Source organism: Arvicola amphibius, chromosome 15 (assembly GCF_903992535.2).
Source record: "Arvicola amphibius chromosome 15, mArvAmp1.2, whole genome shotgun sequence".
NCBI lineage: Eukaryota > Metazoa > Chordata > Mammalia > Rodentia > Cricetidae > Arvicola > Arvicola amphibius.
The window spans coordinates 16,223,349-16,367,527 of NC_052061.1; the positions used below are offsets into that span (position 1 = coordinate 16,223,349).

The following is a 144,179-nucleotide window of genomic DNA, read 5'->3' on the forward strand; positions in this document are numbered from 1 at the left end:
AAATGATGGTGTCCTTTGCCATATAGAAGCTTTTCATGAGTTCCCATTTATTAATAGTTCTTATTGCCTATGCTATCAATGCTCCATTCAAAAAGTCCTTTCCTGTGACAATGAGTTCAAGGCAACTCTCTACTTTCTCTTTTACCAGTCTCAGGGTATTTGACCTCATGTTGAAGTCTTTGGTCCATTTGGAGTTGAGTTTTTGGCAGGGTACTAAGTATGAATCTATCTAGATTCCTCTACATCTGTCCAGTTTGACCAACACCATTGTGGAAGATACTTTTTTCTAGTGTTTATTTCTGGTTTCTTTATAAAAAAAATCAGGTGTCCATAGGTGTGTGGACTTATGTTTGGGTCTTCAATTCAATTCCATTGATAAACCTGTCTGTTTTTATACCAATACCTACCATGCTGTTTTTTATTACTATAGCTCTGTAGTACAGTTTGGGAATGGAGATGGTGATGGTTCTAGAAGTTCTTTTATTACTCAAGATTGTTTTAGCTATCCTTAGGTTTCTGTGTTTCCACATGAAACTGAAAATTATTCTTTCAATTTCCATGAAGAATTGTGTTGGGGTTTTGATAGGGATTGCATCAAACCTGCAGATTGTTTTTATTAGTGTGGCCAGATTCACTATATTAATTCCACTAATCCATGAGCATGGGAGATCTTTCCATCTTCTGAGATCTTCTTCAATATCTTAAAGTTTTTATATATTATACAAGTCTTTCACTTGCTTGTTTAAAGTTATCCCTAAGATATTTTATTTTATAATTTGAGGCTATTGTGAAAAGCGTTTGTATAAACTGCCAACATGACCACTCCATGGTATGGTTGAAGGAAGGTTTTTATTGTAGATATAAGAGACAGAGCAGCCAGAGGCACTAGGAAGAGTCCAGAGCAGAAAGAGGAAGGAGTAGACTAAACACAGCCAGCAGACTGTACCTGACCATCAGAGAAGCTGGAGCAGAGAGCGAGAGGAATGAGACAAAAAGAGAGAGAAAAGGCATATCAAAATATAGTGTTACAATGAGAATGAGTATGAGTAGCCTGGGGGGAAGGAGCCTGTGGGCTGGATAGGGTTTAGAGTGAGTTCAGCTCCCAGAACCTAGGTAATGAAGGAGAGACGTCTTCTGAGCATTGTACTCTTACTGCCACACTCACATCATGGCACATGTGCCAACAAACACACACAACACATTATATATATAAAACTGGGGAGCTGGATAACTGACTGCTCTTCTAGAAGACTCTGGTTCAATTCCCAGCACCCACATTGTGGTTCACAATCATCTGTAACCATCCTCTGGCCTCCATGGATACCAGGCAAGCACATGGTACACAGAAATACCGCAGGCAAAACACCCACACCCACAAATTTAAAATAAAAAGTAAAACAGATGCTGCCAATTCCTGCTGGCTCCTGGTTCCTTTTTGTGCTGACTTCTATATTAATTACTCTTCTCGTGGCTGTGACCAAATACCTGGCAGGAAGCAACTTAAAGGACAAAGGGCTTATTGTGGCTCGCAGTTTGAGGGAACACAGTCCACCACAGCAGAAAGGCTTGGCCGTAGGCAGCTCCACGGTGGAACAGCATGTGGTGGTTAGTCACATGGCTTCCAAAGTCAAGAAGAAATGAGCTATAATATCCCAAGACTTTCCCCTTGTGATTACTTCCTGCAGTGTGGCTTCATCCCCTACAGGTTCCACAACCTTCCCAGGTAGCATCAACAACTAGGGACCAAGTGCTCAGACACAGGAGTCCACACAGGACATTTCATGTTCAAACATCAGCTTCCCACAACGGTGTCAAAATGCCTGAGAAAATCAACTTAAAGGAGCAGCATTTTGTTTGGACCCAGTGTTTTGGAAGCTTCAGTCCATGGTCATTTGTTTCTGTGGCCTGCAGTGAAGCAGAACATGGTGGTAGAAGGTGCTCACAGCAGCTAGGAAGCAAAAGAGCCTTACGAAAGGGACTAGGGACAAAACAGAACTCTGGTGGCCTACTTCCTAGTTACATAGCTAGCTCAAGGCCAGCCAGGGATATATAGAGAGACGCTTTCTCCAAAAAACAAAACTAGCAAACAAACAAAACCCAAATCCCCCAAAACAGCCCTGTTTTCTTTACTTTGCTTCTACCAGATGTTTTTTGGCAGCAGGGAGAAAAGTGACCAGCACACACACGAGACACATCCCTGAAGTCTTTGAGGGCTGCCCACCATTACTGGTTTCAGATTTACTTTTAATTCTGTATATCTGTATCTTTGTGTGGGTATATGCACAGGTAGGTGCTCTGGGAAGGCAGAAGTATCGGATGCCCCACTAGAGCTGTAGTTACAGGCTGTTGTGAGCCCCTGAGGCTTGGGAGAGCAACTGGGCCATCTCTTAGCCCCTCAGCATGTTTTGAAATGCCCTATAAGACAGGGACACAGGGTAGCTGTGGTCTGGACTGAAATGCCCCCCAAAAGTCGTGTACCGAGGATGTGGTTCTCAGGGCAGCAGCATTCGAGGCTGGGGTCCTAGGAAGTGACTGGGCCACAGAGCTCTGGCCCCATCAACAGAACAACCGTATGCTCATTCAGAGCACACTGAGCTAGGGGGATGTGGTGGGAAATAGAGAATGTGGTGCTGTCATTTAGGGGGCATTTGGGGGGTTTAATGTCTTTACAAATTAAATAGTTTAAAGGCAATAACAGTAAAAAAGAAATGTGTATTCCACCAGGCAGTGGTGGTGCACACCTTTAATCCCAGTACTCAGGAGGCAGAGACAGATTGAGGCCAGTCAGGTCTACAGAGTGAGTTCCAGGAAAGGCACCAAAGCTACAAAGAAACATTGTGAGGAAAAAAAAGAAAGAAAGAAAGAAAGAAAGAAAGAAAGAAAGAAAGAAAGAAAGGGAAATGAGAAATGTGTATTCTAAAAATAATAATTAAAAGGTAACAAAGAAGTTTTGCAAAGTCAAATTTTCTTCAAATGGAGGTTAGAGAGAAAGCAGACTCTTCATGCCAGGCACATAGCATCACACCCAGCTTGCTTCTGGCCTTACAATCAAGCACTGATGGACTAGAGAACCTGCTCACACTGATCAATTTCCCTTTCTAAGCTGTTCTTATGTTTTAAGAATTTTAAATTTATTTTTATTTATGTGCATCTGTCTGTCTCTGTGACTTTATGTGCACCACGTGTGTTCTGGTGCCCATGGAGGTCAGAAGGTGTCAGATCCCTTGGAGCTGTAGTTATAGGCAGTTGTGAGCTGTCCAGTGTGGGTTCTGGAAACTGAATCTAGGTCTTCTGCAAGAGCAGCCAGTGCACACATCTGTCTTAGTCACAGTTTCTATTGCTGTGATATGTGATAAACACCTTGACCAAGCCTGGTGGTGATGGTGCATGCCTTTAATCCTAGTACTCTGAAGACAGAGGAGGGCAGATGTCTGAGTTCCAGGAGAGACAGGCGACAAGATAAAACTCTGTCTTAAACAAAAGAAAAAGGAGAGAGGAGAGGAGAGGGATAGATAGAGAGAGAGAAGAGAGAAGAGAGAGAGAGAGGAAAAAGGAGAGGGGGAGGGAATGGAAGGTAGGGAAGGGAGGTAGCGAGGGAGGGAGGGAAGAGTGTAGGTAGTTTCTGGCCGTGCTTTGAGTCTGGTCCTTCTTCCTGTCCTTCCGTCCCTTACCTAACGAACGTACAAAGGAAGGAAAAGCAACGACCATGACCAAAAGCAGTTTAGGAGGAAAGGCCTATTTGGCTCCACGACCACAGCACTTTTCATCAATGGAAGTAAGTCATCACAGGAAACCTCAAACATTACGGAACCTTGAGGCATAAGTTTTACCCCGAGGTTTATGGATGGAAGCTGCTTACGTCTTGCTCTCCATTGCTTGCCTTAACCTGCTTTCTTGTAGAACTCAGAACCACCAGCCCAGGAATGGTCCCACCCACACAGTGGGCTCGGCCCTCCTCCATCAATCACTAATTAAGAAAATACCTACAGGCTTGCCTATGGGATCTTCTGGAGACAATTTTTAATTGATGTTCCCTCCTCCCTGATGAATCTAGCTTATGTCAAGTTGATATAAACTAAACAGCACAGCATCTCTCCATCATCTTTTTGTTTTAAAGAATGTGAAAACATTTTTCAGAGGACACAAGCATGTGGGTGTGCCACTTCATGGGTGTAGAGGTCTCTCCTGTTGTGGAATCATCTTTTTATACACTACGAAGATGTGCCTCTGCCAAGGCACCTTCTGATTGGCTTAATAAAGAGCCGAATGGTCAATAGCTAGGCAGGAAAAGGCTAGGCAGGACTTTAAGGCAGAGAGAAAAGAAGAGTCACTGAATCTAGGTAGGAGAGGTGCTAGAAGAGATGGAAGGGAAGCAGGACACATGCGAGGAGAGGTAAAAGCCACGAGCTACATGGCAGCATGCAGATCAATAGAAATGGGTTAATTTAAACTGTAAGAGCTAGTTAGAAACAAGCCTAAGCTAAGGCTGAGCTTTCATAATAGCAAGTCCTCTGTATCATGATTTGGGGGCTGGTGGTCCAAGAAAGCCCACTACATCTTCCACCATATGGATTCCAAGAATCGAACTTAGATGGTCAGGTTTGCATCCTGGAGACTGAGTCTCCTCGCCATCCCCTCTCATCTTCTGTCAGTTACATCTGCATCATGGTGACAAAAGTTCTTACATAAGCAACCTAAGGGAGAAATTGGCTGACCTGGCTCCCTGTTCTAGAGGATTTCAGTCTTCAACAGGCTGAGTGTGGTGGCACGCACCTTTAATCCTAGCACTTAGAGACAGAGGCAGGCAGATTGCTTATGAGTTTGAGACCAGTCTGGTCTACATAGTAAGTTTCAGGTCAGCCAGGGCTACAAAGTAAAAGCCTATGTTAATAAAATAAAATAATAAAATAAAAGGCTCCCATACTGAAGTAGCTCATGTGCTGAGTGTTCCTGATTACCATAATTTCTTGCAGAACTCCGGTCCCAGGAAGGGGCTCTTCAGGCCAAATTCTTCCTGTTGGTCCCCCACCCCTAAGGAACAGCAGTTACTGGGTAGGGTGGTGCACTTGGGAGGAAAAGGCAGGTGAATTCCAGGACAATCAGGGCTATATAGAGAGATCCTGTCTCAAACAACAAAAACCAACAACAACAAAGAAGAAATGGCAAGTCAACAACTCCACCTCATCCTCTCTTGGAACTAATTTACATGTCAAACTGGAGGCTAACATGGATGATGCTACTCGAATCTCCCTTTCTTGTAACTCAGCCTTTACAGCAAGTTTCTCCTGGACCACCATCTGAGCCTCAGATGCATTTCTCACTACACATAGCAGCAGCCAGGCAACCCTCAGATTGCAAAATTTTCTTCTAAACCTTTAACCATTCTCAGGGAATCCCAATATGCATGAGGTGGACTCCACTCACCAAACAGGCAGCGTACCATCCCATAATACTGATGACATGACTGTTTTATGATCTAGTAAGGGGAAGGCTTTTATTGTAGGAGAGAGAGAGAGAGAGAGAGAGAGAGAGAGAGAGAGAGAGAGAGAGAGAGAGAGAGAGAGAGACTGGCTAGAGGCATCTGGAAGAGTCCAGAGCAGAGAGAGAAACAAGAAGATTGGACATGGCCAGCAGACTGAACCTGACCACGAGAGAAGCAGGGGCAAAGCAGAAAGAGAGAGTGGGAGAGCAGAGAGAGAGAGGGTGAGAGACTGAGAGAGAGAGCATAGCTGAAATAGCAGGGTTATAAGGAGAATGAAGTAGCTAGGGTTAGCGAAGCCTGTTAGCTGGCGAGTTTAGGGTAGGGGAGGAGGTAAGAAGAGCTAGGATGCTAACATGGATATGTGTAACGGGCTCTTGTGATACTGGGGGAGCCCAAAGCCCAGCATGCACTTTGGTATACTACTAGTCACCAGGCATTTGTTCCTTTTGCCTTTTGGAATTTGGGGAAACAGAATTTCCTTTGGACCTGACAAATATCACATAGGCAAAGACTGCCATCCTGGAATCCCTTCCACAAATACTCCAACTGGTGATGATGGCTCAGCTTTAGCTGTGCATCTCCCTACCCATAGCAAGAACCACGCAACTGGGGCTATAGCAGAAAGGCACACTGACACACCATACAGGAAAGGTCGGCGTTTTGTTATCTCCTCCTCTAATGCTCCCGTCAGGCCTCAGTTGCATGCATGGATAACTAGAGCCAGAATCACCCACTCACTCCTCCCAACTCATCTTTGGATCTATTTGCCCCTGCTTCACTGCCAAGTGCTGTGTCCTAGACTTTTCCTGGAAAGACAGGGCATAAACAAATCTGCCAACCCTAAAAGAGAGCCCACAAAAGACCAAAGAAATGACTGTACCAGCCGGACCTGATGGATTTACCTGCTGAAACAGTCTACCTGAGCTAATGGGAGAAGAGGAACACACACACACACACACACACACACACACACACACACACACACACACAAATCCCACACTAGCTCAGAATTGAGTATAATAAAACTTTTTATTTAGGGGTAGACTCATAGATCAAATCCTCTGCTCCAACAGGGAACAGCAACTAAATCCATTGGCTGGAAAAGAGAGACTGGACACATGCTTTACATCAGAATAAATAGTATATGAGGCCACTCCCAAATGGGCAGGTAACTTAAAGGCTACTGGCTTTAGGAATTCCTACAGCAAAGGGGAGCTCACCAACATCAGCTGGACTGGGAAGAAACAAGCACAGGATGAAACTAGTCCCTCTGAATGTGGTTGACAGTTGCATGACTGGGGCAGACTGAGAGGCTACTGGCAGTGGCACTAGGATTTATTCCTATTGCTTGTACTGGCTTTTTGGGAACCTATTTTCTTTGGATGGATACTTTGTTCAGCCTTGATGTAGTAGGGAGGGCCTTGGACCTTCCCCAAAGCAATGTGCCTTACCCTCTCTGAGGATTGGCTGGGGGTGGGCTGGGAGGGTATGTAGAGGGAATGGGAGGAGTGGAGGGAGTGGGAACTTGGATTGGTATTCATAATGAAAAAAGTTTGTTTTCTTTGTTTTTTTTTTAAAATAATAAATCTTAAAAAACCTCCTTCCACATGACAAACCAAGCTAATAAATCACAAGCAATATAACCCATAAGGGTATATGGGGGAAAGGTTCCTTCCCCTCTGTTTGGGGGCAGCCATGAGGTAAGCCAACATGGGTTCAAAGAAGAACATTTAGGAACTATAGGGAGGAAACAGGGGAGATGCTTGGACTTGACATTGGCCAGTTGCAGAAGCCAAAAGACCACAGAATCCTATTGCTATTCTTGTGTGCAGCTTGGGGAAGGAGCACAAGGCCCAGCTTCAATGTTACTGCTAATATAAACAGTGCCTGTAAATCACATCTTGAGCAGCTTAGTTTAGACAGCCCCAAAATATCAGTGTTGTAGTTATTGCTGCTGCTGTAAAAGCGTGCAAACAGGTCGGGATGTAATTCCTTTATCTGTGTGGGGTGTTATGTTTCGCCAGTAAAAGACTGACTGGCAATGACTCAGTGCCTAAGAGTGCATGCTGGAGAGACGGCTCAGCTATTAACACGAACTGCTCTTCCAGAGGACCCATGTTCGATTCCCAGCACCCACATGGAAGCTCATGCAACTATCTGTAACTCCAGTTCTAGGGGAGCTGACACCCCCACACATGCAGGGAAACACCAATGCACATAAATTAAAAAGAAGTACATGCTCTTACAGAGGATGGATTTCAGTTCCCAGCACCCATGTCAGGTAGCTCACAACCACCTGTAATTCCAGTTATGGAGAACCCAACTCTCTCTTCTGGACTCTGTGAGCAACTACCCTCATATGCAAACAAAATTATACTACTAATAAAATTAAAAGGACAGCAAATAAATCCTATAAAAGTTCAGGGCCCTACCTCTTTGATGTTTCAAGGTGTCCAGAGATGTGGGGCACACTGAGAAATCCTTTCTATGGAGAAGGGATGTGGCATCACCGCCCACAATCCACCACAAAGAAATACAGCATGTGACAAGACCACATTTAGGCACATTGCACCAAGCTATGAAAATCCATAATACTCACCTGCTTTCAGTGAACCCCAAGACAGGGACAAGCTGCTGCAGCATCTGAGCCAGGAAGTCCAGCATCACAGGATGTATGTATGCCGCAAAGGTGTTGTTTGGAGACCCCAACTTGCAGAGAAAGCACTGCTGGTTTTGGAAGAAGCCCACACTATCACCATTCTTCATTTGAAAAGCCATTTTTAGCTCATCTATTCCTGATAGAAGTAAAACATCACACGTGGGGACAATAAATGACTAGGCGTCCTGAACTATCCATCATAAACCAGCTACTGTAACTGAAAACTGGGCACACTCACCAGTGATCCATTATAAAACAGGAGGAACAATTAGACAACCCTGGTAGGGCCCCCAAATACTCTTTTTTTTAAAAAAAATGGAAGGCTTCATGAATTTGTGTGTCATCCATGTGCAGGGGCCATGCTAATCTTCTCTGCATCGTTCCAATTTTAGTATATGTGCTGCCGAAGTGAGTACCAGAAGTACACACAAGCTAATGTGTAGACTGTGGCTTGTCAGGAGTTGATGCAGATTCAGAAATACTCCAACTTAAAACAGAGTCACTATAGGCATTTTCCATACCAGTTGGAATGGAAAAAGGAAACAGCTGAAGAACAAACCCCATAGCTGTTCCCATCCTCCAGGTGGAAAGCTTCAGGAGCTCAGAACTCCCCACAGGACGCGTAATAATTTGGGATACTGCTACTTCATTCCTGCGCAGCTCCACGTTTCAAGGGTGCAGCGCCCCCAGACATCCTGTCCTTTCATTGAGAGTTTGCCCTTTCAGGTGTCCTCCACACACCCAGTGACACTGGACAGCCTGGCTCAGATGCTGCAGTTTGTCCTTGTCTCGGGGTTCACTGAAAGCAGGTGAGTATTATGGGTTTCAGAGTTTGGTGCATTGTGCTCCAATGGTTACATGCCATGGAATTTAAGGTGGATGGAAGGTGTACTCCAAGGCCAAAGTATTTCATGGCTGGTGTATGTGTTGAAACCTCTGTCATCGGTTGTGGCTTGAATCTGAAATGCCAGTTTTGAACGTTTGCCCCCTCGCTGGTGGTGCTGTTTTTGGGAACCTGTGGAGCCTGTAGGAAATAGAGCCACCCTGCTAGAAGCAATCAAAGGAAAGGGCTTTGGGGGTTACACCTGCTGTGGGCTCTTGCCCTGAACTCTGGGGTCTCCACCACGTGTGTCTCATGCCATCAACTGAGCTGCGGTACCATGCTCTCTGTGCGCTGATGGATGGGACCCTCAGGAACCATAAACCATCATAAGTCTTCCCTGAAGTCAATTCACTCAGGCTTTGTGGTCACAGCAACGTCATAAAATTAACAGACCCTGCCAGCACTCTTCCATGCAAGCCATGCTAACTGAACAGGGGGGCTCTGCACTGAATGTAGCCAAGCCCTGATATTTCCTTCACATACTATAGAGGAAAGAATTTATTTTGTTTTTAATGTGTGTGGGTATGTTGTCTGCAGGAATGTCTGTGCCTCGTGCATGTGTCTGCTGCCCACAGAGGACAGAAGAAAGCATCAGATTCTCTGGAACTGGAGTTATGTATGGTTGTGAGCTGCCATGTGGTTACTGGGAGAAAACCCAGGTCCTCTGGAAGAGCAGCCAGTGCTCTTATCTGCCATCACCGCAGACAAAGAGGAAAGAACTTAAGGCATGTAAGAGAGGGACATGGGAATGGATTTTTCATGTGTTGCTAACCTAGGCATTAAATTCTGACTTTATTTCCCCAGATGGGGCCAGAGAAAAGCATTGGTAAAAGAAGAAGAGTTACTGCCCATACTGCCTTAGTGACCATTTCCTGTGATTGTAGCTTCTACTGGAGAAGCAATGTAATGCTATTGGCCTTCTAATCAATGAAGGTGGAAGGATATAGACCCAGAATAAGCTACCAACACTTCATGGCCCAGAGTATCTAGAGGGAAAGTGGCTACCATTGTCAAAAGCAGCAGGCCTGATACAAAAATGACCCAACTTCAGGATGGAAGCTAATCCAAGGATGCTATTAGGCTGGCAAGGTCTGGAAGGGCATGAGCTATGACTGTGTGTCCAAGCTGCTATGGTTTGAGTGACGGATGTCTCCCAAAGGCCCATATGTTGAAGGGCTTGGTCTCTAGGGTGGTGCTACTGGGGGGAGGTGGTAGGTCCTTAGGGCCCTAGGAGCATGATGTCAGATGGGCCCTTCCTGTTACCCTTTGCTTCTTGGCCATGAAATAAACTGTTTTCTGTGCCCTGTGCAACCTGCTGTGACTGTCTTAACAACAATGCCAGAGGCCCTAAAATCTATGGGTTCTTTCAATCAACCTTGTAGTTGGTGAGCTAGAATACTCCTTTCTCCTTAGTAGTCAATTATCTTGGGAGTTCTGTGACAGCGGTAGGAAGGGGATCCACACTTAAACTAGCTGTTTAACTTCCTCAGTCCTTAAGTGTTAGCCGAAGACATGAAAAACAGGGCACATTTACTCGTAAGACAGCAGTCAGAAGGAACAGGAGCATGCTTGCATTGGTGGCCCTTGTTTTCAAGTCCCAAAGGCTTATGTGAAGAGGCCACTGACATGCTTCAGGTACAGTGGGCATGCTTAGAATTTCCAGTCTCCTCTAGAGAACCATAAGCTCACCTGGAGGCAGACTTTGTCTCTTCTTACAGCCTTGGTTAGGAAAAGATGTGCTTCCTGCCTGAGGCTGTTTATAAGCACCCTTGAAAAGACACTCTAGAATAAAAGTTGTTAGAAACCATGTACCATTGTCCTTGGGAATTGTCTCTCAATAGGAATTAAATGACCTTAACTGGTCACATAACCCAGTGTAAAACTAACTATAAACCATTTTTAACAGTGACTATATCCTGTACCAGTGTTACACCAATCTCTATTCCTAACCCTAATCATATGAACCTTAAGTTTAATGCTGCCATAGCTCCATTTTAAAGTTTATATCTAATCCTATTTCTAACTCCAGCCAAAGTCTAAACCTAACCGTAACTAAAATCCTAGCAGGAATACTAAAGAAAAGCTCACAAATATTAAAAAAAAATTAAACTCAAAGCTAGACTTGTTTCACCTCTGTCTATCTGTCTGTCTCTGTCTCTCTCTCTGACACACACACACACACACACACACGCACACACACACACTACAGTGGGATCACAGAGGGCCGACTTGAGTCAATCTGGCAAAGCTGCTTACTTGCTCTCTACTCTTTAAGACAGCACATAAACCAAAAGTCATTTTAATAAAAGTGAGGCTACATAAGCTTAAAGAAGAGCTGAGAGACAATCTCAAAGGTGCAGTCCCCTCAAACTTGCTAAAGAAACCATAACAGGGTAAAGAAAAAACAGTCATACTTTTTGTTACTGTCCAACAACTTTTTTGAATAACACTAATTGCCAAAGAATCCTGAACTTCTGACTAATTCATTTAGGAGTCCAGATAAAAACAAATGATAAATTAAATCTAGTGCATAGAGAGAGTTCAGTGAGGGACTGTTTACAGCAGGTGTCAGCAAGGAGCATAGAAGGCACATGGAGTAGTTGTGTACCGTGTCACTAGAACATGGAGTGAGGCCGGCTGTGTGCAGAGCACTGACTTGTGCTGGACTTACCCACCGGCAGAGTGGAAACAGGTCTTTCTCCGATCTTTTCCACCCACTCTGGCTCTTGGCTGGTGAGATCTAGTAGAAGCCAGAGGACAAGGGAGCTTGCTTATGGGCCTGGAGCATGGCAGAGAAGGGAAGAGGTTGGATTTGGCATGTCAAATGGAAGGAACCCTACCCAACCCAGCAAAGCCAAGAGTATTAGAAGTAATCCCTCACCTCCAGTATTCCAACTCCGTACTGCTTCCATTACTGGCTAATTGCTTTAGAACTATTCTTATGGGAAGGAATGAATTAGAAACCAGGTGTTTGGGACAGAATTCCGCCTATATTTATATTACACAGTGATGTTTACTTTTATTCACACCTGTATAAATATCAGTGGTTTACATTTTACTTGCTAGTGTCTTCTGAAATTGATCGAGGCACCACCATCCTCATTCCCGTTTTATCCAAAGAGAATACAGTCTGTTATAATGTTTTAATATGCCCTGATTTGCATGTGACCACTGAACCAACCTGATGTGGACTTTACCCAATTATTTCAGCCATCTTCACATTTGATTCTCATCATCGTGTCTTCATTGAACTGAATGATCATAGACACCGGTAAGAGGACTTTCCCTCTGTGGGATGGGCTCAGCTTTGCATAAATGCTCACCTTGAATAGAAATGTCGGCCTCAAAAACCAGCTGAAAATCACGGGAAGGGTGCTGCTGACCCACTCAAATTCATTAAATTTGAATTTTCGGTTGCACTGTCATGGGCATTTTAAAAAAGTGCGATACGATGTGACAGGTGTCTTGAAATCAGGGCCGTGTGTCTCTGGAAGAGCAAATGGGTGACAATCTCTAGATCTGAAGTTTACAGGAACACTGAGTCAACGGCATTGCTGTGAGGTGAGAGCTGTATCTGTGCCTCATGCGTTGAGAGAGAGAGAGCAAGAGTGAGAGAGAGAAAAAGAGAGAGAGGGAGAGAGAGGGAGGGAGGGAGGGAGGGAGGGTGGGAGGGAGAGAGAGAACAAATTTTGACCTTGATAGTTAGTTGACTTTTGTGCAATAATAGGTAATATCCAAGAAAGCTTGATGGCCTAGTTTCTTTCCAATAATAGTTAATCTCTAATATTTCTAATAATGAGCTCTTGTTATATTATTACATATTGCATTATTTATATATTGTATTTATTCAGGATTTAAAGAATTTTAGCTTTGGGAAGAGACTGTAGTTTTCATAACCAGATTATTTTAAGGTTGGGAAATTTAATTTTTTTAGTCTGTGTGTGTGTGTGTGTGTGTGTGTACCATTTTTTTTTCTGACAAGGTTTCTCTGTAGCTTTGGAGCCTTTCTGAAACTTGCTCTGTAGACCAGGCTGGTTTTGAACTCACAGAGATCTGCTTGTCTCTGCCTTTCGAGTGCTCGGATTAAAGGCATGTATAACCACTGCTGACATGTATACCAAGTCTTAAAGACTTGTTTAGGGGTGGAGTAGCTAGCTGGGTGGGTAGGTAATGGGCTCGCAGTGCAAATGCAAGGACCTGAGTTCAGGTCCCTGAACATACATAAAGATGAACGTGGTAGCATTGGCCTAACCCCAGGGCTCTTATGTGAGACGAGAGAACAGGCAGCGGAATCTCCAGAAGGCTGGGGACCAGTTAGCCTGGCACTCAGGATGCACAGAGCAAGAAGCCCTTACTCACACAGGTGGGCAGTAGGACTGGAGAGAAGAATCAGTAATTAAGAGTCTGTTCTGCTCTTGTGGAGGACCCCAAGTTCTGTTCCCAGCCCTCATGTCAGGTAGGTTGATGTTCTATCTCCAGATCCAGGGCATCCAATGTCCTCTTGTGATCTGCTTGTACCCACAATCACAAACACACACATGTGCACATACTAAAATAAATTTTTTGAAAAGGTGGGTGTCAAAGATTGTCATTGAGGCTATACTCTGACCTACACATGCCTGACTTACACTCAGGTACAGGGGTACAGGTCACACACAGACCTGTGTAACCTACCAGCGGGTCAGCTATTCAGGGTCTCTGAAGAGGCGCTATCTGGAAGAGACATGGGGGGAGAGAAGAACAAGACCAAGCAGGGTACAATTGTCAAGGTCTCAGTTTATTGAAGCAGGCTTTTCGTCTTAAGTAGTCGTTCAGAGAGGGACTGTGGGCAGAGAGAGGGTGGCTTTGGCAGCTATGCGGGGTAGTTGCAAGGTCAGTGGTTAGAACACCTGAAGTTAGTGATAAGCAAGGAACAATGTGGGCACTCTATGATGCCTTTGAGTCTCTAAGATTAACCCTCAATGTTTCAGTTAACTTTAAGTTTTCTGTCCCAAGGCTACTTCAAGGCCCTGTGAGAAAGGAGAGGCCTGAAATGGCTCCTGACAGACCTGTACATGAGTACAGGTCACACACAGACCTGCACATGCCTGACTCACCTTTGACTCCCAACTCCTTTATGACACAGTTGTGACTCAGAATCTTACTGGCTGGCGTAGACTAGCACAAATGTTACTAATGTTCTATGTCAATATTCTACCCAATGAACCAGAGTTTAAAGGGCTGGGGCTGTGTCAGGCAAACCCAGTTTTACTCATACTGGCATGACTTATCCTGGCACGCACAGTGTTTGATAATTAAATTTTAAGAGGAATATAAGAATTTCCAAGACTGTGTTCCATTTCCCCTGAGTTTTCTTTCAGATACAAAGCTCTTGATTTTAGTGTCAACATTACTGTTGGTTGGTATGAAATATGGAACTGTGCTAAGGTAAATGTACCTAAGAGTGATCGCACAGTTTTCTGTACATAAGATATTTATTCAGAACTGGAGAGATGGCTCAGCAGTTAAGAGCACTGACTGCTCTCTTCCAGAAGACTTGGGTTCAATTCCCAGCACCCACAATGTCTGTAATTCCAATTCCAGTGGATCCAACACCCTCACACAGACATATTTGCAGGCAAAACATCAATGCACATAAAAATAAATTCTAAAAAAAGAAAAGAAAAAACAAAAGTAGATTATGCTTTATGAATGGTTCTGGATATAGCAGGACAGAGATGAGCTTGAATGAGATTTAGAACGAGGGAGGAGGTGACTCTCAGGTCACCATGGTTAGAATGGTAGGTAGACTTCTAACTGGTCCTGAATTCTCCTCCTCGTCTTCTTTGACTGGGTTTCTCTGTGTAGACCTGGCTGCCCTGGAACTCACTCTGTAGACCAGGCTGGCCTTGAACTCATAGAGATCCTATTGCCTCTGTCTCCCAAGTGCTGGGATTAAAGGTGTGTGCCACCACTGCCTGGTATTCTGTGTTCTTCTGTGTTGTTTACGGCTTATCTTCCTGAGTGAATGAACTGTTGCTTACCAAAACAAAGAAGCAGATCTTCCTTCTTGCCCAGGCAGATCCTTGGTGGCAGAACGCAGAGGAAACGCCCTGTAGCCCACAGCCAGCTACAGGTCGAGCTTGCCTTCACAGCCCGCAGGAGTAGCTGGGTACTATTGACTCCTTAGACTGCCCCGCAAGCTGTAAGAGCCCCTCATGCCAGCTCTTAGGATTGGTTTGTGACTCTTTCTCAGACCCTCTGAAGTTAGTTCACTTCCTTAGCTATCGCCATGTGTGCAAAGTCTAATTGCTATAATCAGTCTCTGCTCCTCTAGAACTCTGGTGGCTCTGCTCTTGTGACAGAGCCCTGACCATGACCACTAGTTCTCTACCCTTCTCTCCGCCAGTTCTCGACCTTCTCTCCTCTAGTTCTCGACTCTTCTCTCAAGCTGAAATCGGAGCAGTCTTTCCTCTTTCTAGATATTTTGCATTCCTGTAGTGAAAAGAACCCAAACAAATGGGAATAGTAAGATAACACTATAAAATGTGTGTGTGTGTGTGTGTGTGTGTGCGCGCGCGCGCGCACACACACACACACACACACACAGGTGCTCACGGGCTTGCTCAATCACCACTGCACAGTTATGGAGTTCAGAGGATGACTTGCACGAATTGTTCTTTCTTCCCATCATGTGGGTTCTGGGGATCAAACTCAGGTCATCAGGTTTGGCAGCAAGTCCCTTTCCTGCTGAGTCACCTCACCAGCTCATGCTTGTATCAGTTTTCTGTTCCTGGTGACACATTACCAGAAACTTGGTGGCTTGAGGAACCCTGCTCTGGCTATGCAGTTTCTGTAGGACAGTTGTCTGGGCATGGCATGGTTAGAGTCTCTGCACTGGCATTTTTAGGTGGAGCTTTTCTGTCCCAACTGCCAATTCCTAAATAGTCTTTATAAATGCTTGGCCGATAGCTCAGGCTGCTAGTTAACTCTTACACTTAAATTAACCCATATTTCTTATCTACGTTTCATCACGTGGCTCAAGGATTCATTTTCTACACGTCCTGGTTCCTTGGTGACTGGTGTCTCTTCTGACTCCACCCTTCTCCTCCCTGAGTCCTCTGCGTCCCGCTGTTCCACCTATAATTCCTGCCTGGCTACCAGCTTGTCAGCTTTTTATTAACCAATGAGAGAAATACATATTCACAGTGTGCAGAATGATTATTCTACAGAAGGCCACTTGATAGGTTACAGCCGGAGTATTGGCTAGGACCATGGTTGTGTCTGGATGTGGACATTTGCCACCTTCTCTTTTTTTAGGGACTGAGCTTTCTAAGAAGCTGTGTGAAGCAGAGCCTACATCATAATGGTGCAAACAGCCTGTGCATGGGGGCAGTACGGAGGAGTCCTAAGCTTGAGGTGGCAAACAGAGGAAGCCCTTCAGAACAGTGATTCTAATGAGGACTGCTGGTATAAGCAGGGCACATTGTAGTCAGGACCTAGGAGAAGGGGCTTAGAAGAGTTTCATTTGTAAAGCGCTTGTCATGCCCTGCAAGTGTGAGGACAGAAGTTTAGATCTCTGAATCTATGAGAAAGCTAGGCATGGTGGCACGTGCCTGTGACCTCCGTCCCGGGGAGCCAGAGATAGGCAGACCTCTGGCTCTCTCTGATCAGCCAATCTATCCAAATCAGTGAGTTCCAGGTTTGAGCTCCAGAGAGACTGAGAAAACAAGATGAGTTACAAAGATATAGAATGGGTGGACAGTATGGATGGGATTACCTCCTCCTTACGGAGTGGGTGGGCAGTGTGGACAATGGATTACCTTCTCTTTACAGAGTGGGTGGGCAGTATGGACACAGGATTACCCCCTCCTTACGGAGTGGGTGGGCAATAGGGAGAAGGGATTACCCCCTTCCCTCAGTTCTGAGTTGCTTTTGTCCCCAGAAAGTTGGACCGTGCCACAATTTCGGACCATTTAGAAATCCTAAAGTGTACTTTTAGAGAAATGTCAGTAGTGAGCTGTCCTCATCTTCTTACATCCAAGTCCCCAGATTCTTGCCTGTGAATTCTGGTTCAGCAAAGGAGCCTCCTTTATTCTTCCTTCTCTCCACGATGAGATTCTGGTTGCTTGACCTGCAGACCGTGCCTTCCTATTCCTTAATCATGGTTGGATCTTTATGACCATGGGCCTCTTGTAGACTGTCAGAGGCTTCCTGTGCATGGTAGCTTGAAAGAAAATGGCCTCTATAGGCTCAAAGATCTGAACTTGATCATCAAGAGTGACACTATTTGAAAGGCTTAGGAGGTATGGCCCTGTTGGAGGAAGTGTGTCACTGGGGATGGGCTTTGGTGTAGAACTCTTAGCTACTTCTTTAGTCGGCCTGCCTGTCACCATGCTTCCTGCCATGATGTCAGGGACTAAACCTCTGAAAATGTAAGCAAGTCCCCAATTAAATGCTTTTTAAATAAGAGTTGCCTTGGTCATGATGTCTCTTCACAGCCACAGGACGATGACTAGGACACTTGCTAACCAACCTTGCCTCATGACACTCTCTACTCCACTGCCGTATGAATATGCTAAAACAATCTCTTTATCATGTCATATTTGCCTGTAACAACGTCTCTTTGGTGCTTACTTCTTCAGCACACATCCTAAAACTGTACCAATACAGAGATTAGCATGGCCCTGCACAAGAATGACATGCAAATTTTGAAGTGTTCCCTACATTAAAGAAAAAAGGACTCTCTTCTTTCCACTTGTTGGGTAAAATCTTTATTTCTTACATGGCACTTTCAGACTTCCCTAAGGTGGCCCAGTCTCATATGTACTGTCCCCAGGCCATCTGTCTACTCACAATGACTGCCCCCACTGCACTGGGCTCATCTGGATGTGATGACTGTACCCACTGCACTGGGCTCATCTGGATGTGATGACTGCCCCCACTGCACTGGGCTCATCTGGGTGTGATGGCTGCCCCCACTACACTGGGCTCATCTGGATGTGATGACTGCTCCTACTGCACTGCGCTCATCTGGATGTGATGACTGCACCCACTGCAGTTTGCTCATCTGGATGTGATGACTGCCCCCACTACACTGGGCTCATCTGGATGTGATGGCTGCCCCCACTACACTGGGCTCATCTGGATGTGATGACTGCCCCCACTGCACTGTGCTCATCTGGATGACTGCACCCACTGCAGTTTGCTCATCTGGATGTGATGGCTGCCCCCACTGCACTGCGCTCATCTGGATGTGATGACTGCCCCCACTGCACTGGGCTCATCTGGGTGTGATGACTGTACCCACTGCACTGGGCTCATCTGGATGGACTGCTCCCACTTCACTGTGCTCATCTGGATGTGATGACTGCTCCCACTGCACTGGGCTCATCTGGATGTGATGACTGTACCCACTGCACTGGGCTCATCTGGATGTGATGACTGCCCCCACTGCACTGGGCTCATCTGGGTGTGATGACTGCCCCCACTGCACTGGGCTCATCTGGGTGTGATGACTGTACCCACTGCACTGGGCTCATCTGGATGTGATGACTGCCCCCACTGCACTGGGCTCATCTGGGTGTGATGACTACCCACTGCACTGGGCTCATCTGGATGTGATGACTGCCCCCACTGCACTGGGCTCATCTTGGTGTGATCACTGCACCCACTGCACTGTGCTCATCTGGGTGTGATCACTGCACCCACTGCACTGGGCTCATCTGGACGTGGGCTATGCCTTTCCATGGGTCTGAATCCTAGAATGAATAAAATGGAGAAAATGAGCTGAGTACACACATTTTTTTGTCTGTTTCCTGATGATGCAATGTGACCAGGTAAGCAAGTGACCATGACACTTCCACAAGCTCACAGCTCCTCAGTTAACACAATACAACATGAGAAGACTTACAGACAGAAACTGCGCGATACTCCCCATATACACAGGAAAGGCATTTGAAAAAGTTCAGTATCTTTGGGCTTGGTGGTGCACACCTTTCATCCCAGCACTGAGGCAGGGAGATCTCTGTGAGTTCGAGGCTGTCCTGGTCTACTTAGTGAGTTCCAGGACAGTCAGTTACACAACAAGACCCTGTCTAAGATTTGTTTGGTTTGTTTGTTTTGGTTTTATCAGACTCGGTTTCTTTATGTAGCCTTGGCTGTTCTGGAACTTGCTCTGTAGACCAGGCTGACCTCAAATTAACAGAGATCCACCTGACTCTGCCTCTTTTGTGCTGGGATTAAAGGTGTGCACTGCCACCGCCTGACCGACTTTGCCTAAAAAAAAATGGAGAAAGAAAGAAATTCATTATCTCTTCCTGATAAAAGTCCCAAGAATGTATTTAACATATTAGCAAACAAATATCTAAAACACACACACGCACACACACACACACACACACACACACACAATTCAAAGTTATCTTTGGCTACTGAGCAAGTTTGGGGCCAGCCTAGAATATGTGAGACTCCACCACCATCTAAAACCAAACCAAACCAAGATGTTATGGTTGAATGAAAAGTGTCCCACAGGCTCATGCTTTTTTCCATCTGGTGGCATTGTTTTTGGAGGCTTGGAACATGGAGGAGGTAGGACTAGCTGGAGGAAGTGAGTTGCTGGGCAATCCTTGAAGTTTATAGCCTGGCTTAACTTCCTGTCCTGTCTCTGTTTTATTCTTCCCAGAAGTGAGCAACCATCCACAGCCTGACAGCTTCCAGCCAAGGCTGCTACTGTGCTTTCCCAGCTGCCCTGGGCCAGGTCCCCTTCAGCCACGGATCAGAAGGCTCTCCTTACTGTGCTCCAGGCATGCGTTCTATCACAGGCCAGTGATCGTACAAGGAAGCAGCTACAGAAATGGAAGTGTGTGATTATAGATCAAGTCCAGTTGCTTCCACTTCAGGTCTGTCTTGTTTGAGCAGAGTTTGCACAGCTAGCTGCCTGTGATTGCCTGAGACTTGGCTTCTTGTCACAATAGGAGGTCACAATCTGGTTGCAAGTGAGGTTGCAACCAAATGCATGGAAAAACTTTTAAACTAACCGTAATGGGGCTGGAGGGGCAGACTTATGCCACACATTTCAATTTAGTGAACTGTTCAGAGCAATTGCAGATAGAGACTGGAGTAGTTGCTGCGGCACAGGGTTTCATACTGAACTATTGCTGTAGGTGAGGAACCCGCCTGACTCCATTATGTGCTATATTGTTAAAAGTAAGTTTCCATGTGCTGTGAAAGCTGAGTTTCCATTTCAAAGTCTCTGCTTCCTGGAACCTGATCTACCCCCATTCATGCCCTTGACTTGTTTTTGAGAACACCCTGGCCATCCCTGGTCACCCCAACCTTTCCTAATCACATGTGACCGCATGATGACAGCTGTAGATCTTTTGAGATTTTCTGTACTTCCTCATTGCTCCATTGTCTTGCTTCTGTGAACTTGATTTGCCACTACCTGTGATTTTATTTCATAAAATGGGCCTAAGAGGTGACCCCAGGGATGTTCTTTAACCTGACTTAGGAAGCCGTCACTGACCAGATCTCGAGTATACCCCAATAAAAATCAGGCTTGCTTTAAATTTGGCTGAAAAATTGTGGTAGTGTTTTTTTTCCTTGCATAGCGAAATTAACAGAGGTCAGTATCCTTTGCTGATTAATGGCCCAAGATGCAGACAAGGCTAGTTGTAGCATCATTATGGGCCGTATACTCATAATTATTTTTTGGAACTTTGCCTTATGCACCTCAGACTATATTAAAGCAAATGTCCTGCCTGTTAGTAGAGAAGTATTACTACATGGTTGTAAGTGTTTTTGGTCAGAATTTAAGAAATTTTGACCTAACTTGGTCTCAGAAAAGGTTTAACATCGGCTGAGTCACTTAAGAGTAGTCTTGATAAAAATCACATGGAAACAAAACACATATATTTTCATTAATTTTAAATTGAAGTGTGTTATTTAATTTTTTAAATTTCTATATTCATTTGTTGTGTGTGTGTGTGCACATGTTCCACAGATTTCTCATGGGCATCAGAGGACAACTTGTGGGGTTGGATCTCTCTTCCCACCGTGTGGGTCCCAGGGAAGCACCTTTAGTTCAGTGAGCCATCTCACCAGCCCTGAAACATGTCATCTACAAAAAGTATGAACATAGGTGACACATCACAGAGACATTGATCCTAGCAATAAAAATCACAGACATCTTCATTGTATGACATGTGAATGTCGTTTCTACTTACTGCTCTTTGGAGGCCATGTGGTTGTGCACTCCTTTAATCCAGTACTTGAGGCAGAGGCAGAAGAAGGTGGATCTTCTGTGAGTTTAAGGCCAGCCTGGGCTATGTAGAGAGTTCCTGGCTAGTGATGAAGGGGCGTGGTCGATCGGTAGTTATAATTAACCAGACTATATAATTTATAATTATAAAGCTTAATATAATATTCAGCTTTAATAAACAGAATAAAGGGAACTTACAAACCAGGGTTCCAGTGACCAAGAGTGCAGGGAACAAAAGAGGAGGAGGGGAGCGCACCTGGATGTTTTATCTGTATTTTCTTGGCCTGGGGGGGGGACACACCCTAAACAGAATGTGATTGGCTGAACTTCCCCATCATCTCCCCCTTTTGTCTAAATAAGACAGAACCAAACCAAATACAACTATATACAATAGGAACAAATACTAAATATAAAATTACAAGTAACAAGCAATATTATTGAAACTGAGTTTAGCTAAATCATGAGGAGGGTAACCAAAATTATCTAATCTTCCACTCCATCAAAGATCTGAGAAGGGAAGTAATATTACTTGAACACAAAGAAGAAACTTCCAAAATGTGCAACAAATGACAGAGACAACTGATTACCTGGGCAATCACCCAAAGTCTCATTTGCAATGTTGAGTCAACCAACTTTGGCTAAGGCCTAACATAACTGACATGCCATTTTCAAAGGCAAGGAACTTTTTAGAACTATCTTACCCTGTCTTGGCAAGATAAGACAATCCTGTTTTTATCCATTTACGGATACTCTGTAACTCTGTCAGTGGTCGAGGTATGGGGTTTTTTTTTTTTGCCCAAAGGCCAGTTCTGCCAAGAAGACAAGCTCCAAGTGGAGTGTCTTTGGTGCTCAATGTTCTCTCCGGAGTAGAGCAGTGTTGCCAGGAGTGATTGTGTCTCACTAGCACAGAACTCTAGGTTAGATTAAAGGCCATTTTCTATAGCTCTTTGAAGAGGTTGAAGATTATACTATCTATACTAAATATAATCTCTATGTATCTAAAGAACCTGATTAGCCTAAATATAAATATGACAAACATATATGACTCTTGATACCTATCTAACTTGAAGACTAAGAGAATAAACAACTGTGCAATAAATGAGGACAATGACTTCCAAAAGTAAACAATGTATATCATTACATAAACAGTATATAAGTATCTTAATCAGAGGTAGAAATGTACACTGCAATATGGTAAATATATGTACATATATCAATAATATATATATATATATATCAATACATACAATAAATAGAGGTAGAGCATACTTTCTTGTCAGGGGCCATTTCAGGCCTCTCCTTTCTCACAGGGCCTTGAAGTAACCTTGAGACAGAAAACTTAAAGTTAACTGAAACATTGAGTGTTAATCTTAGAGACTTAAGGTCCGAAAGGCACCATAGAGTGCCCCCATTGTTCCTTGCTTATCGCTAACTGAAGGTGTTCTAACCACTGACCTTGAACTACCCCACTTAGCTGCTGAAGCTGCTGAATCCCTCCTTCCCCTCTCCCCTCCCTCTTCTCAAGTTCCTCTCTGAATGACTATTTAAGACTCAAAGCTTGCTTCAATAAATGGAGACCTTGACAATTACACCCTGCTTGGTCTCGTTCCTTTCTCCCCCCATGTCTTTCAGATAGCGCCCCTTCAGAGGACCCTGAATAGCTGACCCGTTGGCGGGGTAAACTTTTTTTTATAAACACCTCTGAGCCTATAGAATACCTCCCCTATCCCCTCAACCTTATACCAATTATAACCAACTCCTAAATGATGTCCCTAAACCTGAGGGCAAACTCTGCTGGGAGAGGGGATGTCATCCTCTAAAATTGCTTCCAGCTGTCATGGGGGCAACGTTCTTCTTAGTGGGTCCTGTGAAAGTAAATAATGGTAAAGTTCCAAGATTAATGTTTGGCCCGAGAAAATTGCAAATAGTCTCTAACTGTTTTGAGGATGTCTGGCCAGAGTATTGTCAAAGATGTCCACCATTCGGAACTGTCTTGTGCAGCTGGTACCAAAAAAAAAAAAAAGCAGGTCTAATAGTAGCGTTATCAACATCATGATGTCATAGTAACCAGGTGGAATTGATGTTGTGGGGCCCCATCTTCGTCCTGGAAACTTCAAAGATTACTGTACGAAAATTTATTGTTATGGGAAAGTTAAACATTATCTACGAAGACATATACAGACATATATTCAATGAAAGGTATAATAAAGACAGAAACAGATATGAGGAAAGGCAAAGAAAGTTTATCAATTATTATTATTATTATTATTATTATTATTATTATTCTGTCCCGCATCTTGGCTCTTGACATGAGACAGAAACTCTGGGATATCTCTTATCAACAGGCTTGGAATCGGAGACTTTGGAGAGGGACTGAGCCAGAGTCCAACTCCAAAACCAGCTTTACATATTTATAAATAAATGCACATTAATACATATTAAAAAATGTTTATACTTATTGAACCTATTTGGTTTTATTGGTGATCCTCATTAGGTTGTAAATAGTTTCCATCCATCAGTATTCAAATATCCAGGGTCCCTTGAATTCTTTGAAGATGAGTGTTTTCCTGTGGAGATAAGAAGAGAACCCTGCCCCCAGCCTATAATTTTTTCTTACCATTGGTATGATTATTATCCTTCTGAATGAAGTGTTATTTATCCTTTTCAAGAGGTTTCTTCTCTTCAAACTGAACCTTTATTAATTTCGACGGTATCCACGATTTTTCCTCTCCTGTGGAAACGAGAACAAAACCCCTTCCCCAACACAGCACGATGGCTTCCATTGTGAGGTCAGCACATCCTTGAAATAAACTGGTTGATTTAATTCAGCAGACTTTTATTATCCAATGTCTTTCTGCAGCTGTTGTCCCCTTCTCATTAGTGTTGAGGAAATTCAAGGTTAATAAAGCATTATGTAACTTATTTCTGGGGGTATTTTTCACACCTTTCTGTTTGTTTAACATATCCTTTATAGTTCGATTTGATCTTTTTAATGACTGCTTGACCTGTAGGATTGTATGGTATACCTGTAACATGCTTAATATTGTAATAAGCAAAAAATTGTTTCATTTTCCTAGAGACATGAGCTGGACCATTATCTGTCTTTATTTGTGCAGTTATACCCATGATGGCCATGACTTCTAATAAATGAGTGATTACTGAATCAGCTCTTTCTGAGCTTAAAGCAGTTACCCATTGAAAACCTGAATAAGTGTCAATGGTATGGTGTACATATTTTAATTTTCCAGATTCTGCAAAGTTGAACACATCCATCTGCCAGATTTCATTCCTTTGAGTGCCCTTTGGATTAGTCCCTGCAGGCAGTGTTTTTTGGTTATAGAAAGAACAAGTAGGGCATTTCTTTATAATCTCCTTAGCTTGCTGCCATGTAATAGAAAACTCTTTCTTCAAGCCTTTGCTATTGACAGTAACAGGCTAGAGCTGATGGGCCAGGCAGTGTTTAAATGTATACAGTTTGTGTGTTATTATTTCAGGTGTAAAGCTAGCCATGCGGGAGCTGGGAGGGACGAAAACCAGGTCCGCTCCCCTATCACTACACAGTGATACCTGTCTAAAAAACAAACCAAGTGAACCAACCAAACAAACCCTTGGGAATTTTTATTTAAAAGCAGTTGGTTGCCTTCTTAATGTCCTTAAAAGATTAAAAAGACGTCAGAAGTTCCCAAACGAATCTGTGGCTCAAAATTGGCAAAGGTTGCTCGCTAGAGAGTCCCTTGGCTAAAATAGCCCTAGTAAAGCCCAGGGGGACCTCAGGGTGATGTTGGTTCTTTGTTCTTTTTCAGAAAATACGAGACTTGGAAAGCTGAGAAGGATGCTCTTGTTTACAGAAGCGAGAGTGTTTCAGTTAGTTAGCTGGAATGGCGGGAAAAGACTTCCATCTCCTCCCGCTCTCCTTGGAATATTCTTGCAGTAGATACGTTTGTCCACGGAGTCACAGTCCTATGGAGGGCCTGCTTTGGAACAGGAAGCCTCTGCCACTCAATAGCTAAGGGGTTTGGAGCAGCAGTGTTTTTATCGTGGAGACTGAGTTTTCTAATCTAAGTGGCGATGCTAATCCTTTCTCTATAAGGTGACTGAGGTGGCTAGATAAGAGAGTGTCTGGGAAAGACAGTGTGCCCGTCTGGCTCTTGACCAACAGGGCAAGGGGATGAAACTGAGCTCAGGCTAAGAGGGGAGGCAGCTCTGCTTGCAAAGATGGAGGAGATAGAAGACAGTGACCCCAAATCTGTCTCACTCCTTGGTTGAGGAGCAAGTTTTATTTTAGTTATGTGTGCATCTGTGTTGGTTTATGCTCATGTGTATGTGGTATGTAGGGGTGCCCCATGCAGCTGGAGTTGTTGTGACTTCAGCCCCCAAGAATAAGGGGCTTTTTAAAGTGAAGATTAAGGAAGTGGGAACAAAGGGATGCAAATAAAATCAAGATTTTTCTTTTTCTTGTGGAATTTCAGCCTGTAAGCATACCAGGGTTGGCTGCTGATATGAACTGGACCACCCAAGAAACAGTTTCCAGTATCAATGATGTTCTTAAGTTGTGTTAATAGAGCACAGGCTTCCTTCCACCTACATGCAAGACTGCAAGATGCTTAAAGGCTCTTGGTGTTTTCTCTGTGTTCTGTGAAACTCTTTGTGAGAGTTTAGCAAGCCTGTATCCTCTAGGACAGTTCCCATACGGAATTAATGCTGTCATGCTGGGAGCACATAGAGGTTTTAATGCCTATGAACTGCCAATTTACACCTGAGACACCTTGCACCAATGGCGTTGTTAGTTATGAAAGAAAAACATGCAGATTTTGTCTTTCTTGAGGAGAAAACATACATATTTCCCAAGTTTGAGAGTCCAGCATTACCTTCTACTGGACCTGGTAATTCAAAAGGAGCACAGAGACGTGACTAGACTTTTTGTAGATCTGTGGCAAATCTGTGGCCTGAGCCAACCTTGACCTGGAGACTTTTCAAATACCTGATGAAGAAAATTCCTAAGAAGCTTCAGCAACCTCTGACCCCTGCCTCTTCAGAAACTCTAATAAAGGACAGTAGTACCAAAGGATCCTTCGTACCAGCAACAGGACAGAGGAGTAAAAGCGCTCACAGCAGATAGGGTGTATCTGCAGGAAGAAGGGGGCTGGGGCACTGATGTCTATGCGGTAAGAGAGGATGGTTAAGATGAAACCATGCAGGCCAGACTTAAACTATGTAGCACAAGTTGCCCTCGAACTCACAATCTTCCTGCCTCTTGAGTATTGGGTTTAGGTGCACCTGTTCTGAGACTCCTCTGAACAGTTTGCCAGTTTGAAAGAGAATGTAGACTTCTGCTTAAGGGAGTTCAGTAGCAAAAGTGAGCTCTATAGTGGGGCTGTAGCTTTGTGGGTAGAGTGCTTGCCTCGCATGCAGGAAGTTATGGTTTTGTTCCCCAGCAATGAAAAAAAACAGACATGGCAGTCAACGACCATAATTCCAGCACTTGGAAAATAGAGGCAGGAGGATTGGAAGTTAAAAGTCAGTCTTGGCTATCTGCGACGTCTCAAAAAGATTTTACATGGAATATATTTACACAAAAATGCATACACAAATATAAATTTAATATCTAGCATTTTATTACATATTTATAGCATTTAAAATTTATTTTATTATATAATATGCTATATAATTTAAGATATATTCATGTAATATGTAACATGTATATTATATAAAATTAATACATTACATGTTATATTTATGTTGTTTATATATAAATGTATATGTTATATTTCTAGTATATCATATATATTTATAATATATTTTAGTATACACATGTAAATACGTAAAGATTTTATATACACACACGCGCGCGCGCACGCGCACACACACACACACACACACACACACACACACACACACGCATGCACACAGAGACAAACATAATAGGCCCCAAACCTTAGCACAACTGGCTCAATGATGGAAGAACCATTCAGGCCTTGAAACCCAACACACAGGCAGTAGCACCTGCCAGAACAAGAACAAAGATCCAATCCATCAAAGGCCATAGTTTTGGGGAAGCCTCTAAGTGTACTAACCTGGCTTTGGGCTTCTGTAGTTCTGCTTCTGACTAACTGTTCTTGTTAACTGAGGTGCGCCCACCCCAGATGTGGTCGTCATGTTTCAAAGCTCACCTTGAGAAAGGCTCAGGACTGCTCTTGTGTCCCAGATGCCCAGTGTAGTCACCAGCCAGCTAATAGAGACTTCTAGTGATTTGACCCCAGGTCTGAGTAGTTTCCTTTGGTGTATACCTCATAACACACACATGCACACACACATACACACACACACACACACACACACACACACGCACGTGCACACACACACGCACATGCCCACACATCCACACGCACACATCCAAACATGGTTGTAGTATTGTCTGCAGCACAGATTGAATTCTCATGGGAGTGCTGAACCGAGAATCATGACACAGATCTTCCAAAGTTCTTTCTTACTGGCAATATTTTGCCACGACGGAAAAAGCCACTGTGCGCATAGGTTGACTGCATAGCTGTGATTTTGATAATCTGTAGTGAATTTTCTAATCCTTTTCTTCATTTTTGGCTTCTTTCCACCTAGATGCCAGTAACTTGTAAGGAGCATATGTAGCCTGAGTCTTTCTGACGTCAGCACACTTCAGCTGTGTCCGTTTGACCAGCCGGGGTGATGCTAGGTCTCACGTGTTCCCTTGTGTTTTGAAGCTGATATCCGTGAGAGGAAAAGAAGAAGCGGAGCAAAGGAGGCTGTCGTGACCACGGTAAAGAAAATGCTGGGTAGTTTGGCTGCAACATAGTAACCAGAGGGTGAGAGGCCCCGGTGCTTCACTGGACTCCATGATGGAAGTGCCATTCAGGCTGTAAATCAGCATGGGGACGGACAGCGCATCTGCCAAAACAAAGACCTTAGCCATCAAAGGCCATAGATCAGGGGAAATCCCTAAATGTACTAACTTTGCCTTTTGGCTAACTGTTCTTGTTGATGGTGTTATGATCCAGTTGCCCTCACTCCCCCTGACTGACAGCGGAACTTCCTTGTGGTCTGTAATTGACCAGGATGTTTGTGTTCTCTCTGGCCGGTGTACTCCTTCTCCACAGAAGGAGTAGAGGTATAAAAGGTTGCTGGGCAAAATAAAGGTTCCTGTTCTTCCACCTGAAAAGAAGCCTCCCTGTCTCAATCCCGGCACCCCCCGCCAGTCTTGGCTGTCCAGGCTGTGCTGGCTGCAGCAGATGGAAAATGGTTTCTGTACTTAAAAAGCCCACCGTGAGAAAGCTCCGGTTCTACAGTGGGGTCCTGTACACCTGCTGTAGTCACAGACTGCCTAATAAGGGCTTTCCATTGGCTTAAGCCCATGTTTGAGACGTCTTCTCTGGTGAAACCCCACAACAAGAGCAGATAATTGGATTTCTCCGTTTGAATATGTACATTGCAACAAGAGGAACTTCTGATGTGTTTCAAGTTTAGCAAACTAATGTGTGTGTGAAGGAACTTACTTAAAACCACTCATTTCTGCAGAATGGATTCCTGTAATTCCAGCTCTCAAGACACTGAGGCAGTAAGACTTTGAATTTGACACCAGTCTAGGCTTAGTTAGATACAGAGATGCTATCTCAAGACAAAGAAATGAGCAAACAAAAATAAAACAACAACAGCAACAGCAACAGCAACAACAACAGCAACAACAACAGCAACAACAGCAACAATAACAGCAACAGCAACAACAACAGCAACAACAACAACAACAGCAAGAACAGCAACAACAACAGCAAGAACAGCAACAGCAACAACAACAACAGCAACAACAACAACAACACCAACAATAACAGCAACAGCAACAACAGCAACAACAACAGCAACAGCAACAACAACAACAACAGCAACAACAGCAACAGCAACAACAGCAACAACAACAGCAACAGCAACAACAGCAACAGCAACAACAACAACAGCAACAGCAACAACAGCAACAGCAACAGCAACAGTGAACGATGCTAGGCAGGCCACTCTGATAAACTGCTTTGGAATTCTGTCTCCATCCCTGCAAAAAACTGAAACCAAATCCCTTAGCATTTCCAGCCATGAGCATTTTAGAAGCCAGCACTCCTTTGGGGAGGCTGAGGCATGCTTTGCAGAATGAAATAAGTCAAATTTTCTAGAATTTAAAAACTATAACAAAGTCCCAGGACAAAGGCATGTTCTTTCTTTTGAACATTTTCCTATATACAAGGAGAAGACTCCTCCCACAGTTGACAACTACTTAGCTTAAGTTCTTTGCATAAGAATAGTTAAAAAAAACATTGCGTAGATAAATGCAGAAGTCAGGAAAAGGGGAGTGTTAGCCAGGCTTAGCGGCACTCAGGAGGCAGAGGCAGAGGATCTTTTGTGAGTCCTAAGCCAGCCTTGTGCACATAGCCAGTGCTAGGACAGCCTGGGATCCATAGTGAGTATCCTGTCCCCAGTCTCCATAGAAAGAAAAGAATTGTGGAAGAATAGGAAGTCTAACGATTCTGTTGATGTAACGACGCACCAGCAATCGTCCCGAAGTATTATTAAAAGGAATATTGCTGTTAAACACTTTAAAAGTTCCTTGCATGGTGATTATGCTTGGAGAGCGGTACTATGGATTATTCGCTGGTTGTTTTCCGCCGGCTTGGACACGCAGTGCTTTCCTGTCTTTCGGCCATTCACACCCGCAAACCGTGGCAGGGAACAGAAATGACCACCAGGTCGCGCTGTAGTTCCACAGCGGAATCAGGCTGGGCTCCGAGGATCCGCGGAGGTCCGCGGAAGGAAATAGCACAAAGGAAAAAAGAAAACACTTTACGAAAAATAATCTCAAATTTACTATGATTTACAGATTTGTTATTCAGGAAAAAATAACATCCAAGAGGGTGGCTGCAGCACTTTCTAGAGAAAAGGGCCTTAAACTCACTCAGTTCTGCTGGTTGGAAGGACTTCCCTGGTAGAAAAAGAAAAGATTAGAAAACCCCGTTGGAAGTTCGTTTCCTAGACTATCTAGTTGCTGATGGATAAAACTATTTTTAAAAATCCCAAGATAGTGCATATTTATTTAAAAAACATAAACATTTCAACTTTTTTTTCAAAGCATTTTTTTCCTTTTCTTTTTTCTTTTTCCCCCAAAATGTCAATATTTGTGAACTAGGGGTTGTGGGAAATGTTACCTAGAACTGCAAAAGCCAGTTTGTCTTCTCCCCCTGGGGAGCTGAGTCTGGGTGCCAGAGGGCAATGTGTGGCTGGAGGGACCTAACCCTCCCTTCTCGGCACCCTCTGGTGAATGCCCTCTTGGAAGACAATGATGTTCTCTGCTTTCTCTGCAGACTCCGAGAGATGAGCCCTGAACGCAAATTTCTGTGTATCCTTGTGCTGTGAAAACAACTGTAGCCTGAGCAGAAACAGGAAGGGCAGAGGCAGCATCTATTCAAGCGAATGTGGGGACTCTCAGAGGCCCACAAACCCACATTTCTGATTAATGTTTGAGAATTTGCACAGTGTTTCGTCCATGGCCCTGCTCAACACAGCTAAGACCAAAACATGAAATATTAGTAAATTGTGGTGCTTATGTTTACTCTGATTTTTTTTAACTCTTTAAGAATATGGGGAATAAAAACATTATTTTTAATCTGAATAGTTTGTTTCCTTTCAAACTGCAACTGATAGGATGTGAGGTGATGGAAACTAAGCCCAAGGCAGGCCGGATAAGAGGAGCCAGGGGCTAGTGCTCATATACTAGAGCCATTAACACAGCAACACAGTAGAAACACTTCAAAACAAAGTCACAGCGACATAGTCTCTAAGGTCAAATGAAAAATCTTGCCACAGTCTCAACCCCACCCCATGCTTTACATGAAGGCCCCCCTCCTTACTCTTTCTTTGATGGAAATCTGTCACCTTTGCCCCTTAGATGTTTAAAGTCTCTGGGTCTCATTTCACTAGAAGTCCTGAGTTTCCTTTGTTCTATGGCTTCAGCAGTTCTTTATTTAGCTCGCCTTATCTTTAAATGCCCTACCCAAACACCATGGGTGCCAAAAGCTTGCTGTTTAAACAACAAGATAAAAATTCATAGAACATTTTATTCTTCTAGATCGGGAAGTAATTGCCCTGTTTCGTTTTTGGAAAAGTATGACAAGAGAATTATTGAGATTGGTGGAAAGGCAGTTGGAAGGAATGGCAGCCTCTGCTTAGGGGAAGCAAAAGAGTGATCCAGAAGATGCTGTGTCATTTCCTGAACACGGGTGTGGCCTTTGCCTTTTCCTCCAGCTCAGTGCAGGTGATGCTCTCTCAGCAGTCAGGGCTGCCACTGTTGGCTCTTTCAAAGCTCGTTCTCCTCATCCTTAGCTGAGAGATGCAGAGGCCATGGAATTCATAACAGGTTCAGCCCTCAGTATATGATAATGTCCAGTGTGTGGTGTGCCCTTCTGCCTTTTCACTGTTGATAGAAAAACAAGAAACAAAACACAAGTTTCTTTATATATGCCTTTGTGAATGTCTTAACATAAAATGATTTTAGACTAACTTATACAGTATCTAGCATTTCCGATGTATGCCTTCCTTTGTATGTGGGCGCTGGTGGCGCTTGGGTCTCACACATGCTATTCCATAGCTATTAGCCGCTCTGAGAACATCAACGATTGACCCATCTCTCAAAATCAACAGCTGTAACCAGGAACAGAAACTTGCCAGGCTTTGATTATGGCCAGAAGGATGGGGCCTGACTGGTGCCTCTGCCCTGTGTGGGTGGCACTGCCATGCTTGTAAGATTATAATCTAGCATGAGGTTTTCTGGAAAAGAAAAATGACATAGCATTGCCCTCTCCCCTTATGAATTAATTCAAAAGATCTGCTTTTAATTTAAACTTTTTAAGATTTATTTATTTTATGGGTTTTGCCTGCATGTGTATATGTGCACCACGAGCATGCAGTACCTGAGGAGGTCAGAAGAGGGCGTCAGATATCCTGGAACTGGAGTACAGACAGTTATGAGCTGCCATGTGGGTTCTGGGAATCAAGCCTAGGTCCTCTGTAGGGGCAACAACAATAACCTCTGAACCACCTCTCTGGCCCTTTTTCAGGGTCATTCAAAAACAGCTAGCACAATGGTCTCAGGCCACTGCCCACTCTCATCCCTGAGGATTCTCCACATCATCTGAGGGTAAAGTCTCTGCACTCTGCTCTGCATGTCTAGTCTGAATTCTTTCCAGGCAATCACAAGGACATGGGAACAGAGAGAAGGCCAGAGGACATCCAGCAGTGTTTCCATTGACTTCACCTCCAAACTCAATGTTCTTCTCTTCTAACCCAGTCATAGGCATGATTAACACAGTTAGTACTGGAAACCAGCCCCTGAAAGCACATGGCGAGAGAGCTTATATTTGAACACTTTGTTCATACACATATGTATATTTAGGTTTAATTTTAATTATTATGGGTGCATACAAATTATATATATATATATTTATACATATCAGTTGTGCATAGAATATGACTTGTTTTGATATTATATATCCATGTATGTTTTAAGAATGCATTTGAAGATTTTCTACTTCTGTTCAGTCCAAAAATGGAGTTACTAGATAAAATTGGATTCTACACCAAGCTGAAAAAGAGCCAACTGCCTTTAGCCAACTAGTAATAATATACTGTGTGAAAATCAAGCAAGGTTAAAAATAGTCCGTTTTTCTCAGGAAAGAAAAGCCCATATATTCAAATTAATGCCATCTTTTAGAGGAGCTGCTTTGGAAGGTTAGATACTTCTTTCAACAGCACTGCTGCAGTTCCAGATCTTTCTGGCTCTTATTTTGGAATGATGTTTAGTATTAGCAAGGAAACCCTGTTAGCAGAGTGCCCACAGTCCCCGCATGTGGAAGGAACCCTGTTGTTAGCAGTGTGCCCACTGTCCCAGCACGTGAAAGGAACTCTGCTGTTAGCATGTGCCCATAGTCTCAGCATGTAGACTTCACGTAGAGGCACAAGGAGCATCAAGCCAGCCTGGCCTATAGAGCTTGCCTCTGCCTGTCTCCCCGTCTTCTCCCCTCCTCTCTTTCCTTTCTCTCATGAACACTCCCTCTACACACTCACGTGCGTGTGTGCACACACAAAAAGAAACCAGAAGGGGGAGGAGGAAAGATGGGTCTCATTCTATCAGTCTTGTATTTAGACTAAGCTGTTTCATCTCCTAACTGGAATGCCAGAGCTATTTTGAAAATCCTTAGCAGGTTGCTGACTGCTTATATTGGACATCATTCATATGTGTGGACAAATGCAGGTAGACTTGTTCAAGCTAAGTGGCACTGTCTGGTAGTCACATCTTTTGCATGTGAATGTTTATGGCATAGAATGAGGGTTCTCATGAAAAGACAGCTGCAATCATTTAAAAGGAAGCCAATGTGAGTTTGTAACTGGAGTCTGTTGAGTTCTGTTACAGAGTCCAGAAAGTTCTGAGGGGAAAGAACACTGCAAAACCTTCTGTGTTGAGATGAAGCCCGCGATGCTCCCTCACCCTTACATGGACTGCGTTATTGAGTCTCTGTAGCACCTTTGTATACAATTACATCTAAGAAAGTCAACACGGGATAACAGTAGGAAGAATGGTCCATGTCGGGAAGCAGGAGCAGAACAACATGAGCCCGTCTGAGGAAGAGTCCACACTTGATGATCACAAGTGTGTAAGTAGCGTCAGTTAGAGGTTAAAATGATTTGCAGTGTATTCGTGTTTGGCTATTAGGGAAAAAGAGAGAGATGAGTACTAAGAGAGAAGCTAAAACAAAATAAACCACTAAGTTCTTTCTTAATGACCTTCATCAGATCGAGTAACAATTGCAGGGCACAGCAAGTGAGACCTAGGAGCCCCGAAACAGGCCTGCAAGGGCTGCAGTGCTGAGAGCTGGCCCTGGGGACCCCACACTTGTGAGGCGTCCATTTTCAGAGCCTCAGGTCCTTTCTGCCGAGCCCTTCCATTCTCAGCCAGCTTCAGAAGACACAAAGTCTTGGTGGTCATCAAGGTTCATCTCCAAATGCTGCGTGTTCATTCATTCTGTGCACACTTTGTAGCAACTGGTTTCCGAGCAAACCCAGTAAGCTATGCTCCTCGGGCCATGAATATGGCGCCATATGTATCACAAGGGGTTGAAATTTTCTTCTGAAAAGGATTTCTGGAATTGATGTGATTGTCTTTTCCTTTCTTTTTTTCTCTTTATAAATATGTCCCTTTAAAACAAAAATCCATGAATAATTTTTACTGCTGCCAAAGATGGCTTGCTTTTATCCTAGTCAGTAAGTAAGTAAGTGTCTGTCAATAAACACCACTGGGTCCCTCAGGCTATGTGACCATAAGACCAATGGGGTCTTGTCTGGCCACTTTCTGGGAAGGAGGGCCTCCCTAAGGGGAAGAATGGCCTCCTGACACCACTCACATTCTCAGCCCTGACCTGAAGCCAGCTGTGGTCAGCGTGGAACGCCATAGAAAGAGCCACACAGAGCAGACTTTCTGGAGCAGATGAAAAAGATGTGTTATCTAAGTCTTGATAAAATAGTAAGGCAGAAAATTGAGTTCTTCATGACTCCTGCAAATACTTCTATGACAAAAGTAGTTCTGCTTCCCATTTCTGCTTCCTATTTCCACCTTCCCAAGACACAGAGGCTAAAACTTCACAGTCAAGCAAAGGAAAGCAGCTCCTAAACAAACTCCAAGTCATTCCAGTCGTCTGGAGTAACCAGAGGAGCTGATTGGTGGGACAGGAAATCAGTGGTTTCTAGCACCTGGGGGGTGGGAGTAAGGAGCGGCTGCCTATTGAATATGAGACATCGTGGGGCGATGGGAAACCAGGCAACCAGACAGTGGTGATGTCGCAAACATTGTGGCATTTACGCCCCTGACTGTGAAATGATTAAAATGGTAAATTTTAATTCTGCTATTCAATTTCACTCAGCTCATTTTCTCCTTAGGTAAATCACAGGTGAAGCACGGAGACATTGATGGTTAAGTCATTTACATAATTTATCAATTTCAGTATAAGTTTAGAGAGAAGAATTTCTGAAATCAAAGAGACTGGCATGGAGGTAGTCGGAATCTGGGGACTGAGTATTTTGGATGGGGCAGATCACACACACACACACACACACACACACACACACACACACACACACACACACACTTTAAATACAGGGCTGGAGAGATGGTTCAGTGGGAAACGTTGCTGTACAAGGGTTCCCAGCACCTGTGTATGTGTCATAGGGCAGTGGCCTGCTTTCAATTCCCGTACTCAGAAGGTGCAGAAAGGACCCTGGGATAAACTGGTTAGCTAGACTAGTATCTGTGAGCTCTGGTTCCACTGGGAGACCCTGGCTCAATGACTAAGGCGGAAGGGGCAAGACTCTGGCATCAGTATTGGGCCTCATGCATGCACACATATGCACTTATATGCACATAGTAATTGCATACATGCAAATATACACACACATGCAGACTCATGTAAAGTACACGTTTTTATTTTTATCTTTAATGGACCTATAATAATTGGATGCACCTGTGGAACCGGTATGGCATTTAGTCATCCTGTGTGTTAGATGCACGAGTAATCAGATCAGGACATTAGCATATGTACCAGTTTCCCAATGCATTATTTCTCTGTGTTAGGAATATTCAAAAGCCTCTCTACTATCTTTTGAAATATAAAATTAGTTGCTGCAACCGTAACCATCCAACTGTGCTCCATGCAGAAATTCCTCCTATCCAGTCACACTCCTATGCCCATCACCCATTTCAGTCCACCATCCTTTCCTGGCCTTCCTGGACCACCAGTCTACCCCCACTTCCATGAGATCAACTTCTCAGCTCTACATAGAAACATGTTTGTTTGCTTCTGGCAGATGTCTCCAAATATCACCTACAGTCATTACTCCTTTGAAATGACGATAGTTGAGTGTCCTGATGTGTTAGTAAAGAAGTCTTACCTAGTCTTGTCACAGGCTCATTTTAAAAATTATTTTGGTAACTATATTTAAGTATTATTAGTGTTCAGATGTTTCTGTGTATTTGAAAATGTATTTAAGATTATTCATAGAAGCTGGGTATAGTGGCACACAGACCTGTGATCCAAGTGCTCAGGAGGCTCAGGCAGGAAGATGACAAATTTGAGACTAGCCTGGGCTACATAAAAAGTTCCAAGTCATAGCTGTGCGGTGGTGGTGCATGCCTTTAATCCCAGCACTTGGAAGGCAGAGGCAGGCGGATGTCTGTGAGTTTGAGGCCAGCCTGGTCTACAAGAGCTAGTTCCAGGACAGGCTCTAAAGCTACAGAGAAACCCTGTCTCAAAAAACCAAGAAAAAAAAGTTCCAAGTCAGCTTGGGACAACATAGTTGGGCCCTGTTTCCAAACAATAACAATAGTGGTAACAGCAACAGACTATTACCTGATAGACTTCCCCAAAGGTCAGTGGTCCAACAGGGGTCAGAAGCAGCATCACAGGACAGTCTCCCACGAAGATTGGCACAGAGGTGTGGGCTCCGGCCTTTCACGATGTTGCTCAACACTGCTGAGCAGCACTGCGTGCTGTTCCATGACAAGCTCAGTTTGTTCTAAAACATGAGATGTACTCGGTTAACTACTCAGCTATTTTAGTCAACAAATGAAAGTGCTTTCTTAGGCATCTGAGTAGACAAGCTCAGCTGATATACAGGCTCGTCGCCCTTGGCATGCTGACAAACTTGCACCCCGAAAGCACATCAGGTGGATCAGTGTCTCTCTCTCTTTTTAAAAATTATGTCATATGTGTTATGGGATAAGTGATTTATTTCTGTAAATGTCATTTAATTAATTTATTTCTCTTTGGACAGTTCAAAACATATGTTATTGTTGATGTATTTATACTGAACGCTCTCCTCTGGCCCTGTGTATATGTTAAGTGCTCCTAGAAGGTATCCAATTAATGACTCTGGAGACTGAAGTCTTCTGTTTATCTACTTATTTGGGAAGCAGAAGCTCCCTGAGTCACTCAGTGTACACTTGCCTGCTCTCTATATACAGCTGCCTCAGACATGACCCAGGGAACTCCAGAGAGCTTCAGCTGGGACCCAGAACCCCGGCTACGCTCCAGTTTCCTGAATAAGCAGGATCTTTGCTTTTCTTTTCAAAAAGGCATCTTATTTATTTTGTGCGTGTGCAAATGTGTTTGTGTGTGTGTGGGTACACAGTCATGACATGCATGAGGAGATCAGAGGACAACCTGTAGGAATCATTCTTCTCTTTCTATGTGGGTTCAGGGTATCAAACTCAAAGTGAGGTCTTCAGGCTTGACGAAGAGTACCTTTGCTTGCTGAGCCACTCAGTGCCTCCCTCCCTCCCTCCCTCCTTCCCTCCCTCTCTCCCTCCCTCCCTCCCTCCCTCCCTCCCCATTCTTGCTTCTCCCCTGGAAACAAAAGGAGCCCACAGACTGGCATTCTGAGAATTTCCTTATCTGTATATTTGTATATCTGCACATACTGATTATTTAAGCATTTATCATAAAAATAAAATCAAAACCAAAACAACCTACCACTAGACTAGAATGCCTAGAGAATTCCTGAATTAAGTAAAGGAAGCAGAAGGTGTGGCCAGGTGTGGTAGTACATACCTGTAATTCTGGCATTCCAAAGGCTCAGGGGTTGGAGGCTTGGCTGGGCTACTTAACCCTAAGTCAGCCCAGGCTATAGAGGGAGATTCTGTCTGAAAAATGCAAACCCAATGCCTGGTACGAGAAACCTCCCCTTGAACTAGTGATCAGCAGTGCCCCAGAGATCCTCAAAACATTTCAGTATTGCCATTGCTTTTTGTTGTCTGCTAGAACTTGATAGTGAGATCCTGTTGTTGAAGACACCACACACTTTGGTCACAGGTCATGGAAAAATCAAGTTGGTACTAACCAGGAAGAAGCTTCCTCTTGGCTGGCCAGCTTTTGAAGGAAGGGGCTATGTAGACTCCTGGGGTAGCTTACAGACTTCATACTTCAACAGTATTTGTTGTAAACCCATGAGCTACAGTACTAAATATGCCCACGTGTGCATTAGTGACATGATTATTATGGGGTAATCAACTAATTTATGGTTGGGCTTATGGCCTACTCCATAGGAGGAAACAGACCAGATGCTGTAAATCTGACCAAGAATCTATGACTTAAGGGGCTCATAGGGCCAAGGGGTGAACCTACTGTTATTATTTTGCTTAGTGGATATAATATCATCCTGCTTTCTAATTTATATCTCTATATCCAAAGATTAGTGAGTCTTTCAGAACAGGTTCTTTGTGCAGTGGATGGGTGGTTACTACAGAAGCCCACAGGAGGTGCAGTGAAGACGTCACTGTGCTCAGCCAGAGTGGGACATCCTTTTCCCCTTCCCAAGGCTCAGAGGCCATTGTGGACAGGGTGTTGGAAAGATTATAAGAGCCAGCGGTTGGAGAGGACTGGGCAAAACTGTCTTCTGGACAAGGGAAGATCACTGGACTCACGGACTCACAGCTGTGGGAGCCTGCATGAAGCCTGCACAGGGGCAAACCCACCATCAGTCCAGTGCTGAGACGGGAGGTGCTCTCAAGTCCCTCCCCAGCTGAGGAAGTATTGATAGATGACGACTTCTTTGTTGTAGGGAGGCCGCTAATTGGTTCCCCTGGTGTGCAGCAGCTCAGTCCCAAAATAATCTCATCACAGAAACTATATTATTTAAAATACTGCTTTTTTTTGGAGACAGGATTTCTCTGTGGTGCTTTAGAGTCAGTCCTGAATCTAGCTCTTGTAGACCAGGCTGGCCTCGAACTCACAGAGATCCACCTGCCTCTGCCTCCTGAGTGCTGGGATTAAAGGTGTGTGCCACCACAGGTCTAGCTTCTTATTGGCTAACTTTTACATCTTAATTTAACCCTTTTTAATTATTCTGTGTATTGCCACATGGCTAAAGTTTTGTTCAGCATCAGTCTCCTGTGGGGAGCTATATGGCTTCTCTATGACTCTGCCTCCTTTCTCCCAGCATTCAGTTTAGTTTTCCCTACCTAGCTCTTTCCCCTATAGCTCTGCTATAGGCCCAAAACAGTTTCTTTATTAACCAATGATATTCACAGCATACAGAAGAGAATCCCACATCACTTCTTGGGAAGGAAGACTCTGTTTTCCTTACTTAAAGGGGTTAGCTTCTTATAGGTCTGCCACACTCCAGTATGGCTCCATGCCTGTGATTATATGGGTTGCACAGATTTAACCAGATGGGCTATGGGGGAAGAAATAAGAGGACATGAGGTTGGGAGTGGGGATTGGTCTGGGAAGAGTTACAGGGAGGATGATCAAAATATATTTTATGTAATTAAGAAATTATAAAAAATTAATAACAATTTTATATTAAAGGACCAACTCCCCAAAAACCCAAATAAAAATAAAAAAAACATGAAAATAAAAGGAAAAGAAAAAGAAAGAAGACAAAAAGCTAATGGTGTTTTATTGGGGAGGAAAGCAGAAGGAAGAAATGAACTGTCTTGGGGCTCAAGAGTGCTTGCTGTCAGGACTGCGGGGAGGGTGTCACAAAGCAGCCATTCAGCAGGTGAAGGGACAGTCTGCAGCATGTGAGCAGACTGTCTATGGAGAACAAAGAGCACAATAGAAAATGAAAGTAAAAATCTCAATTAAAAAGTGACAAGACATACACATAAATAAAGGCAAAATAAACTGTAAAGGACATTTTGCTTTGATGCCAGTGCCTGCAAATTATACACCTGTTCTAACTGGGAACACTTTGCAGGGCCGGGGTGGGATGTTGCTGTAGCTGACTGTCCCACAGGCTTCAGTTAATAACAGCTGGCTTGCATGAGGCCCCTAAAGATTACTCATGCCCGAGAAGAAAGCAGTCCAATGTTTATGAAGACTCCAGGCTTCTCAGACACCACACAAAGCACAAAAGAAAAGCAGACCAAAGAGAAGAAAGTGTTTGGGGTAAAAGACACAAAAATGCTTCCCATAATTTGACATCTGAAAGGGACTGTGGCTCCTCACTCACCCTGACTGCCTCCAAACACAACTTTGCCCACTTATCTATGGTCAGCCTTCATGGGAAACAGATCGTCACAGCTAGAGAGAAGGCGTCTCAACTTACTGTGCTAAATAACCTCCCCCAGTACTGAGAGATGTGAACAGAGAGTGGATTGCTGGATGGGGAGGAAAACAAACAACATGCATGTACGAGCAAAGGTGGAATAGGAGTTGGTCCCAGAGGCAGCATTTTTCAAGAAAGGAGAGCCTCAAACAAGTTGTAAATATGACCCCAGAGACAGGTAAGGGAAACTTTGCATCTACCAAACAAAGCCAAGCTGCTATAGGAAAGGAGGAGGCAGAGTGTGAAAAGGCAAAAAAAAAAAAAATGCATTTGGTGAAAGAATTAAAAAAAAGCTGTTGGAAAAGAAGTTCAAATGGACAACTCCAAAACTTAGGTCATCCTTTGGAATTTAAAGTTGAATAAAACACATGGGAAGATTTGAGAGACCTTTATCATTACCTTACTGTCTTCAGCAAAGTCAAAGTAAAAATAGATAGCAGTTAATACCTTTGTTCCAGGTTAAAAATAATTGAGTTTTCACAAGGAAAGAGATGATAGAGGTCCAGTCATATAAAATAATAACAAAACCAAATGGGTCAGCGCATCTGGGTTGTTTATTCGCAGTCCTATCGCTTGCACGAGTGTGTAACTTGACGCTTGTTGAGTGCATGACTGAATGAATGAGTGGGTTGAGGGAAACATCTTAGAAAGCTCGGAAGTTCCAAGGTCAAGCAGCAAAGCAAAATGTGTACACTGAGGGCAAAATAATAGATTATCTCAGTAAGAGCTTTATAATTAGTAGATGTTTCCCACAACATCAGCTCCTTTCTCTCTCTCTCTCTCTCTCTCTCTCTCTCTCTCTCTCTCTCTCTCTCTCTCTCCACCTTTCTTCCATTGTGTGGGTGGTTGTCTGCACTTTGGTGAAGGCCAGCAGGCCAACGATAAATGTCAAGTATCTTCGTCCATTCCTTCAGGTGGACTAGCCATCCAGTGAGCTACGAGGGGTCCTTTGCTGCACTAAGGCAGATTTTTACCTCTGGGCTCAGCTTTTATTTAATGCTTGTGCCATAGGCAATGGTCACATCCCCAATCCAGCAACTATAGGTACTGATAACACATCAAATTAACTTCCTTCCTTCCTTCCTTCCTTCCTTCCTTCCTTCCTTCCTCCCTCCCTTCCTTCCTTCTTTCCTTCCTTCCTTCCTCTCTCTCTTTTTCACCCAGGATTTTGGGACACTGGGCATTTTAGGCAAGTGCTCTATTACTAAACTACATCTTGGCCTAAGAAAAGATGGGTTTCTCCCTAGACTTCATTACCCAGACAAAAGATCACTCTTGTGTGGGGAGCTGGGGAGGGGACTTTTAGAATAAAGGAATAAGGTAATTTGCATCCATGAAAAGAAATTATCCAAGGACAATCATCAATGAATAAATAAATAAATTTAAAGGAACATACAAAATCCAGAAGTAGTGAAAGCCAGAAGTTGCACAAAAAGGAATTGGAGGGCTGGGAATTGAACTCAGAGTCTTGAGTATGCCAGGCAAGCTCTCCATCAGTGAGTTCTGTTGTCAGAGTTTCTGTCCCACCCGGTTCCCACAGCTGTTAAGTACCAAAGAAATCACACAGAGAGTCTACATTAACTATAAACTGATTGACCCATTAGCTCAGGCTTCTTATTAACTCTTATAACTTATATTAGCCCATTATTCTGGTCTATGCTAACCACGTGGCTTGATACCTTATTCAGTGAGGCAGTCACATATCTTGCTTCTTCTGTGGCTGGGCCAGGACTGCGGACCAAGCTTTCCTTTTCCCAGAATTCTGCTGTTCTCATTGACCTACCTCTTCTTCCTGTCTGGTTGTCCTGCCTATACTTCCTGCCTGGCTACTGACCAATCAACATTTATTTAGAATATAATTGACAGAATACAGATAATTGTACTACACCAGAGTTCCATCTCTGGCCTCACTACTTCTTTGAAGTCCACAATATAGATCATTATGGGTATGTAACTGGGTACCTGCTCTGTTGAAATTGGGGTTAGGCTCACAGTTTTCCCAACCACTCTCCAATGACTAGGCTCTGATGTGCTCAGCTGGTGGAGTGCTTGCTCTGTGGGGCTTAAAGGTAAGAGTTCTGTCCTCAGCACTGCATGAAGCAATGGTGTCATTTGCCTATAAACCCAGAGTTAGAGAGGTGGAGACAGAAGGATCAGAAATACAAGATCATCCTTGGCTACTTACTGAATCCAAGGCCAGTCTGGGCTGTATAAGACCCTATCTCAAACAAATAAACAAACAAACAAGCAAAAAACCACCCCAAACCAAAACAACAATAATTTAGTAGAAAAGAAATTCTTCATTTGGTGTAGGAAGTCCTTCTGTCTATGTGCTGCTTTTATTGGTTAATGAATAAAAAACTGCTTTGAGTCTATGGGAGGGAAGAACAGAACTAGGCAGGGAGAGCTAGGCTGTATGCTGGGAGAGAGAGGGCAGAGACAGAGAGACATCATGAAACCGCTACCAGAGACAGATGTGCTGAAACTTTGCTGGTAAGCCACAACCTCACAGTGATATACAGATTAATAGAAATGGTTTAAATTAATTTGTAAGAGTTAGCCAATAAGAATCTAGAGCTAATGGGCCAAGCAGTAATTTAATTAATACAGTTTCTGTATGAATTTCTAGTCTAAGCTATCGGGGAACCAACAAGCAGTGCTTCCTTCCAACTAATTGGCATCAACGTGGTTGACTAAAATCCACTTAAAACCTGAGAGGGCTTGAAAAGGAATTCTAGACACAAAAATACGGAGTTTAATACAGCTTATTGCTGTTTGCTGGTGGCATGCTGCAGCTCCTTTAAGAGAGGTCTTACTGATTCAGTGGTAGCAGCTGTGTGGTTTCAAAATGGCAGCTTCCCGGCCATGGGCTGTGCTGCTAGCACAAACTCTGACTCTTTTGGGAAACTGAGCATTTGGATGGGGTTTGTGAGCAATGGGCTGTGGCTTGCTTGGTGGCAACATGGACTGCACAGACCAGCTGTGTGTCTGGAAGTGGGGTGATGTGCGAGGCTCAGAGGCACAAGCAACTCCACCATGCTGGGCTGGGTGGGGCAAGCAGGAAGTACCATATATACCTTAGTAATGATGCTGCTTAAGTTTTAAGAAGTGCTTAACATTTTAAAAAGCGCCCCTGGAGAGTAAAAAATTGCAGATATGCAAAAAAGACAAAACTAGATGAGTCATAGTGTTGGATAAATGTATGTAGACATAGAAGAGAGAAGAAAAAGGTATAGAAAGTCATAAAATAAAATTAATGCTTTTTTTTAAAAAAGGGTAAAGTCTTTAGGGAGACAGAGTACAGATAGTCATAGATTAAAGGAGTAAAGAAAACTAAGCCATGGAAAAATGGAAAATTCACAGAGAGTCTGGATTATGTATATTATTGTGTTTTCTTTGAATTTTTTGACTGTGAAGGAGCTAAGTACAGAGAGACATTTCATTGTATGGGCTACTAAGCTTAACCAGCATGTATATTATAAAGGTATCTTGACTTCAGAAATTGGGTCTAAGGATATGCTGCTTTGGCCAAATGATCTTCTTTTGTTTCCACAGAGGATGAGACCCTGTGGAGTGCTTCCAAACAAATACAGTTTGATGAAACAAGACCCCCTGAAAGGTCACCTTGATTACCCCTCAAAAATTACTTCACCCAATAAACAGCAGGAAGAAGTTTGAAGAAAAACTTTGCCCATATTCCCAAATATTGTTTGTTAATGTTTCTTCACATGCTATAGAAATGGATACTTTGCATTGGTGTGGATCTTGGTTTATTGGTATAAGTTTTAGGTCAAATTTGTTATATGTATATTTCTGCTCTTGATTAAGGTATTGTGATTGTGCAGCTCATTTAAAAATGTAATGCATAATTAAGAAATATAGGCAAATAGAGAGTTATCTATAAAAGTCAAGCTTGTAGTTATGTTAGTTAGATTTTCAAGGTGTACAGAGATGTATTTCAGATAGGTAGATATTCTTCAAACCTTTCAAAGACTACAGAATATGGTATTTAAAATGTTTTAATGACTTAAAACTTTTCATGACAATGAGACATGTTTTCTCCTGGCAGCACCAATTACTTTGAGAGGAAGATGGGCATCAAAGAGATTCCTTATGGAGTTTGCTAGCCATTTGGGCAAGAAATTGCCCTTGCCTGGACTGCTTGACTGAACATGTGGGACCCACAGAGAAATGACTGCTGACCTTGCCTAAAGGTGAGACGGTCCTTTGGGGTTCCTGCTTCATGAAAGAGTTTGCTAGACATTCTGCAGAACACAGAAGAAAGTGATTGACAAACTGCCAATATAGGTGGAACTTTGAAATTTCCTGCTTCATGGAAAAGTCTGCTGGATACTATGGGCTTGTAAGCTGAAGATAGATGACCCAACGGTATAGAAGAACTTTGGGTGACTGTTCAGACAGAGAGATGTCTCTGTCAATTCTAGAGTTTTGGAAGTTGTTTACAATGTACTTCCTGTTTACTTAGGTAATATCATATCCTTCTGGAGTCTTTGATGAAGTTGAAGAATTTATAGTTATAGTTTTCCTTAGTTATGATAAAAGATAAAGTAGATATAAATATTGTAACTGTAATTCTTGCTTGATAACTGTTTTGTTATATGTAATTTTACTGTTAAAGTTAAAGCCTTCCATTTTGTTTAAACAGAAAAGGGGAAATGGTGTGGGAGGTCTTTCTGATTATGTGTTGCTTTTATTGGTTAATGAATAAAGAACTGCTTCGAACCTATGGCAGGGAAGAATGGAACTAGGCAGTGAAAGCTAGGCAGTATGCTTGGAGAAAGAAAGGTGGAGTCAGAGAGAAGCCATGGAGCTGCAACTGGAGACAGATGTGCTGAAACTTTGTTGGCAGGCCATGATTCATGGTGATATACAGATGAATAGAAATGGGTTAAATTAATTTATAAGAGCTAGCCAATAAGAAGCTAGAGCGAATGGGGCAAGCAGTGATTTAATTAATGCAGTCTGTGTGATGATTTTGGGTCTAAGCTAGCCAGGCATCCAGGAACCAACAAGCAGCGGCTCCTTCCAACATTCACTTATAAGAACAATATCAAATCAGTAAGAAAGGCCTTGCAATAGAGGCCAGGGTAACAATCAAGACCCCTTTACTGCCATCTATTTCTTGCCCTCTCTACAGAATTGCTTATCCAGATACCGGCTGAGTCTCTTTAATCAGAAAATCTGAGAACCAAAAACTTCCAGGGCTGTAAGATGTCCAAAATGTCTCAGATTTTCAAGCATTTGAGGTTTCAGAAATTTGAATTATGGAAGTTCAACTAAATTTTATGCAAATATGCACAGCCCATGGAAACTCCAAAATCTGACATATTTCTGGCTTCAAGCCTTTTAGATAAGGAAGATTTAACCTGGATTAAAGGCAGACTTGAGGAATGCTTAGGTAGACTCCTACTCATTTCCTATATTGTGTCTCCTTGATTTAAAATCATTAATGTCTACACATTGAGCACACACTTTGTGTCACCCAGAATTACACGAGGCAGTGGGAATAGTATAATAAACTTTCCTCAACTATAAACCACAAAGCAACTATGTCTTTTGCGTAATGAGGGGAGACAAATGATACAGACCCATTTTTAGGTGAGCAAGAAAAACAAAAACCTTCCTGTGACTGGATGTTTCCTCTGGGGAGGTAACATTTAAACTGACCACTTTTTTCTTGTTGAGTCCTGTATAATAATAGAGGCAAGAGCCTGTAAATTGTACGTCATATATCATAATTCCTGGTTGAGATTACATAAGTATAACCACAAAACACTTCCTGTAGTACCGAGCTAGTCTGCGGGGATGATGGGTGATAGTCAGAACTTAAACCATCATTCCCCAGCTGGCTCAGAGTCCAGTAGATGGAGCTCCTTTGAGCCCTCTATGGTTTGGCTGAAAATATCCTTTGGATACCAGGCAGCCTGTAGACACGTGCGACTGTACCGCCTAGCAGGTTCTAAAGAACTTTGCAGTGTATAACGGACTTACTGGATATCTACAAAGGTTATGGAATCTGTGAAACAGAGACAGTGTAGAGAAAGTTGGAACTCCAGGATCTCTTCTGCCTAATGAACACCAGACTCAAGCATACTGGGGAATGTGCTGCCTAGGGAGGGAGGGGTAGTTAGAAAACAGTCTACGACATGATAGATTCTCCAAGGATAGATATAGGAAGCTGGACTGCTTCAGGGCTTCATCTTGGACATCACCATCAATGATGGATTCAGGCTACTGAGAAAGAGCATCCATGTGGGCTGCCATGGGGTACTAAGGCATCATTGTACAGATAGATCTTCAGCAACTGGATGTTCATCATCTCTCTCAGTTCTGTAAGAAAATATATACTTGTAATCCAATGCTCTTACAGTTTTTGTAACAGTTGTTGAAAATATTTCAGTTGTGACTGTAGCTTGGTGCTCAAGGGCTTGTCTGGAATGTGTGAGGCTGAAGCAGAGATTGAGGGATATCAAAACTCATATAAAAACCTATAATGCAGGAGTTGGAGAGATGGCTCAGAGGTTAAGAGCACTGGCTGCTCTTCCAGAGGTCCTGAGTTCAATTCCCAGCAACCACATGGTGGCTCACAACCATCTATGAGATCTAATGCCCTCTTCTGGTGGGCAGGCATACATGTAGACATAACATTGTATACATAATAAATAAATAAATTTAAAAAACCTATAATGCTTGTACATGCAGGCATGCACACTTCCTGGTCACCTTATACTTTATAGACCAGGGCATCCATGGACAGCAGCGACAGTCTCTAAGATTCGTTCTGATCCCAGTTGTACATTAGCTCCCTCCAACCTGTCACTCCCACCCAGCCAGCTGTTGGTTCAGGCAAAGTTAAGCGTTCATGCAGGTGACTTTTGGTTACCTTTTCAATGTTCAGGCATATTTTATCCTAAAAAGGATTATTATTATTATTGTTACTGTTGTTATACAGAGGGGGATCCTATGTATCATGGGTGTGTGGAGGTCAGAGGACAACTTGGAGGAGCTGGACTCTCTATGTCTACAAGGGTTCCTGGGCTGACCCTGAATTGTCAGGATTGTGGCAAGTGCCTTTACCTGCTGAGCCATCTCACTGGTCCATGTCTTCTTCCTGGCCTTAGACTCTAAACAGAGCCAGAAGGCAAGGGATTCAGGAAAATATGGCTGAAAGAGAAGGCCCTGTTGGTTGTCAGCAGAAAGGATCACCCTTCTGGAGTGTGGCTGTTGTGTCCTGCTCTCACTTCCTGGAGACCTTGATATATCAGTTGTCTTTGTTTTGTCTCCACATAGGGTCTCTTCCTTTCTCCAACCTCAGTTCTTCTGTCTCAGAAACACAGGATGCTTTTCTCTTGAACTGTCTTTCTGGGGTCAGCTGGTGGCCGATGCCATCGGCAGGTCCTCTCCCACAACTGCTTACAAGTCTGGATCGTTCTGCTCTTGTTGATTTACATTCTATTAATGCACCAAGCCTTCTCTTGCACACACACAATGCACACACATACACGTGTGCATATATGCACACGCACGCACACACAAGCATGCACACACAAGTGTGTTGGTAGATTTTCCATCTTTGGACTTACTAGTTAAATTTGAGGACGAGTAGAGAGCTACAGCTTATGGAGACATGGCTGTGTTCTGGGAAAAAAAATGTGTAAAAGGAGTGAGTCAGGGCTTGCCCTGGGGGGGCTTGGGCCAGTGACTTGGCCGACAGTGGGGTAGTGCATAGTCTGGGCAAGGTTAACTCCCATCTGGGACAAATCTATTACACAACACCAAACACATACTTGTATCTGCCATCACAGAATCACATTGAAGTGAGCATTGATCATCGACCAGATAAGGGGATGGTAGTTTTGAACTAAAAAGGAAAAATCTTTGGAATTCTCTTTTTTGCTCCGGGGAGGTTCCATGACTCGTCTGATTCTATTTCGAGTTGGCATGGAAGCTCCTGGTTTAATTCCTCCCAGGAACAAACACATTTGATAGATTCTACTGAATCATCCTGATGCCAAAGCTTAGGAAAGGAGGGGAGACAGAGGAAGTTTGCTAGTCTGCTGCCTTACGGAAGACCAGCCTTGCACAGGCAAGCATTCTGGATCCTTTATTATTTTCTGATTCTCAGAGTTGAGGCTTTTCTCAGTTTTATTATAGAAATAAAAAGGCACAGAGCACAATGCTGACCAAATATAGACATTGGGTCATCTTTGTTACTACTCAGAGAAAAAGAATGACAGAAACACTAGCGAATGGAGGGTTATTTAAAAACCATTGGGGAATATTAATATAGGAAGACCTCACTAACACTTCAGAACCAATCAGTGCATGTGTGGTAGATGTGTGTTCTGATGTAACTTTGCCTGTTTCAAGTGTCAGGTAAAATCAGTGGAGAAGGCACAGCACTAGTTTTGACCAACACAGGAACTCAGAATCACTATGAGCTTCGCAGAGTGTTCCCCTCAGTTCAGGCATAGAGCGCCACCTGCATACTGCGCCAGGGGCTAGCAGCACTGGGAAGAAGAACGCGGGGAGCAGGCTAGTCTGTGCTCGTGCTTAGCCTGGCTTTCTGGACCCATGCCAACTTAGTTCATTATGTTAGTCCTTTAAGATTCGTTGGATAGATTTATGTATTTATTTGCTTATTATTTATAGTTGCAGTGCTGGGGAAGGAAACTCAGTCCTAGCGCACGGTAGGTAGGTACCCTAACCCTGAGCAAGATCTTCAGTCCCTGGGTAGGTGAACCTTTTTGAATGGGAAGTAATACTTACTGACTTAACACAATGCAGAGGTAATGCTGCTGTTTCTTGTTATGATGCTAGACTCCTGTCTTATTTCCACAGACTTGAGAAGGGCTCACAATGTCTGTGCTCATGCTGACTACCTGACACCCAAAGAATTCTGAGTCCTGAGCCCTTAGTTCCTTTGTCTGCTGAGTCCCCACCAAATATTCCATTGCATTTATTTATCTCTACATCTCACGGCGTGCTTCTGGCAGTTAGTGCCACGTAATAGGGGGGGGCGTTCACTGTCTTGGAGTTACTATTGCTGCAATGAAACACTGTGGTCCAAAGCAACTTGGGGAGGAAAGGGTTTGTTTGGCTTTCACTTCCATGTCATAATCAGTTCATCACTGAAGGAAGTCAGGACAGGATCTCAAACGGGGCAGGAACCAGGAGGCAGGACCTGATGCGTAGGCCATGGAGGGGTGCTTACTTCTCTTTATGGATTGTCCAGCCTGCTTTCTTTTTTTCCCAGCCTGCTTTCTTATAGAACCCAGGATCACCAGCCCATGGATGGTTCTACTCACAACTGTTTGGGCCATCTCTCGTCCATCACTATTTTGTTGCCTACAGCCTGATCTTACAGAAACATTTTCTCAACTCTAGTTCCCTCCTCTCAAAGGACTCTAGCTTGTGGAAACTGACTTAAAACCGGCAGCACATCTGTGTTTTTTATTGCGTGAAAAGATAAGCCAAGGGGTCTGAGGGACAGAGGAAGGCTGAGAGAGGAGGGAAGAGAAGAGAGGTGACAGAGCTTTTGAGCTGGGGACCTCTCCTGAATGACGGTATTGGAGGTTATGTGGCATTATACACCTGCTAACACCCACAAGATGTAGAGCACAGGGGACGAGCCCCAATGTAAAGTCTAAGCTTTAGTGATAAAGCCATGTCAGTCTTGGTCCAGTCCCTGCACCAAGTGTGCTGCACTGAGCCAAAGAGTAATGGGAGACACTGAGAGTGGAGGGAAGAAAGGGAGTGTGTAGAAACAGCTCAATTCTGGTTTACTTTTCTTGCACAATTTAACCTGCTCTAAAACAAACAAACCAATCCCAAATGCAAAAGGATGAATCAATTAGGCGAGCCAGTCTTATAATGTGTTCTTCTAAGCAATGGGAAATGGATTCTAACTAGAACAGGACAAAAGGTAAAGGAGCTGATTTGTTCCCACAAGCCATGGGAAGCATTAAGAAAACCCTGAAATGGCAACCTCAACACTCTTTGCCATCTTTGTGTCTTGGATAGATAGATTCTTTTCATCATGCTCAAACGACAGTGCCAGCTCCAGGCTCACGAGCTTTCTGCCCCAGCACAGAGGGACATGGCTCTCTCTTACCTAACATTTTCTTAGGCCCCAGACCCCACAAGTACGCTGGCCAGCCTGGCGTTACCCAGTCTCAGTGTGGATGGAGTGTGACCTCCCACGGGTGTGGGTGTGTGCAAAGCAGGGAACAAGCAGACAGTGTGAGAACCTGCTACAGTTACACCGGCCACAGGTGGGAGTGTCATAGGTGACATAGACGACACAGTAGGAGACAGAGGTGGGCAGAAAAGTGGCACAGTCCTAGACAAATCTACCAGGGGGGCTTCTGTACTCACTGAGATGTTGGTGTAAGGTGTAAGAGAAAAGAATGAGAAGTGGCTTCAAATGTTTGTCTTAAATCGCCCAAAGACGGGACTGTATTTAACTGAACAGAAGTATATTTTGCTAGCACAGTTTGGGAGATGTCAGGTTCATTCTGTATGTATTATGGTCTATTAGCCATTTAATTGGTGATGTCAAACAAACAGTGGCCATGGGTGTGTGTTTTCCTTTGGGTAGTCAAACAGCATATTGTTTATTGGCTCTTAATTCCTCTGGATCACAAGCTCCATCAGATCAGGGACTTTGTCTTTTTTGTTCACTGCTGTATAACCAATATCAAGCAGCATGATTTGACTAGAATGATAAGGGACAGATGACAGAGTTAACTGTGCTGCACAACAGGGCAGGGAGATGAAGACTAGACAGAGGATCTGTTCAAAGGTGAGATTGCTTGTCTGACTGCTACTAAGGTGAAATGTCAAGACTTTCTACAACAGGCACTCCTAGGAAGACCTATTTAAGTGAGAAGACACACTGCTGATGGCAGTTCTCTGAGTTCCAGGTCTACAGAATGAGTGCTAAGACTATCAGGGCTGCACAGAGAAACCCTGTCTCAGGGGGAAAGAGATAAAAAAGAAGAGAGAGAAGGACACTTGCAATGTTTTTGTAAACCTTTATTTTCTGTTTAAGGGACACAACCAACCCAGGCCCTTAGCTTCTGGCTCATTTCTACAAAGTAATTCATTGTAAATATGGTAAAAGTAGAAATTAGAACTGTTTGTATGAGTGAGCCATAGTTATCAGTCCAAGAACAAAATTCATACCCAAGCCTGTGTATTCAGATCTACGATGCTCTGGATTTAAAAAATGCATTTTATATGTAAAAAAGCATCTTTAAAAAGACAACGGTCTAATAAACAAAACGGTGTGCATCTATATCTAATTATAGGCATGTACAGGTGTGTGACACTCCAGTGGTGCAATGGGACTTGACTACTACCACACAGAGGGACAGTATGCCTCAGCCCTGCAGTCCAAACAACCTGATGTGGTGACTGTAATAAAATACGACACAAGTCAACATAGCTAGTTTTCCACCAACTATCTATCTATAAGCCAAGCGTATGGCAGAAGCTCCAGGCAGCTTTTCAGTTGTACCACAGTTGAGGATTAGAACAAAGTAATTTTGGGCTGGGGATGTGGCTCACTGGTAGAACACTTGCCTAGCATATGGTCATGGGCTTAATCCCCAGCACAAAATGTAAACACACACACACACACACACACACCCCAAATAAAAAGACACTCAAGGAAATAAAGAGAGACATATAATACTTCCAACTACAAAACACCTTGCTTCAGCATGGACAACTCTATGGCCCCGAATACTGCTTTTTCAAGTCATCCAACCTAACAAAATCCCCAACTGCTAGCCTATGGCTCATTCCCTTGGATGATGCCGTCCACAACCTGTAATGGTAACCGAGTCACAAGTATGGAACACTTGAGGTTCTTATGGGCATAAGTTGAGCAAAGTGGGTTGTATAATGAACAGTCACCTAAAATCCACTCCCAGTCATGTGCTTTGGTACAAACACAATGCATCCTAAGATTATATTAAATCCATATGTACTTACACACACACACACACACACACACACACACACACACACACACTTATACTCACACACATTCCATAGAGACTATCACAGAAAATTTGGCTACAAGAAATTTACAATTATTTATATATTTATATACATACAGAATAAAAGATATTTGTCATTCTCACAGTCTGTAAACATCTGGGAAAATGCCCAGTAGAATTACTGTGGGCCCTTTGAAATGGTGACCGCTGGGAATGCGGGGACAGGATAGAGATTGAAGTTTATATCAGGGAGGAGCGGAGAGTTAACAGCTCACGCAGGTATAATACATTTCACTCAACACAATCAGCTCCTTTGGCCACTATGACATTGTTCCCTGTCTGGATAAAGGAATGAGCAGGAAAGCCTGTAGCCAGTCATCGCTGTGGAAGAAACTGAGCACACGAAAGGGACTACACATCATATACATGCTACTACCGCAGAACTTAGAGAAGATTTTCAGGTCCTCAAACACCACTCAGCATTTTCCTCCTAGGTGTGCTTCCGGCATGGCACTGCACGTCTCAGGCACACTCCAGCGACTCACTTTAGCTCTAGGACATGCTTTCACATTTCAAAAGATGGGTTATGAGAACCAGAACTGGAGGATGTCAGTATTATTATTAATAGCTATTATTTTAAGGTGGAATTCCTCTCACTGTGAGTGGGAGACTCACAGTCATCCTGCCTCAGCCTCCCATGTGTTAAGAGCCTTAAACATGTCGCATGTGCCATCTTGCTCAGCTCCCAAGTGTTATTATTTTTAATTTAATATAAAAATATGCTCACGCCAGATGTAATGGCACACGCCATTAATTCCAGCACTTGGGAGGCAGCAACAGGTGGATATCTGTGTGTTCAGGGGCTAGCTTGATGTACATAGTGAAGCCCTGTCTCAAAAGTTAGACAAAACCAAATCCAAATATGATCTAATAAAACATCATTTAAAAAAGAAAAAAAGAAAATACAGGGTCTTAAAATTCTTTGTTGAGCAGCTACTGCACTGCTCCAGGAGCCCCAGGCTCTGGCTGCATTTGTGGCAGCTTTAGAAGTCACGTTTACAAATAAACAGCGACACAGAAACATGCCCCATTGCTCATCGATGCCACCCCTCATCTTTATCTTCTTCTGAGTATATGCAAATAAGAGGGACAATCATTTCCAGGGGCCATGCAGATATAAAACACTAACACCAAATGACATCTCCAAAGTACTTTAGCCTCACAGTGCTTTTCGCTAATGAAAAGAATCTTGTCATTATCTCTAAACTTTTTTAAAATCTGTATTTCTGACACAGAATATTATATAGCCCAGGCTTTTATGAACCACGAGGATGAGACTGACCTCAAACTCCTGATTGCCTTTGCCTCACTTCTTCAGTTCTATGATTACAGGCATGTGCCACTAAACCCCGTAGAACCGTTAGATCAGTGGTTCTCAACCTGTGGGTCAGACCCCTTTGGGATCAAATGGTTCTATCAGAGGGGTCACTCAAGATAATCAGAAATATCACATATTTACATTATGATTCATAACAGTAGCAAAATTACAGTTATGAAATACAAAGATGATTTAGGGTTGGAGGTCACCACAATCTGAGGAGCTGTCTTATAGGGTTGCAGCGTTCGGAAGATTGAGAAGCACTGCTCTAGGTTCCTCTGTTGAGCGTTCTCACTGGCTGCCCCATAGAACTGCCTGAATGCTGGTTGAACTTTCAAACTCTGTGTTCCTGCAAAGATTGCAGATATTGTATGGGTTCCTTGAATGATCTCCCTCAGCTCTCATAATTTTCAAGTGTTGGATGTGACATGCAAAATATGCGAATTGACTATGGTTGGAAGCCATTCCACCACATGTTGTTGGGAGGGCAGGAGTGCTTTTCTTTTCTTGGGTTGGATTAGAGAAGGACCAGGGGAGAGATTTTAGGAGCTTTAGGGAGGCCCGCTGCTGTGTGTGTCCATTTTCCCCGCCAGGACTTGAAGACACAGTGATTGGCGAATCTGCAGAGCGCTAGTTCATCTAGTTCAGGCTGTCCTTGTGGCTGCTCCTTTCTGTGTTGTGGTTGTTCTGGTCGTGATTCTTCCACTGGATGCTTGTTCCGTTCATGGGGACCGAGGTCATGAGGCTTTTGGACTGGTGACAGCAGCAGCAGAGGCATGACTGGGAGTGGGGAAGAGAGAGGGTGTGTGAGTGACTGAGTCAGCCCGCCCATTCCTAGCCACACACGAAGGCTTGGGGATCACCAGTGAGGGCTTAATGCCCATGGACAGCTGAGGACTGCTGGAGCTTGTCAAGGTAGAGATTAGGAGCAAAAGTTGCTTGCTTTTTGCTTTAATTGTGTTCTTCACAGTTAGGAAGAGGGACAACAGTGCTGGTTGGAGATGAGGCTCTTCCAGGGCGTGAGGAGATCAGTGGGGAAAGGGCCTGGTACCCGCTTTCATCAGAGTGTATGCCTTATGTGGTGCTGGCATCTATCAGTACCTCCGCTGACCCTCCTGACAGCCCTGCTGTAGGGCTGTTGACACCTCTTTATGAAGGATGAGGGTGGAGTCCGAGGAGAAGAACAGAATGGAAATTGCAAGGCAGGGCTCTCCAGACTGGACTCTTCTTTGGGAATGTGTTTAATTTCTGAGGATTTTTAACAGGAAATTTCCCTTGTCCTATAATTAATATATAAATATACAAGTTGGGACCCGTATGTGAGTCGACCTGTGTTAGTCCCAGCACTTTGTGGTTTGTAGCCTTTGGGAGAACTCAAAGTCAAGGCAGTGAAGCTCCATCACCAACTCTTACCTGCTTGTACCAACCTCTGAGTGATATGTCTGTCTTTGTTTAGATCCTGGGCTCTGTGAGAGCAATTACTGTTTTCCTTCTCTGTGTTAAGCAATAGCCAGCTACTCATACTGGGTACTTATTGTGCATGTACATCTATCTGTCTGTCCGTCTGTCCATCCATCTATCCGTTTATCCATCCATCCACTATCCATCTACTATCCATTCATCTATCTATCTATCTATCTATCTATCTATCTATCTATCTATCTATCTACCTACCTACCTACCTACCTATCTATCTATCTATCTATCTATCTATCTATCTATCTATCTATCTATCTAATCTATCTTTCTATCATCTTGTGGTAGTTTGAATGTAATTGGCTCTTATAATCCTATAATCTCATAGGGAATGGCACTATTAGGTGTGGCTTTGCTTTCTGCATTTCCAGTGTATGGTGCTTACTTTTGAGCATTCCTTTTGAAGGGAGGCACTGAACTAGCAATGCGGTTAAGCCAGTCCTTTTAGCTTTAACCTGTGAATATGCCATCTGAATATATACTGATCTTCTGCTCAGTTCAAGTCTGACTTTCTTTCTAGGCAGCAGGAAGCGATTTTCATTGCTTGAAAGAAGAGAAACATGCCTGGCCAAAGCAGGAAGAAATGGAGAGGGCTATGCCCGTTGGGTATGGGACACACTGAGCTGGTAACCCTTAGAGAGCTTGCAAAACAGTCTTACCTGGAAACAATTTTTGAATTTCTTGCTCACAAAATACAGAGCTATTGGGTTTATGCAAGAATTCATGGTTGCCAAGTTGATACCGATGTAATCCATGAGCAACAAAAAGCTAGAGCAAAAGAAAACAGCGTCATCAAAACACGCCACTTGAAAACCTGTAAGGAGCATTTGTCCCTCAGATGAGCATTTCTCGTGCCCCAAAGTCACGTCTTATAGTGGCAGGTGGACATTTGTAAGAAGGGCGGCAGGCCCAATGCTGGGGTTAGTGGCAATCCCTGTGCACAGTTTTAGGAAGGGAACAGTAAGATTATAGACATCAGTTATGGGCTGTGTCAGCTAAAACCATATAATTAAGGTTACCATTTTAAGTTTCAGAGCTAGTAAGCATGCAAACATTCTACAAATGTGAAAAGCTGGGAGACTGGTTTCCTTAGTGGGCACCCGGAATGGTACCTGAGCAGTTCACATCGGTTCTTTTCCATCTCGTCATACACAGTCTTCTTCAAAATGCGGCTTAAGTGAAGAGGGAACCAGCAGAGCGCAAAGATGACAACCAAACAGAACACGGTCTTCGCCACTTCTCGACGCTAGGGGAGAGCGCAAGCAGACAAGGACAGAGGTGAGTGCTGCCACTGGGCGGAATAGTGACACACCAGAGGGAGGAGAGAGTGGCCCTCTCAGGACGTCTGCATTTTAATACCCAGAGGGCGACTGTCTCATGGAGGCATCATTAACCATGCCTTTGGGCAGTTGCCAGGCTCATGTTGTCCTGGGGACAACAGTAGAGGTCTATGCCAGAACAGCAGGAAGTGGCCAGAGTCTATACTGTGGTTGAATCTAAGCACGAGGACATGTGTGTTTGTAAGTTTAAGCATGGGAGCATGTGTGCTTGTTGAGGGCATGTGTGCTTTCGAGAAGTGCAGAGGGCTAGAGGCCACTACTTAGGGTTGGTTGAAAGCTGAGTGTCAGGCAGTTGTCCCTAGTGATGCCATGACAGCCAAGGTGACTGGACACAGCCTCCAAACGAGCAAGTTTATAGAGAAAGCAGCCCATTTCCACTTGTTTCTGATTTTGAAACTACTGTTGAAACTGCTTTGCTTGTATTTACTGCTTATTCATTTTGTTTGAGACAAGGTCTTGCTTTGTTGCCCATGTTGGTTGTGAATTTCTGGGCCCAAGAGATCTCTTTGCCTCATTATAGGCATGCGCCACTATGCCTGGGTTGAAATTTGCTTTTAATTTTAAAATTCCCTTTGAATGCCATATAGTTTCCAGAGATCCGCTGTTTGCAAACAGAAGGGCAAGGGAGGAACTATAAGCAGTGATGGTTGGAAGCATTGGGTGCTGATAAGGCACTGACTCCAAGGGAAGCTTCACCAGTCCGGGTCTGCTCCTGGTCTCAGCAGCCATAGGTTGGGAACTGCCTCACACCGCTGAGGTGAATCACCCCCCACACACTCAGAAGCAGAACTAGGGACATAAAATGCAAACTGTCTGTAACTGGGGTCAATCAACACCAAACAAAGCTGACTGGAAACAGACTGCTGGAAAATAATGCTGCCTCAATTGGAGGCTTCTAACATTAAGTTCAGGAAACATAAAGTAAACACATGCAGCTGAGCCCTTCGCAGAGACTCTGGTACCAAACTGCTGCTGTGGCCCAGAGAACTGAAGCCTTTAATCCCCTGCAGTCCTGACACCAGCCGGAGTGTGGTTCCAGAGCGTTGTGTGGAGGAGGGACGGAGAGCATTCCACTTCGCAGGGCTGGGGGCTCTGTAAAGCTGGGTTAGTGAGTTTGTCTTATTTTTTTGTTTTTGAGGCAATGTTTTATTCACTATCCCTGACTGGCCTGGGGTTCACTCTGTAGACCATGCTGGGTTCAAACTCTTAGAGATCCACCTGCCTCAGCCACCCTACTGCTGGGATTGAAGATTGCACCACCACAACTGGCCTTAAAGGGTTAATTTTGCGCTTGAAGTATCTGCAACATTGATGCCTGGACAAAGTCGGGCTACAGTTTCTCAACATAAACACTACTGTCAGTCAAAGGTAATGGTTACCATTTGTGTGACACAGTAGACTTCACAGAACACACATGTGCACATTCCTTCCTGAGAGCCTCATAAAAGCACATTCATGTATTATTAGGGTCAGTTTGCAGACAAGGGGCTGAAGCTCAGGGAATCAGCAGAGTGACTGAAAGGGCGCTTATGTGTGCTCGTGTGTGATAATTATATGGCTGGCTTTAGGGGCTCCCGCAACAGTTTCGCTGCCTTTGTTGTGATGGCATGTTCGAATGTACTCTCCCCGCCACTGAATATTCGTATGTGCTCTCCATATGAGATTAGGTGTTCATTCGTATGTACTCTCCCTGTGTTACTGTATGTTCGTATGTACTCTCCCACTGTGATTGTATGTTCGTATGTACTCTCCCACTGTGATTGAATGTTCATATGTACTCTTCCCGTGTGATTATATGTTAGTATGTACTCTCCCCGTGTGATTATAGGTTCGTATGTACTTTCCCCGTGTGATTATATGTTCGTATGTACTCTCCTTGTGTGATTATATGTTCGTATGTACTCTCCCCATGTGATTATATGTTCGTATGTACTCTCCTTGTGTGATTATATGTTCGTATGTACTTTCCCCGTGTGATTATATGTTCGTATGTACTCTCCTTGTGTGATTATATGTTCGTATGTACTCTCCCCATGTGATTATATGTTCGTATGTACTCTCCTTGTGTGATTATATGTTCGTATGTACTTTCCCCGTGTGATTATATGTTCGTATGTACTCTCCCCATGTGATTATATGTTCGTATGTACTCTCCCCATGTGATTATATGTTCGTATGTACTCTCCTTGTGTGATTATATGTTCGTATGTACTTTCCCCGTGTGATTATATGTTCGTATGTACTCTCCCCATGTGATTATATGTTCGTATGTACTCTCCTTGTGTGATTATATGTTCGTATGTACTCTCCTTGTGTGATTATATGTTCGTATGTACTCTCCCCATGTGATTATATGTTCGTATGTACTCTCCCTGTGTGATTATATGTTCGTATGTACTCTCCCCGTGTGATTATATGTTCGTATGTACTCTCCTTGTGTGATTATATGTTCGTATGTACTCTCCTTGTGTGATTATATGTTCGTATGTACTCTCCTTGTGTGATTATATGTTCGTATGTACTCTCCTTGTGTGATTATATGTTCGTATGTACTCTCCCCGTGTGATTATATGTTCGTATGTACTCTCCTTGTGTGATTATATGTTCGTATGTACTCTCCCTGTGTGATCATATGTTCGTATGTACTCTCCTTGTGTGATTATATGTTCGTATGTACTCTCCCCGTGTGATTGCATGTTCGTATGTACTCTCCCTGTGTTATTGTATGTTCGTATGTACTCTCCCTGTGTTTTTGTATGTTCATATGTGCTCTCCCGCTGCTGCCAAGCACTACCACTTTAACTCTACGAATCAACATAAGTGAATCATTTGCTGCGTGTGTACTAGGAACTGGACACTGTTAGGCACCTTATATACCTTTGGCAATCTGTAAACATATTACTACATGCTGATGAGAAACTAAAAGCTTAGAGACATGAAGTAATCTGCCCAACGTCACGTGACTAGGAAGTTCAAGTGTCCCAAAGTCCATATGACTATTCCAGCTGCTGCCGACAGGGCACATTCGCTCCTGCTGGCATACCGAAATTCCTTCGGAGACTTTGGGCCTCCAAGATTTCACCCCCTTTTCTGAGCTCAGTCAATTTTCCTATCATGAGTCTTATTTGAGGTGCTGATCTGACCAAACTGATTCCTGTTTTCCCGCTCCCAATTGCGGGGTGCCCATTCCACGTTCTCCCAGGGCTTCATCCTCCAACGGAGCCAGCATTTGTCCTCTGCTTTCCCCCAAATAACAGACCTCATCCTCCCTCATCCACAGGCAGTTTCTCCAGTTTCTTTTCATACAGGCCCCAGCTTCTTATTATATGGCTGTTTGGACTGCCCTGCATTGTTCTGTTTTCTAATTGCCTGCGTCTGTATTTTATTCACAACTAGACTGCAAAACACACAAGGGAAGATGAGCAAAGGTATCTTTCTGTCCTGGCATGGCCACAAGCCCACTTCAATGCATCCATACACACATGCTCAATACCCTTTTCGAGCTAACTGTCTTTAAGCCCAGCCTCCCAGGGCCATCTGGTTTACAGGCAGGATTCCCACTTCCCAACAGGAATTCCTAAGGCTATATAAAGAAAACAGCTATGAGAGAACGTTTTTATTTTTAGAAAATCAGCATAAATCTGTTATATATGACATGGTCATGTGCCGCTTAAAGACAGAGATATGTTGTGAAAAATGTGTAGCTAGGCAGTTTCAACACTGTGCAAACACCATAGCGGGTACTAGCACACTCCTGGATGGCATTATCTACTTCACAGTAGGCTGTGTGGCCAGCTTGTCACTCCGAGACTACATATCTGTACAACACATTACTGTGCTGGCTAGCTTAGGTAATTGTAATACACTGATGTTTGCTTATTTCAATATGTCTTAGCATGGGGAAGATACTGTAAGAAATGGTGACGGTGACGGCTTTCAGTCCATTTTAATCGTTTGGAAGCCACGGTCATTTGTGCAGTTGCAGCCGACTGTGATGCTTTTGTAAGCAAGTGCCTGCATTCACGGGCTTGTTCATCCCAAATAGCCTCGGCCGAGTTCCCGGGAACTGTGGAGACTGGAGACTTACCTGCTTGAGGTGTTCACTGAGGGCAATCCGCAAGCTGCCATTCCTCCTGTTGAGCATCTCACAGGTCATGAGGGTGTAGAAGATGGCCGTGCACACCAGCGGCATGCAGAAGTAGAAGCCGAAGAGCCACCAGTCCTTCACGTCTTGGTAAAACTGTCCAGTGAGGAAAGGGGAAGATCGGGCATGGGACATAAGTGGACTGTGCAGCACCCTGCCCACACCACCCTTTGTGCTTACAGATGCAGTCACATGTTCCCTCTTTGACAGCAGGAAGGAACTTGCATTATGCTCAATATTTATTTTTATTTTTTAGCACTGGATTTAGGCAAGTTCTGTACTCTAAAGTGTAGCACATGAAAAACATGTGTATCAAAATTATCTCCTTATCCCTACAAGAAGACTTCTGAGACCCCCATTCCAATTTCTATTACACAATGGAGGAGCTCTGTCAGTACAAAGAGTCTCCTCTTGAAGTTCATAAAATGGGATCTGAGACATTTCATCTTCGAGCATTGATGAGCCTCAACGTTTTGATAAGATCAGTGTAGTTAAAGCGTACTCACGGAGGAACAGTGAAAGCTACCAGTGAATGGCTTATCTGTGGCTGCGGTGAGAGGACTCAACCCTTTGCCTGGTATGACTGCTATGTGACCCCAGAGTCAAGCAGCTCAGCCATCAATAACTCCACTCTCTCGCCTAATACTTGCCACCTGGAAACTACTGACCTGGAACATTGCAGCTAAAGGCTGTCTCGGCATCACGTCTCTGTCGGCAAGGATTTATACAAATCCAAACCGTTCAGTTTTCTGTCTTTCTTAAAACTTTATTTTTATTCTCTGTCTGCATCTATGTGCGAGGGTGCCAGATCCCCTGCAACTGGATCTTCAGACAGTTGTGAGCTGCCATGTGGGTGCTGGGAATTGAACCCGGGTCCTCTGGAAAAGCAGTCAGTACTCTGAACCGCTGAGCCATCTCTCCAGCCCCTGGTTTTCTGTCTTTTTAAAGGAGAATACAATTGAAAGTTGGACAATGATACTCAAATGCTTCACCGAATTAACCTGGAACTTGGGAAGGCATGCTTTTTATTTACTTCCTTATGCTTTTTCTCCAGACTCATATTATTGAGGGTAATGTCGCCTCTTGTGATAGCTCATTATGGTCACCCTGTTCCCTGAAAACTGACAGCTTCTGGATGTGGAAAGGAACCTTTATGACTGTTTCAATCATCTAAAAACGGTTCCAGAAGACAAAAGTTAAGACAAGGTTTCTTAACTGTCAAATGCCATAGATCCCCTTAGAAATCTGGTGAACATGAGGGTTCTTTCTGAGAACAATACTCTGTGTGTGTGTGTGTGTATAGGTGTGTGTGTGTGTGTGTGTGTGTGTGTGTGTGTGTAGGACAGAACAACCTTAGATACCATTCCTTGGGAGCCATCTGCCTTGTTCGTTGAGACAGGGTCTCCCACTGGGGCCTACGGCTGGCCACTTTGGCTAGGCTTCCTGGCCAAAGCCTGTGGACCTGCAATCCTTTATTTTCCCAGCACTGGCTTACAAGCCTGTGCCACCATGCCCAGCTTTTTACATGGATTCTGGGGATTGAACTTTATCATTTTATCAACTGGTAAATTTCCTAGACATCAGCATTGTATTTTAAAAAGCACAAAGTTAAATGGTCACAATGGAAAACAATTACATTGAAATGGAGCTATCAAAATACTGAAAATAAAATTCTGATAAAGATATGTATTCAGCAGAAAATTGCATAGCATATGGGTCCTGCTAAATAATATAATGGCTTCAAAAGCTGCCAGGCATCAAGCATTAATGCCAGCAGTGAGCGCTAACACGCCAGGACTGCGCCCACTTGCTTCTCTCTAAAAATCACGGCGCCCTTAAACGTCACAGCGCTTTGCTAACTACACTTCTGTTTTATTTTAGTTTTTTTTTTCAAGACAGGATTTCTCTGTGTAGCTCTGGCTGTTCTGGAACTTATTCTGTAGACCAGGCTGGCTCCAACTCACAGAGATCCATCTGCCTCTGCCTCCCGAGTGCTGGGATTAAAGACGTGTGCCACCACCGACAGGCTATCATCTACGTTTAAATTCAGAGGAACTCAGTGAAAACAAACACATTCTTTTTCCCATCCAAGCTCCTAGATTCCCGAATCCAGTGCCAGATGAAGTACAGACTCCCAAAGAAGTTTGTGTCTTCAGGTTGTTAAACAGATCTCCCCAAGTGCACCTAGTGCAGAAAGGTCTCTGTCTGGAACTTAAAAAAATAAAAAAAATCCAACTCTGTCTTTGTTTGGAGGCACAAACATCCTCTGAGGCTGCCCCACCCCGTCCACTCCCTCCTCCACCCACCCCACTCTTGTATCCTCTTCCACAAAACTGAGGGCGAGTGGGTGTGGCCTAGAAGCAGCTGCCTGGAGGCTGGAAGGTGACCCAGGACAGAGCTGGCTGCAGTATCCCCCACACCCCCATGACAGAGGCCTACTGAGAAAGGGGGGCACAGTTTTGTTTTGAACCTGATGTCATTAGCTAGGGATTGGAGAGGGCTTTGGGACAGTCTAGAGCAGAGAAAAGGTGAAGGGGGAGCTGAAAGTAGATGGGAGGCCATGTTAGAAAAATAAGTGTGTTTATTCCAGGCTTGGGACGAACTCGGAAATCTCACCAGTTTGACTCAAACCCTTATTGCAACTCATGGCCACCCCTGCCGGCACTCGGCCTCCCTGGTCTCAAACCCTTCCATGGAAACCTCAGGCTTTGGATGCGGCCTGCTTCATCTGGTCTATTTCCAGGGATTCGCAAGGGCCTTCTCGCAGGACCCTCCTCCTCTGCAGCCTTTCTTTGCACAGTCTAATGCTTATGTGCTCCTCCCAATTCCAAACCCTAAGCGTGGGCTGCGCCTCCCACTGTCTTATTTTTCATTGTGTAAACTTGGCCTAGCTAAGAAGGCAATAAGAAAAAGACTTGGATTTTTGAGGTTACCCAGTTTTCATGAGTTTTTTTTTTTCTTTAAATTTTAAAATAAAAATGTCCAAGCAGGATAACCGATCAACTGCAAAATCATGAATTTGGTGAATTTCCCTCTTAGGAAAACATAGCTTGAGCTGTCTGTGATGTGAACCTGAGCAGGTGATGCTGGCATCAAAACACTTAACTCCACCGCCTCGGGGGACATGGATAACTTGCTGGTTCTGTCCTCTGTCTACCTGGAACCAGTTTTGCAAAGGGAATATGCATTCTGAACCGCGTTTCCCAGTGCGCTCAGGCAGGTGCTTAAGCTTTTCAGAACAATGCTGATGTGCTCCTGAGGGCCAGGCCTAGAGCCCGTGTCAGTGTGAGCCCGTGTCAGCAAGGCAGCCTGTTTACAGCGAGCGAGCCTGACCTCCGGGACTCTGGGTGTTCAATTCCTTGCCGAGTGTGTGTAGAGGTCAGGATCTATAGTTTTGTGTTTGCTACAGTGATTCCCCACAGGGCACGCGTGCAGCTCGCTTTGCTGGAGAAGAGTTTTTTTGAAGTACGTTTAGGGTAAACAAGACTTGTGTTGAGAACTATAACTGAGCAAACCCGCATGTTCGCAGTGACCGGTCCGTGTCTGTCCGACGGAATGTCTGTAGTTGCGCTATGAGGGGAGAGTGGGAGAGGACACAGCTGCTCTATTTAAGAGGCTACACAAGGCTTACGTTGCCTTCCTGGCAGCTGAGGACAGTGAAGGACGGAGCCTCCCTGACCAGCTAATTCATTTGGGGGCTTTAGCATGTCTTTATCATGTTGACCTGGATATGGTGGGTGAACTGGGCTCAGTACCTCCATGAACTTGGTCGTGGCGTTGAGCATGCAGGTTCGATACTGCTCACCCCGGTATTCGAACGGTACCATGACAAAGCCGATGGCCTCTGGGATGGCCAGGATAAAGGAAAGGACCCAGATGGAGACAATTTCAATGGCGGTAATCAAGGGGATCCCGATTCCTTGAACACGACTCCACGAGGCCACTGCTCTGTACCTGAATAGGAGGAGGGGAAGAGAAAGTGGGAGGGGAAGAGGAAGGGGGAGGGGGAAGGAAGGGTGGTAAAGCAAGTTAGTATAGTTTTAACTAATTTTAACTGGAAGGTGCCTCCCCTTGGCAGAAAAACACCATTGGCTTTCGGGGAATTTTCTTTGAGCCTCGATGTGAAATAAAACAAAACAAAGCAAAAAGCAGTTTAGCCATCACGGCGGGCCTGAATCAGAAATCTATAAAGAATGGAGATTAAAGAGGGCTATGAAATGGTCATCTGGATATGACGCGGATGCGGTCATCATGAGCAGGTAGCAGCGATGGGACTCCTGCATGAGGCTTTCACAGGACTGGGCTCTTGGGCAGTCCAGCATGGTGGGGCTGGCGCCCGCCGCCTTCCTGAGTAACTGTCATTGGCATTAATGGGAGTAGTGGGAGGCAGTGTCTTTTTCTTCAGTAGTGTGGCCGCTGGCAAGTTGTTTATGTTCCAGTAAAATAACCATCTACCCATGCTCGTAAGTAACCTAGTTAAACTGAGGGGCAGGTGGGAGACAGGACTAGTCGAGAAGAAGGGGCTCCGAGAGAGGAGACAAGAGAGGGTAATCGGGTTGCATATCATCATAATACATTGCATATAAGTGCGAAATTGTCAATAAAGCGATAAGTAAATAATGGCAAAAGTGAAAAGAAAACCTTGGCATACTTAGAAAGACACGGCAGCCTGTAGGTGTGCCCGTGAGCTGTACGCTGAGGATCAGGAGGAGAACAGGGCAGTGAAACCTTTGAGGGCTTTCTATAGTAATATGCACACACACACACACACACACACACGCACGCACGCACGCACGCACGCACGCACGCACGCACGCACACACGTAATGCATATTCCAGACAGTTCCAAGCTATCCTGGAACTCACTTTGTAGACCAGGTTGTCCTTGAACTCACAGAGATCTGCCTGCCTCAGACTCCTGAGTGCTGGGCTTAAAGACATGGGCCGATGCTTTCGGCTTTTCTTTATTGACAAAACTTGAAAGATTATTAATGAAGTGTGTGATTCTTGAGTGAATCATCACCACACAGATTTCATAGTTCCTCCCTTTCTTTGTCTTCAAGATATTATTAGAGTGGGCTTTACCAGGCAGCAGGCTCAACAAATGCCATTTTTGCAAGTACTAAACAATTGTTAAGTATCTCACATTTTAGCTCTGTACCAGGGACTATGAAACCGAGTTACAAACCCTTCATTCCTAACCTTCAGACTAACAACCTTAGAGAAAATAATAGTTCATACAGATGATAGAACATAAGGGTAAATAAATAAGAAATAAAATATAAATAATGCTCTGATATTAATAAATCATGCTAACTGGGGCTGGAGAGATGGCTCAGTAGTTAAGAGCACTGACTGCTCTTCCAGAGGACACAGATTCCATTCCCAGCACCCACATGGCAGCTCACAGCTATCTGTGACTCCAGTTTCAGGGGAGCCAACACACCCATGCACATAAGATAAAAATAAATAATTAAAAAGGAAATCATGCTTATTTCAATTTTTATTTCAATATTTTGGTGTCTGTATGAATTGAGACAGTCTCTCATGTAGCCCAAGATGTAGAATTCACAACATTTCCTAGGATGACCTTGAACTCCTGACCCTCTTGCCTCTACTTCCCTAGTGCTGGGATTATAGATGTGTGCCACTGTGCCTGGCTATTTAATTTTTTTTTATGATAGCAACCACCTTTAAATGTCTGGCTTGGAAAGTCCCTGTTCTTTGACTTGATCTGATGGCCCGATGGTAACTGCTGTCAGACTTACTACGAAGAAAAGACCTGGGACATAGCATGATGTTTTTTATTTTTATTTTTTTATGGCATGGTGTTTTTGTGGTCTCATTCTTGACATTTTCCCTCCTGCTGTAATGGAAAATAAACACTTTATTTTTATAGCATTCATTGAATAGTGCAGAAGGCTGTAAAACAAACCAAAGCCTCGGAGACAGATGCACCTGGGTTTGCAGGACCTGAGGTTGACTGATGGAGATTAATCAATGAGTCAAGGCAGTGTACAAGTCCCCCAACTTCACCAAAATGAGGTTTTCGCCATTTATATTTAGTTCGCCATCTCACTGAATCTACACAGTATTTATCTGTGAAACCCAGCTCCTAAGACTAATAATGCCTAATCCTTTCTGAGATTTGCTTAGAGATTAGAACCTATAAACTTCTGTATGTTATGATGACACCACAGGACACATGTGGGAGCCCACTTGGCTGGAGAAATGTCTTGCAGGATATTTTCAGGGTGAGTAAGATTTATGTGCATAAGCACGTCTGGGAAAAGGCCAGGTCATGTTGAGAACGGGGTAAAATGCAGCTATACGAACAGGCATGGGAACCCTCTCGTGGTATGGCAGAAACTCATCCTAAAATTCACGGTTCTTTTTAGTACGATAAAGTTTGCTGCCTATTTTGATTTCCCATTCTATTTGACTCTCTTTGTGGCTTATTGATCTGGCAGGCTGACGTTCAGTAAAAGCTGGAGTGGAGACAGGATGTCTGTGTCCAGAGACTGCCAGCTGAGGTGATTTAAATAAAATACCCTTCCTCCCAAGAGCAGAAGAAGCTGGGTTTCTTAGCTGGTATCCCCGGAAGAAGATGGAAAGACAACGGGATGGCCATGTTTACAAATCTGCATCATTGCATACTGTATCATGAGTAAATCTGACTGACACACACATAGACACACCCATAATCTGATATAGATTTTTTTTTACATGCGTAGAAGTAAATTTTAGCATCTACTTCGCCAAAAAACTCATAACCAGTCTCGTCCTTTTTTTTGACTCATATCACAAAGAACTAGATTATTTTCCATTTGTTTTCACATGAATCTTGATAACATCTTTGTGAGATTTAAAAAAAATGACTATAGAGCAAATAGAAACAACAGCCTGTGATGATGTACATGGGAGGCTGTGGAAAAGAAGAAACCCTGAATGTTCCGATGTTGATTTTTTTTCTTAGAAGTTTATTGTAGTACGTGTCTGTGTGTGCGTGTACACAGACACACACAGACACACACACACACACACACACACACACAGCCTTTTCTTACTGCTGAACAGCTTTTAGTTTAGTTGACCGTGTGTGTGAAAGGTGTTTTCAGGCGTCATATTCTGCCATTGCTGTCACCACTGACTGAGCTTCCCACGTGAGATGTTCCATCACTTGGCTTCCTCACACGCCCCGGGTCAGTCCTCATCTCCTTAGCTGGGTCCATTCCGGCCCCAAATCTTTAGCAGTGGATTTTGCTACGCCCCAGTCCTTGGAACACCTCCATCCTATGGAATCATCATTTAAACCAAATGTGTTGATAAGGACCAAATTTATAGCTCCAGGCTGGAACCCACCTCACACTGTGAATTTGAACAGGTAGTTATCAATGTGAGAGTTCTACTGGGCGTCTAGTGAGCACCCGAACATCCCAAAGCACCCCCTTGACCACTTCTTACCACCTTGTTCCCAAACCTGAGCTTCTCTCCTCATCTTATAGCTTGGTGCAACACACTTTAATCCCAGCACTCAGGAGGCAGAGGCAGAGGTAGGAGGATCACTGTGAGTCCGAGATCAGCCTGGCCTACATATCAAGTTCCAGGAGGGCCAGGCTTACACAGAGAGACTTTGTCTCAATAAACAAACAACAAATAAAAACCAACCCCCCCAAAAACCAATACCCCAAAACAAAACTAAAACAAAAACCCACAAAAAAGAGTGCTCACTTTCTTCTTCTCACCTGTCATCATGCTGCCTAAATTGTTTAGATAGCTTCCTAACTGGTGTCTGTACCTGTCTTGCCTGCCACAGCCTTCCTTGGACACAGCAATAAGTAGGGCATGCTTTGTTCCCACCTGCCTCGACTGTTCTCCTTTCAGGGACACCCACGAGGCACCCGCACATCTGCTTGCTCTCTCCCTTCAGCTCTTTACTCAGTCGTGGCTTTTTTTTTTTGTTTGTTTGTTTTTGAGACAGGGTTTCTCTGTGGAACAGTCCTAGCTATCCTGGAACTAGCTCTTGTAGACCAGGCTGACCTAGAACTCACAGAGATCCACCTGCCTCTGCCTCCTGTGTGCTGGGATTAAAGGTGTGTGCCACCACTGCCAGAAATCTAGTTGTATCTTAAAAACATTTTTTAAAAATTTAAATTTAGGTTTCACTCTGCATCCAAGACTTGCCTGAAACAAACTATTTAGCCACAGCTGGACTTGGATTTGTGGCTTCCTACATTACTGTCCCAGGTGCTGGGACCAGATCTGTTGAGCTGGGGCTCACCAGACCCTTACTTCAAACTTCGGAGCCCTCTTCCTGTTCCATTTACATGTGTCTGTTTTCCCATAGTGCTTACCACTATGGGACAAGCCAAAGGTTTCTTCTTTATGTATTTGTTGATTGTCTGAGCCAGCCCTCCATCTAGAAAACCGTTGCCATACAGGGCACTTTGAGCGTTGCCCTTAGGAAGCGACAGGTACCGGACAGATACCTGCTGAGTCAAGTGTCTTCTCCCGTCCTCCCTGTGTCCTTCCCCTGTACCACGCGCTGTTTTACTTTATTGCACAAAGCACTTTATGCTACGAACACTTTGCTGCTTCTCAGGCTAGTCCCGGATTAGGTAACATATACAAAAGCTAATCCTTTCTCCTTTTCTTTTAAAGCATAGAATCAAATCATTTCAAAACAAGGACAGACCTCCGGGCCCCTCTCTTTTGCCTTTGTATTCAAGATGGGAACCCTAAGAACTGGAAAGGCAAGGGTGGATGTGGCCACACCCATGCAGTCTCCAGGGAATGGGGAGCCTGGGCCGGGGCGTGTCTGCTGACGCCCTGACATGTGGCATGTCACAATAAAAGGGTAGACCATCTTTTACGTAGGTGAAGTTGTTTGTCATAGTTGGCGTATGCCTATACGTCAAGTTTAAAACGTTTAAAAGGCCAAAGGCAGTTCTTTCTTTCTTATTATTTTTTTTCAAGATGGGGCTCTCAGTGTAGCCCTGACAGTTCTGGAACTCTCTGTGTAGAACACTGGCCTCGAACTCTCTATGTAGACCAGGCTGGCCTCAAACTCACAGAGATCTTCCTTAGATCTGGCTGCCTCTGCCTCCCGAGTGCTAGGAATAAAGGTATGTGCCACCACTGCCTGGCCATTGCTATTACTATAAGCATAGTTTGAATCAGTTATAACTGTATTTTTGCCCTGTTTATATGAAAAAACTCTTTCCCATAGGCACATGGCATTTATCAGTTTTAACGGCTGCACACGGTGAAACGGTATTGTTCCCATTTCTGTCAGCCTTTTGTGTGTCACGTCTAGTGTGTCACAGGGGTGAAGACACATTTGTACACATATTTTTTCCTCATTGTAACTTTCCTAAATGAATTATTAGGAGTAGCATCGCTAAATCAAGGCAAACGGAAGACAGCTCAAACACACTTGTTCTGGGGATAAAGTCTCCCTGTGCAGTACAGCCGGGCCTGGACCTCACTGTGTAGCTCGCTCCAGTGTCTGCAATCCTCCTGCCTCGGTTTCCCAAGCACCTGGATGACGGCTGTGCTTCAGCATGCTGGCTCATGTGGTGGAAAAAGCTTGTCTAGTAAGTGCCTGTTGACAACAGCTTGCTCACACTGGAACATACTGGGTTTTCCTCAGTTTCGCTGCTTCGGTAATGGGTACATCCACCTTTGCTCCTGTCTGTCTAATTGAGAGCAAGCTGTCATTTGTGGTGGTTACTCTGATTTATATCCTCACATGAAGGACAAACTGCCATACAGAGGGCTGGAGGGAGAATCCTGTCAGAGAGAATTTTCACAAGAAACCACATGAGCCAGTGAATGGGAGATGCAGATGTGGACACTTCTGTAGCTGCTTCTGAGTCAAGCCAGCCTGTTCCAGGATTGGGCCTCTGGTCACTGGCACCACGGTCCTGCCATGGCAGAAGGCTGGGAGGCCCCAATTGTCCCCGCCAAGGGGTCAGACAAGTGGTTGTGGACCTGAGACAAGCTCAGTGCCAGCTGCAAACCACCGTGACCCCAGCTGAGGTGACAAGGAGCAGAAGTGTCCAAATTCCTGCAAAACATGGTAAGATCTGATAAAATGGCGATTTTAAACGGCTGAGTTTGAGGGTAGAACTGGTTATCAAAGAGAAAAGCAGTTAGCAAAACTGAGCAGCTGCTTGATCCTGACAGGAGGCCGAGATAAAGGATGATGAACTGCGTGCGGCGGGAGCAGACCCGAGACGAGATCCTGAGGTGCCCTAGCCAGCCTGGGACTCCGTCCACATCCCGTCTCTGGCTCAGCTACTTCTGTGCCTTCACGCTTTCTACACGGCAAGGGGATATCACGATCAGGACAGGAGACACTGAACCCAAGAGTAAGGCACGCACTTCAGACCCCACCTTAGGCTGGTGGAGTTAGGATTCATGGTGAGACGGTGAGCGGTGGGGGGCCCTGAGCCGAGCAGGCATCGCGTCTGAAGTGAAGGGCGTACAAAAGAAAAGCTACCTTCCTGATGGATCCCTGCAGCTTTTCCAGGAATCTAATTATACATTGCTCTGGAAGAGTCGTTAAATGAGCTTTATCTTTTTATGGGCTCCTTCTCCAGACATCTTCTAACTACAAGTTGGATCCGTACCCAGGCCTGTTTATAGCTTGACTCTGTCATCATCGTCGTCTACTTTAAACAAGACCATTAACTTCACTGAGAGCAGCACTGAATCGCCTTTCTTCTTCGGTTCTTCCCCAAATAAAGTAAAAGTAACATTTGAAGCTCATTAGAGCTGCAAGAAAAACCATTTCGTGGTTGGTAACAGTTGATTCTGCATAGTTTCTGGGAGAAACTTAGTCCTTGCACAAGTGTGCTTAATCGTTGCGTTGGAGGGTAACTGATGTAGCTGAACAGAGGTCAAAGCTTGCTCTTAAATTTCTCTATTTCGGAAAAATGTTTCTTTCCTTTTTCATGGGAGAATGAGAACATAAATTTACGGTAAGTAAATGATAGTTCGATTTAAGGAGGATTAGTAAAAAGGATAAGCTGAGGTCAGTACATAGATGAACAACGAAATCTCCTCAGCCAGATGCAAATTATGACTTCTGACTCCTTGTTTATCTGACTCAGACCCATGGCGAGGAAGCTGGGACATTTCTGTGGTTTGATTGCATTCTGTATTTGCGTAAGTAATTAGAGAAGAAATGCAAAAGTCCTTAGGTATATGCTGTCTCTCTGAACAACTCCAAATTGAAAGATGATTATCATTAAATATCATTAAACTGCCACGGCAACTCCGCCTGGGTGGTAATGTGGTTCAAACAAGAAAAATATGGTTTTATAAACTGAAAATTATTTTAAAAGGACTCCAGACGTCCCCTTTCTTAATGCCTGGTTCATTTTTTAAAAAGTGATTTTTCCCTGCAGTATAGTGAACGGTGCATTCCCCCTGCAGTATAGTGAACGGTGCATTCCCCCTGCAGTATAGTGAACGGTGCATTCCCCCTGCAGTATAGTGAACAGCGCATTCCCCCTGTAGTATAGTGAACGGTGCATTCCTCCCTGCAGTATAGCGAATGGCGCATTCCCCCCTGCAGTATAGTGAACAGTGCATTCCTCCCTGCAGTATAGTGAACAGTGTATTCCCCTGCAGTATAGTGAACAGTGCATTCCTCCCTGCAGTATAGTGAACAGTGAACAGTGCATTCCTCCTACAGTATAGTGAACAGTCCATTCCCCCTGCAGTGGGCTCTAGGGAAAGCCAGCAAGGGCGCACAGCAGTGACAGCCTATCTGCAGCAAGTGAGTGCAAGGATCACAGCGCTCACTCAGCTGTCAAGAGGACAGTTTCCAGCAACTGTGTCAGTAACTCTCAATTCCAGGGGATGCAGTTGCTGTGGCCTCCTCAGGTGCAAGCACTGGTGTGTACAACACACACACACACACACACACATGTACACCCCTCACATACACACTCACCCCCCACACACACACACACACACACACACACACACACACACACACACACGCACACATACACATGGGAATTTTGGACGTGGTTCATTCTCCAGTGCGACAGCTTCTAAAATACAAATGTCAACTCCACCCCTCTTGTGCGGGTCCTCAGAGTCAACATTAAACAAACGAAGGATGCGTTTGTTTCCAGGGAGAAGCCTCCTGGACCAAGGCTGGATCAGAAGAACGGCATTTTAAAGTGGCTCATCTCCTTGATCTAAAAGTCAGACCACATCTGAATGGAATAATTGTTGGCATTTTTGTTATTTTTCTCTTTTCTAAATGAAGAATTGCGTTTTATTTGAGAATTCACTCGAGGCCGACATGAAACATGTAGTTCACCAATGAGAGGAGAGGAAGGAGCTGTGGGCACCCCACCAGAGACATGTGTGATGTCGGAGACTGAATTAGGGTTCTGTTGCTGTGAGGAGACACCACGCCCACAGCAACTCTCAGAAAGGAGACATTTCATTGGGACAAGCTGGCCGTTCCAGATCCAGTCCGTTCTCATCCTGGTGGGAAGCACGGCAGCGCGCAGGCAGACACAGCGCTGGAGGCGGAGCTGAGAGTTCTACATTTCCATCCTCAGCCACCAGAAAGTCACTGCATCTCACACTTTGCACAGCTTGATCATAGGAGGCCTCAAAACTGGCCCCCACTTCCGCTAACAGAGCCACACCCACTCCAACAAAGCCACACCTCCTAACAGCGCCACCCTCTACCAGGGCCATTTTCTAGCAAACCACTACAGTCACCTAAGCCATCCCTTTCCCATGCTGGGCTGATTCAAGCTTGGGAAGAAGGCTTTTGAGATAAGAAAACAAAAGACATTGAGGGGAACGGCCTTGGCCGGCCCTGTAGTGGGGCAGACAGTTTTCCCCTCCAGCTTTTGGGCTTGTTGCCTTATTGCCTGTGGTAGCTTGGATGACAGTCGCCTGCCTAGGTTTTACATGTTTGCTCGCTTAGGCCCAGCTGAACTGTTTGGGGAGGATTAGGAGGTGTGTCCTTGACAGAGAAGCTGTGTCTCAGTGGGTGGGCTTTGAGGTCTTAAAAGCCAAGGCTAGGCGCAGTTTCTCTTTCTCTGCCGGAGGATCAGAATATAAAGCTCTCAGCCACAGTGCTGTGCCTGTATAATAATAGACTAATAATAGATATAATAGATATATTACCATGCCATGCATGGTTAAACGTTGAACACGGTGCATAGAATAACACGTTCTTCCTTTTGCCACAAAATTCTTTTCTTGTTTCTTTTCCCTACATGACTTTTAGACTCTTTTTAAACAGACAGTGTAATGAGAATACACCTCCAATCATACCCACTGATAAGTGCTGGAAATACTCTGTTCTATCAGTGACGTTACAGGCACCATATAAAAGCTTCTCACTCTCAGATCTTACAGCACACCAGGAGGCAGCCGCGCCTACCACAGCCCCTCCAGTGCCGGGTAACACAGCACTTAGACGATGGAAGAAGTCACACTGGCAAGCTTATGAAAGGAGTCACAGTGAGAATTTACTAGTGACTCAAAGCAGGTTGTTGACGCTTGTTCAGCTTCTTAGAGAAATGGCCGGCTCACCACAATCTGCTATTCAGTCGGTGGGAACTGTTCAGTGGTCTCTTATGCTGCTTTTTCTTTCTCCTTCTACTGGGAATTAAATGTGGGACTTTGCACATGCCTGGAGGTGCTTGCCAATGAGCCACATCTCCCATGACCTAGTGTGGCAGCCCTTAGCATCTGACACAAGGCAGAAGCACATCTCTCAATGGATTGCTGCGAATTCTAATAGTTAGTGAAGTTTTTTCTAGTTTTTGCATTTAACCACAGAAACAAGGACATTTTTTTATCATCCATATTTACCATCCATAAAATACCACTGTATTTTAAACTATTGATGGAATTATTTTTTAAAAAAATAAAATGTAAAAAGTAATAAATTTATTTTAAATAGCAGTCCAGAACTGTTTATTTATTTTTGTGCTCCAGTTATCAGGGCTATGGCACTATAAAAAAGCATGCCATTATAATTGATAACTACTAATGAGCCTTGATGTCTTAACAATAATAATTTTATGTGAAAATTATTAATCATAACTGAGGATCCATAAGCACTCAGTTCTTTACGAGAGAGAGCTTCACTCAGTGCTGACAGCCGTGATCATTAGTGGCATGACTTAAAATAACGGAAAGCTTTTCTAAGTTGCACATAAGCCAAAGGGATGGTACATTGTACGCCGACCACACAGCACTATGTAAATGTGCAGGAGTGCCACAAGATGTGTTGACTTTGATTCCTTCTAGTAATGGTCACGGTGGATGTTAGAAGTTGAAGGTAACATCATCTAGAAGTATACAAAAACCAGACCTTCCTCCTCTTCCTCCTCCTTCTTCTTCCTCTTCTTCTCTCCACTTTCCTTTAGAGACAGAGATTTTGTGGTGTGTGTGTGTGTGTGTGTGTGTGTGTGTGTAGTCCTGGCTGTCCTGGAACTTGCTCTGTAGCTCAGACTGGTCTCAAACACGGAAATCCTCCAGAGTGCTGGGATCAAAGGCGTGTGTCACTACTGCCTGCCTTAAACCAGGTATTTTTTTTCAATGTCATCTGAAAATTTTTCCATTAGTGATTATTTTTGCCTAAGATTTTTTGTCTAGTTTTATTTATATCTTATGTGATGGGTGTTTGCCTGGATATAGGTATGTGCATCACATGCATGCAGTGTCCCCAGATGCCAGAGGGGGCGATGAAGCTCAGGAAGTGGAGTTGTAGGGGGTTTTGAGCTCCCTATGCATCCCCAGATGCCTGAGGGAGCATTGGATCTCCCAGGGTTGGAGTTACAAACTGTTTGGAGCTACCATGTCAGTTCTGGAAACTGAACCCAGGTCCTATGAAAGAGCAGCCAGTGTTCTAACTCCTGAGCCATCTCTCTACCTCCAAGTTTTCTTAAACTTTTGTTATTTTTAACTGTGTGTATCTGTAGTGGGGGATGTGCAGGTTCATGGAGCCAGAGAAGCTGGAATCATAGGTGGTTAAAATTCACCTGGTCTGGATGCCAAGCACCAAACTGTGGTTCTCTGGAAGAACATGTCATGATCTTTTTGAAAAATTGTTTTATTGTCAGTTCCCCATCCTTCCTCCCCTCTCCCCTTATAGTTTCTCCCATGACACCCATGATCCCAATTTACTCAGGAAATCTTGTCTTTTTCTCCTTCCTATGTAGATCCCTGTATGCCTCTCTTAGGGTTCTCTGGGTTTTTCTTTGCTTATTGACTAAAAGCCACTTATGAGTGAGTACATGTTATATTTGTCTTTCTGGGTCTGGGTTACCTCACTCAATATGGTTTTTTTTCTAGATCCATCCATTTGTCTTCAAATCTCGAGATGTCATTATTATTTAGCACTGAGTCCTCCCTTGTGCAAATGTACTACATTTTCTTCATCCATTCTTCAGTTGAGGAGCATCTAGGTTGTTTCCAGGTTCTGGCTATTGTGAATAATGCTGCTATGAATATAACTGAGCATATTCCTTGTGGTATAATTGAGCATCCTTTGGGTGATGTGGGAGGGTCTTCTGTTTGAGTTGATTTCATTGGCTAATAAAGAAACTGCCTGGCCCATTTGATTGGCCAGTCCTTAGGTGGGTGGAGTAGACAGAACAGAATGCTGGGAAGGGAAGTTAATAAATCGCCATGCCTCGCCTCTCTGGGACAGATGTCAGCCACCAGGTCAGAAGCCATGAAGCTCCAGCCCAAGATGGACGTATGCTAGAATCTTCCTGGTATGGCACCACTTCGTGGTCCTACACTGATTATTAGATATGGGTTAATCAAGATGTGAGTAAGAGGCTGAAACTAATGGGCCAGGCAGGCAGTGTCTGAATGAATGCAGTTTGTTTGTTGTTATTTCGGGGCATAAGCTAGCCAGGCGGCCAAGAGCTGGGCAGCGGGAAGTGGCCTGCCGCTCTCACTACATTTGGGTACATACTCAAAAGTGGTATTGCCAGGTCTTGAGCGTGCATGATCTTAACCATGTACCCAGCTCTCTAGCCCCTTGCCTGAGAAAATTTTCATGAGACACCATGTTTATAAGCACATAAAATAAACACATAGATGAAACATTTGCTGATAATGTGCCATGAGTAAATTAACCCAATTGTTTAGTTTACATATAATTTTATTTACTTATTATTATTGGGTGTGAGCATAGTAAGTGTGTGACCGGTCACCGGGCATTTGTAGAGGTCAGAACACAAGTTGGTGGTGTCAGTTCTTTACTTCCACTGTTACGTTGGTTCTGAACATGAAGCTCAAGTCACGGGACTTGCATGGCTAGTGAGTTTACCCACTGCATCATCTCACCGGCCCAATTCTACCATTTATTAAAAATAAATGCAATATGGTATACTAATGATATGGGCAGCTGGAGATGGCTTAGTGGTTAAGAGTGTTTTCTGCTCTTGAGGAAGACCCGTCTTCAGTTCTCAGCACCCATGTTGGACGGCTCACAGCCTGCTCACTGCAGCTTCAAGGGATCTGATGCCCTGGTTTAGCCTCTGTGGGTGCCTACACACACACATGTAAAATAAGATAATTTTTGTATTGTACCATGTGGACCAAATTCAGTGGTTTTCAGAACTGACTGGTTTTTTGATTTTATAATTGTTAATGCTGAGAATATCTCTTTTTAGAAGACATAGTACAGAATGGCAAGAGCACGCTTAGAGCTGTTTTAGAAACTGCTGGAAAGTCTGTTCTAATCCATTTTTTTTTGAGACAGGGTTTCTCTGTAGCTTTGGAGCCTGTCCTGGAATTAGCTTTTGTAGATCAGGCTGGCCTCGAACTCATAGAGCTCCACCTGCCCCTGCCTTCTGAATGCTGGGATTAAAGGCGTGTGCCACCACCACCCGGTGCATTTATGATGTTTTAAAATGAAACTCAAGTCAATAATTCAAGGAGCAGTTCTTAAAATCAAACACTCTAACCCAAGTCAAAGCAAATGTACTTGCTTAGCAATGATGGCAGGGAAATATTGCAAGTCTTTGTTGTCTGTAATTAAACCATTATGTTTAATATGTACAACAAACACGGCAAATTCATAATATACTACTGTATATATTATGTGTGTGGCCGAGGTATTACAGGCAGTGTGTACTGGCCCTGTGTGATGAGAGCACACACCGTAAAGTCACACTGTGCATTCAGAACCAAGGCTAAGCCACTTGGTGCCACAGGGGCAAACAGTACAGAGACACCTTCGGCTCACTACACATTTGATTTTGAATTTAGTCATCAAATGTTCAGAAATTTCCTACTATTCCTTTTGTTGTTCCTGTTACAACTTCGGGTCTATACCCATCAGTTTAGGAAGCTCTTCCTCGAAGTCATTTGTGAGGATTATGGGTCTTTCAGAACTAGATAGAGTTATTTCTTTTGTTGCTCTCGCTTGAAAAATAGGAAACACTTTAGGCATTCAAAAAATTATGGTAAAAAAAATCTATCAACCTTGCGCGTCATTGTGTGGCTCAAGTATTTAAAATATAACTCAACAGCATTTTCATTTTCTTAATAATAATGGCACATCACCAGTCTAAAACATAGGATTTGTATATTCTAGGTCTCTTGTTCTCAGCAAGTTTATTCCACCGATATACTAATTTTATTTTATTTCTTGAGGAAGCCAATTGTGTATCATTGGCAAATGTGCTAGGTACATGTGGATGTACCGATGAGATGGATACCAATTAGCAAGTGTGGGAAGCAATTCTGAACGCTGGGGGCAAGGCTGTCAACGTCTTACCCCACTTTCCCGTGGTTAACAGTCGCCTGTGGCACTGACTCTCACACTCTTTCTGAGGAAGGTGACTTTCTAAACCTCACTAGAGAGCGAAAAGAAAGCGGTTTGTTACCTGTCGACACTGAGGGCACAGAGATTCAAGACGGTGATGCCCACGGATGACTTCTGCAGGAAGGGGAACAGCTTGCAGAGAAATACTCCAAAATCGTTGTGGTCAGAAGGCCAGCGCCCCGCCAACAGCTGAAAAGATGAGACAGGAATAAGAAATGGCGAGCCTGGCCCAATGTGCACCCCCCTTGTGTCCCCAGCGAGGCTGGCCCAGAATGCACCCCCCTTGGGTCCCCAGCGAGCCTGGCCCAGAATGCACCCCCCTTGCGTCCCCAGCGAGCCTGGCCCAGAATGCACCCACGCTTGCGTCCCCAGTTGCACTTTTACTATTGTGTGTGAACACGTGACCAGATAGCAACAGTTTTCACCTTTTAGCTTTCAAGTCCCGCCCTTTCCGAATATCTTTGAAAGAAGCTTTTCCTTTGACCCAGCCTCTTCCTCAAGCACTATAACCGTCTCAACCAGCTTATCAAACTTTCCACAGAAGCTTTGCCCAAGGACATCCACAGTCTTGCCACTTGCCACAAACTAGAATCAGCTCAAAGAATGGGGGATCTTTAGCTCACTCTGTCTTAGCAATAAAATAGGAATAAAAGGAGGGGACACTATGGAAGCACGCAGTGCAGCGCACAGCTTCCTGGCTTTTCTTTTTTATTACATTTATTTATGTGTGTGTGTGTGGGGGGGGGGTGACAAAAGTGTGGAGATCAGAGCTGGTTGTCTCTTTCCATCCTGTGATCGCAGGGAAAAACTCAGGTCACCAGGCTTTATATGGTAAATACCGTTAGCCACTAAGCATACTTTTTCTTTCTCTCTCTCCTTTCTTCTTCCTTCCTTCCCTCCCCTGTCTGGGGGGCGTGCGGGAGGAGTTTCTTTCTTCTTAGTCTATGGCTTGCTGTACTTCTCCCTCAATACACCTCCTCCCTCCCTCCCTCCATCCATTCTCTTTCTTTCTTTCTTTCTTTTTTCTTTCTTTTCTTCTTTCTTTCTTTCTTTCTTTCTTCGTTCTCTCAGAGGCCCTGTGGTTCTGATGAGTGCCATCCCAGAGATAACATCTTTCATCTTATTACTAACACTTAAAAAATTAAAAAATAGAATATTTTACGATGGTGGGAATTAACGCTGTATTACATTTTAGATAAATTGAGAACCAAACAGCAAGTCTATCAAGGTCCCCAAGTTTCCCACCCTTGCTGATAACTATGTGGTTTCTTAAAGAAAACTTTCAATGCAATACAATCTTTGTCCTTTTCTTAAACAAACAGGAACATATGCAAAAATAATTTTAAAAGTTTAGTGTGCTTTCTTTTTCTGGAGTAATTTTAGGCAATGGAAAGCACCATTGCCTAAGTAAAAGGTCCTGGGCTTTAAAATGGCTTTGGTGAAACAGTTTTCGCAAGGACCACGCTTGATTAGCAGCTATTTAGTATGATATCTCGGTCACGGAGAAGTAACTGCTGATTTCTTTAATGTTCACAAGCGATGATCAGCACCATGACAGAAACAACAAACAAACGGTCAAGTCGAGCAACTCAAAGGCTCATTTGGAACATGGGAGCCATAGCTTATTTTTATAGCCATAGAAAGGCCTGTGTTATGAAAGTCTCACGTTGTCTCTCTTTGAGAACAGCATGTGGTTCCTAGCATGAGAGTGTGGACCGACTGCACCAGGGCTTCCAGCACACCCCGCATCAGAGACTTTGTGTACGGACTGAGCCAGGACTTCCCCCTGCCCTGCATCAGAGACTTTATGACTGCACCAGGGCTTCCAGCCCATCCTGCATCAGAGACTCTATGACTGCACCAGGGCTTCCAGCCCATCCTGCATCAGAGACTCTATGACTGCACCAGGGCTTCCACCCCTGCATCAGAGACTATGCACTGACTGCACCAGGGCTTCCACCCCTGCATCAGAGACTCTAAAGTCATGAACTCAGATCATGTCCTCATTTTCTGACATGACGGTATGCAGGCTCGGAGAGCATATTCACACTGTGATTTATTTTCTATTTGCAAGGGATCAGTGCTCCAAAGTAGCATTTCCACTATTTTTGTCAAGTGAAATGATATGCAGAGATTTGGGTGGAAAAGTGTCAACTTAGGTTACAGGGTGACCGACTGCCGTAAGCCCTCCTTCGGGTGACAGGTGCATAGCTTTCTAGGAGGTCCGGGGAAGGTCTGGGAGATGATACACGTCATGTGGGTAAACCCTCAACTTGTCTCCCTTTTCTGCAGCAGAGTTCGGAGGAGCACCGCAGACGACAGAGGACAGTCCTCTCAGCAGGGGATGCCGGCCTTTTTCTAACCAGCTGAAGCAGATGCCCATGTTAAGACTGCAAATTAATGTAGAAACTCCAATTCAGGTGGTTGATTTGGATTGTGTCAAGCCAACATCATGAAATCGACAGGATTTCTTTTCTTAAACCTGCCAGACATAGGTTACTTACAAATGTGTATAATTTGGTGCACATATGAAGGTCTGTTTTCAGAATGGCTACATCCCAGTCACCTTTATGTCCACTTTTGTATTTTCTACTTTTGTGCAAAGTGATGTCTCATTTGGTATGCACAGCGTCAGTTTGTGCTGTTTTTCTGGAACATGCCTGACAACCAGTAAGGGCAAAGTCTGGGATGAGCTAGATGACGTGACATCCTGCCCTAGCGATCCCTATTCCTTGCAGGTAAACAAAGTCCCCATCATAGGTTGGCTTACTGTTACTTCCCTTCCAGTGCTACAAGCTCAGTTTTTCTTTTTTGAACTTGTTGGCAGATTCAAGCTAATCACCAGCAGAAGCACTTCAGAGAAGTAGTCTCAATATGAGGATTAATGTACGAGGATTAATGGAGTTAGTGAAAACCATCCCAGCACCTGGGCCACAACCCAGACCTGTGCTGATCTGTGTCTCTTGGGAATATGCAACAATATCAGAATCTTCTGGGTGTTAAGGACTAGGAGGGATGTTCCTGACATCTAGGGAATAGACACTGATATCTTGCAAGGCAGTGGCCAGTATCTCCTCCAAATAACCGCCAGATGCAAGACATCAGTGCTGTTAAGGTTGAAACACATCATCCCAAAAACTACACCAGAATCTCTGAAGTAGACAGAAGTAAAGAGAGGATGTGTGGGCAGCTAGGCTAGCTGCTTTGGGGGAGCTGAACAGCATCAGAGGCACCTGGAGGGCTTCTGACCACACAGACTGTTGTACTGTGTCCCAGAACTAGGGAGTCAGCAGCTCTGGGGTTGGGCACGGGCATGGGCATTCCCAGCTGCCCAGAGGCTTGGATGCTGCTTCAGAACCAGTATGCTAGGAACTCCGTGAGCAGTGAGAATGAGAGCTGGTAGCCAGTTAGAACTGTACGAGCAGGGAAAAATATACACTATATTTATGAGGGAGAAAACCACTGTAGTAGTCTGGGGCTGTGTGGCTGATAGCAAATTTCCCTCACTGTCTTAAGGGCAGGGCACAGAGATACTTAGTCAATGCAACAAGCAGTCCAGTGTCTGGACCTCAGGACTTGATGCTGTTTGTTTTTGCCCTCTGGTCAGGACAGGTGACGAGGACTTCCCGATGCTGCATGATCTAGTGTGAGCTACTTAACCCATCGAACCACGATTTCTGTGCCAGTCAAATGGGGGTGGTCTCATGCCTGCGGTGACGGTGCAGTGGCCACTTGGGAGGCTCAGACAGGACAATGCTAATACGAGAATCCTGCCATCTGAACACACACTATCAAAGCTATATTGTTTTGGATTGCTATAATTTGTAAACCCAAGATAAATGCATGTGCCATTTACGCATGACTTTTTTTTTTATGAGAACATGGGTAATCTGAGTAACTGTGCGCCTGCTTTCTGACTCCAGATGTTACTCTCTGCCCCGCTGAATCTCATCACTCAGGCCCTGGTTTGTCGTTGTCACCACAGCTTAAAGCCACACTCAGGAACCAGGGGCAGCTTTTCCTTTGTCCTGATTTTCCCAACACCCTTCACATCCATCCTAGACAGGAATGGAGGATTTATGAACATAGTCTGCAATATTTAAAACCTCACCATTTAAAAAATGTTCACTTCCCCTGGAACATGCATTGTTTTGGGTCACTTGGAACCAGACAGACTCTAGTCCTTGAAGAGCAGGGACAGTATCCTCTCCTCCCCTCTCCCTCCCTCCTCCTTTTCCCTCTGCTCCCTTCCCCCTCCTCTCTTTCCCAGCTCCCTTCTCATCCTCTATTCTCCTCTCCTTCTTCTTCCTCCCTTCTTCTTCCCTCCTTTCCTCCTATCCCCTCCTCCTCTCCCCTTCTCCTCCCTGTCCTTCCTGTTCCTTGTCTTTGTTTTCTTTGCTTCCCTCTCCCTCCACTCTTAGAGAGAGTCAGGATATACAGGTTGTTACACTATCAAGCCGTCGAAAAGACGATGGTCCCACTAGCACAGACTGAGATGATTTCAAAGCCTGTGATCCCAGGACAGTGTTTTTAACGAGAATATGAGTTCTGGCTGTCTCCACTCTCCGGTCAGAAGCTCCAAGATCAGTTGCTCTCATGCCACAAAAGGTTCTCGCCCCTCCATTATGTTTTAATGGCCTCTGGATTGAGGTAGCGCTCACACAAGTGTAGTAAAAGCTGGCGTCTGTGCCATCAGGCTCACTCCTCTGTCTTCTCATATCTTCCTCTATAAATGATGGCAGCTCTGGTAGCCACCTCAGAGGACTAATTGCTACAGACAGCAGCAGAGATAATAAAGAGCTTGGCACTAGGAATGGTCTAGAAATGTGAACTGTAGTCACTGATGACCTTCGGCCAGCTCTATGTTTTGGTCTCATTTTGCTAAGGAGGTTGTCTAGTGTCTGTCACTGGGACAAAATATCTGAGACAATCAAATTTAAGGGAGAGGCTTCATGTTTTAGAGGTCTGTGGCTGCCCAGCCTCATGGTCTTTGGGCTTACGACGAGGCAACACTTCATGGTGGGGAATGTGTGCTGGAGAGAGCTGCTTACCTCATGACGGCCTGGAAGCAAAGACAGAGAAAGAGGAGGGAGCCAAAGTTACACAGTCTTCTTCAAGGACATGCCCCCAGTGATCTAACTTCCTTCTTCTAGACTCTTCCTTTAAAGGCTCTACCACCCAATAGTGCCATGGACTGAGAACTAAGCCTCCAATGCCTTTGTGGAGCAGACGGTGGAGGAAGAGTGGGCAGGTACCTGGTACAGAGTCAGAAGACCCTCATTCTTGAGGAATTTACCATCTAGAAGACAGGCAGAAGTCATGGCACCCGAAGCTCTAAGCTACACACTTCAACGGAAGGATCCACGTGATCTCACATGAAGAGCACACACCCCTTTTCCTCAATGAAAACTGTGGATAAGAGAGCACCTGCACCGTGTGGATCAGAGAGCACCTGCACCATGTGGATCAGAGAGCACCTGCACCGTGTGGATCAGAGAGAGAGCACCTGCACCGTGTGGATCAGAGAGCACCTGCACTGTGTGGATCAGAGAGAGAGCACCTGCATCATGTGGATCAGAAAGCACCTGCACCGTGTGGATCAGAGAGCACCTGCACCGTGTGGATCAGAGAGCACCTGCACCGTGTGGATCAGAGAGCTCCTGCACCGTGTGGATCAGAGAGCACCTGCACCATGTGGATCAGAGAGAGAGCACCTGCACCATGTGGATCAGAGAGAGAGCACCTGCACCGTGTGGATCAGAGAGCTCCTGCACTGTGTGGATCAGAGAGAGAGCACCTGCACCGCGTGGATCAGAGAGAGAGCACCTGCACCGTGTGGATCAGAGAGCTCCTGCACTGTGTGGATCAGAGAGAGAGCACCTGCACCGCGTGGATCAGAGAGAGAGCACCTGCACCGTGTGGATCAGAGAGCACCTGCACCATGTGGATCAGAGAGAGAGCACCTGCACCATGTGGATCAGAGAGAGAGCACCTGCACCGTGTGGATCAGAGAGCTCCTGCTCCGTGTGGCTGGTGTCCGAATGGCTTTGGTGGTAAGGTGCGTCGTTCAGGATGTAGAGCACAGGAGGGTGAACAGTGGTTCCTGTAATGGGTGGGGTCTGAAGGTGGAGGGTTTGCCTTACTCCTCTGACATGTGTTGGAAGCATGGAATCATTGCTACTATTTTTTTAAACTGCTTTCATTTTTTTTTTGACTGAGGCCTTTAATTTCTGTAATCTGAAACACATAGATGTTAATACTAACCAGAAGGAAGAGGGACTAGAAGAGAAAGAAATGATTTTTTTTTGTTGTTGTTGTGAGCCATCTCTGCAGCCCAGAGGATGGTTCTTAAAGACAGATCCAATGTTGGGTGTGGTGGCATGCAACCCTTAGTCTCAGCACTTGGGAGGCAGAGGCAGGACGATCTCTGTGAGTTTGAGGCCAGCCTGGTCTACAGAGTGAGTTTCAGCATAGCCAGGGTTACGCAGAGGAACCCTGCCTCAAAAACAAAAGCAAAAGCCAAACAAAACAAAACAAAAGCACCTGAACCGAAAAACAAAACAAAACAGAGTTCCAGAGGATTCCCTACCCTAGAGCTTCTCATACCACAGTCTCATCTCCTGATGGGTAGGAACCAGAGTCTTTTCTTGAGTAACGGATTCAAAGAAACAGACACAGAAACAAAGGACCCAAGACTTCCTAGTTTGCAAACATAAAACCAAAGGATCACTGAGTGGAAAGAACATAATTTTAAAGCATAAAAATGAGCTATTCTTGGGGGCTGGAGAGATGGCTCAGTGGTTAAGAGCATTGCCTCGTCTTCCAAAGGTCCTGAGTTCAATTCCCAGCAACCACATGGTGGCTCACAACCATCTGTAATGAGGTCTGGTGCCATCTTCTGGCCTGTAGACATACACACAGACAGAATATTGTATACATAATAAATAAATAAAATATTTAAAAAAAATGAGCTATTCTTAATAGCGAAATTTTACTATGTAACAATGAGTGTGTGGCCAGTGCGTAGCAGCTCAGTTTGGAGCAGACGTTCATGTGGCAAAGCGAATGAGGCCTGACTGCCGGCTGGAGAAGGGATTCCAAGCTGTGACTGGAGACTGGTGATTTGTTGTAATAAAAGGCGAGCAGAAATATTGACAGTCGGTGCCTTGAGAAGGATGTGTAACAAGGCCTAAAACCTAACGGAAAATTTTAGACTTCCTTGTACTCCTAAGCCTCTGTGATAGGACCCTCTGGGGCTTATTTAAGATGAACAGATGTAGACTTTGGTTGTAGTCTTCCCAGTGGCAACAATCAGGAGAAATGGAAGAGCATATTTGAAAACATGAAGTTGATGCACTGATTGAATGTAAAAGTTCTTCAGAACTTGAGTTAGCCCCCGCTTACAGTGCGCCATGTGTTCACAATCATCTTGTGTGTATGTAGAAACAATGAGTCTGTAAAGATAGCATATGTGCATGACGACAAACAATGCCATATGTGTTCTGAGGACCGTCAACGCTGTGGCCAACATGAAGGGGAAGAAGATGGGGTGCTTCCGAGTACCTAGTAACAGGAATTCGTGTGAGTAAAATCACTCTTCTGAGAGCAGCGGCCTAAGTTCGAGCCAGCAAACTCGAGAGGACTTCACTCCTCCGTGACTGCATGGGAAAATGACATGGGCTTTAACAAGTCTCCCCTTCTGGCTTCAGAGGCACAGCTAAATGCTACATGCTGTGCAGAGAATATCAGAGTCACAAAAGGCTCTTTAACACAGAGGGAGGATGCATCCCATGTGCCACGGGGCCGGTGGAAACCTGGCTGCGGGCTTGAGCCCCCGCTGAAATCCTTGAGTCTTGGTTCTAGTCTCTGCCAGTTAAAAATCCCTGGACCAGAATTCCACCCCCCTCCGCCCCCAAATCCTCAGCAAACTCTTAAATTATTTATTATTTTCACACCCAAATGAAATTTGTTTGAAACTATTGCTCCATTTCCTCCTAGCCCGACCACCATCCTCTCCTTGGTCTAGATGACTAATTCTCTTGCCTCTATTTCTCTTTTATCTCTCCCACAGATTCCCTTAGTCTTTTATCCCTCTATTTTTTTTCCCTACATAAAAGATCAAGGTTGTCAGAACTTGGGAAAGTCCACAGATGAAGCCACAAGACTCTTATTTTCTGAAGGTGTGAAGCCTATTTTATGGTTTTCAAAGGAAAAGCTAGACCATGTAGTAAGTTAACTCAGTGGGCTATACACGCCACAGCGCAACTATTAGTGATTTCATAGACAATTTCAGTGAATTAATTTTAAGCTTCTAGTCACGGGTCTGTCACATACCATTATACACAATACTTTCAAGCTTTAAAGATGAGTTGGACTTGTTTTATCTGTATCATTGGGAGATAGCACGTGGTCCCACTGGTCAGGGCAGTGCTATATCTGGTTTCAGTCTTCAAGCTCCATGAAGAGGGTGAATCTTTTTAATCCTCTGGTTGACAAAGCCGTTAGTGGTACTGGTGAATGTGTTTTTGGTACTATACCACAAATAGGCTGGCATTTAGAAGATCTGGATGAATTAAAGGAAAAAAAAAAGACCGACCTAGGACTTGTCTACCGACAGGCGTTACAAAGCCTGTGGCTGCTAAGGATGCGTGGGAAGCACAGCGGGCTTCTGGTGCGAGTGTATGGAGCGTTCATTAGCTCCTCAGGCCGTATCATAGGCTTAAAATGCTGCCAGGGGCAGTTGGGTAGCATATTAAGACTAGTTATAATTATGTGAGAAAGCTCTTAATGTTCTCTTTCTTCTTCAACTACTTATATGCGAGAGACCAGATGTGTTCATGTATGTGTTTAAAACAAAAACAGCACAATTCAACCGATCCAAACCAGGAACTAATAGGAGAATTCAGCTGCGTTTTATTACGCTGGACATTAAAGAGTTTTATTCAAATCCAAATTAGTGCCATTCTTCTCATTAAATATTTTGTTGTTTAAAAATGCCCCTTTCTCAACCAAAATGATTAATATTTAATGGGTTTACCCTACTTTCTTGTGAATCAAGGTGTATATATTCTATAGAATTCCAAGTTTTTACTTGTAATGTGGTACATTTCTTTCCTTTTTTTTTTCTTTTTTGGTTTTTCGAGACAGGGTTTCTCTGCAACTTTTTTAGAGCCTGGCCTGGAACTAGCTCTTGTAGACCAGGCTGGCCTCGAACTCACAGAGATCCGCCTGCCTCTGCCTCCAGAGTGCTGGGATTAAAGGCGTGCGCCACCACCGCCCGGCAATGTGGTACATTTCAATAGTCATAAAGAAACTAGTTGTACTTGGTTGTTTTGACTCTTTTTACTTGTTACTCTTTTGGGGGGCCTGCTATCCAGTTCTCAAATAAACCACCACAGAGTCTTAGCTTTTCTTAAAAGTGCCCGGCCTTAGCTTGGCTTGTTTCTAGCCAGCTTTTTTATCTCTTACTTTCTCTTTTTCCGGGGCTTGCTGTGTAGCTGGGTGGCTGCCCCTGATGCCTCCCCTTCTTTGTTCTCTCTTGCTCCTTCCTCCCTCCTCCCAGAGATTTCTCCTCCTATTTATTTTCTCTGCTGGCCTGTCCCACCTATCCTTTCTCCTGCCTTGCTATTGGCTGGTCAGCTCTTTATTAGACCAATCAGGTATTTTAGACAGGCAAAGAATCACAGCTTTACAGAGTTAAACAAACTCAATATAAAGGAATGTAACACACCTTTGCATCATTAAACAAATGTAACACACCTTAAAATAATATTCTACAACTACTAGTTGTAAGGCCTCAATAGTGCTCTGAAAGTGTTTGGTTTTCTTTTATTTATGTGTGTCTGTGTGTGAGTATGCACATATGCATGCGGGTAGTGAAGGACATCAGAAGAAGGCATGAGATTCCCTGGGCTGGAGTTGCAGACAGTCGGGAGCTGCCTGAGGTGGGTGCTGGGATCTGAACTCGGGTACTCTGGAAGAGCAACAAGCACTTTTAACTGTCAAGACCTCTCTCCAACCCCTTCAACAACTTTTAAGAATACAAAAATGACCTGAGACAAAAAATTAGAGGAAATAAATCTAGATCAATAAACTTATATATATTTTTACGTTTTTATTGGTGTGTGTATATTTGTGTATATACACACAAATTATATATATATATACACACACACATATATATATGGGTATGTGGTGTATATCTGTGTGTGTTCGTGGTGTGTGAGAGAGATATGTGTGTGTGTGTGTGTGTGTGTGTGTGTGGGTATGTTGTGGTGTGTATGTAATTATGGTGTTTGATGTGTGTGTGGTGAGAGAGATATGTGTGTGTGTGTGTGTACACACACGCACGTGCGTGCACGTGTACGGAAGGTCAGAAGACAACTTGCTAGAGCAGGCTCTTTCCACCACCATGTGTGTTTCTATTTTAAGATGCGACAACTCAAAGGGATAGAAATGTCACATAGCTTACTAAAGATCACATAAAAAACCTTGGTGATATTTTATTTTGTTTGTTGTTAGGTAAGCAAACAAGCCGTGATCTTAATTGGGAACTTGTGTCCATAACTCTCCTGTTATAGTTGTAGCCTCTAGCCTCCATTAGCTTTCAGCATGGCAATCTGAAGAGGACAGCGTGGGGGACGCTGGACACTTTACGGAGGCCGATGAGTCTTCGGGTTCATGATTGGAGAGGGGCTCTGCATGGGAATGAAAGCTTTTTCTTGTCACTTCTGGTTTCCTGGGATCTGTACTTGCTCTGGACCTCGGCCTACACACGGGTGAGCGCACAGCACACGGGGCCTCGGCCTACACACGGGTGAGCGCACAGCACACGGGGCCTCGGCCTACACACGGGTGAGGGCACAGCACACGGGGCATCTTGCCACTTAGCTCAGTTCAATGAGATCCCAGAGTCAAGCTAGTCATGGTACTCAAAGTGCCCATGGCTGCCACATGACATCAGCCTTAAAGTGCCACCATCTAAGATGGCACCTGGAGACTTCTGTCTCATGTTCCAACTCCTGCCTGAGCCATAGGCCAGCCGGCAGGGTTTGGACCAGGTTTTCATATTGGCATCTCTGTCAAAAAATGCAAGTGAAAACGAAATGGAGGACAGTTGTTACAACTCACCAATTCAATTCTGGAAATGAGCACAGTCCACTATCTCCAATGGTGGCCTCACTTTATTTTCAGCCTGGATTTAGAAATCTCTTCCAGGATGATGGAGTAGTTTGGTTCCACTTTGAACATTTGTGTGATATACGGTAGCTTGGAAGAGTGTGCCATAGATTCTTTTTCTAATAATTAACAATAATCTGTATGAAGATGAATGAATTTGGCCACTTTCGGTGAATAAACTCTGAAGTAATGAGAGTGTAGAACTCACTGGCTCAGAGTATTTATCACTGACTGCCCCAGAGCAGGAAAATGTCTAGCACTCTACTCTGGTCTTCTGAGTTAGTGTCTTCTTTATTTTTAAGCATAAGCAAATGATTTATTGAGCATTTTGTTCCGAGACTCAATGCATTTTCCAAATTATTCCATTTTACTTCACTATTTTTATAAGCAACACTAGGAGAAAGAGAGAGCAAGAGAGAGCGAGAGAGAGCGAGAGGGAGCGAGAGAGAGTGAGAGAGAGCGAGAGAGAGCAAGAGGGAGCGAGAGAGAGTGAGAGAGAGCGAGAGAGAGCAAGAGCGAGAGAGACAGAGAGAGAGAGAGACAGAGAGAGAGACAGAGAGAGAGACAGAGAGAGAGACAGAGAGAGAGAACACGGTACAGTTCACATGTGGAATTCAGAATTTGAGAGCAAGTCTTTGCTTTACACCCTGTTTTAGACAAGGTTTCTTTGTAGTTTTTCTGCTGTGCCCACCAGGCTAGTTGGCCCACAGGCCCTGGAGATCTTCCTGCCTCCACCTCCCGACCTGTCCTGGGAGCCCTGGGCTTACAGACACACACACTGTGTCTGGCTTTCATGAGGACTCTGGGAAGTCAAGAGCAGGTCCCCACACCTGGGCGGCAAGTGCTTTATTCAGGGGCCTATGTTCCAGGAATGTGAGGAAATTTCTCATGTGTTCATCATGCCCACCCTGATAAGAAGGGGGTATGTATGCATCTATAATCATAGCATTGTCTGTTAAAGCAAATGATCATAAACTATGATGTCCTCTCACACTGGGGAGTGTGGAACTGTAAAAAGAACGAAGTAGCCGTTTATATATTCTCAAAGACCTCTGGGATAGAATGATAAATGAAAAGACCAAGGTGCAGAATATTGATTAAGAAACTGGAGTGTGGAATGGTGCAAGCAGGGGTGAGGTGTAGGGAGGTGGAGGGGAGAAATATAGAGGGACTGCTAGAAGGAAACCTGTTACTTGGTCTCCTACTTACACCTAACTAACAACTAACCAACTAAACAGGAAAGCCAGGCATGATAGCTTGTACCTATAATCTTAGAACTTGGGAAGCTATGGCAGGAGCATTACCATGAGTTCAAGTCAAGGGCTTGTTTCGGTCCAGAGTAAGATCCTGTCAAACCACACAACCAACCAACCAACCAACCAACCAACCAACAAAAAAAACGACATAAACACTAGCTGCATAAATGAAACAGAAACGGGGCAACTGGTCCAGCAGGAAAACTCAGTGTGTATATCACTTTCTCTTCGTGTGCGAAGAGAAGGCATTCCTTATTCAAAAAACAAAAAGAGAGAGAGAAAGGAAGGAAGAAAGAAAAAAAATCAGAATTTACTCTGAACATTTTTCTTGACTGTAAAGACAAATGCTTGAGAGTACATCTGCTAGTGGAGGAAGAACTGTCCTTGAAAGGCATGGCACTCACAGAGAAGGGGTAGTCGGAGCAAAATGTGGGCATGGACCAAGAATCACAGACCCTGAAAAGCAATCCAGTGACAAATATTGTCTTCGTCATTCATCACTTATCCAGAAATTCTTGCTGAGAAAGAAATTTTTATCAGATACCATCAGTCCTAGAATCGACTCTGTCACCTGAGATTTCACAGGGAAACTAGATGTCCGTCACTTCAGACAGTTCACTAGTGCCCTGGAAACAAGAAATGAACTTCAGATTCACAGGGGCCGTGGATGGTGTAGCAACTGGAGGCTGCCTGGATAGCTCCACTTGCAGGCAGGGCTTCGGTGGTTCCAATGAGAATGGTCCCCAAAGGCTCACAGATTTCAATGCCTGGTGTCCTGTCGGTGAAACTATTTGGGAAGAATTAGGAGGTGTGGCCTTGTTGGAGGCAGTATATCACTGGAGGGAGGCTTTGAAGTTTCAAAAGCCCATGCTATTCCCAGTTTCTCTCTTTCTTACTTGCAGATTAAGATGTAAACACTCAGCTACTGATCCAGTGCCATGCGTGCCTGCTGCCATGGTCCCTGCCATGATAGAACTCGTGGACTCAACTTCTAAACTGTAAGCCCCAAACAGACTCTTTCTTCTATAAGTTGCCAGTATCACGGTGTCTTATCCCCATACTAGAAAAGTAACAAAAGACAAGGGCTGATTGGAATGCCTGCCTTTGTGAAGTTAAAAACGGTTCTGGTTCTTCAGGGTTCTTTCATAACTAGAGCCATAGGTAGAAGTCTCACACACTGCATCTGAGCACCCTTAAATCCACACAGGGTGCCTTTTGAGAGCTGGCATCTAAGAGATGAGCCTGGTGGGGAGTCTTCCATCACCTGACTCTGCTTTCCTCTTGCCATCCCCTATAGTTTCCCTTCCTTCTCTCCAGCAATCTAGAAAGGTCTATGTATGCAAAGAACATTGTGTCATCGAATTCCGAGCATGCATGTGCACACAGTGTTAAATGGAGCACTGCAGGCATGTGTCACCTCCACATGTCTTCCTTTCCTGTGGGCCACTTGGCTTTCCTTACGGCTGTGAAAGAAGTCGTCCCTGATCTTTCTAGTAACAGTGGAAGAAAATTCACTTCTAATTATGACAATGCAATTTAATCAGTCCAGCTAAACAAATGTCATGTATAGAAATGTTCATATTGAATATTTCAAGTTTGAAAATTTTTTTCATCTTTAACAGCTTTATTACCAGTTAGCATGAACCTTCTCCCCTTCCTGGACACATGAATGCCTACCTAAAACTCTGGCTGCCAGGTATGCTCATCTTCTCACTGCTTGAAAGACAAGGTTATGAACACAGCTAAGCAAGTGGCAAAGAGTAGAAAACTTGTTCAGTTTCAGTGAGAAAAGGAGTGGCCAAATGAATTTGTGGATATTTCTATTTAGTATGTAAACAGCATTTAGATAAATTTGGTTTGGGGGATGCTATGAGGTATACTTGGCTGGTGGCTAAAAAAGGAATTTTTCTTTCAGATCTATGTTTATGTTTTACAATTTAGAAAGTTTTTACTGGAGCAGGACTGAGCCAGAAACCTGGGCTGGAGCTGGCCTGGGATGGCCAAACTCCACAGGAGTAGGTACAGGGGAGCAACTGCTGAGAGAGTGGGCCAGAGCCAGAGACTACTGCAGGTCTGGGCATGAATCTGGGACCTTCAAGGGAGTAGACCTGATCCAGGACCCCTGTGTGTCTGGGTGTGAGTCTGAGACCTCTGAGAGAGTAGGCCTGAGCCAGGACCTCTATGGATCTGGGAACACCCAAGTCTGGGACCTCCAAGGGAAAAGATCAGAGCTAGAGATGTTTGCAGGGCCATCCCCAAGCCAGGGACCCAGCAGGAACAGGGACATTTACAGAAACAGGTCTGAGCCGGCAACCAAGACCAGAGCAGGCCTGAGCCAGCAAACTCCAAGAAAGTGGAGCAAATCCTGGGAGAACTGAGTGACCTCCAGCAACATGGAGTGACCAACAGGGTAACTAGAACTGTGGCACTGACTGTACCATGAAGAACAACCATCTGAGCCTTGGATCCACTGGCATCTAGAAGATTAACCATCAGAGTCACAGGCAGCCCCAACCATACCAATTAGAGGAAAAGATGACAAGGTAAGAACACACACAATACCACAAAGAGCAACAGAATACCAGTAAAACCTAAAGACCCTACAACAGCAAGACTTGAACAACCAGATATAGATGAAGCAGAAGAAAATGACATAAAATAACTTCAGGAGAATGTTTGAGACTCTTAAAGAGGAAATGAGAAATTCCCTCAAAGAAATAGGGGAAAAGACAAACAAAAAATTGGAGGACATCAGCAAATCCCTTAAAAAAAAAACCAAGAAAAAGCAATCAAACATATGAAAGAAAAATTTCAAGACTTAAAAACAGAAATAGAGACAATAAAGAAAACACAAGCCAAGGGAATTATAGAAAGAGAAATCATGAGAAAATGATCAGGAACCACAAATGCAGACATACAGAATACAAGAGATGGAGGAGAGAATCTCAAGCGCTGAAGATACAATGGAGGAAATAGACCCATCAGTTAAAGAAAACATTAAATCTAATAAAAGCTTAACACAAAATATCCAGGAAATATGGAACACCATAAAAAGACCAAACCTAAGAATAATAGGTATAGAAGGAGTTCAACTCAAAAAGCACAGAAAATATATTCAACAAAATCATAGAAGAAAGCTTTCCCAACCTAAAGAAAGATATGCCTATGAAGATACAAGAAGTGTACAGAACACCAAATAAACTGGTTCAGAAAAAGTTCCCTTGCCACATAATAATCAAAACACTAAACATACAAAATAAAGAAAGAATATTAAGAACTGCAATGGAGAAAGGCCAAGTAACATATAAAGGCTTACCTATGAGAATTACACCTGACTTCTCATTGGAGACAATGAAAGCCAGAAGGTCATGGTCAAGAGTTATGCAGACATTAAGAGACCACAGATGCCAGCCCAGACTACTATACCCAGCGAAACTTTTAATCACCATAGAAGGACAAAACAAGGCATTCCACGACAAAACCTGGTTTAACCAATACCTAGCCACAAACCCAGCCCTACACAAAGTACTAGAGGGAAAACTCCAACCCAAGGAAGTAGGCTACATCTACAAAAACACAGACAATTGATGATCTTACAGCATCAAATACCAAAGGAGGGAAAAACACACAAATTAACATCACCAAAAATAAAAACTATATTAACAGGAGATAGCAATCACTGGTCATTAATATTCCTTTATATGAATGGACTGAACTCACCTATCAAAAGGCACAAGCTAAAACAGATTGGATACAAAAACAGAATCCATCCTTCTGCTGCATACAAGAAACACACCTGAACCTCAAAGACAGAGTAAAGGGTTGAGAAAAAAATATTCCAATCAAATGGATCTAAGAAACAAGCTGGTGTAGCTATCCTAATATCTAACAAAACAGACGTCAAACTAAAATCAATCAAAAGAGACAAAGAAGAACATTTCATATTAGTAACAGGAAAAATATCATCAAGAGGAAATCTCAATACTGAACATCTATGCCCCCCAATACAAGGGCACCCTCATATGTAAAAGAAATACTTCGAAATCTTAAATCATACATTAAACCCCACACACTAATAGTGGGAGACTTCAACACTCCACTCTCACCACTGGACAGGTCAGTCAGACAGAAAATTAACAGAGAAATAGAGTAACCAACAGATGTTATGACTCAAATGGACTTAACAGACATATATAGAATATCCCATCCAAACATAAAAGAATATACCTTCTTCTCAGTACCTCATGGAACCTTCTCAAAAATTGACCACATTCTTGGAAGCCTAAAACAGATACAAAAACCTAAACAGATACAAAAAAATGGACTAACCCCATTTATCTTATTAGATCACCATGGCTTAAAACTAGAATTCAACAGCAATACTAATTCCAGAAAGCCCACAAACACATGGAAATTAAACAATGCTCACCTGGATCATCAATGGGTCAAGGAAGAAATAAAGAGGGAAATTAAAGACTTCCTAAAGTTCAATGAAAATGACCACACAACATACCCACATTTATGGGATACAATGAAAGCAGTGTTAAGAGGAAAGTTCATAGCACTAAATGCCTACATAAAGAAGGTGGAAAATCCTACACTAGTGAATTAACAGAACATTTGAAAACTTTAGAACAAAAAGAAGCAAACTCACCCAAGAGACCTAGACGGCAGGAAATAATCAAATTGAGAGCCGAAATCAACAAAATAGAAACAACAACAACAACATAAAACAATACAAAGAATCAATGAGACAAAGAGTTGGTTCTCTGAGAAAATCAACAAAATAGACAAACCTTTATCCAAACTAACCAAATGGCAGAGAGAGAATATCCAAATTAACAAAATCAGAAATGAAAAGGGGGACATAACAGATACGGAGGAAATACAGAGGATCATCAGGTCATATTTTGAAAACCTGTACTCCACAAAATTGGAAAACTTAAAGGAAATGGACAACTTTCTGGATAAATATCACTTGCCAAAATTAAATCAAGACCAGACAGGCAACTGCTGAAAAAAAATGGAAACAGTCATCAAAAGTCTCCCAACCAAAAGAAGCCCAGGACCAGATGGCTTCAGCTCAGAATTCTACAGAATTTTAAAGAAGAACTAATATCAATACTCCTCAAATTATTTCACACAATAGAAACAGAAGGAACATTGTCAAACCCTTTTTATGAGGCTACAATTACCCTGATATCCAAACCACAGAAAGACATTACTAAGAAAGAGAACTACAGATCAATCTCATTCATGAACATTGATGCAAAAATACTAAATAAACTACTGGCAAATTGAATCCAAGAACACATCAGAACCATCCTCCACCATGATCAAGTTGGCTTCATCTCAGAGATGCAGGGATGGTTCAACATATGAAAATCTGTCAACATAATCAACCATATAAACAAACTGAAATATAAAAACCACATGGTCATCTCACTAGATGCTGAAAAAGCTTTCAACAAAATACAACATCCCTTCATGATAAAGGTCTTGGAGAGAACAGTGATACAAAGAACATACCTAAACATAATAAAGGCAATATACAGCAAGCCAACAGCCAACCTCAAACTAAATGGAGACAGCGATCCCAGTGAAAACAGGAACAAGACAAGGTTGTCCACTCTCTCCATATCTAGTCAATATAGTTCTCGAGGTCCTAGCTAGAGCAATAAGACAACAAAAGGAGATCAAGAGGATACAAACCGCAAAAGAAGAAGTCAAACTCTCACTATTTGCTGATGATATGATAGTTTACATAAGCGACCCAAAAAATTCTACCAAGGAACTTCTACAACTCATAAACACTTTCAATAATGTAGCAGGATTCAAGATTAGCTAAAAAAAATCAGTAGCTCTTCCCTACACAAATAATAAGTGGGCTGAGAAAGAAATCAGAGAAGCACCACCCTTCACAATAGCCTCAAATAGCACAAAATATCTCAGCGTAACTCTAACCAAACAAGTGGAAGACTTGTATGACAAGAACTTTAAATCTTTGAAGAAAGAAACTGAAGAAGTTGCCACAAAGTGGAAAGATTTCCCATGCTCTTGGGTAGGTAGAATTAACATAGTCAAAATGGCAATCTTACCAAAAGCAATCTACAGATTCAATGCAATGCCCATCAAAATTCCAGCAAAATTCTTCACAGACCTCGAAAGAACAGTACTCAACTTCATATGGAAAAGCAAAAAAACCCCCCAAAATAGCCAAAACAATCCTGTACAATAAAAGAATTTCTGGACGTATCACAATCCTTGACTTTAAACTCTACTATAGAGCTACAGTACTGAAATCAGTCTCGTGTTGGCATAAGAACAGACAGGAGGACCAATGGAACCGAATTGAAGGCCCGGATATTAATCCACACACTTTCGAACACCTGATTTTTGACAAAGAAGCAAAAAATATCAAATGGAAAATGAATGCATATTTAACAAATGATTCTGGCATAATTGGATATCAACATGTATAAGAATGCAAATAGATCCATATTTATCACCATGCAAAAAACTCAAGTCCAAATGGATCAAAGACCTCAACATAAAGTCAGTCACACTGAGCCTCATAGAAGAGAAAGTGGGAAGTACACTTGAACGCATTGTCACAGGAGACCACTTCCTAATTATAATCCCAGTAGCACAGACACTGAGAGAAACGATTAATAAATGGGACCTCCTGAAATTGAAAAGCTTCTGTAAAGCAAAGGACATGGTCAATGAGACAAAACTACAGCCTACAGAATGGGAAAATATCTTCACCAACCCCACATCAGTGAGAAGTCTGATCTCCAAAATATACAAAGAACTCAAGAAATTGGTCATCAAAAGAACAAATAATTTAATAAAAAGTGGAGTACAGACCTAAGCAGAGAACTCTCAACAGAGGAATCTAAAATGGCTGAAAGACACTTATGGAAATGCTCAACATCCTTAGTCATAAGAGATATGCAACTCAAAACAACTCTGAGATTCCCTCTTAGAGCTGTAAGAATGGTCAAGATCAAAAACACTGATGACAACTTATGCTGTAGAGATTGTAGGGTAAAGGGAACACACCTGCATTGATGGTGGGAATGCAAGCTGGTACAACCCCTTTGGATATCAGTGTGGCAATTTCTTAGAAAGTTAGGAAATAACCTAACTCAAGACCCAGAAATACCACTTTTGGGTATATATCCAAAGGATGCTCAATCGTGCCACAAGGACATGTGCTCAACTATGTTCATAGCAGCATTGTTTGTCATAGCCAGAACCTGGAAACAACCTAAATGCCCTTCAACCGAAGAATGGATAAGAATAATGTGGTACATTTACACAATGGAGTACTACACAACAGAAAAATAATGATATCTTGAAATTTGCAAGCAAATGGATGGAACTAGAAAAAAACCATCATTTTGAGTGAGGTAACCCAGACCCAGAAAGACAATTATCACATGTACTCGCTCATAAGTTTACATAAAGCAAAGAAAACCAGTGTACAAATCACAATCCCAGAGAACCTAGACAACAATGAGGACACTAAGAGAGACTTACATAGATCTAATCTACATGGGAAGTAGAAAAGGACAAGATCTCCTGAGTAAATTGGGAGCATGGGGACCATGGGAGAAGGTTGAAGGGGAGGGGAGAGGCAACGAGGGGAGGAGAGAAAAATGTAGAGCTCAATAAAACTCAAAAAAAGTTTTTACAGTTTTTACTATTAATCCTCTTAGTGTACTTTTCTTGTGTTAGTGGTAGTGGTCATGTGACCTAGGAGCGGGCAGACCTGGTGCATGCCATATCTTCAGGAAGGAGTACCTTGACAACCCAGTTCTGACCAGTAGAAATGTATTGGCTGTGCCCGTCCCTCCTAACCAAGCTTCACAGTGTGCCTTAGCTTTACAAAGATTGTCTGTTAAAACGGCAGTGTGAAACACCGAAGACAAACCTCATTTCTTTCTGTGTCTTTTGAGATTAATTTGACCGTTAGAATTTCAGATGAATCTATTATTCTGAGAGAAAGATGTTTTCAAAAGGATATTTTTATGGTGTTTTACGTTAAAAATAGTTTGTGTGCTCTATAGTTTCAAAAGTTCTATATGCCAGGTGGCCTTTAGTCCCAGTACTTGGGAGGGAGAGTTGAGTTAGAAACTCGCCTGGTCTACACAGTGCGTTCCAGACTAGTCAGAACTACCACTGATAAACAGACAAAGAAACAAACAGATTGTAAAACTCCCCTGGGGTTCAGACTAACTTTAATATTTGTCTGTATCATCAAAGAACATGTATAACTTGAAGTCACAACTATCTTCAGTTTTTCTCTGTTTTCTCAGATGCGTAGTCAGTGTGTGGGTTGACCCAGGGGTTATCCATCTGGCAGAAATAGCAGATCTCCTTGAAAGGTCAAGAACCATAATGGACAAAGTTTACAATAGGCTACAGGGCTGTCTAAGGTTTTGAATTAGTAAAAAAAAATTCTTCCTAGAAAATTCTACCTCAATCACAATTCTGTACTTTGTCCTGATATAGTTCTCCAAACTTGTTAATTAAAATATAAATGTATTAGTATAAATAATCACATTTAAATGTCTATTCAGCATATACCTGTACATGCAACAGGAGGGCATAAATGTGTGCACAAGAATACATGTGAGAATGTCCACATGTACACATCTCATAACAACTGAAAGCTCTTTAATTCCCTATTCATGGAGTGAGATTCTTTCCCACAGTGAGGAGGAATGAGCTATAACTCAACACCACCATATGGATGACCGTCAGACGCCTGTTGGCGAGACAAAGAAGCCAGACACAAAATAATAGATCTCATGAGCTGAATCCATAGGAATAAAGCCCCAAAGTGTGCACGCTCACGTCGTTCGTCAGGAAGGGATTCTTTAGGGTTACGATGGTGAGTGGGGCATCTGGGAGCTGGAAGCATTCTGCCTGTCTTGGTTATAGTAGTGAGCATGCGCTCACTTTGTGCAGCACGTTTTTCAGTACGTTTACTGCTGCAGGATGTCTGACTTACGGGGCTTAAATGATGGGGCACTGCTGCCATTTTTATAGGACTAGCTTCTACAAACGCATAGATCTATGGCAATAGTTGGGGAAAGACCCCTTTAACGAGAAACTCCAGTAAACTCTGAGAACCTAAGATTTAAGTCTTCCTGTGAGCTAAAACTTCACCTGTGATTAGGTCCTTTATCTGACATAAAACACACGATACAGATGCATAACATTCCATACCTGACAAGTAAGCATGCATCCAGGCAAAGACTTTGGACAGTGTGAGCATTCTCAAGACACATTTTAAATTAGGGACAAATAATGAAATTCCCCATTGATTAGATTCTGTGGAACTATTTCATAGCAGGTGTGCTTTATGTGTAAGCCTCATAAGAGTCGGGGATTTGCCCCATCTTCATGGTGAAATGGACGGACTAAAGGTGTGATGGTAAGCAAGATATGTTGGGGCGGCTGACCAATCCCTGCGCTGAGGGGCGTGGCCGCTCGTGGGGCAAAAGGTACCTTTAAAAAGAACCGGGTGTGGGATAGGCACCCCTGTTTTTTTTCTCCCTCTTGGTTCGCTGGAACCTTAGCTCTGTAAGTTTACCCCACTTCCTTCCCTTATTAAAGCTGATTATTTCGGATGAGGCTAGTTTTTGATAATTTCCCATTGCCGCCCGACCGCCTCTCTACAAAGAGAAGCTATGACGAGGTAAGGAGAGCATTTCATCACGTGTTAGGAGCTGGAAGAGGCTCTCAATGAGTAAAGACTAGAACAGGGGTTATCAGGAAACGGGGTTGGGGGTGGTGAGAATGAGGCCAAGCCAAGAAGACTAAGGATACAGAGCAGCTGGGAGAGACTAACTCGCAGTGCTCTGTGGCAGAGTGGAGACAGCCGAGGACACTTAACTGCAGACTTCAACTTAGAAACAGTGCTGGGAGGGAGGATTCCGAATGTCGCCGATAACGGAAGTCTATCATCACACGTCGTACCGCGAGAACCGAAATACCTCTTTATCTTGTAAATACATACAGTGGTCACAGGTCAATTTTTTTTTTAAAAAAATACCTTTAAAACTGAGGACTTCTGACTTATTTTAACAATCAGTTTAGATATTTCCCTCAATGTCACGTGTCACATTTCCACATTGTCCTTTAGATTCTCGCGCACCGGGAAGCAGGTCTACAAAGACAACCTTCAGTTCCACCAGCCAAGCCTGGCTTTTCCATCTCAGCTGACATGGTGGATAAGCCATAGGACCCCGTCTTTCTGCATTGTGTCTGGAGACACATTGTTGCCTGGCCTTTCAATGGCTAAAGGAAACTACAGGACATTAGTGTGGCCAAAAGTATTCCTCTAAGCACTTGTCTAGGCAAGAATCCATCCAAGAGTTCAACCTTGCTTCTTAGTCTGTTTACTTGTATTTTATTTCCCATATTTTGTTCTGTCGGTTGATGTCACTCTCATGGCAATGAATGTAGTGTACACAAACCCCGATCACCAGGTACTCTGAGGCGGTGTGCAAGTCTCCGGCACAGCTGCGATACTGGAGAGAAATCTCTAGTGTCCCCCTTTTCCTTAACAATATGTCACATCCATTCTAAATAGAGAACTCGACTGCTAAGGGGCTGTGGACTGTAGCTCAGTGGTAGAATGCTGCCTGTGTATTTGAGGCCCTGGGTTCCAGTCCCAGGGCCATAATAAATAGATTAGTGAGCAAATAAAGTTTACAAACTGAACATGAGAAGAAGAAGGATGGATGGCTTCTGTCACTGAGGTCTTGGGAGCTGTGCTTCTGGGATAGCAATGGGCTTTGGATGCATTTGCTTTAGGAGGTACTGGAAGAAGCCTCACTGGGTTGCAGCGCAGTCTCCGGTGTCGGAACCCTGGTGCTAGCTCTGCACTTGTCTATTGCATGAACTCAAGGAGATTTACTGAAATAGTCTGTGTATCAGTTTTATCATTTAACAGTGGCATGTTGTAAATTTCTTAGGGACAGAGCCATAGCGAGCCTGGCAGAGGATGGACACTAAGTTGGGAACTAACTATTCTCAGGATAAATATCAGTATATTGGGACCTCAAGCTGGCTCATTAGGTAAGGATGTTTGCCATCAAGCCTGCCAACCTGACTTTGATCCCTGAAACCCCCATGGTGGAAGGAGAGGGATTCCCACAAGTTGTCCTCTGACTCCCACATGTGTGCAGTCATGAGCCCACACACAGTAAGGAAATAAACAGCTGTGAAGAGGCTGGCATACAGACCATCTTTTATGATAGCCCGTTCCTGTTTTATTAGTGTGGAGATGCTCCTCAACTGCAGCTGGGATGTTCCTGAAGGAGTCTAAGCCAGACCACACCCTTACCTGCACACCTTTCTAAACTCTCCAGCTCAGTCAGAGAAGAAAGCCACAGGCTTCACAAGGACGTGGAGATAGATGGTCCATTCTTCCTCCTTTATCCCTCCTCTTTATTATACCCCAGTTCCCCGTGTAAATTTTCATTCTCTCTCTACCCACTTCACAATTAATATACATACTTTGTCTTCTTCCCCACTTTGCTATATACACAAATCACTCCTGATTTATGCCTGTTATCTACCCATAGGCAATTATTAATCATGTCTCCTGATTTAGACAAGTAAGTTACATGGTCACCCTCTATTAGGCTTCTGTGGTCTGCCTCTCTCCTGTTTGTCCCTGTCACCTCACTACCGCTCTGTCCCTCCCACTAAGCCGTCATGGCTGTCTTGCTTTCTTTAAACTTTTAGCAGCAATCTTGTTATAGGGCCTTTGAACCTACTGTTTCCAGCACCGGGAATACTTTTGCCTTAGATAGTCAGCAAAGTTTGTTTCTCCACCTCTTCCCCGTCTCTCCTCCTTTCTCTTCCTTTCCTTTCTTTTTCTTTTTTTGAGACAGGGTCTTAAAGTGGTTCACAATGGCCTTGAATTCTGTATGTAGTTGAGAAAGACCCTAAATCCCAAAGCCTCCTGCCTTTGCCTCCCAAGTGCTGGGATTACAGGTGTGTGCCTTCACAGTTTTCATTTACTTTTTAAATTTAAACTATTTTTAAATTTAAATATACCTTGATAATTTTCTTACCCTCCTCCAAGTCCTTCTAAATTCTTGCTTCCTCCTTATCCACCCAACTTTAAGTTCTTTCTCAAAAAACAAACAAACTTGGTGATGGCGCACGCCTTTAATCCCAGTACTCGGGAGGCAGAGGCAGGCGGATCTCTGAGTTCGAGGCCAGCCTGGTCTACAAGAGCTAGCTCCAGGATAGGCTCTAAAAAAAGGCTGCAGAGAAACCCTGTCTCGAAAAAAAAAAAACAAAAAAGAAAACAAACAAACATACAAACAAAACAAACAAACAAACAAACAACAAAAACAGAAAAAACCCAAGCCAAACCCACACTATAACATAATTCCCCAAACCTAGGAAACAAAATACAACACCCAAAAAGAAAAAAAAACTGTGGTACTTTAGACAAATCCAGACAAAATATCAGCCAAAGACTTCACTAAATTACAACCTCAATTCCCCATATAAGTTTTTGTTCAATTGTAACTTATTTCGAGGCCCCTTCCTCTACCTACTTTATAGTTAATATATTTCTTCTTTTCCCATTTTATTATTCTCAGCATTTTCTACATACATTTTTGCTTATTTATCTTCCTTTTGCCTGTTGTTCTTTCCTATTTAAGCTCCACAAAGGTGAGAGTGTCTATGAGTTTTGTTTACTGTTATTTCCCCAATGTCTTTATTATACAGTTAATAAAGAAAACTTAGGAAATAAAGTCCTAATGAAACTTAATAATCAAACAGTTAAGTATTTGCCTTCTCTTTGGCTTGTGAATACAAAGTTGAATTAGTTGGATTCTTGTTTTATTTAAATTGTCCCTTCTCTACTCAGTTTTTTATATGTAGAGTGTTTTGCCTGCACGCATATCTGTGAATCAGGTACCGCCAGGTGCCCAAGGAGAACATCAAAGGGCCTGGGTTCCCTGAACTGGAGTTACAGACAGTCGTGAACTGCCATGTGGGTGTTGGGAATCAAACCTAGGTTCTTAGAAAGAGCCATCGTTACTTTTAACCACTGAGCCATCTCTGCAGCCCCAAGTCCTGAGTTTTAGCAAGAGTTATGAAAAGTCTGAAGTTTGCTTTCACTATTCATAGTGTTCTAAGAAAAATTGTTTTAAAATCTTAAAAACTTTTAAACTTTCACTTAAAACAGTGAAAGAGGAATTTAGAGTCCAAATTTGCACTAATACGTGTGCAATTGATGGTAACTTTCTGAGGGTGCATCTGACTCAGGATCCTGAGGTCAAAGAACTCAAATGCTCCACATTTAAATGAAAAATGTTGATGTAGAAATTTAGATACAAGGCTATCCGCAATTTACCCTGAATGACACATTCAGTTTTATCATTATACAGTTAACCTCACAGTGCAGAAGTTTCTCTAGAACAACTGGTTCCAGTTTTAAAAAAAAAAAAAAAAACTGCAGATGCAGGAAGTCATCATCCTAGTTCCCAAGAGAGCATGGCCAGTGGGGAGGCAGCCTTCGCATCCCAGCAGGGTGTCCTAAAGCGGTTCGCCATGCTAGCCTGACATCAGCTTGAGAGGCTCCCCTGACTTTGCACAGCCCACTCTAACTGCACCATCTTCTGCAACTCATAAGCTTACACTAGAAAACTACGTCAGAGTCATCTGCTTTTATCAGTCAGAATACTGGAATCAAGGCAACACACATACACATGCACATATGCATGCAGACACGCAAGCATGAACGCACGCACACACATGTACATTCTATGAAAACTACTTCTAATTGTTTTCACATGTTCATTTTATGTTCAGTATGGAATAAAGCAAACTCTGGTTAGGAGGTGAACTCTTTGATGGAGGAATCCCATCCGCCACGACTCCATTTACCTCTCAGAACCTCCCAACAATAATGGAAACCATCTTCCCCTCCTTGGCCAGGGGAAGAGTCCTGCAGTTAGGATAGTTTCCATCCCCCATAGCTGAAGTGGGGAACACTGTGCTGTAAGGCAGATGCCAAGGGTCAGCCGAGCAGACCCACATGAGAATAATTACATAACACGACCATGAGAGAAAGCAGTAAAGCTCCCAGACACAGGAAATGAACAGTCAGAAGGGAGGGAGGAAAACCTGGATAGGGTTCTGAAGTCTGTCCAGACAGCAACTTCCTAACAACAAACAGAAAACTGGCTAATAAATTATCACTCTGTCATTTCATGTGTATATTTATTATTAAGGCATTTAGATGGATTTTTGCAATGAACATGTTTTCACAGTGCTCATTTCTTATTCTCTGAAAAGCAAATGAAATTTTTGTTATATGAACGTTCATTTCGCTATTCTAAATCACTTGTAGGTTTAAATATAGCTATCTAAATTACATCATAAATAAGTTTAAAACTAAGTATTGCATGGTAATTTTGGAAAGACTTTTTGTCTGCTTGTATATCCCCAAAGAGAGAGGAAATTATATAGCATAATTCCTGAGCCATAGGAAAAGAATTCTTGGCCTCCAGAAACACAGGGATGGGGTCTATTCAGTCACGGTGTGGTGTTCTGTTTCTCTCAAGTTTTTTCAGTTTTATGAGCCCCAAGTCGTTCTGATTTGTTGGGGGCGAGAGGAGTAGAAAGTCAATAAATTGAGTAAGAAAGTCAATAAATCAAGTCTGCTTTTAGGTCTGGGAGGAAAACAGTCTAATAGAGTTAACTACAATGCTTTTTTTTTTTTTTTTTAAAAAAAAAACCTCATTCATCAAGTATTTTAAGCTAGGCATAGGAGAGGCAATGAGACATGGGAATGATGGCAACTTGCCTCAAGGAACTTGCAGGCAAGCCAATAGATTGGCAAATACAATGGAGCATGTGTTAAATGTTCTCATAGGGTTAATGGGGGGATGTCGTGGGAGCACATGGGGAGGCAGTAAACCTAGTCTGGGTCATGAATAGCTGCCAGGCAGAAAGATGCTGGGGCTGAGTTTCGGAATACAGAGTAAAATAAGCCCAGAAGAGACACGTAGGGAAATTATTTGAAGAGGAAGAACCATCTTGAGATCTTGGATAGGTCAGGTAGCTGGAGTAGATAGAAGCCTAAAGAAATAGGCACTGGAGAGGACTCGTGTACGGCTGGAATATAGGGCACCAGCAAGGGGCACAGATCTGCACCAAAGGAATAGGCTTTTTCTATTAAAGTTTGGGGGCAATTTCTGCAGTTAACTTCATGCTTATAACACGGCTACTGGCATGAATGAAAAAGGTCTGCTTCTCTCTGTGGAAGATGTAGTAGGAGCAGTGTGAATACCACATATAGAATTTAATAGGTAATTTAATTTGGAAAATAGGATGTGTAGACAACGGGTACCTAGTCTATAAATAAAAAATCCTTTGGTTAAATCATCATCATTGTCTCTCAGTTTCATCGCCATCATCATCTGAAGTTCTCAGAAAAATCAATTATGGGGACTAGAGAGATGGCTCAGCAGGTGAGAGCACTGGGTGCTCTTCCAAAGGTGCCACGTTCAATTCCCAGCACCCACATGGCAGTTCACAACTGTCTCTAATCCAGCTCCAAGTGATTTGACATCATCACACAGACATACAGGACACTAGTGCACATAAAATAAAAATAAGTAGATAACTTTTAAAAAGAAAAGAAAAAAATCAATTTGAAGTTAATTTCAACAACCAAGGAGCACGTCAAATCAGAACAAGCGCTACCGAGCTTCTCGTGTTATCGAACATCTCTGTTTGAGGTAGTTGGTGTATAAATCATGGCAGCTTATTTCTGAGACCCACACTGTCTCGGTGATTGGCTGTGTCATGAAATGACATCCATAACCGCTGCCCTCAAAAGAGTACAAGATGCAGAGACTGGGTGAATATGGAGAGTCATTGGCCTTAGGTAAAAGCCTTTTGTTGCCACCCTGCTCAGATCCTCTGCCAGCGAGAGGCCCTGGGAGCGTTGGCTTCCCATTGCAAAACACTCTTGACGACTTCATACAAACTTGGTTGCTGCTCCCAGTAAGGGGTGGGTTGCCTAAAGCAGGCCGGAATCAGTAGTCGTCAGTCACTATACAGAATCTGATTCTCACGAACCTACTTCTCGCTCTGTGCTAAGTGGAGGCATATTCCCCTACTGCGCTATCCAAAGAACTTCTGCAGTCTGAGCTTGTCACACTTGTGAGGACCTGTACCACAAGCTCAGCTCTTCGCCTCTCCGCACGAGCGTAGCCCCCATTCGTTTCACCGTTTCTCTCATACATATGTTTTCTCTCATTCTTATTTCTGCTTAAAAGGCAAGGCGCAGTGGCTTATGGGAACATCTGTGTGAACATCTGGGTATTATCCTGAAACTAAATGCTGCCAAGCTTTGGCCCACCCACAAACCTCACTTTTGAGGTCTTTACTTTTTTGCAAAGCATAGCTCATATCCTGGCAGGCAATACTACCGGATATAAATATAATTTCCTAAATCACTAAAGAATAAAAATTATTACATTCTATGTATCTAACCAATATGCTAACTGGGGATTAGTTTTGATTCTCAAATACAGAGATGATATTTGCATTGTGTTGCCATTCTAGCTTTGTGAACATCATAATATTCTTGGCCAAAATTTGTATTTTTTTTTTTTTTTTTTTGGTTTTTCGAGACAGGGTTTCCCTGTAGTTTCTAGAGTCTGTCCTGGAACTAGCTCTTGTAGACCAGGCTGGCCTCGAACTCAGAGATCCACCTGCCTCTGCCTCCTGAGTGCTGGGATTAAAGGCATGTGCCACCACCGCCCGGCAAAAAATTTGTATTTCTTGAATACGGGATATTAGAGAATGCATTTTGCTGGCAAATTGAATCCATCTTTAGTGTATCCAGTACAGGCTGCAAGCTTGGGCATACGAAAGATCATGCAAGCTCTTTCTTTCCCTCCCCTTTTTATTAATTAGTCTTCTTTTGCAATTATGATATTATCTGCTTTTTGAGCAACTGAAAATTAGAGTTGTCCTTGATCAAGTTTGTCACAGCTGCCCCTCAGCACCACCACTTGCGAGGCCTTGTGTGTCCGAGACCCCAGCAGCAACTGGGACTCGTCTGTGCTCTGTGCCCCATCTGCTGTGCATTCTGCTTTGTTAGATTGTGTGATTTTCCCCTTGTCACGTGTGAGGGTGTGCGTGTAAGCAAAGTCTGGAGCTATTTCTCTTCCTTTTTTGATTCATTTCTTCCTAATGCCACATATACACTCCAGAGGTAACCCAGATTTTGACTTAAGGTCTTTAAATGCCTTGACAGCAACTATTTGGGGTCGAGCTCACTGGTACACATGCCTAGAGACCATGGAAAGTCACCAAGACCCCGCTACGTGGTTAACGATAGATGGGAAACAGCCCAGCTATGTGTGATACTTGCTTCCCATGAGCCGTTCTATGGGCCTCCTGTACAATCCCTTCCTAAATGAGAGAAAAGAGACACAACGTTAATAGGCAGAATGCCAGCCATGGTAGTCTCTCTTTCTTCTAGTGACATTGCTGCACGTGACTGAGCTGCTGCTGACTTAGCCGCCCTAACACGCCATCTGTACATTGCCTGCTTCTGCATATTTGGTCTCTCACCCAAGCCACCTCAGGCTGAGTACGTAGGTGGTGTCGTTGCAGTAACTGAGGCAGAACAGAGGTTCAGATCACATGTTGAGATAAAATTTTGAGAGCACCTATTTCACAGGTGAATTCGTCACAGACAACTTATGATCCCCCATTTGACTAAGACTCAACTAAAGGTAACTAACCTGTTTCTAACCCATCTATTCTCATGTACAAGTGAGACCAAACGGTAGTTAAGTGCCATTAATGGAAGTTTTTTTTTCTGACAACAAGAATATTTTTTTTAAAAAGATTTATTTATTTATTATTTTGTGTATGTGTGTGTGTGTGTGTGCATGAATTTATGTGCATGCAGGAACCTGCAGAGACCAGAAAGCTGGATTTCTGGAACTGGCCCTGGAGCGACAGGTGCTTGTGAACTGCAGAGTGAGTGCTGGGTACAAGGCCAGGTCCTCCGCGAGAGCAGTCAGTGCTTTGACCGTTGACCCGCCTTTCCAGCCCCGTTGACCCGCCTTTCCAGCCTAAGGGTCAAGCAATAGGCTCCTATATATGTGTCGATGCCCGAGGACAACTGTGATCCCAGCTATATTAGCTGTCTGCCAAAGAAACAGTTTCTGGTCCACCATATGGGGAATGCTGGGCGGAAAGTCATAAGGCTACGACAATACGATGTTTGGATCAGAGGGGCATTGACGCCAGGTGCCTCCCTCCCTGGGGGCCTGGACAGCTGCTTTCGCCCTCGGGTGTGCAGAGCGACCGAGGCAGCTGGGCTTGCCTGTACATTATGTCAGGTGAAGCAGACTTTGGGGTAAATGGTTTTGAGCCTGTGCTTCCTGGATGAAGACAAGCATTGAGACCCCCCATGTATGTGTGGCTCCTACTTTAAATATGTGTAGCGAAAGTGAAGTTCTAAGAAGACTTGACCCATTTTTATGTAACAGTATTTTTAAAGATCCCTACAACTTAAAAAATTGTTTGTTTAATGAAAAATGGATGGCGAGTTAAAAAAAAAAAACTCTGCTGTGACTGCTAAACCGAATAATATGAGTGATGGAAGACTCATTTTGTGTGATGTGTGTGTATGTGTATGTGTGTACGTGTGTGTATGTGTGTATGTGTGTATGTGTACGTGTGTGTATGTGAGTGTGTTTATGTGTGTATGTGTGTGTATGTGTGTTTATGTGTGTGTATGTGAGTGTGTGTGTATAGTGTGTGCATGTGTGTGTATGTGTACGTGTGTGTGTATGTGTGTTTATGTGTATGTGTGTATGTGTGTGCTTATGTGTGTGTGGTGTGTGTGTATGTGTGTATAGTGTGTATGTGTGTGCTTATGTGTGTGTGTATGGTGTGTATGTGTGTGCTTATGTGTGTGTGTATGGTGTGTATGTGTGTGCTTATGTGTGTGTGTATGTGTGTGTGTGTGTGCGTGCATGCATGCAAGTGTGTGAGTTGACCCATTCAAATACATGTGGAGGTCAAAGGTTGATGCCAGGTTGTCTTCTTCAGCTGAAAACTAACTTTTTGAGACAGAAAGCTTTCACTGGACTTTGCTCTTTTTGCTCCCCCTGCTGCCCATCAAGCGGCCAGGATCCACCCGTCTCCACCACGCAGAGCTGAGGTTATAGACATGTGCTGCCACGCCTGGCTCTTCAGTCAGGTGCTGGGATTTGAACCTAAGTCCTCATACTTGGTCCACTGAACCACATTCCTGGCTCTGAAACTCATCTACTTAGAGAGTCTAGAAGATTGGTCAGCCTTTCTACTTACAACATAATTGTTCCAGTAATGAGGGAGATGAGAAGAGTTCATGCATTCATGCTTTTAGAGAAATCTGTACGTTACTTTCTGGGCACCTCAATTCAACGATGAAGTGAGATGGACAGGAGCTGACATTGGGAACGAGATGTGGCCAGAGAATCCAAGTCTGAGACAGGCAATAACTGAATGCCTGGGGGTGAACTGGCAGGAGGCAGCGAGGGAGCGAGGAACAGGGCCTGACCTCACTTCCCGGAAGGATGTCTCCTGACTAGCCTGGGTAGAATTCAGAGGACCAACAGAGGTCATGCGCGGCTGACCCAGGGAAGAGTAGGACAGAACAGCGTGGAGAGAACGTCATTGCTGGGGCCTCTTTCACTCACAGAAGTGCTGTTCCCTTTCCTCAGAAGAGGACTGGGGTAATTATTTAAATATTTAATGTTTAAATATTTTAAAATATTTAACTCACATTGAAACTCACATTGGTGCACTGATTCATCGTGCATTTAAACAACAGGAATCAAACAGCTACAGTCATGTGATATGAAAGCACCATGACCAAACTGTCCACAGTACTTCAAATTATATAACAAGGTGCATCAATCATGAAAGTCCCCAAAGTGAAGAACCACGGAGTCGGACATGGATGTGTCTGTCAATCTATTGCTATGCGAACGCAACGTAGACTGTATTTGGATTTCTACAATAGTCAGAACACTCTCAGCTAATGTGACACACCATCTCGTGGAAATGAAGCATAAGGTGCTGATTGGCAGGAGCAGCTCAAGACAAGCAGCCCCCACCCTGCCTCCTGTTCCCCTGCAGCTTCCCCTATTGGTTTGCCAAAAGACTGCTTTGCACAGAGTTGCACAGGGCATGCCTCAGACAGAACAGAAGCAGGGAGTAAGTACAGAGATGTTAATCCTTCTCTTGAACAAAGATGAGCTAGGTAGCTAGTGTCTACACACAAATAATCAAGGATTCATAATAATGCACATCAATAATCAATTCGGACTAAAGAGTCAAATTTTGAGCAAAGTCATGGCAAAGTTTTAAAACCTGTCATTGGAGATTATTACTAGAAGTACTCTTGACAACTCATAAATGGAAAATTAAAAACTTTTTAAGAGAAAAAAGTAAATTTTGAAGCATATTCTAAACATTTAAATTAATTATGTATTTTCAACCTTGCTTCATAGTTTAGTTCCAAAATCCTGTTTTTGTGTTCAAACTGAAATCACATGCATTCAAACTTATTCTGAGCAAAGAAAGAGTATGTAATTTTTTGATTATTCATTATCTTAATTTCTCTACTTTTCCAAAAAAATACATGGTACGATTTTGAAAGATCTTTAACATTCAAAAAATTATCAACTGACTGTAGTGGCACACACCTTTAATCCCAGCACACAGGAAGCAGAGACAGGAGGATCTCAGTGAGTTCAAGGCCAGCCTGGTCTACATAGGGAGCTCCAGGACAGCCCAGGCTAAACAGAGAAAGCCTGCTAAAGAAGAAAACAGCAACAAACCACTTCTTCCATCTTTTGTCCTCAAACACTGGTGCTTGTGATGTTGTCACGACTTTTCACCGGATAAGCACACCTACTAGAAATGGGGAAGAGACTCTAGGCTACCCTGATACTCATAATTCAATTGGCAAAGCAGTTTAAAGTAATATTTCAGAATTGTATCACTTAAAACAGTGGTTCTTAACCTTCATACTGTGTGACCCTTTAATACAGTTCCTCATGTTGTGGTGACCTCCCCACCCATGAAATTATGTTTTTGCTACTTCATAACTGTAATTTCGCTACTATTGTGAATCATAATGTAAATATCTGATATGTAGGTTACCTGATATGCAACCTCCAAAGGGGTCACGACCCACAGGTTGAGAACCACTGACCTAGACTAATTTATTTCTGTGGCAGAGGAGGAGGAAAAGGAAGAGCAGGAGGAAAAGAAATAAGAGGAAGCAGAGAGAAGGAAGAAGAAGATGGGGAGGAGGCTGACTTCACATTAGAGAAGGTGGAAAAGAAAAGGAAGGGGAGAAAGAAGAGAAGGAGGAGGAGGGAGAGGAGAAAAGGAAAGGAGAAGGAGAAGGGGGAAGGGAGAGGAGAAGGAGGGGGGAGAAAGAAAGCCTAGGGAAAGCAATTTCCTTGGGTTTAAGATGAGGCATCTCTGAAAACGCAGCACACATATGCCAATTCCCTTTGACTTTTACTGAATTTTTTTAGCATTTGCTTCTTACAAAGACTGCAGCAAATATGAAATATCCTGCTTCTTTCGGTTTTAGTTTATTTTGCTTAAATAGTCTCTAAGGCCGGGCAGTCACTGCAATGTTTAGACACTTATCTTCCCCCGCTGAAGCAGCAACTTATCTTGTTATCTTTGGACCCCTGTTGCCTAGCTCAGGGGAGGGCACATGGTACAGCTGGAAAAGGGACGGAGCAAACAGTCCTGTGTGAATGGTTCTAGTTAGTAAATCTGTCCTGGCCTTCTATTGATGGGTTTCATTATCTCTAAGTCACCAGATAGTGAGGGAAGCCAGCAAGTCCTTCACCTCCAACCACCCACCCAGGCCCTCAGACTAAAATAGAAGCGTTCCACTTGAAGCTCTGCTGTGGGTGTCTATTCTGAACAGCATCCCATCGAAAGATAACCAAGACTGAATATATATTTAACTTTATGTTCTTTGGGAGCGTGTTATATCTCGCCCTACAAACTCAAAAAATCTTCCAGTCATTGACTGCTCCAAGACCTCCTGTGGAGCCAGCAAACTGAGCACTGGCGTGGGAACCCACTTCAGGCGGTAGACACATCTCAAAGGTCATCCTTGAAATACTGCTTTGTCAACGGCTAAGTTAGAAAACAGTCTAATATATAACAGTAACAATCTTAACCTGTCCATGAGCTATAAGACAGCAGAAATAAGTCTCCCAGTCAGAACAGAGCAGGCGTCAGAGGTCAGCAAAGTCCACGGGAGTTTCCTACCTTAAACACATTGATGGGGAGATCGATGACGACGTAGATCAGGTCCCCCAGGGCCAGGCTGGCTATGAGCGCATTGGGGCCATTCCTCATGCACTTATTCTGGTAAATGATCCTAAGCAGGGTTGCGTTGCCCACCATCCCCACGATGAAGATGGTGCAGGATATCACAGTGTTAATGTATTTGAAAGCCGTTGTGATCTTAGTCTGCTGTGGGCAATAGCTACGCACCGAGCCATTGCTGGGCAGGGCCAAATTCGTAGGCCGATGAGTGGTTCCCAGGAAGCTGAGCTCTGTCCCCGGATAAGGGGTGAAGTCCCCAGCTTGACTGCTTAGATTTGTGCTGTGTCTCTCAGGACTGTCACTGATTACTCCTCCCACCAGGGCTAGCCAAAGGGATGTCGTGAGGCAAAAAGTATCCATCTCAGTGTGGATTTGAAGAAAAGTCTTAAATTGCTTTTACACCTTTCTTTCACCTGGAAGAAAAAAAAGTAGGAAAAATTCTTATCATTATTTGCTACAAAATCTATCAGCCCCCAAAGGTAATGACTAACTTCATGAAAATATAATCCATATTTGGTAATTGGATACGATATAACTATTTCAGCCTACCCATGGCAGACCAAAATAGAAAAGACGAAAGATCTATTACAGCAAGAAATGACCCCCATTTCTCCCCCGTCTGGGCTCCAGCTCCAGCTCTTTCTCCATCTAGACCATAATACAAATAAAGATATTTCTGTTTCCTTCAACAACAGCAGGTTTTTCTCTTGATTTGGTCTAAGAAGAACACGAATCTTCTAAAAGTGAGACAGAAACATTTTTGGTAAAAGAGGAAAAGTTGCTTCATATGGAGGCACAAAAGACAAGAATCTAATTCTGTGACTAAAATTTCAGTACCCCCCCCCCCAGTGAGTGTTGTTTTGCATATGATAGGAATGAGCGGGGCAAAGGTCTAGAGCGTTGAAGTGGTCAGTTAAAGCCAGACGTCTGCTTAGCGCCATGAGTACATCTAACAATTCAAGGAACCGTGGAATAACTCAGGGCTGCGGGAGCAGCACTTGTTTGCACACTCACACCTGCCCATATGCAGCAGCTCAAAAAGGAGGAAAAAGTGACTGATTAAAGATTTACTTTGAAACCCTTGACCATTAATGTGCAAAAATCCACATATTTTAGCACCCTCTCCTTTCCACACCTCAGCAACCACCACGTTACCTGTCACTGGGCACCATGTGAGCCACAGGCTTCCCCAGGATGGGGCACTGTTTGGTTTGCCAAGGGCTAGCGAGCTTTATATGATCTTGCGAGCACCCTACCTAGCTAGGTTTGCGAAGATGTCATGTGCTGCTACTATCTAGTTCATGAAGTCGTACACGGGAGAACGGGGGGGCCCGAAAAGAAAGCCCAGGAGCTCACGGAGGTCACAGATGGTGGTAAATCCACAACGCAAGGGTTACAAATTAAACTTTTTCCTTAGTCATTTTTCCCCATTTTGAGTCCACCTGACTCCAAACCCGAGCTTTACCCACGAGGCCATCCTGTCTCATTTTCATGCTTTATGTCTACAGCATACTGAAGATGTCTCCAGAGTTTAGGTGAGGCAGCAGCCTGGGAGGGAGGCCAGGTGTTATCAAAAGACTACTTGGCGTTCATTTGTTCTGTTACCTGCAAAGGGCACATGGTCCCTGTTGCCCAGTAATCTAGGTTTCTCCTCTAGCACTAAAGAAAAGACGCTAGAAACCCGAGGATGGCTGGTGGCGAGAAGCTAGCGATCAAACGCAAATAGCGCCTTCTCTTTCAGTGTTCTGTGTCTTTCTTTTATTAATCTGTACCTGAAGACCATAGCTTCCTTTACGGCAGTGGTGTGTATCGAAGGCACACACAACTAATCCTAAATTTTAAGACTCACATTCTTTTTCTGGACTCTGCTCAGGCCTGTTGCTGACCACTTTTATGAAGTTTGGTAGCTGTTATGGGGCATCACTAAGTTGAGGCTTAGTCCCTATGTAGACAAAGCAAGACATATTGACGGGCACAGGAGGTATAGGGCCAGTTCAGCGCCGTGGCCAGCCGAGCGCTGTGTACTTCCGCTTCCGGAAACAACAACAGTGTTTTACACATTGCACCTGACAGACGCCATCTGTTTCTTGACTTGAGCTTTTCCTGTAGAGCAGGTAGAAGCAACACCCTCACTTCCCTTGAGAGAAATGGGCCATGGGGACAGAGTGGCAGGACAGGCATCCCATCTCATAACTGAGTTGTAGGGTTCCACCACTATCCTGTTGCCTTGTTACTTCTGCTCACCTTGAATTATAAGCAATTTACAGATTTCCTCTCCTGTCTCTTACAGAACAGTCTCTGGCTGACTTATTAGTAGGCCTACCGAGTATCTTCATTACCCGTCCCAGATGGAGGCCAGAATCCCAAGCACAGAGTTAGTTAAAATCTGTCTCTTTGAATAATGAGAGACGGCACAATTCTTTAATTTCTCAACTGCTTTGTGATTAAAGGTTCTTAGTTTCCCAACGGGGATGGAATATTTAGTAGTAGTTTTCCTACAGCTGAGAGGCAGAGGTCTTTTCCATAAACAGAAGGGCTTCATGAGCTATTAAGATCATCCAGGAGGTGACTTCATGAGCCACTTGGTTGTCACTGGCCCTGTACCCTTCATAAAGCACCTCACTGGGGCCCATATGAGCTTGCTGGTTTTCTCCATCAGCTTCGGGTGCTGAGAATGTCAAAGCCATGGCTTTTCATCATGGCGTGAGCCAGCTCCCATCAAAACTTCTTCCTTCCCTGCTTCCCCTCAACAACGAAACTACCAAAGGACTCCCGACACCTCTGTCAGTTCTCTACATCTAAGGGACATCTGTCAAAAACATGTGGCTGCCATATTGTCACAGAGTGAAAAAACACAAAACCAAATGAAAGAAGCCTCTTTCAAACACATGCTCTCCCAAGGACGGATCTGGAGCTCATTCTGGTGCGTTCGAGGCCAGCTTGGTTGGGCATCTTCTGTTGTAGTTAGCCACAGCTCTGGAGAAGCAACCTCAATCAAGCCTGAAGGACGCATCTAAGGACTCAGCATTCTTCCTTTTGTGGGGTGGAGATTTCAGAGTGCTTTAACAAGCGCTGGTTGCTTAGCCCTTCACCTGTTTAGCATATCAGACTCTCAGGACGAAAGTTCACTCACCGTTAGCTGTTTGGAAATTCCCATGGCATCCAAACTGCACATGTTTAGAACAGGTAATTTGCAAGACATTGTTGCCAGGGTATTTCTCAGTTGGCCAGCGCTTTAAAAACAGATGGTTTAGCGTGTGTGTGTGTGTGTGTGTGTGTGTGTGTGTGTGTGTGTGTGTGCGGGGGGAGGTTATCCATAAACGACTACAAGGGGAGAAAAAAAATTAAACTGAACTTTTCTTTGAAGTTCTCTGTGGTTTTGCTCTCTGCCGCTCCTTGGTGGCACTGTCTGACTTTAAGACGCTTTCACCCCGTGTTGGCTGGGGTGAGGCCATTAGGGCGGTGTAAACAGAGGTGGCTTATCTGCAGACTGCTAGTGTTCCACACGTGAAAGGCAGTAAGTGCCCTTTAAAGGAGAGTAAGAGCCAACAGCCCAGACCTCCAGCAACAGCCAGATTCCCAACAGGATCTTCACAGTAAGTGTCCTTGGCCACTCACACCCTGGGTGGGGGATGCGAAGAGGCTGCCCGGCCAACTTCACCAGTAGGCTTTGGAGCAAGCCTTTAAGCATGATGCTACTGAAAGCTCTTTCCTGCCTGTGGAGAAAGAGACACCCCTGGCCCAACTTCCTTTTCCTAAAAATCAAGAGTCTTGCCTGCGGATGTAAAATGCTTTTGATCTGTGGTTAAATCTCATCACCCCCCTCCCACCCAGCAGCGCTCAAGATTCCCAGGAAGGTGACCCACACAGGGCACCAGAACAGGTAGGAGCTAGCCCCGGGTGTGGCGTTTCGCGGGTGCTGCGCGACACCCCAACTCCTCCCAGTCGATAGCTCCAGGCTGCGACCCTATCCCTTGTCCCAGTTCTGGTTCCCATTAGGAAAGACTAGAACCGACCTTGGATCTTCTTGTACGGTCGCAAACAGCGCCAGGTCCGCGCCTGGGCCAGACGGAGCCGGAGTGGGAGAACAAGGGTGGCGCGCAGGGTGGCGGGTGACCGGGGCTGCAGCACTGCGTCGACTTGGGGAAACTTCCCCGGCAGGGCCCGACTCCTTTGGGGGAGATCTCGCCCAGCTCCCAACCTCCGGCGACGATTCGGTGGACCAGAGTGGCTCCCCACCTCCCCGGCACAGTCGCCAGGCCAGAGGAATGGGTGTGCGCGCGAGTCTCTCAAGCAAAAGCAAACTCCAGAGGAACACGCCTCCCGCGGTCCTCGCCAGGCTCCACAGGCTTCCAGACCGTCCCCTCCACTCTGGGACCGCAGGCTTCCAGACCGTCCCCTCCACTCTGGGACCGAACTGCAGGGGCGTCCTAGCCCGCCTCCCCTCCAGGGAGCAGCCACCAAACTGCGATGCTGCTGCCCCCGCCAGGCCCTGAAGGGCAGGAATCTTTAACTATTTCCTTCCTGAGAAAAAGATGGGGGTGGGTTTAGGAGGGGTAGGGAAGGGAGTAAAGCATTTCAGATGGCCTCAGAGTTGTGCCTGGCTTTAGGAAGAATCTAAAGGCACCAGGCAGTGAGTACAGGCGGGTTTGATCTGCAGGGGAAAACAGGGCCCAAGGGTCGTGCCTCCTTTGCCCCCTGTCAACTTTGCTTACCTTTGAGGAAGATATGTCCTCGGATCAAGTGAACTCTGAGAGACTACAACGCCTAGCTCAGGGCCTGGGGAAGCTGGAGAGTCTGTGGAAGGTTCTAGCGTAGGGCAGAGAAATGGTGATGCCCAAGTAATTAAAATGATAATGGGGAGGGAGACCACACAGAAGACTTGTGTCTTTATCACAAGATTGTGTCAAGACCTCATGATAAGATGGTAGAGGGGGTGGGGTGCAGGAGGGAGGGGAGGGGAGGGAGTGGAAGTGGGAGGGAGGAAAAGGAGGAGGGATGAGGGCCAAAGGCCGGCCATTGCCTTAAGGCTGGGTTCCTCAGAGAAGGAGGCTTGCCTGTATGGGTGCCCTATTACTCACTGGTTCCCTACAGGAACTGTGATGGAATCGTACCTCAGTTTGTTTTGGGGATATTAGAAGGAGCATGTAGTATGGGACTTACATTCCTTTCCCCACCCCCCAACCCCAAGGGATTTTTAGCAAGTTCACAGAGTGGTGGCTAGTTTCCAAGAAGAAATGTCCAAAGAAGTATAAACTGCCCCCTATGTACAGCCCAGATACTGGCACCGGTGAACTTCTGCTCAATTCCGTTAGCATCTGATTCCAGATAAAGGTGATGATACAGAGAACCCACTTTTCAATATGAGGAGTGTCAACGAATTCAGGGACCATTTTGTAAAACCATTAAAGAGACAGCGGAACACCGCGGTGGAAAGGATCTTAATATTGGCCTAACTTTGTTGGACCAGGCATTACTTTGTCCATGAATCTGGCCCACCTAGAGTTCCTCCAGGCAGGAGCCAGAATTACTGTCTTGGTTTTTACTGCCCTTTGTGCTGACAGCTTGGCAAGCCGACATGGACTTTACAGGAAGAAAGTTGCTGCCTCCTCCCAGGAGAGGCAGTTTTTAACTTGGCATGTGAAATGTGCTAGACCTGAGGCCCTACTCACCCCAGGGTCAGAAGCTTAAAGAGCCAGCATCTGTGTGACTGAACACGTCAGTTGGTCTAGTCCCTGTTACAGCACCCCTAGTGGACCCCACCCCTTTGCTGGTCCCACCCTGGTACAGAACTAGCCATTAAAAATCTTCTTTCACGCCCATTATGATGGTCACTATTATTTGTTTGTTTATTTATTGTGTATACAATATTCTGTCTGTGTGTACGCCTGCAGGCCAGAAGAGGGCACCAGACCCCCATTACAGATGGTTGTGAGCCACCATGTGGTTGCCGGGAATTGAACTCAGGACGTTTGGAAGAGCAGTCAGTGCTCTTAACCTCTGAGCCATCTCTCCAGCTCCGATGGTCACTATTTATACACGAATGAAACCAGAAAATGCGAAGTGTTGGCATGGGTACTAAGAAGCAAACCCCTGTCTATTGTGGGCAGGGGTATAAAATAGATCAGTAGCCGTACAAGACAGACCAGTGTTCCTCAGGTAACTAAGCATACAATTGCTATGTGGTCTATCATTCAGCTTCTGGATATGTGTACAAAATAGGCAGGAGATGCTGGTTTTGTGGACAGGGTGAGGCTGAAAATGCAGAAAGAGAACGGAGATTGGTTTGTGTTCTTTATAAGGCTGGGGCCAAGAGGCAGATCAGCGGGAGGTACCTGCTTGGCTGAGTAACCTGGCCTTACTACAGGTCACCTTTTGTATATTTAGAAAGAATTCCACCTAACTGGCCTGTTTGGGGAGTTTGTTTGCTTGTGTGCGAGTATTTGTTTTGGTTTTTTTTTTTTGTTTGTTTTTTCGAGACAGGGTTTCCCTCTGTAGTTTCTAGAGCCTGTCCTGGAACTAGCTCTTGTAGACCAGGCTGGCCTCGAACTCAGAGATCCGCCTGCCTCTGCCTCCCGAGTGCTGGGATTAAAGGTGTGTGCCACCACTGCCCGGCTGTGTGTGAGTATTTGTGTGTGGGAAGTTGGGTGTATGGCTGGAGTGCTCTGTGTGCCCGTGATGTTTAACTGACTCTTCAAAAGGTTTCTGTTTAATGACATGGACTTCGGCTTGAGTGAGTCCATCTTGAATGTGTTTCTGCTTTGTTCTGTCCTTTTTTTTTCTTTTTTAAAATTTATCACTATTTTCACACTTATAAAAGGGACCTAGAATAGTCAAAACCATAGAGAAGGTAGAATTGTGGTCCCCAGGGTTTTGGAGAAGGGTAGCTTACTGTTTTATGTGTTTAAGAGTTTTGGTGGATGATGTAAAGGCTCTGGGAGTCCACACGCCATCCAAACTCAGTGCCCATTAACTGTGCACTGGCGAGCGGTTGAAGTGATAAAGATATACTGTGTATGGTTTGCCAGGAAGAAACAAACCTTACCAATGTCAAGACAAAAGCCCGCCTTGCTTGTGTGCCCTGTTATCTATAAAGTGAGCTTTCTGTCTCTTAGAAGAAAGATCTTCAAATCTGAGTAGACTGTTCATGGAAGCTACCAGACCACGGGTTCTCAACCTTCCTAAGGCTGGGATCCTTTAATACAGTTCCTCATGTGGTGGTGACCCCCAGGCATAACATTATTTTTATTGTGACTTTATAACTGCAGTTTTGATTCTGTTATGGATCAAATGTAATTTTTCGTTTTTTTTTTTTTTTTTTTTTTTTTTTTGAGACAGAAGTTTGTCAAAGGGGTCTCGACCCACAGGTTGAGAACCACTGCTCCAGACAGCTCTGTCTTTGAAAAGCTTACCCTGCCCCGTCGGTGAGAGAACACAGATGCTCCTTAGCTCTGTAGATTTAGCTCCCCTTTCTGTTTTATTTTGAAGGCAATGGCCTCAGTGAATTCAATAAATCTTTTTTTTTTTGGCCAAATTTACGTCATTTCTGGTTACCCTTCTCTCTGTAGGCAAGATAGTGTTCTCACCCCACCTCCTCTGTAAGCCTGGTTTAGTCTCCCCAAGGGTATTCAATTAGTATATTTAGCCACATTTCCCAAGCTTGACTTTGAAAGGTTGTTTGTTTTCCCTGGAAGAAACATGCAGGTTTGAAGGCTTTCTAGATTTAGGGAAACTTGCTTGCATTCTGCCTCCACCAGTTCACTAAGCGAGCTTTCCTGTGGAGCCATTTGCAGTGACCCTGCTGGGCAGTGGACCATAATGATCTAATAAACAGTAACCTCCGTAGGTTAAGAAAAACATACTCAAGGCAGCACTCAACCAACTGTCCGTGTTTCCTAAGGAAATATTCTCATAAGTTTACCGCCTGGTTCAGAGCAGCAAGCTCACTTCAGGTGCTGAACTCCCATGACCCTCAAACTCAGCACAGTGCAAAAGATGTGTCTCACAGCATCTGCTGAGAATAAGGTGTGCCTTGGTTGTTTCTTGAGATACCCCAAGGAAAAAGGACATGAAGGATTTATAGAACCACAGATAAAGTGATGTATCTGTTGTTTCATTGGTTAATTAATAAAGAAACTGCTTGGCCTGACATAGGTGGGTGGAGTAGAAAGAACAGAATGCTGGGAAGAAGGGAAGTGAGGCAATCACCATGAAGCAGTCGCCATGCCTCTCCTCTCCGAGACAGACGCAGGTTAAGATCTCTCCTGGTAAGCGACCACCTCGTGGTGCTACACAGATTACTAAATATGGGTTAAAGCAAGATATGAGAATTAGCCAATAAGAGGCTGAAACTAATGGGACAAGCAGTGTTTAAAAGAATACAATTTGTGTGTTGTTATTTTGTGTGTAAAGCTAGCCGTGTGGGATCCGGCGGGATGAAAAACAGGCCTGCTCGTCTCCTCACTACAATAAAGGAAGGAAGGAAAAGGGAGACATATGGTAACACAACTCTCAAAGCTACTGCTCAAGTCTGTATTGAGCAGTGAATGTGTGAGACGTGTGTGTAGTGTGTGTGAGATGTGTGTGTGTGGTGTGTGAGACATGTGTGTGTAGTATGTGTGTGTGTGAGACATGTATGTGAGAGACAAGGGTGTGGTGTATGAGACATGAGTGTGGTGTGTGTGAAAGATGTGTGTGGTGTGTGTGAGACATGTGTGTGGTGTGTGTGAAACATGTGTGTGTGGTGTGTGTGAGAGACGTGTGTGTGGTGTGTGAGACGTGTGTGTGGTATGTGTGTGAGAGATGTGTGTGTGGTATGTGTGAGATGTGGGTGTGGTGTGTGTGAGAGATGTGTGTATGGTGTGTGTGAGATGTGGGTGTGGTGTGTGTGAGATGTGTGTGAGAGGAATGTGGGTGTGGTGTGGGTGTGATGTGGGTGTGGTGTTTGTGAGATGTGGGTGTGGTGTGTAAGAGATGTGTGTGTGTGGTGTGTGTGTGTGTGTGTGTGTGAAAGACGTGCGTGTGTGAGAGAGATGTGGGTGTGGTGTATGTGAGAGGGATGTGGGTGTGTGGTGTGTGTGAGAGCATCTTTGGCCTGAGTAGAAACATCTGTGGGTTGTGTGAAATGAACTTGTACGTTCTTTGTTTGCAAAACAAATACGGTTGGCGCTTGAACAACTCAGGAGTTGGGGACACTGATTCCCCCATTTGGTGACCTTTCTCGTTGATGTGACAAATGCCTGCTGAGAGCAACTTGATGTAGGGAGCACACTGGCTCTCAGTTGAGGGTGCAAGGCTCCTGAGTGCATGCTGCCTCTCAGTTGAGGGTGTAAAGCCTCCCTGTGGGGGAGATAAATGGTGACAGGAACTTTCCAACTTGATGATATTTAGAATCACCATGGAAACCCAACTGGGTGTGTCTAGAGGGTATTCCTAGAAAGTTTAACTGAAGAGGGAAGTCCCACCCTGAACGTGGGCAGCAGAGTCCAGGGCAAATGCAAAGGAGAAAGTGAGCTGAGCATCAGCTTGCATTTCCCCTGCTTCAGGCCAAGGAAATCCCTCATGCTCCTAACACCATACCTTTCCACAGGAAGGCCTCGAATCCCGAGGAGCAGAGGAATTCTCATCTAGGGATGGATAGCTTTTCCTTCTTTGAACTTATGGAATCTGAGTCCTAATTGAAGTTGCATTGAGATGAAGGACCATTGAGACAGCTGTTGACCTTGGGTCTCTTCTTGAGTTTACCCATCTTTTTCACCACAATGTAGGCTGGCCTTGCCCAGTGACCAATGCCCTAAGAAATCGCATTTCTATCCCTGCATTTACACAGACTGACTAGCTTATGGAAGGCCTGACCCTGGAGCTTCTCCTATTTCTCCTTCACTGTTCTGGTAGTTATACCATGTGGAGGTGACCTACAAGGCAATTAGAGCATACACCGGGCATAGGCTGGTTGCAAGCTGTCTTAAGCAGGGACATCACCAGGGCCTGTAATGTTGCTACCTCCACAAACCTTCCCCATTCAACAGCACCACAAAACCTATCCGTTTCCAGCTCCTGCACAAGGAAGCTACCTCTGGGTGTTTTTCTTCCATACAGTGGTCGGTTGCCTTTGGAACACCCTGCTGATGAACCTATATCTGCTTCATAAACTTATTTTTGATGTTCTCTAAACTTTTATGATGGCAGTCTTGTTCCTGCCATGACCAAGTGCCATTAACATGGGTCCTCCTGGGTCACCCCTCTCTGCCCTTCTATGAAGAGTCCTTAGATTTGAGGATAAGGTGGATGCTGGGCTTCCACCATGCTGCACGGTGATGGTAATTGGTGACCTGGGTTGGGGTTCACTCAGCCCAGGATGTGATGGCTTTGAGGGGGATGCTCAACTGTACCTGGGTCACTTTCTGCTCTAGCTTGTAGATAATAGTCCAGCTTATCATGTGCTATCATAAAATATACATACAAAGCATTCAGCTTTGACTAGCCTCCCGTTGACCAGAAGCCCAACTGGTCACAGAAACAATGGATTACTTCATATTTTTCCTTTCATATGTGCAACATATGCTGAAAATGTGTGCAAACCAGGAGAGGCCACTTTTATTGTTAGGCACAGTTTATTTGAAACATCACTGCTCCGAGGAGAAGAAACGCATCACACGGATTTTAAGCAGACATTGGCCACTCTTGTTGCCTGACAATAGGTGATTGTGTGTAAGTTTTTACACTAGTACAAAATGCATTAATAAATTATAGTTTTATACTTTCTATGGCCAACGATACCAGGCATAGTCTATCAGCGTTTGTGTATATTTTTATTTAAATTTTAACTTATGTTCTTCATGTGTATTTTACGGTAGTACATGATAAGCTGGACTATTATCTATAAGGTTTTGTGCATTTATGGCATATCTTTTCCTTATTAAAAAAACTAGCCTTATTTTCAGGTAAGAAAACTGAAATTTTATTAACAAGAGGGTACATGTAGTTCAAACCTGTCGTGGCCCAGGGTCTATTGTATTCCAAAGTGCGTGTCTGTGCATGGCTTGCTTACAATTCTAAAGTGTTTTCTCTGCCTTTTGTTTTCCTTTTTTAAAAAAAGACAGTGTTTCTCTGTGTAGCCCTGGCTGTACTGGAACTCACTCTGTAGACCAGGCTGGCCTCAAACTCACAGAGATCCACCTGCCCCTGCGTTCCAAGTGCTGGGATTAAAAGCATGCACCACCACTGCCTAAAGTTCTTTCTTGTGGCAACAGTTTGGACTCAGTCCTCCAAGCCCCAGGTTATCCCATCCAAAAACATTCACGGCATCATCTAGCTCAATTGCTGTTGACCCCATTGGTGAGCTGAGAAATCTCTAGTCTTAGCCTCACTTATAATGGGATAACCAGATGCTGAGTGTCCTCTGAGGTCCATTCCAGAAATGTCTGACTTAAATACAATAAAAACTGTCTCCAGTTTCAGAAAAGAGAGTGAACCGGCAATAAGAGAAGCAAACACACAGCCTGAAGGGGCGACTTGAACCTAGACCACCACCTCTGTCTCCTCCTCAAGCCAACCAATACAGATGGATCCCTACCCCAGGCCTGCCTCTTATTAAAAGAGATTTAAGGACGGCCAATAGGACAAGATCAGAACATTTGCATTGTCTTGATTAGGACCAGGTTTAGAAAACCAATTTTAAAGGTCATCTTTTTTGCTTGTTCGTTTTGGATCACTTGAAGTCAGCATCAGATATCGCTAAGAATTTACAGCCCGGCAGTGATGGTGCACGCCTTTGATCCCAGCACTAGGGAGGCAGGGGCAGGTGGATCTCTGTGAGTTCGAGGTCAGCCTGGTCTACAGAGTGAGTTCCAGGACAGCCAGTGCTGTTACACAAAGAAATCCTGCCTCAGAAAAGCAAAGCAAAACAACAACAACAAAATTGATTGGTTTTGAGTTGGGGAGATGGCACAGTCAGTAATGTTGTGTTGAAAGGTCCATGAGAATCGGAGTTAAGCCTCAAAGAAGACATTATAAGGAGAAGAAGGAGGAAGAGGTAGCGGAGGGGGAGGAGGAGAAGTGGGAGAAGGAGAAATAGGAGAAAAAGAAGAAGAAAGAAAAGCACCAGGTGTGCTGGCCGGCATTTGTCCCAAGGCTGCGGAGTTAGAGACCAGGAAATCTTTAGGGCTTTTTGCCAACAAGCCTAACCTACTCTTCAACAGACAAATAAATAAACAGAAGGTGCTTGAGAAACGATACCCAAGATTGTCCTCTGACCTCTAAGCGTGTGACGTATACACAGGCACATACACTCCCAGAGGGAAATGTATTCAATGTTAAAACACTGTCTTGGGATGTGGAGGAATAACTTTATGTTTTGTAGATTCTTTAGCATGTTCATTACTACAGCACAGACAGAGCAATGTGAGTTGCGAAGAGGGAGAGGTGTGCAGACATAATTCAAGGCCCAGCCAGCGGGTAACTTGCCGCAAATGCGCACTATTGACCAAGGGAAGCGGAGAAGGGCCCCAAGGTGATGCAGAGATCACTAATCAGAATGGCCACTATCACCGCAGGCCCAAGGAAGACTGAGCATCTCACTGGCAATGACTGGGATTGCCTCTGCACTTTACTAGGCCCTTGTGACACCTCCTGCTGCTTCAGGGACTGTCGCCTCCAGAGGTGCTGAGGTCACACTGCCACCGAAGAAGGCCTGGAGGACAAAGAATCAAACCAAAGTTAGATACCTTATCCTCTCTGTTTTGGACTTGCTTGTGGTCTGTCATTTCTTCTCTTTGGGGGGATTTTTTTCCTTTTGGAATGTACAATAAGTTCCGTTATGACCCTTTGTGGCTTTTGATAAGACCAAAAACTTAGAAAGACTGAGTGGTTTGTCCAAAGTCAATCATTTAAGTGTGCTCCCTCCGAAATTCATGCTAAAGCTTAATCTCCATGTGGTAGTACTAAAGATGAGGTCTTTCCTGGGAGGGGTAATGAAGTTACCAGTGCTTTCATGAGTGGATAGTTGCTCCTATGAAAGAGGCTGACAGGCTGACCACCATGCCCCTCGGCCTCCCTGTCTACCTGGAGAGTGCAAGGCCAAGGCTAGAGAGAGCAGACCTCATGTGCCCACTTCCTTCAATTTCCTGGCCTTTGTAATGGTGAGAAGTAATTTGTTTCTTACAAATTTCCCACATGTCAGTCAGTGATGGTGCATGCCTTTAATCTCAGCACTCGGGAGGCATAGGTGGGCCCATCTCTGTGAGTTTGAGGTCAGCCTGGTCTACAGAGCGAGTTCAGGACAGCTAGGGTTGTCACATAGAGAAACCCTGTCTCTCTAGTCTTGGCATTGTGCTTCTCCAGAGATGAACAGATAGACAGGGAGGCTGAAAGGCATGGTGGTCAAAAAAACCCAAACCAAACCAAACAAGAAAACAAAAATCCTTCCCAGGCGTAGGTGTCATTTTGTTACTGCAGCACATGTGAATTGAGTTCTCCAGTATCTGATGGGGAGGGGGGAGCTGTATTGTTGACACCAACTTTCTCATTTTATTTGATTGTTTTTGTTGCTGTTGCTGGTGGTGCATGTGCATGGATGAGAGTGTGAACATGCCCTTTGTGTGCATGGATGAGAGTGTGCACATGCCCTTTGTGTGCATGGATGAGAGGGTGCACATGCTTTTTGTGTGCATGGATGAGAGTGTGCACATGTCTTTTGTGTGCATGGATGTGAGTGTGCACATGCACATGCTTTTTGTGTGCATGGATGAGAGTGTGCACATGTATTTTTTGTGCATGGATGAGAGTGTGCACATGCCTTTTGTGTGCATGGATGAGAGTGTGCACATGCACAAGCCCTTTGTGTGCATGGATAAGAGTGTACACATGCCTTTTGTGTGCATGGATGAGAGGGTACACATGCCTTTTGTGTGTGTGCGTAGAGGCCAGAAGTTGACATTGAGTATCTTATTTCATTGCCCTCTACTTCATTGAATCAAAAGGCACTCTGTGTGTGTGTGTGTGTGTGTTTGTACACATGTTTGGGTTAGTATGTGTATACATATGTAGATTCCTGGAGAGGCCAGAAGAAGCTGTCAGATCCTCTAGAACTGGAGTTCCAGGTGCTTTCGAGCTCAGGGAAACAAAGCTCTTTTCTGCCTAGCCTTGCACCTCACTGTTTGAGACAGCATTTCTCAGTGAATCTGAAGCTCGCCAGTGGCTGGGCTGGTTACCGGGTGCTTCCAGGATTCTATCCTTTCTACCCGACCCTGAGTTCCATGTCAGGCACTACTGTCCCCCTGTTTCCTGTCACACTTCCAGGAAACATGATCTGCTAATTCCACTGGTTTATTCTGTTGGCCAAGAGAGTAGGGATATTATCTACCTTCATTTTTCTAGGAATACATAGCAATTCAAACTCCTTTGAATACTTAAAATCTTGTTGTTCTAATGGCAGTAATTATTTTTTTAAAAAAACATTTATTTATTTATTATATACACAGTGTTCTGCCTACATGTATGCCTGCATGACAGAAGAGGGCATCCAATCTCATTACAGATGGTTGTGAGCCACCATGTGGTTGCTGGAAATTGAACTCAGGACCTCTGGATGAGCAGCCAGTGCTCTTACCCTCTGAACTGTCTCTCCAACTCAGCAGTGATACTTTAAACAATTTAAAAACCTACAGCCTACACTTCTATATATACAAAACAGAACCTAGCATTTGTGGCTGGTTGAGAACCACAATCATAAAATCAATTGTCCCTTTTCAATTCATAGAAGAAAGAAGGGGTTTTGGTCTAGAAATACAGAAAATGGAATCCAAACAAAACATTGCCCAGATTAAAAAAAATTATGTTGACACTTAAAAAAAAATCAAAGTACAGGGAAAGGGCTTTGTGACCAAAGGCTGAGCTTTGACATCTGTCTTGCTCCCATAGGCAATGTTTATGTTGGCTAACCTGATTAGAGCATGCCCAGAGTGAGGTCAGTCCAGAGTCTGAGCCCCACAAAGCCTTCCTCTGACCTTGTTGGGTTAGGACTACAGCTTAGTCAGCAAAGTGTTTCCTGTACAAGCCCAAGGACCTGAGCTTGCAATCCCCAGAACCCACGTAAAACAGCTGGGGGTGGTGGCCTGTGCTGCAAATCCAAGGCAAGGGAGGTAGAGCCGAGTGTGTCTCTGACACTCACTGGCCAGTCAGCCCAGCCTAACGGGTGAGTCCCTGTACTAGTGAGAGGCTTCGTCTGTAAAACCAAAGTGAACGACTGTTGAAGAAAGACATCTGAGGCTGACAACTGGCCTCCACACACGCACGCAAACACACACAGACACACACAGACGCACACACACATGCACGCAAACACACACAGACACACACACAGACACACACAGACACACACAGACACACACACACATGCACGCAAACACACACAGACACACACACAGACACACACACAGACACACACAGACGCATACACACATACACACACACATACACACACATACACACACACATACACACAGACACACACACACGCACGCAAACACACACAGACACACACACAGACACATGCACACGCACAAGCACTCACGCGCACACGCGCGCGCGCACACACACATACACACACACATGCACACATACACATACACACACATACACACATACACACACATACACACACATACACATACACACACATACACACACACACACACACACACACACACACACACACACACACACACACGGGGAGGGGGGTGTCCTTGTCGTTGTTCTAGAGTAGAGATTGCAAGCTCCTTGATATTAAAATTTTTAGCTTTAAAAGCCCTATGGCGTTAGTATCTGCTACTTTAACTCTGTCCTTGAAGCTGAGAAACGGTCATAGATAATACACAAGCGGGGCTTTATTTATATAAAAACAAAAATCAAGCAACAATAACAGTAAAAACATGTGGCTGTCTGAGTTTGACCTGTGTGGTATTGTCTGACAATATGTTTCTCATTGCTACAATCAAATACTAATAAGAAGCACGTTAGGGTTGACAGGTGTTATTTTGGCTCATGGTGTGAGGGTGTTGTTCATCACGGTGGGGAAAGTTTAGTGACAGGAGCTGCCTGTGGCTGTAGTGGCAGGAGCATAAGCAGAGATGGGGCAGGAAGTGGTGCCAGGCTGTAAATCCCGAGAGCTGTTCCCAGTGGTCACTTCTAACAAGCCTTGGACTTGTTAGAAGCTCTACAATATTTCCAAACAACACTATCCGTTCGGGTCTCAGTATTCAAACGCACGAGCCTATGAAGAGTATTTCCCATTACAACCATGGCAACATCTAGCAGAGAACAGCCAGTGCTAGTAGGCTGGCCTGCAAGTACATGACCCTTACTAAGAACAACCATTTTTGATGTTTCTTGTGCTTTCTCCAGGGTAGTTGTGGTAGAAGATGTCACCTCACGAAAAACCATGGAAGCGTACAAAGCAGGAAGGGTGGTTCCGCAGTATCCTTCCATCTTCCTCCCCTTCCTGGGGGGGGGTTGCTTTTGCCATTTACTGTCTTTTATTCCAACCCTTCTCCCAGCCACACACACACACACACACACGCTTGCACGTGCACACGCGGACACACACACGGACATACATGGACACTGTTTTTTTTGTATTTGTTCATTTGATATAGATGAGGTTCGACTACCTTATCTGCTGTAGCTGTCTTTGTATCTCCACCTATGTATCTTGGCAGCGTCTTTCATGTCAGGGGGTCAGAATTCTGAGTATTTCACAGTCTGGCTATACTATAAACTGTTTAGTTAGTTTTCCCAGATGTTGAACTTCTTCCAATTTTTACTTTTACAGCAGAGCCATAAAGAACACTGGTGTCTACATTTTGAAGGTATGTGTGGTGCTGGGGACTAATCCAGGCTGAATAGGTGTTCTGCCTCTGAGCTATACAGCCCCCTCCAACTTCATTATTAGGCGAATGTGTAGGTTTTGCCCCTAGAATTGGAGCTACATGTGGACATTGCGGTCAAAGAGGAAGACATCTTTGGTTTTGAGGATGATTTATCCTCCCTTAAAGCCACTGTATTCCACTTCTGTAATAGCACAAAAGAAGGACTGCTCTATTCATATTGTGTTATAAAAATACACTATATAATATATATATGTTATTAAATATAAAGCATTACAATAAGCCAAACGAGAATGGATGAGTACACGACGGTCTCTGGGAAGGGAAGCTGGGTTAGGAAGGCTTCTTTTCTTACAAGAGAAGAATTCAATTCTGAAGCACTTTGCAAACAGCCAGCCGGTGATGGTTGATGTCCGCTAAGACCTGGTCTAGGTAAAGGCTTCAGGCTTGAAATAGGAGAGCAGCGTAATTAGTGATAAACCCATGAATTGCGTGCATTTCATTTCACGACAGAATGAGTAAAAGAAAAAGAGCAAAGAGACCAGATTGAGTCCTGTGCCAAGTTTTTGGTTAGCACAGCAAGAGCTAGAGACTTGTCCAAAATAGAGACACCAGAGAGGGAGTCAGGACAGTCAGTATCTGAGACACGAAGGGAGGAGAGAATACGGGTGGTCCTGAGAGGTCAGGGAAATGAGGGGAGAGTAGCCTTGGAGATGGTCAGTGGGGAATATTGCTTGAAGCACAGCAGACTTAGCCTTTAGGCTCACTCCTCTGCTTCACACACTCTCAAAATAACGCAGGAACTAGAAGCACTGCCAAAAGATGAACAGGCTCATTACTTAGATGAAGTATGAATCCTTTCATGAGATTTATATTTATCATTTGGAGGACGAAAGTCAACACCCTCTATAACTAGTGTGTGCATTAGGCTTTTAAAGTATGACTGGTAACTTTTGGGAAAAGGATTTATTGGTAAATATTCTACTATGTTGGGAGCAGTGAGACCCCAGATCCTGAATTTCTTGTAATCCCCTGATCTGAGTGCCTACAGCTGCTGTGAGCACGAGACCTTCTGGAGTTCCTGATGGCAGGAGAGTGGTTTCTGGTGGGTTTGGCTGGGGTGTGGCTATCTCTATATAATCTGCCCCTGAACACAATAAAGGGGGCATTCTTGGGGAATTCAAGGATGACCCATGTCGTTGTCTTTCTGTCTGTTTGTGTTTGTGTATTTTAACCTCCTGTCCCATGCCTGAATCTTGCGAACTGGGTGCCAGCGCACCGAATGCAGACACGGGGGCGCGGTGCGCAGCAATTGGAGGTCTCCACTCAGATAGCGGCAATTGGAAGTCCCAGCCGAGATCAGGAACTAGGGAACGTAGCCAGATTGACAACACCCAAATTCCCTCAGTGGGCCCCTTCAGTGGTTGCAGAGCAGCAAGCCTGCTTCGCTGAGTTCTGCTCCACTTCATGCACCAGTTTGGACTCAGAACAAATGCAGCTGGGGCTAGAAGGCAGCTGGAGCAGAGCTTTGCTAGGTGGCTGTGGTGGAAGGCACATTGCCTCAGCCCAGTTGGTGCCTAGCCTGGCGGATGCCACAGCAGTGCCCGAAGTACATGTTACCTGGAAATACTGACCCCTCATCACCCCCCACCCCCGAATACTTAATATCAGACACTGTTTTATAAAAAATTTAGGGGGGAGATGTTGGAGCAGTGAGACCTCAGATCCTGAATTTCTTGTAATCCCCTGATCTGAGTGCCTACAGCTGCTGTGAGCACGAGACCTTCTGAAGTTCCTGATGGCAGGAGAGTGGTTTCTGGTGGGTTTGGCTTGGGCGTGGCTATTTCTATATAATCTGCCCCTGAACACAGTAAAGGGGACATTCTTGGGGAATTCAAGGATGACCCGTGTCGCTGTCTGTCTGTGTGTGTTTGTGTATTTTAATCTCCTGCCCCTTGCCCGAAGCTTGGTAACAGGGTTCAAGCGCACCAAATGCAGACACGGGGGCGCGGTGCGTGGCACTATTATATTTTTCTGTAGTAGAAAACAAAGGTAGGCAGGTAGGATTGGACTGAATGCTGGGAGAAGGAAGGGCAAAGTCAGGGAGATGTGATGGAGCCGCCAGAGATAGATTTGCTGAAACTTTGTTGGTAGGCCACAACCTTGTGGCAATATACAGATTAAAAGAAATGGGTTAAATTAAGACGTAAGAGTTAGCAAATAAGAAGTTAAAGATAACGAGCCAAGCAGTGTTTTAATTAATACAGTTTCTGTGTGATTATTTTGGTTCTGGGCAGCCTGGAACAAACAAGTGGCCTCCTTCTACAGATTGGTGTGAACCTACGACCCTGAGATTAAGAATCTCATGCTCTACTGACTGCCTCCTTGCAAGTCCTCTTTTCTTTCCTTTTTAATTAAAATGTTTTTTATACAATATATGAACAAAAGTTCACATTCTTTCTTTTCCTTCAATATCCCCAAATCTCCTCCCCTTTCTTCTCCTTCTCCTCTTCTTCCATTTTCCCCCTCTTCCTTCTTCCTTCTCCTCTTCCTCTTTTTTCTCTTCTCTTCCTCTTCCCATTCTTCTTCCTCTCTGTTAAGATAAACAGAATAAACACCACCCCCCAAAGAAAATCAAAACAAATAAGCAAACAAATGAAAAGACAGAAAGACAGAAAAAAATATGAACCAAACAAACACCCAAAACAAAACAACAAAAAGTACACACATACACACACACACACATACACATCCCACCCCCCCAAAACAAAACCAAGAAACAAAACAAACAACAAAACCTCAACAAAGTGGAATCTATTTTGTGTTGGCCAAATACTCCTGGGCATGGAACCTGCCTTGAGTGTGGTTGGTACACTCAGTGATATTTTGTTGGAGAAAATGAATTTTTCCTTTTCCTAGCAGGTGTCAATTGCAATTAGCATCTTGATTAAGGATGGGACTTTCCCTTCTCTGTGCCCGGATTTTGTCCGGTTTGAACCTATGCAGGTCTTGGGTATGAAAATGTCCTTTCTGGTGTCTAATTTATGCTTTTATAATTTGAAGATGTGTTCTCTTATCCTACAGGAATTCTGTTTTGCTAACACATATTCTTCATAACAAGATTCAGTGTGATAATTGCATGCAGCATGCATGGCTCAAATCCTGCCTCTTTCTAATACTTAGAGATTACTGTTTTACTTTCAGGTTGTTATCTGAATTCTGGGTTTAAAATGTAATAACTGAGCCTCCTAATTCTTAATTTTTATTTCTTTAAATTTTAGATGGGTGGCGATGGTGCACAACTTAATCCCAGAACTCAAGAGGCAGAGGCAGGTGATTCTACAAGTTCAAGACAAGGATGGTCTGCAGAGTGAGGTCCAGGACAGCCAGGGCTTCAAAGAGAAACCCTGCATCAAAAAACCAAAAAGAAAAAAAAACCTATATGTATTTGTGTGAATATTTACACATGCATACAAATGCCCAAAGAAGCTGAAAGAGAGCATTGGGTACCTGGAACTTGAGTAAGTTGCCTGATGTGGGGGATGGGAACCGAACCTACAAGAGTTGTATGTCTCCTTAACCTCTCCAGCCCTAAACCTTCTAGTTCTTAATGTATATTTATGGATTCCATTTAAGAAACTTCTAATGCAGGGTGTGCTGTAGCAAATTTTTCCTAATTCTTTAAGAAGACAATTCTGAAGTAGACATGGTTTACCATGTGAAGAGTTTTGAATCAGTAAGTTGGACGTGGTTGCCTATATTCCCAGCATTTGGCAGGTTGAGTACCAAGAATTTAAGGTCATTGTCTTAGTTACTTTTCAATTGCTGTGACAAAACATCATGTCCAAGACAACTTATAGAAGAAAGAGTTTATGTGGGGCTTCCAATCCAGAGACTGAGTCAGTGATCATTATGTGAGGAGCTTGACAGCAAGCAAGCAGGCACAGTGATGGAGCAGGAGCTGAAGGCTCACATTTGGATGCACAAGGAGGAGGCAGAGAGAGAGAGAGAGAGAGCTAGCTGGGAATGGTATGGGCCTTTGAAACCTCAAAGCTCACCTCCAGTGACATTCCTCCTTCAAAAAATGTCACACCTCTTAATCCTTCCCAAACAGTTCCAACAACTGCAGATACAGTGTTCAAACACAGGTCTATAGGAGTTGTTTTCATTCAAACTACCACAATCATTGGCTACATGGTGGTGAGTTTGATGCATAGTTTTAGGTACGTGAGACGCTGCCTCAGAAAACAAAATAGAATTTAGAATTAGAATTTCAGACTTCAGCATTCTCATTGTACCATTCCCAACACCTCAGCAGCTTTCCCAGACATTAGGTATTCTTCCCACACATTCTTCTTACCCCACCTCTCCCAAAACTTAGGTGTTCTTGTCCAAAAGATGGTGGAGAGATTCTGCAGCATCTCAGGGGCCTCTGCTTGGGCCTCTGCTTACTGTTTTTGGGGAGACATGGGTATAAATTTGTTAGAGATGCCGTAACATAACCCACAAAAGGAGTGGCTTGCCATGCAGAAACTCAGGTCACAGTTGTGCAAGCTGAGTTCCAAGCTGTCAGGAACATTGATTGCTTCTAAGGCTCCCTCAGCGGGTTGCAGATGGCTCTTTTTCCTTGTATCTTCACATGGTCTTTCCTTGGTGAGTGCACACATCTTGGTCCTGCAAGTGTTCATGTCTTGACCTTCTTGTCTTAGGGACCCGGTCATTTGTCAAGCCCACTGTAATTAGAAGTTTCTCTCCTGCCCACCAGTTCCCAAATAATGGCTCAGAGGCTTAATATTTCTTATAAATGCTTGACTGATAGCTCAGGCTTATTAGCTAACTCTTATATTTAAATGAACCGATTTCTATTAATCTATGTATTGCCATGTGGACGTGGAGTTACCTCATTTTCTACATGTCTTGCTTTTTCAGTGACTGACTGACTTTTCTCAAACTCTTGTCTTTTTCCTGTATCTCTGCTTGAATTTTCTGCCTGCCTCTATCCTGCCTTGCCATAGGTCAAAGCATCTTTATTTATCAACCATGAGAGCAATCCATACTCACAGCATATAGAAAGACCATCCCACAGCATTTATCCCTTTCTGTTTAATCAAAAAGGAAGGTTTTTACTTTAACATATTGAAATTCTCTCTGCCTGAAAGTTCCTGAATAACCAGCCAGAGGCTTAATATTTCTTATAAATGCTTGGCTTATTATTAGCTAGCTCTTACATTTAAATTAACCCATTTCTATTAATCTATGTATTTCCATATGGCTGTGTCATTACCTTATTTTCTACATGTCTTTCTTACTTGGTGACTGATTGGCATCTCACAGATTCCACCTTTCTCCTATATTTCTGCTTGGATTTCCCACCTAACTCTACCCTGTCTTGCCCTAGGCCAAAGCAGCTTTATTACTTGTGAACCAATGAGAGCAACACATATCTAGAGCACACAGAAAGACCATCCCACAGCACTGGAGCACTGAGGAGTCTATTTAAAGAACCATTTTAAAGCTCTGCCTGTGAATATAGTCACACTCTGAGGGACCAGCATTTAAGAATTCAGCCCAGAAATGTAGAAGACACAACTCAATCTCTAGCAACAACTATGCTTACACTTGGTGTCTCAAGTGGTATTTTCAAGACATACTTAGCACACCTCTTACCCTCTAGGCTCCATAGTTCTGCTACAGTTTTTAATGACTTTAAAAATGTTCATGGCTCGATTTGGTGGTGCACGCCTTTAATCCCAGCACTCAGGAGCCAGAGGCAGACAGAACTCTGAGTTCTAGGCCAGCCTGGTTTCACACACTGAGTTACAGTATAGTTGGGGCTACACAGATAAACTGTGTCTAGGGAAAAAACCAACAGTAATAACAACAAAAACCCCAGAAAACAGCAGCAAAAAATATTTACAGTTTGCTCTATGTTCTCATAAGTGTTTATAACTTTTTTAATAAACATATTTTTTTGTGGAAGTATTTTAAAGTAAATATAAATCTACCCTGACACATATCACTAAGTGTTTGATTTCGTGTATCTCTAAAATACAGGAACATTTTTCCACTTTATTTGATTGTGTTCACTGCTTACGTCTTTCCAAATACAAGTATTCAATTTTGATGTTTTCCTGAAGCACTGATTTACCTAGCTCTGTGCTTCCTTCTGCACCGTCTCTCCAGATTGGCATTGCACAGGCAAGCCATCACTCCTATAGTAGTCTGTGCTTAAGTAATATTGGGAAGTGCTAATGGATATGCATCTGGAGGAAGCAGGTACAAATTCTTGCAGTTGCTTTAGTGACAGCCTCTGGATGGAATCCTTGGAAAGGTCACTAAGTCTACACTGTAATTTCATTCTCTGAGACTGAAAATCATTCCTGCCTCGAGGATTCTAAGTTTTAAAGGCTATTTTATTTTGTACTCTCATTTGCTTCACTTCGTAGAGATGTTCTGGCTGTGTTAATGGTTTTCCAGAGCATTTACTCTCTTCTTTTTTTGTTTTAATAAGGCACTTTTTTTTTTTAATTTAGAAAAAAGAAAGGCCAAACACAACAGCCTCCAGAAGCTCATTTATTGTACAGGAGTGTTTTGGTTATCCTGGAGTTTTTGTTTTTCCATATGAAGTTGTTCTTTCCAGGTCTGTGAAGAATTTTGCTGGTATTTTCATGAGAACTACATTTGATTTGCTAAGATTGCCATTTTTACTATGTTAATTCTACCTACCCAAGAGCATGGGAGATCTTTCTATTTTTCTTGTGTCTTCTTCAATTTCTTTCTGCAAAGATTTTAAGTTCTTGCTGTACAGGTCTTCCACTTGTTTGGATAGAGTTACTCCGAGATATGTTATTTGTGGCTGTTGTGAAGGGTGATGTTTCTCTGATTTCTTTCTCAGGCCATTTATCATCTGTGTAAAGGAGGGCTACTGATTTTTTTGAGCTAATCTTGTTTCCTGCTACATTGCTGAAGGTGTTTATGAGTTGTAGAATTTCCTTGGTAGAATTTTTGGGGTCACTTATGTAAACTATCATATCATCAGCAAACAGTGAGAGTTTGACTTCTTCTTTTGCAATTTGTATCCCCTTGATCTCCTTTTGTTGTTTATTGCTCTAGCTAGGACCTCAAGAACTATATTGAATAGATAGGGAGAGAGTGGACAATCTTGTCTTGTTTCTGATTTCAGTGGGATCACTTTGAGTTTCTTTTCATTTAGTATGATGTTGGCTGTTGTCTTGCTGTATATCGCCTTTATTATGTTTAGGTATGTTCCTTGTATCCCTTTTCTCTTCAAGACCTTTATCATGAAGTGATGTTGTATTTTGCCGAAAGCTTTTTCAGCATCTAATGAGATGATTATGTGTTTTTTTATGTAGTGGATTATATTGACAGATTTTTTTTGTATGTTAAACTATTCCTACATCTCTGGGATGAAAGCTGACTTAATTATAATGGATGATTTTTCTGGTGTGTTCTTGAGTCTAGTTTGCCAGTATTTTATTGATTACTTTTGTATCAATGTTCATGAGTGAGATTGGTCTGTAATTCTCTTTCTTATTTGCTGTAGGAAGTCTTACAGCCAGTGGTTTCCCCCCACTGGGGCATGGCCCCTTATGCTATTATAAATGCTGATGTAGAGCTTGCATCCAGTCTCCTTCCAGCTGCTCTTTCTGGTTGCTGGATTTGGTTTCTGTTCTCCATTCAAATAGAGGATTCTGATTTATGAGTTTACCCCTAAATAAATAACCATCTATTTCTCAATTCTGAGCTAGTGTGGAATTTTTTTTTAGGTATCCTTCCACACTTAGTAATGACTTTATATGGTTTGGGTATCATGGTAATTGTAGCCTCATAAAAAGAGGCTACAATTTCTTCTGTGTGAAACAATTTGAGGAGTATTGGTATTAGTTCTTCTTTGAAAATCTTATAGAATTTTGAACTGAAACTATCTGGTCCTAGGCTTTTTCTTGTTGGGACAACTTTGATGGTTGTTTCTATTTCTTTAGTAATTATAGGCTTATTTAATTTGCTTATCTGGTCTTGATTTAATTTTGGTAAGTAATATTTATCCAGAAAATTATCTATTTCCTTTAAATTTTTCAATTTTTGGAGCATAGGTTTTCAGAGTATGACCTGATAATTCTCTGGATTTCCTCCATGTCTGTTGTTATGTCCCAGTCTTCTGGTTTTGTTAATTTGGATATTCTTTCTCTGCCTTTTGGTTACTTTGGATAAAAGCTTGTCTATTTTGTTGATTTTCTCGAAGAACCAACTCCTTGTCTCATTGATCTTTGTATTGTTTTCTTTGTTTCTATTTTTGTTGATTTCAGCCCTCAACTTGATTATTTCTTGCCATTTAGTCCTCCTGGATGAGTTTGGTTCTTTCTGTTTTAGAATTTTCTACTCCTGTGGGAGTTTTCCAACTTCTTTATGTAGGCATTTAGTGCTATGGACTTTCCTCTTAACACTGTTTTTATTGTGTTCCATAAATTTGGGTATGTTGTGTGGTCATTTTCATTGAATTTTAGGAGGTCTTTAATTTCTGCCTCGACCCATTGGTGATTAAGGTGAGCATTATTAATTTGTATGTGTTTGGGGCTTTTTAATATTAATGTTATTATTCTAATTTTAAGCCATGGTGATCCAATAAGATGCATGGGGTTATTCCATTTTTTTTTGTATCTGTTGAAGTTTGCTTTGTTACATAGTATGTGGTCAATTTTTGAGATGGTTCCATGCAGTACTGAGAAGAAGGAATATTGTTTTATGTTTGGATGAAATATCCTGCTAATGTCTGTTACATCCATTTGAGTCATAACATGCTATTTCCCTCATTTCTCTGTTAAGCTTCTGCCTGGCAGATTTGTCCAGTCATGAGAGTGGGATTTTGAAGCTTTCCACTATTGACGTGTTGAGTTTAATGTTTGAATTAAGTTTTAGAAGTGTTTTTTTTTTTTAAATATGAGGGTACTCTTGTATTTTGGGCTTAGATATTCAGTATTGAGATTTCTTCTTGATGGATTTTTTTTCCTGTGACAAATATGAAATGTCCTTTGTTATGTCTTTTGATTTATTTTAGCTTGAAGTCTATTTTGTTAAATACTAAGATAGCTACAGCAGCTTGTTTCTTAAGTCCATTTAATTGGAAAATATTTTTTCAATCCTTTATTCTTTGAGGTTGAGGTGTGTTTCTTGTATGCAGCAGAAAGATGGATTCTGTTTTCATATCCAATCTGTTAGCCTGTGTCTTTTTATAGGTGAGTTGAGTCCATTTATTAAAGGTTATTAATGATCAGTGATTGCTAGCTCCTGTTATTTTAGTTTTTATTGTTGGTGATGTTATTTTGTGTGTTTTTCCCTTCTTTGGAATTTGCTGCTGTGAGATCATCAATTGTATGCATTTTTGTGGATGTAGCCAAATTCCTTGGGTTGGAGTTTTCCTTCGAGTACTTTAAAGGGCTGTGTTTGTGGCTAGGTATTGGTTAAATCTGGTTTTGTCCTGGAATATCTTGTTTTGTCCATTGATGGTGAGTGATATCTTTGCTGGGTATAGTAATCTGGGCTGGCATCCATGGTCTCTTAATGTCTACATAATGCTTGTCCAGGATCTTCTGGCTTTCATTGTCTCCAATGAGAAGTCAGGTGTAATTCGGATAGGTGTCTTTATATTTTACTTGTCCTTTTTCCTTTGCAGCTCTTTATATTCTTCATCCATTCTTCCATTGAAGGGCCTCTAGGTTGTTTCCAGGTTCTGGCTATTACAAATAATGCTGCTATAAACATAGTTGAACAAATGCTTTTGTAATATGGTAGGGCATCTCTTGGATATATTCCCAAGAGTGGTATTGCTGGGTCCTGGAGTAGGTTGATCCCGAATTTCCTGAGAAACCACCACACTGCTTTCCAAAGTGGTTGCACAAGTTTGCATTCCCACCAGCAATGGATGAGTGTACCCCTTACTCCACAACCTCTCCAGCAAAGGCTATCATTGGTGTTTTTGATTTTAGCCATTCTAACAGGTTTAAGATGGTATCTCAAAGTTGTTTTGATTTGCATTTCCCTGATCGCTAAGGAGGTTGAGCATGACCTTAAGTGTCTTTTGGCCATTTCAACTTCTGTTGAGAATTCTCTGTTCAGTTCAGTGCCCCATTTTTTAATTAGCTTACTTAGCATTTTAAAGTCCAGTTTCTTGAGTTCTTTATATATTTTGGAGATCAGACCTTTGTCTGTTTCGGGGTTTTTTGTTGGTGTCATGTTGCTCTTTGTGGTGTTGACTGTGTTCTTACTTCGTCCACTCATCTTTTCCTCTGATTAGTGTAGCTGGGGTCGTGTCTCTGGTGATCACTCTTCCAGGTGGCAGTATATTCAAGGCTCAGATGGTTGCTCCTCATTGTGGAATTGGGTCCACGGTTCCAGTTACTCCACAGGCCACTTGGAATTCTTGGCACTCCCTGAGGTCCCTCTGCAATCCTGGAGGTCATTAAGGCCTGCTCCCATAAAAGTCATTGGCTTGAGCCTGCTCCCACGGATGTCCCTGGCTCGGGCCTACCCCTACCGAGGTCACTGGCCTGAACTTGATCTCATGGCACTTGCTAGCTCAGGCCTGGTCCCACGAAGGTCCTTGCTAGGGGCTGCTCCTGTGCAGGTCGCTGTCTCTAGTGCTTTTATTCTTAAGGAGTTAAGTCAGGAATTCACATCAAAGATGATATCTCCACCCTTATCCCTGTCTTTATTCTGAGTTAGTTCAGTCACAGGACCACCATGTTGCTAGCTTTTCCTGTACTCATTTAAGCTTCTGCAATCACACAGTGTAAAGTGGGCAGCTTGTAAACCCCAGAAAGTCAGTTCTTATACCAGCAGGCTAGTTAGAAGTCCAGGACCAGCTGCTGTTTTGGTGTCTGGCAAAGACTTGGTTTCTGGTCCATAGACAGAGCAGTCTCCCTACATTGTTGGCAGAATAAAAGTGCTACCTTGGGCCACTGTATAAGGCCACTATTCTTACTAATAAATGGTCTGCCCTCTTTAGTCACCTTCATCAAAGTCCTACTTCCTGGTACCATTTATTACCATGGGAGTTAGCAATCCAGCACAGGAAGTATGTGGGAGGTAGTGTGTATGAGGGCAGAAACTTTGAGAATAACAGCTTGCATCTACATTCCCATTCCATAGTCTTGCAAAAGTTGTTCACTTTCTTTTCCCTTGAACTTCACTAAACAAAGGCTTTGCTTTCTCTTATTTCTCTATAATAATTGCAAAACAAAGTCTCACTGTCTATATTAATTACTTGGCATGGGTAAAGTTCTGTGTTGAGTATGTGCTGTTCTCTGACTTAGGCGAATGTCCTTGATTACTTTCATGAAAATGCTGCCCTCTAATCTGTTGCCCTGGAGTCCAGCCCTCACATGGCACATGTCACATGTCACCTGCTAGGTCCTTCTCAGCAGCACCACCTCACCATTTGATCATACCTGTCTCATTCACTAGTGGGCATTGCGGGAGAATTAGTCATACAGCCAATCCACTGTGCCAATAAAGCCACCTAACTCAAAAGATGGAGTTGGCAATTGGCTGACTGGGATTAGCCTTACAGTTCTTGAAGGATTTAGGAATCTGATAGAGAGGACAGGAAGAGAGGGAAAAGGACTTCCAGGGGATTTCCTGGGCTGGCAGATAAGAAAAAAACATGGAGAGAGGGTCAGCCAATCAACTCTTTGCTTTCCTTGGATTTATCAGGTCATTATCTCAATTTCTGACTCCCGAGTTTTTATTATACTGGAACAATTTAAGTAATTATTTCATTTGGTGCCTCACATTGGGTGGCGTATGTAACAGGCTTTCTTGGACCAACAGTCCCAAAATCATGTTAGAGACTTATTATTAATTATGGAAACCTGTCCTTAGCTTAGGCTTTTTTTTAACAAGCTCTTATAACTTAAATTAACCCACTTTATAATTTACATTCTGCCACATGGTTCATGGCTTTTACCTCTCCTGCATGCCCTGCTTCCTCACAGATTCCCCCTGGTATCTCCTCCATGCCTAGATTCCTCTCTTCTTCTCTCTCTGGGCCAAGAAGATCTACCTAACCGCTTTCTGCCATTTAACTCTTTATCAAACCAATCAGAAGGTGCTTTGGCAAAGACACATATTCCCAGTCTACAAAAAGATCATTCCATGACAAGGGGGGTCTTTCTAGACATGCCCAGTGAATCCACTTACATATGAGCCCTGAATATTTATTCTTTTCTAGATTTTTAAACTGCTTGTTTAATTATATCCCCCTTTCTTCCTTTGGGGCTCGTAATGAAACAAGAGAAAACAAAAACAAACAAACAAAGATAGTAGGAATAGTCATTGGAGCCAAGAAAATTAAAAACTGAATAGGTGACAACCCGGTTGCATGCTTCAAGCTGAAAGGTTTCTAAATTGGTACACACTAGTTGATTTCCTGGAGAACTGCTTTTAGTTCATTTCCCACACTCAAGCCTCTGAAGTGAAAAAAACCCAGTTTTTAAAATGTATTTACAGCTAACACTTCAAAAGTGTTCTAATATTTCTGTAAGAAAGTAGGGCAGGCTCAGCAATTCTCTCTCTCTCTCTCTCTCTCTCTCTCTCTCTCTCTCTCTCTCCCTCTCCCTCTCCCTCCCTCCCTCTCTCTCTCTCTCTCTCTCTCTCTCTCTCTCTCTATCCCTCTCCCTCTCTCTCTCTCTCTCTCTCTCTCTCTCTCTATCCCTCTCCCTCTCCCTCTCCCTCCCAGAGTTCTCTGGGAATTGCAATGTGAGTGATTGTGGGCAAATCTTATTTTCTTCAAAGTGACAGTGTTGGCTTTGAGGACCCCATCTTTCTAAGGTTCCCTCTCGCCCCAGATCCTCCCTGAGAGCAGTACAATAGGATCTCAGCCACAGCCACAGACCTGATGAAGCTTTCAGGTTGTGTTCTCATAGTGATGTTCCTTGGGGAAATGTTGACTGTTTTTACTCTTTGCTCTTTGGGTTCCCATATAAATCACACAGAGGCTTATTCTTACTTATAAATGCCTGGTCTTGACTTGTCTTGTTTCTTGCCAGCTTTCTTTAACTTTAAATTATCCCACCTACCTTTTGCCTCTGGGCTTTTGCCTTTTCCTGTTTCTGTGCACCTTTCTTTACTTCTTACTCCATGGCTGGCTGTGTATCTGGGTGATGGCCCCTGGAGTCCTCCTTCTCTTGCTCCCAGATCCTCCCTTCCCACATTTCTCCTTCTATTTATCCTTTCTGACCGCCAGCACTGCCTATCCTTTCTCTTGCCTTGCTATTGGCTGTTCATCTCTTTGTTAGACCAATCAGGTGTTTTAGACAGGCAAAGTAACACAGCTTCACAGAGTTAAACAAATGCGACATAAAGGAATGCAACACATCTTTGCATTGTTCAATAAATGTTCCATAGCATAAACAAATGAAACATATCTTTAACTAATATTCCACAACAGGAATTAGTAATAGAGGAAAAGACCTACGACTGGTGAGATGGCTCAGTCTGTGAAGTGTTTGCTGAGCAAGCATGAGGAGTTCAATCCCTGAGTTCAATCCCCAGCACCCACATACAGCCAGGTGCCCTGTAGCACCTGTAAGCCCAGCACTGGGAGGCAGAAAAGTGAGGATCACTGGAGCCTGTTCAGCAACGAGTCTGGCCAAATTGGTGAGCTCCAGGCTCATCAAGAGACCCTGTCTGAAAGAGAGTCATTGAGGAATATATCCTGTTGATCCATGGATTCCACATGCTTGTGCATGTACACACACACACACACACAC

The 144,179-nt window shown here is 43.7% G+C and overlaps 1 protein-coding gene and 2 non-coding genes across 3 annotated transcripts; 1 reads left to right on the forward strand and 2 right to left on the reverse strand.

The window, feature by feature from the left end:
- Window positions 1-8,450: 8,450 nt before the first annotated feature.
- Window positions 8,451-8,557, reverse strand: LOC119802410. The gene has a single exon (XR_005283422.1). It is a non-coding gene; the product is annotated as a U6 spliceosomal RNA (small nuclear RNA).
- Window positions 8,558-17,632: 9,075 nt separating this feature from the next.
- LOC119802420 lies at window positions 17,633-17,734 on the forward strand. Its single transcript, XR_005283431.1, has one exon. It is a non-coding gene; the product is annotated as a U6 spliceosomal RNA (small nuclear RNA).
- A 33,774-nt stretch (window positions 17,735-51,508) lies between these two features.
- On the reverse strand, window positions 51,509-117,815 carry Ednra (endothelin receptor type A). The gene is made up of 8 exons (XM_038312660.1): window positions 117,526-117,815; window positions 113,450-113,922; window positions 78,697-78,824; window positions 64,549-64,747; window positions 60,737-60,889; window positions 56,422-56,555; window positions 55,969-56,077; window positions 51,509-54,613 (listed from the first exon to the last, which is right to left on the reverse strand). Exons 2-8 carry the CDS (start codon window positions 113,867-113,869, stop codon window positions 54,473-54,475), a joined length of 1,284 nt encoding a protein of 427 aa, XP_038168588.1. The 5' UTR covers window positions 113,870-113,922; window positions 117,526-117,815; the 3' UTR covers window positions 51,509-54,472.
- Window positions 117,816-144,179: the final 26,364 nt, after the last annotated feature.

Excerpts from the sequence above, each read along its gene's own strand:
- Ednra (XM_038312660.1), bottom strand. The coding sequence starts at position 113,869 with ATGGATACTTTTTGCCTCACGACATCCCTTTGGCTAGCCCTGGTGGGA. Across the intron at positions 64,748-78,696 it reads TGTGCCCTCAGTGTCGACAG|GTACAGAGCAGTGGCCTCGT; the intron begins GTAACAAACCGC and ends CCTCCTATTCAG. Across the intron at positions 54,614-55,968 it reads AATTCAAAAATTGTTTCCAG|TCATGCCTCTGCTGCTGCTG; the intron begins GTAAGACTGTTT and ends CCCCACTCCCAG.